General features: G+C 48.6%; 4 protein-coding genes across 19 annotated transcripts; 2 read left to right on the forward strand and 2 right to left on the reverse strand.

Annotated features, from left to right (window-relative positions):
• Nucleotides 1-35,137: 35,137 nt before the first annotated feature.
• Nucleotides 35,138-44,245, reverse strand: GINS3 (GINS complex subunit 3). 2 transcript variants are annotated; one of them, XM_048870647.2, is made up of 3 exons: nucleotides 44,066-44,245; nucleotides 42,696-42,929; nucleotides 35,138-40,566 (listed from the first exon to the last, which is right to left on the reverse strand). In XM_048870647.2, the coding sequence occupies exons 1-3, from the start codon at nucleotides 44,243-44,245 to the stop codon at nucleotides 40,336-40,338; spliced, it is 645 nt and encodes a 214-aa protein (XP_048726604.1). In that variant the 3' UTR covers nucleotides 35,138-40,335. The 2 variants fall into 2 exon arrangements, with proteins under 2 accessions (XP_048726604.1, XP_048726605.1); XM_048870648.2 differs by lacking the exon at nucleotides 44,066-44,245 and adding an exon at nucleotides 43,838-44,054.
• On the forward strand, nucleotides 44,244-87,996 carry LOC125645300 (diacylglycerol O-acyltransferase 1). Of its 10 annotated transcripts, none has more exons than XR_007359279.2 (18): nucleotides 44,244-44,727; nucleotides 49,618-49,738; nucleotides 54,405-54,492; nucleotides 55,600-55,640; nucleotides 57,422-57,507; nucleotides 60,046-60,098; nucleotides 60,606-60,711; nucleotides 66,348-66,473; nucleotides 68,307-68,393; nucleotides 71,004-71,107; nucleotides 72,191-72,229; nucleotides 73,903-73,944; nucleotides 74,042-74,086; nucleotides 76,626-76,738; nucleotides 82,974-83,039; nucleotides 85,434-85,672; nucleotides 86,296-86,358; nucleotides 87,372-87,438. XR_007359279.2 is itself a non-coding variant. In XM_048870628.2 (18 exons), exons 1-18 carry the CDS (start codon nucleotides 44,244-44,246, stop codon nucleotides 87,537-87,539), a joined length of 1,920 nt encoding a protein of 639 aa, XP_048726585.2. In that variant the 3' UTR covers nucleotides 87,540-87,996. The 10 variants fall into 10 exon arrangements, 7 of the variants coding, with proteins under 7 accessions (XP_048726585.2, XP_048726587.2, XP_074974399.1 ...); XM_048870628.2 differs by lacking the exon at nucleotides 85,434-85,672 and adding an exon at nucleotides 84,764-84,851 and having other exon boundaries at nucleotides 87,372-87,996; XM_048870630.2 differs by lacking the exon at nucleotides 85,434-85,672 and adding an exon at nucleotides 84,764-84,851 and having other exon boundaries at nucleotides 68,313-68,393; nucleotides 87,372-87,996.
• CFAP263 (cilia and flagella associated protein 263) lies at nucleotides 82,489-120,484 on the reverse strand. 5 transcript variants are annotated; one of them, XM_048870641.2, is made up of 10 exons: nucleotides 120,357-120,484; nucleotides 117,972-118,098; nucleotides 109,917-110,078; nucleotides 108,846-109,001; nucleotides 106,347-106,427; nucleotides 105,493-105,648; nucleotides 104,028-104,135; nucleotides 102,700-102,855; nucleotides 101,324-101,445; nucleotides 100,095-100,322 (listed from the first exon to the last, which is right to left on the reverse strand). In XM_048870641.2, coding segments are annotated over exons 1-10 (1,167 nt in total). In that variant the 5' UTR covers nucleotides 120,455-120,484; the 3' UTR covers nucleotides 100,095-100,321. The 5 variants fall into 5 exon arrangements, with proteins under 5 accessions (XP_048726599.1, XP_048726602.1, XP_048726598.1 ...); XM_048870642.2 differs by lacking the exons at nucleotides 100,095-100,322; nucleotides 101,324-101,445 and adding an exon at nucleotides 82,489-84,530; XM_048870645.2 differs by lacking the exons at nucleotides 100,095-100,322; nucleotides 101,324-101,445 and adding an exon at nucleotides 91,079-91,102.
• On the forward strand, nucleotides 94,042-101,481 carry PRSS54 (serine protease 54). 2 transcript variants are annotated; one of them, XM_048870646.2, is made up of 5 exons: nucleotides 94,541-95,235; nucleotides 95,619-95,790; nucleotides 97,013-97,269; nucleotides 98,484-98,611; nucleotides 99,136-101,481. In XM_048870646.2, the coding sequence occupies exons 2-5, from the start codon at nucleotides 95,633-95,635 to the stop codon at nucleotides 99,634-99,636; spliced, it is 1,044 nt and encodes a 347-aa protein (XP_048726603.2). In that variant the 5' UTR covers nucleotides 94,541-95,235; nucleotides 95,619-95,632; the 3' UTR covers nucleotides 99,637-101,481. The 2 variants fall into 2 exon arrangements, with proteins under 2 accessions (XP_074974403.1, XP_048726603.2); XM_075118302.1 differs by lacking the exons at nucleotides 94,541-95,235; nucleotides 95,619-95,790 and adding an exon at nucleotides 94,042-94,333.
• Nucleotides 120,485-121,896: the final 1,412 nt, after the last annotated feature.

A 121,896-nucleotide genomic window follows, 5' to 3' on the forward strand; every position in this document is an offset into this window, starting at 1 on the left:
TTTGGCTGTAAACCCCCCCAGAGAAGGCAAATCAGCTCCAGGATTCCAAATGAAGCAGATGCGTATAACAGGATGGGGGGTGGCGGGAGGGTGGAATTTCTCTTTCCAGCACCCTATGATGCGGGGCATATATAAGGCCCGATCCTGCAAGGAGTTCAACATCCTTTACCCTCATTGAGATCAATGGGTGGAGGGGGTGCTTAGCACCACCCAGGATCAGGCCCACAGCCTTGTCTCTGAAGGCCAGCACAGCCTGTTTCCTTGTAGCACAGAGTCGCGGCTGCTCCTCTCCCTCAGCCTCAGTGTGTAACATGTGCTCTGGCTGGAAGGACGCCAACTTCCCCATGCCATTTCCTCCGCTCTGTCAGCACAGGGCTGCCAGTAATTTTCCACCCTGGCAGCCAGTGCCTCCCAAACCAGAGTCCTTGCAGGAGAGATTCTTCTTTAAGTATCTTGAATAGGGCTGGGTCCAGTTCCAGATTTTCTTTTCATGAAGCCCCCAGTCCATGTAGTGCACATTTATTTTGTTATTCATGTTTCAAGTCAATTAAAGTCATGATTCAAAGGGACGTCTGGTCTCCTTGTAAACACAAGCTCCCCCCTCCCCACACTTGATCTTGTGCAAATATGGAGGATTTTTTTTAAACCCGACCATAGAAATTCCCATAGGACAGCTGCGTCCGAGTGGTAACTCCACTGGGTTCAGTGGGGTTGCACCCACGAGGCTGCATCTGGTCTCCCTGTGCCACTCAGCATTTCTATCTGGATTCTTTTGCTAGCCAGACACAAAATACTGTAGCAAGTGTCACTCTGAGGCCTGATCCTCAATGGTGTAATTAAAGCACAGCTCCGCTGGCTCCAGTGACTTCAGTTGGCTTCAAAGAGCTGGGCTGACGTGTACAGGTTCTTACAGATCTATAGAGATCTCAGGGTGCACTTATTCCTCTGAGGTGCACCAGTTTCCATTCTAGCTCCCCTTATTTCAACTGCTCAGAACTGGCCAGTTATGACATGTTCCAGTTTTGGTCTCAGCCCAAAGGTGACTTTTTTTTAAGGGTGAGGACAATTCGCCCAGCGATTTGAGTTATTTAGTTAGTTATATATGTATATATATATATATAGTCAGCCCTGATTTTTAGGGGGTAGGGGGCTGAGCATTAGTTAGTTATATATGAACCCACTTCAGCGGCACCAGTCGGCGACCCCGCTGCTCTCCAAGTCAATGACAAAGTTTCCACTGACTTCAACGGGAATGGCCCTGTGGCCACATCATTCCCCCTTCTGCCCCAGCTCTGCATCCAGTTTCCTGACCCTGCGGCTCTGCCCAGCCCCTAACACCTTCCGGGTGGAGGTGGCTCAGCCCTCCGGCTATGTCACATGACAGTTCCACCCTTCCCATGGCACCCGGAGTTCACAATCATCACAAAGAAACAAACCTTTCCTTTTTCTAAGGAGCAGCCTTCCTTAGCTCCTGGCTCCAGCCTTGTCCCCGCCACCGAGAGCTCAAAGTCTGCCCCCCCCCGGCCCACTTCCCGGCAGCCAGGCAGCTTCTGAGCTGGGCTTTTCCTTTTTAGCTCCTCTTTTGGTGCCTGACACCTGTTTCTGGTGTCACAAGGCAGGGCGCACTGCACCCCCAGCTGCCTGTTAACCCTTTCCTGGCTCGGGTGGGGACACCCCGTCACTATCTCATACCACTAACCCTAGGCACTAACTGAATCTGGCCCATAGAGCCTGATCCAAAGCCCACAGACATCAATCACAGTCTTTCCATTGACTCCAAGCCCTTACATCTGTGGAAAGTGCATGTAAGACACTACCATTCTGATCGCATTTGACATCCACTCTGTACAGGTCCAGTTGGTTCCCCAAGGTGCCAGACAGTGGGGAAAGCAGGCCTTTACATTGAAGGTGCAGTGCAGGGAAAAGCAGAATCATCGTCCCTACATTTCCCTAGCTACGTATGCCACAGTAAAGAGGCCCCTTTGGATGAAAGCCAGATCGAGCCCCAATCCAGGAATTTAGAGTTTCTCTAAAGGGGACGCACAAGAGACAATTGTCTTTACAGTTCTGTGAGATACAACAGCCTTGGAGACCAACCTCATACCTAATGAGATAACCACGTTTTCCTATGGACCTAACCAAACATATTGCATCAAATAATGGAACAAGTGTGTTCCCACTCTGATAAGTGACTGCAAAAATGATGTCTTCTAACTCAACAGATCTGACCCCTTATTGCATATTCAGAATCCTATCTTTTGACTATTTTTTACTCATTAGCCAGGGAAGAGCCAACACAGGTACAAGAAAACAAGCTAAAGGGGAAAATCCTGGCTCCATTGAAATCAACAGCAAAACTCCCATTGACTTCAATAGGGCCAGGATTTCACCTCCATCTCATGAACTTCAACAACACAGTGTGCTAAGGTCCAAATCCATGTAACCCCATCAGGTTTGCAGCGGTGTCAACAGCTCTCAGCAGCAGCCCCTTAGTGACATGGTGAGAAGCAAGATCCCCACTCGACATCTGGATCCAAGCACGAATTTGCCGGACCAGCAGTTCCCCAAAACCAGTTTTCCTTGCAAACTGAGCACCTCTGACCTGGAGTCAGTGAGAGGTGACAGACATGAAGCCCCGTGGTGACAGTACTGACAGACGTACTTTTCAGAGCAGAGCTGGACTTTAAACGAATACCTGTCAAAGGAACAGAGAGGGGCTGTTAAGGGGGCGATTGTTTGTGTGCAAATGTGTTTAACAAGTTGATACGGCACAGAGAGGCCAGGGATAACAGGGTCTCCTCTATTAAGCGCCAAGGAATCGGCATGTTATCAGAGGGAGTGTTAATAAGCATTTTTAATAAAGCAGCCACTTATCAAGAGGGAGGATGATGCCCACTTCCTTACTTTACCTCCAGGGAGCAGCACAATGCACCTGCTCCAAGTCGCTGATCTGTGGCTTTTATGGGGGTCGGCGTGGAAAGAATCATTTTTCTAAAAGTTTCCACACGTTCAAAAAATCCATGACAACCAGAGCCCGGTTTGGGAAATCAAAGGGCAGGGTTTGGATCCAACTCCTACAGTCCCAGGAAACGTGGTTCTCAGCCACAGAGCACGTCAATCCAAGCTGCTTGTCAGAAGCTCAGCTACCAGAACAGGAGTGGGCGTGGGGTGGTACATTGCCTTTCACACCAAGGTCCCACTCTGAGAAGGAGCCAGTCTCCTTCCCCAGGTACTGGGCTCATTTCTGGCCCCAATTACAGCTCGGGCCATAGTATGTCACGAACAACCTGTTCCAGTGTGACGTGCCTGCTGCAGACCCGCGGGATAACACAGAGCACAATGATGTGTTCGCCTCTGAAATGGGGTGCTCAGATCCACTTGAGACCCTGCGTCTCAGAGGTGCGGAGCACCCAGGGTGACAACTCAAGATGGGCTGTTTTTCTAGATCTGCTCTAGGAGTTGTTTTGGGGAAGCTCCATGGCTTGTGTAATACAGGAGATCAGACTGGTCCCTTCTGGCCTTGGAATCTATGACAATCAGGGGAGATTTCAGCTGAAGCCCCCAGCTTGTGGGGCTTGATTGGCGTTCCCTTCTATTACCGAGTGGATCCAGCAAACTGTGCTCTGCTATCAGTTCTCTCTAGACTATAATTAGGTCAATAAACATCAATACACCCCTGCATGACACTAATAACCCTCTCTGCCCAGGATATGGTGTGTTTCCCAACAGCCAAGATGAGGTCCCTTCGAACCCTGGTATTCTATGATTCTATGACCACGCATTCTGATAAAGCCACTAATTACCCATGTTTCTTTCCATGGATCTGACAGGCTTATCATCTCCTTATTCAAGCTCCCATCTGCCTGGGTTGTACATCTTCTAGTGTTGAAAGACCCTAACATGCCCGTTCTGTTTAAGCCACTAGGCAATGATGGATCCAGAGCATCTGTCGCTAGGATCCACACCTTTAGCAACAAGAATGTAACATTACAAAAACTAGACTCCCACAGCATGGTGCGTAATGATCTGATGGTAACATGTCAGCAGTTCTGAGACCTGGGTCTCATTCTCGGGGATGCCAGAGCTGGGGAAGGGGCATGCTCAGATTCAGGAAAGGGGTCAGAGGCAGAAGACAGGGAAATAGACCTCTGGCTGCTTTGTGAGTGACTCGTCCTGGCTGATTCCTGGAGATGTATCAGTGTCAACTTTAGGGAAGGCTGACCGGAGCGCCCATCAGAAAGATGGTGCATGGAAAAGGCAAAGGGAGGTTCTTCAGAATGAAGCTTGGGGTGGTGGGCCATCGCTTGGCTCTGTCCCTAGGATCACAGTAGTGAGAGAAACAGCTGTCAGACCACCGAGTCCACGTCCTCACAAGGGCAGGCAGCCCCTGTAGAGGACACAGCAGGTATCGAACTGAGCCTACATGCTTTTACTAAGAGCTGTCAGAAAAGCTGGCACTGAAAGGCAAGGCTGCCTGCTCATTGGCAGTTCAGAAACAGCACAGGGTGCCCTGCATCCCTTCCAGCCCCGCAGCTGCTGCCCTTCTCCCTGACCCATAGCCGATCAATCCCTCTTTCTCTGGGGATGGATCCATTGTTCGTAACGATTACGTCCTGGCTCTCGCTGATGCACTAACATGCCACTTGGGTTTTAGGCTGTGGATATTTCTCCGCTGGGAACAGGGGTGGAGATTTCCAAGTACTGTGTCTCACAGGTCCCGAAAGAGGCTGGACAGAGGCCCTAGAGAACCACAGGGACTGCCTGATCAACCAGGCTAGCACAATGCAGGCTAACGACACAGGACAACGGGCTAACCCTTAACAGTGCCGCCATTACAGAAGTTCTCCAGCCCTCTAACGAGAGCCTCCCCCAGCTCCCAGCCCACAGCAGTCTAGCTCGGCACTGTCATTTATCATCGGGTTCAATCTATACCGCCCTTCACTCCCCTTGGCTTCCATGGGAGCTGCTGGGTGCTTGGCACTTTTGCAAATCAGCCCATTGATTTAGGAGCCTCCATCAGGATTTGGGAGCCCAGCTTCAGGCTCCTGTTTTTGAAAATCTTGGCCCAAGTCACCTTTCGGAATAAAACCGCACTGTCAGGGCAAAACCCAAGGTTCATTTATCCAGGCCAGTTTGGAGCGGCTGAGCTGAGTGGGGAGGGGTCTCCAGTCACATGGGCAGGGGAAAACGTTAGCTGAGGATCTGTTCTGAGACACTGAACTGCTCGTGGGGGCAGTTAGATGATAGAGCAGCACAGTGCACAAGCTGAAATAATAAACGGGTGGAATGAAATGTCTACGCTGGGTCCTGCCCTCCTCCCTTTTGTCTTTGACACAGTCCATTTCCTGGATTCTGCCCATCAGAAGCAGGCACTCGTCATACAATCCCTCCACCACTGCAAACGCCCTGCTCTCGCACGGCACCTGGGCCCAGCAGACAGTCTCTCGCTGCGAAGCTTCCACACAAACATCTGCCTTGCTCCAAGGTGGAGGCAGCCCTGGCTCTGGGGCATACCAAGCTTTTCCAGCACTAAGTCCACAGTTAACATCCGAGGACAATATGTTTACACTTGGGCACCTAAATCCATATCTGAGTGGAATGACACCCGGGGTTGGGCATCTTTGGGGACTGAACCAGCGATCCTCTGGGTCTAAAAGCTCGAGCCTCCCTTGCAGGAAAGAGATGCAGCCTGCTAATCTGAGCACCTCCAGGCCCTGTTGATCTCAGTGGGAAATCACACCTCTCCACACCAAGCCATTTTTATTTACAGTCGTGCTCAGATATGGATTTAAGTGCCTTATGTTAGATTCCCCAGCTTGACATTTTTGGCCTGAATCTCTTTTTCTTCTGTGTTCTCACTAGGTTCCCAACCCCGGCAGCCCCCTTTTCAGAGCAGCAGAGCCCTCCAGCTGCTATCTCCCTTGAAGAGGCAAATAGCAAACCTCCTTGCAGAACCCCAGCTGGGATACCCTTGAGCCAAGCCCGCTCCCTTCTCTCAGGCCCTCGACCTCTCTGCACAGTGTCTGTTCCTCTGTTCTCCCACCAGGGAAACCTTTTGGCTCAATGTGACCAGCCTGGGCCACACAGAATTCAGTTCTCAGGACTAAGCACCAGCTCCTTCCGGTGGGCCTGGGCACGCACTCACCTCTTGCTCTGCAACACAGAAGGATCTCAGTTTACCCAGCATCCACTGGAGCTGGCCCATCTGCTAGCTCCCCTCCAGGAGCAGTTACTTCACTGGCCTTTGCGAGGTCCCTTGGAAAAGGGCCCTCGCTGTTTGTCCCTTCTATGGAGTGTTTCAGATCATGCACATACCAGGATGTGCACTTGGGAGGCAGTGTGGTCTAGTGAATAGAGCACTGCACTCAGAGTCAGGAGACCCAGGTTTTGCTCCTGGCTTTGTGACGGTCATGGGTGCACAGACTCGGTATTCTGGAGCCACTCTGAATGAACTTCAGACAAGCCCCTCTTGCAGTGTGACATCCCTCAGGGCACACTCTCACTAGGGCAAGCCTCCCTGGCTTCAACAGCTCCTGGGCCTGACCTCGGGGTGTTCAGCACCCCTGTTTCACGCCGTGAGCTCCCCGCAGTGAGTCCACATGAATAGGACACCTGGGGAAGCCTTACATGCCCCCTGAAGAGGCCCTGCACCCAAACTTCACAGTCAGCAGTGATTCTCAGCCAGCGTTGTGAAACAGAAGGGTTTACTGGTTGACTGGGACACAGCGTAGAACAGTTCTTAGCTAGCACAGAAAGCAGGAAGATTCATCAGAGTCCATCTTGGGGGCGGGGAGCGGGGGATCCAGGGCCCTGGGTTCTCCCTCCGAGCCACAAACCAGTAGACTGTCCAGTTTCCCACAGCTCACCCTCAGTAACGCCCAGCTGCCCTTTCTCGGTCCTTTGTGCTGTTTTCCGGGCAAACCAGTTACCTGGCCTCCACCTCTCTCTTTGTTCTGCAACTCTTCCAGCTGGCTTCTTGCAGAGGGTGGGCCCCGGCCAGCAGTTACCAGGATCAGAGTGTCCGGGCATTGTGTGTGCCCAGGGAACTAGACGGCAGTCACACCCGCCCCTCTAGGGGTCTCCGCAATGACCACACATCCTTGTCCCACCACCTAGATACTAGTGCAACACATAGGGGAAACTGAGGCACACACCGTATTCATACAAAACATTGAGAAAATTCCCACTTTGACACAGTCACTAACCCTCTGTCTGTGCTTGAGCAAGTCTCTGCCCCACCCTGTCTGCCTATTTAGATTGACAGCTGTCGGGGGTAGGGACTGTCTCTCACTAGGTCTTTGTACAGTGTCTGGCACAAGGTTAGAGCCTCAAGACACTACTGTACGTCAACTAATAATACTGCATTTCATTAACACCTGTACCATCAGCTCCTGCAGCTCCTTGCCACCCGTAAGTGTATTTCTTGGATCTCACTTCAATGCTTAAGCATAGATGTGTCACTGTCACAAGGTGACTGGCCCCTTTAAGGGGAGATGGGGCCAGCCACACCTGTGCCATAATTAATTAGCTTCCCAGCAGCCTGAGGGTGCCAGGCTAAGAGGGTCAGGTGATAGCTGAATCAACACCTGGGTCTTGTAAAAAATGTTAGATGAGAGCCCTCAGAGTGAAACCATAGGGAGCAGGCGGAAGGCAGGCTCCAATGGAAGGTCCTGAGCCAGGGTCTGCAGGAGGCCAGGTACTCCAGGGGAACCAGCCTGGGGGCCCAGCGCTCTATACCAGAGTCCAAAAGACTCTGGGAACATGGCCCTCAGGGCTAAAGAAATTAGGGTTGCCAATCCTCCAGGAATTAAAGATTAATAAGAACATAAGAATGGCCCTACTGGATCAGACCAAAGGTCCATCTAGCCCAGTATCCTGTCTTCTGACAGCGGCCAACACCAGATGCCTCAGAGGGAAAGAACAGAACAGGTAATCACCAAGTGATCCATCTCCTGCCACCCACTCTCCGCCTCTAGCAAACAGAGGCTAGGGACACCATCCCTGCCTATCCTGGCTAATAGCCATTGATGGACCTGTCCTCCATGAACTTAGCTAGTTCTTTTTTGAACCCTGTTATAGTATTATCTTTAACGAAAGACTAGATCACGTGATGAAACCTCCAGGAGTGTGTCCAACCAAAACTGGCAACCCTAGAAGAGATGCCCCTGAAAGGGAGAAGAACTTTTGAGGTTGTTGGGACTCTGTAGTTTGGACTTTTGCTACCCTGGAAGCGGTTAAGTGTTGTTTGTGACTTGGCCAGAGTGCTAAGCCACATCTCCAGCACAGCCTGGTATGTGGCGAGCAGAGGAGACCCACCTTGGGGAAAGAAACTGAGCCAGGGAGTGCTAGCAGTACGGGCAGCCATGCCCCAGGATAGTCACCCGTCAAGGAATGAGCAGTTAGCTCATTGTACAGTTTGGTGGAATTTCTCATGAAGAAATTCTGCTATTTAGTGGGACTAGCTCAGCCAGAATCATAGAATCACAGGGTTAGAAGGGACCGCAGGGGGCATCTAGTCTGACCCCCTACCAAGATGCAGGATTTCTTGTGTCCTACTGTTCTTCCAGTTAGTAAGCTTTTCCTGAGATTTAATCTAAATCTGCCATACTGTAGTTTGAACCCATTGCCTCTTGTCCTGCTCTCTGTGGCAAGAGCAAACAACTTTTCTCCTTCTTTTTTATGGCAGCCTTTCAAGTATTTGAAGACCGCTATCATGTCCCCCACCTTCAGTGTCTCTTTTCCAAACTAAACATACCCAGTCCCTTCAGCCGTTGCTCATATGACTTGCATTCCATCCCTTGGGTCATCTTTGTCGCTCGCCTCTGGGTCCTTTCCAGAATTGGACACAGTACTCCAGCTAAGGCCTAACAGCGCTGAGTAGAGCCGTACTATCACCTCCTGTGATTTGCATGCTATGCCTCTGTTAATGCAAACTAAACTTGCATTTGCTTTTATTTTTTGCAGCAGCATCACCTCACTGACTCGTGTTGAGGTTGTGATCCACCACAACTCCCAGATCCTTCTCAGCAGCGCTGCTGCCAAGCCACTTATCCCCCACTCTGTATTTGTGCATCTGGTTTGGTATGAAGAATTTGGCCCCTCTGAGACCTCAAACTACAACACTTCATTCCTTTAAGCCCAACTCTGATCTCACATTGATGTTACACTAGTGTAACTCAGTGGAGTCACTCCTGGGGGGAAGGATAGCTCAGTGGTTTGAGCATTGGCCTGCTTAAACCCAGGGTTGTGAGTTCAGTTCTTGAGGGGGCCATTTAGGGATCTGGGGCAAAAATTGGGGATAGCTCCTGCTTTGAGCAGGGGGTTGGACTAGATGACCTCCTGAGGTCCCTGCCAACCCTGATATTCTATGATTCTACGATTTGCACTGATGTAACTAAGCAGAACCCAGGCCCTTAAAATGCTATTCCTCCCTGAAAACCTCCCTGGCTCCCACGTCCTGACGCAATAGATCTGTTCCCTTCAGAGTCACATCTGCTTATTTCACTACCTAAATAAGACAATCTCCCCTGTTAGTGAGGCAGAGCCACCAGAGCTCTGGACGAAGGAGCTGGCTATTCTGGATCATGCACCATCAGAATCGGGTCAGCCAAGCTCCAGCTGCCAAATCTTTACTGGTATTGGTGTAGGAGCCCAGCAGAACCCTGAGTGACCTTCGCACCCGGGAGGAGTTTGCGGGGCTGGCTGTTAGGGTACATCTACATTCGAGCTGGGAGGTGTCAAGGAGACTGTCATGGGGCAGCTGCAGGCAGGGTGTTAAAAGCAGCCAGGGAGAGGGCTGCAGCTGGGAAAAGGAGTGAAAGCACCTGAGTGAGGAGCTGACCACAGGCGTGGCCAGCTCAGTCAGGCCCCAGCTGGCCCTGATAAGAGGGCTGGGGGCCAGGAGCTGAAGGAGTCTCACTCTAGCGCTGGAGGGGGAAGGGCCTGGGAGTGAGGTACCTGAAGTGGGCAGTGCTGGGGAAAGACAAAGGGAGCTGGGGAGCTCCAGCCTGGTAAACCCCTAGGCTGCAGGCCTTGCTGAAGGCCTACAGAGGTACTGGGGCTGCAGAGATACAGCCCGGGAATAGGCAGAGCCAGCTGGTCCTAACCCCGGGCCGATGATGAGTGGCCACTGCAGACTGCCCCAGTGAAAGGGGGCTAGATGATGACTGGCAGTAGCCACTGAGGCAAGGTGGGTGTAGAGGGTTGGGGGTTCCCCTGGGAGGGAAGACTCAGAGGGTGGGGGTACTGCTGGGGCAGAACCCTGAGGAAAGGGGCACCAGGGTCCGGGAGGGACATGGCGCCAGCAGTAGGCGAGACACTGGCCTGCAGAGGGCGCGCCGTCCGCTGGAAAAGAGCTAATTCCCAGACAACCAGCAGGAGGCACCGTGGGGGTGAGTCCCGCTTTGCTACAGAGACGTATGGGCACTGGCTGCACTCCGGCTAGAGTGAAGCAGTGTTGCCATGGCAGCACAAGCAGGGCGATGGGCTACCCGCCCCAAGTACGCACCTAGGGTCTCGGACAGGATTGTTCTTGGGACTGCTAAACCCTCCCGCCGCTTGCACTGCCATGGCTATGCTGCTATTTTTAGCACACTAGCTAGCACCGGTATGTCTCCCTGAGCTGGAAATGATCCCTCCCAGCTCTGTGCAGACAGGAAAAAGCCACCTTTTCCCTTGTAAGCTGAGCAGCTGTTCTCTGGGAAATCCGAGATACAATAAGCAGAGTCTCATGGTGCCAAAGTCACTTTCAGCCACACTTTAAAAGGACATTGTAGCTGCTCAAGGGTTGTTTACAAGTCACACACTCCTGACTCTAGTGGGTTAGACCCAAGACCACCACCAATAGAGATAACAAGCAGGAGGCATCTGCCATGCAGTACAATACTCAGAGCCGAGTCTCAGCACCTCTCTGAGAGCTCCTTCGCTCAGTCACCTCCCTCTGGTGCTGCATGGACTCCCCGGGGAGAACCTTTCAGAGCTCCTTCTCATGAGAGAGCCACAGGGGTTCACACCTCTCCAATCCTCTGCCTCACCTTGATTTGATCTGTCTTTGATACAATGATGCCTGCCCACAGTGAATTCCACCAAATGATATTGCATGCCAGTAAACAAAAGGCCATTTAAAATTGAAGTAAACAACCCATTCTCTTCCTGCACAATGGATGGGATTGTAAAGCCACTAAACGACTGTAACATCACGCAGCCAAATAACCAACCTACCTTAATGCAGTTTGTTGACAACAGTTGTATATTTCAGTGGGTCCTCATCCAGGACAAGGGCTCCCAGGTGCTAGGGTAACGCAAAAAGGAAAAAAACCACATTGTTCCCTTTCCTCCGTTTCAATCCTGTAAGTGAAGCAATTAGACAGGTGGATTCTTGCATCCTGCAGCAGCGCAGATGAGATCAATAAAGGTAACTTGCTGTACTTGGAAACCCGTGGAGTAGTGTCAGAGCGTGAAAATATGAATGAATCCTTCCTGCAACTCCAAAGAACAGCTCTTCTCTCTTAGGGAATGAGATCATTTTGTGAGGTGTCTTGACCCCCCTGGCCCTCTCACGCACAATGCACCTGGGCCATCAGATTTAGTTTGTGCAGACACGATGAAAGAGAGGCGAGCAGTTGCATTGATGCGGTTAACGTTGTTGCTGTGATGGTACTGGCTATGCCACTGGTTGGTTGGTTGGGTTTTAAAGGGAGGCGGTATTGCCTAGTGGTCAGAGTGAGGGCCTGGGAACTGCGAGACCTTGATCCTATTCTAAGCTCTGCCACCGATTTGCTGTGGGATGACGGGCCAGTCACTCAGACCAACATTTTCAAAGTTGGGCACCTCGTTAAGAGTCCTGATTATTTTTCCCCCCGAGATGCTGACATCCAGAACACTCGCTGGGGATAGTGGGAGTTGTGGGCGCTCATCATCCATGAAAATAAGGCTTAAACATGAATTACTGTGCCCACCTTTGAAAATACTGATCGTATCCTCTGTGTCAGTTTCATAGATTCATAGATAATAAGGTCAGAAGGGACCATTATGATCATCTAGTCCGACCTCCTGCACAACACAGGCCACAGAATCTCACCCACCCACTCCTGCGAAAAACCTCACCTATGTCTGAGCTATTGAAGTCCTCAAATCGTGGTTTAAAGACTTCAAGGAGCAGAGAATCCTCCAGCAAGTGACCCGTGCCCCATGCTGCAGAGGAAGGCGAAAAACCTTCAGGGCCTCTTCTCCATATTTAAGAAAAGTCAGTGTTATTTTCCTGTTTCACAGTGGGTTATGGGGTTCGTTCAATGTTCGTAAATTGCTTTGCAATCCTCAGGGAACAGAGGCTATAGACGTATAAAATGTTTTTACTATTCACCGGCTTATTGGTTTTTATTATGAATATTATCAGTTTCCTTATTTCTAAGACAGTTCCCGCTACCAGGATTGGTAGTGGGAACTGATGTGGGTTTTTCTGGCCCTAGGTCATGTTTTCATGACTGTTTGGTTTGGGTACACAGTATTCCCAACTTCAGGAGATCAAAAAGCGAGAGTCGGATCCCCCAAAATTATGAGATTGCCCCACAAATCATGACAATTTTTTAAAAAAGATCATATTGTGTTTTTTTAGGACAGTCTCTTGATTTTTAAACTCCCCTGGCCATCCCCAGGATGTGAACTTGTGACAATTAGTGTTGCCCACTCTCCCACATGTACTGGATAAGGTAATTTTTGCTCCTGCTGCAGGAGCTCTGACCCCCACAATTAATCCTGTCCCCCGTCAGTTCTGTCCCCATCCAGTTCAGCTCTTCCTCAGTTCAGTCCACAACCCGCATCATCAGCATCCCATCAGTCCAGCCCCCCTACCCTAGCGACCCCCACCACTCTCAGTTCACCCTCCCAGCATTCACCCCACTGCTCAGAGCCCACCATCAATACAGCCCCCTTAACCCATCAGCCCCGATCCTCCTCAGAAAGCCTGACATTTGAGAGTTCTATGGCGAGATCAAGGGAAATGCAACCTAGATGGAACTATTACAAGGTGGGTGCATAACTGGTTGGAAAACCATTCCCAGAGAGTAGTTATCAGTGGTTCACAGTCATGCTGAAAGGGCATAACGAGTGGAGTCCCGCAGGGATCAGTTCTGTGTCTGGCTCCGTTCAACATCTTCATCAGTGATTCAGACAATGGCATAGAGAGTACACTTATAAAGTTTGCGGCCGATACCAAGCCAGGAGGGGTTGCAAGTGCTTTGGAGGATAGGATTGTAATTCAAAATGATCTGGACAAACTGGAGAAATGATCTGAAGTAAATAGGATGAAATTCAATAAGGACAAATGCAAAGTACTCCACTTAGGAAGGAACAATCAGTTGCACACATACAAAGTGGGAGATGACTGCCTAGGAAGGAGTATTGCGGAAAGGGATCTGGGGGTCATAGGGGATCACAAGCTAAATATGAGTCAACAGTGTAACGCTGTTGCAAAAAAAAGCAAACATCATTCTGGGATGTATTAGCAGAAGTCTTGTAAGCAAGACATGAGAAGTAATTCTTCTGCTCTACTCCGCGCTGATTAGGCCTCAACTGGAGTATTGTGTCCAGTTTTGGGTGCCACATTTCAGGAAAGGTGTGGACAAATTGGAGAAAATCCAGAGAAGAACAACAAAAATGATGAAAGGTCTAGAAAATGTGACCTATGAGGGAAGATTGAAAAAACTGGGTTTGTTTAGTCTGGAGAAGAGAAGACTGAGAGGGGACATGATAACAGTTTCAGGTACATAAACGGTCGTTACAAGGACGAGGGAGAAAATTTGTTCTTCTTAACCTCTGAGGATAGGACAAGAAGCAACGGGCTTAAATTGCAGCAAGGCCGGTTTAGGTTGGACATTAGGAAAAACTTCCTAACTGTCAGGGTGGTTAGACACTGGAATAAATTGCCTAGGGAGGTTGTGGAATCTCCATCATTGTAGGTTTTTAAGAACAGGTTAGACAAACACCTGTCATGGATGGTCTAGATAATACTTAGTCCTGCCTTGAGTGCAGGGGACTGGACTAGATGACCTCTTGAGGTCCCTTCCAGTCCTATGATTCTATGATCATGAGTAAAGCGTAATTTTACTTCGGAATCGCATCTCTCACGATAAATTCCCTGAGAGCTGGCATGCCTGCTACGGTGTTAAGCAAACTCTAGTGATCACATAGGAGAGGATCTCTGAGTGCGCAGAGCAGGATCTGTGCTCCTGGCATCACTCTAAGGGAAGCAACCTGCCTTCCTGACGTCTGTAATTGATCCAAACCCACGAAGGGAGCTACCTGATCAAATAGCACAGAGGCGGACCGGTGAGTTCCTGCCATTCTAGTGTGTGTCTCATAAGGAACCAAACTTTGAGATGTCGATTCTCCCTGGACTAAGGTATAGCTACAGTGCAGCTGGGAACAGGCTTCCCAGACAGACTTGTACTAGTGGGTCTTGAGCTAGCGGGCTAAAAATAGCAGTGTGGACGTTGCGGCTTGAGTGGCGGCTTGGACTCTCAAGCCGACCTGACCCACTGGGGTTGAGCTCGGGTGGCTTGACTCTCCGCCAGTGTCCACACGGCTATTTTTAGCACAGGAGCTCAAGCCCCACTCGCGCAAGTCTACCCGGGCTGGGAGGCTTGTTCCCAGCCGCAGCATAGACAGGCCCTAAGTTACCAGCGCTGGCGACTTTCTCGGGCTGCGCTGAAGACACCGTACTCCTGGCGAAGAAACGCTGGCAACAGAAATGCTGCAGAATCTGGTTTCTCCTCACTCCGGTGTAAATCAGGAGTAGCCCAGTGAAAGTCAAGGGAAAATTTAAACTGGTGTAAGTGAGGGGAGGATCAGGCTGCCTGTGTCTACTACAAGGTCAGTACCAGACTTGCAGCATCAGCGATCGATCCCGTCGCCCGACAAACAAGCTTTGCTTCTTGTCAATGCAGCCGCGTATCAACCCAGGGCCGTCAGGGCAGGCACGCATGTGTGCCAGGCAGCATTCTTCTGTGCAGCAACGTAATGCCTCGGGTGATCGCATTTCACCCTCTGTGCAGGGCACCTTGGGCCCAGCTCTCTGCAGCCTGGCGTCATCATTTGCACCTGGCCACAGGGAATGTAAAACGCTGGTACTGCTGCGAGTGGAGAATTTGGATCTGGCCGCACTTTGCACCCTCTTTGCCCAGGTGGCTACAGGAGTTGTGCTCCCGCCATGCGTCTGTTGTGCTCACCTGTTGTCCCGGCTGTTGTACTTGGATCGGAAGCTCTTCAGTTCAGGGGCCGTCTTTTTGCTGGGTGGGTGTTTGTACAGCGCCTAGCACAATGGGGCCCTGATCGGGGCCCCAAGGGGTTTCCACAATACAAGTAATACAGGGCCGAGGAGAATCAGGCCCCTGGAATCTGCCACTAAGTGGGCCATAGAACCACCAAGGAGAATCAAGTATCTTTGGTGGGGACAGAGGAGGTTTCGGTGGGAGAATGAAACTCAGGCCTTGCACTAGGGCTTTGCTCCAGTGTAGCTGCATTCGTGCAAATCCCTCGTGCAGACAGGCTACGCCACTATAAGCCGTGATTTCAAGTGAGGAGGCGCTCCGCTCCCTGGGGCTGATAGTGCCTTTGCCTGGTTACTCCAGGGGTTTGCACTGGCTGCTTGTCACTGGTAGCGGAAATCAGGGCAAATCTGTGCAGACAAGACCTCGCTTCTCTCCTTGGAATGGTGCTGTGTGGCTCCACCTAGGACGCATGGATTCTACAGACCAAGTACCTTCCTCTGTGAGTGCCTCTGCATTATTAATAGCTGACACGCTGGGGCTGGCTATACTCCTTTGTAAGAGCGGGTTCGAGGAACAGTCTCATCAATTTGTGCATTTTGCCTCTCCCTGCTCTGTAACCTTTCATCTATCTTCCATGACCTTATTCACAGGCTCCTACCAGGGCTTTCAGAACCAGCACGGACTGGCTTGCATTCCCCTTTGGGCTGTCCTCCTCATTTTCTGAGCATATGGTGCTCAGCGCCTGCCTTAGGCGAATTTTTAGAGCACACAGTATAGCGAAGCAGTCAAAATGTGGCATGTGAGAATCAGGAGCCCTGGGATTCATTCCCAGCTCCGGCACTTAACTCACTGCGTGACCGTGGGTAAGTCACTTCACCTCTGTGGCCCGCAGCTTCCACATTTGAAAAATTCTGATAACAACTCAGAGGGGTGATGCGAGGCTCAGTGCCTGACTGTTTGCAAAGTGCTTGGAGATCCCCGCACGAGAGGATCTGCAGAAGTTCTGAGCCTCCCTGCAGTGCTGTAGGCAGTGGAGGAAAATAGATCACGCACATTCAGCCAAGAGAGAGATGCTGTTGCCCTGTATCCGAGCATCACAGCAATCCAGCTCATGTCACGGTATCTGGCCGTGTGACTGCGTTGTATCCAGCACCCGCCACAGACAGACAGTTCTCCAGCATCTGCACCCACGGTTTTAAAAGAGGAATTAGTGGCTCTCCTGGGCCAGGGAGAGAAGTGGCAGGCAAGGGGATGGTGGAAGGAGTCGTCCTTGCTGCTGCTGACAATACACAGCATGAATTCAAGCGAGGGAGCAGATGGGGTATGATTGAACATCTCTGCTGCATACTGTCTAACCAAAGCTCCCTGAGCAGAATTTCTGCAGCCTGGCCTCTCTCAGGGACCCAAGCGTCTGCCCTGAAGTGTGGGCCAACACTGGAAAGGGTCCATGGCAAAATGGCATCGTGGGACTCAGAGAGACCTCCTCCTCCGCCTGTATCCAGGGTTGCATCCGCTCTGACTTCAGAAAATGGAACTGCTTGTAACTTCTACACAACTCTGGGAGCAGGACCCTGTTCTTTCAGTGGTGGCTGTTCCATAGTGCCTTGCAGCCCTGTTGTATTAGGTGCTAGACACACACAGGTGAGACTCGAAGTAGACAAAAAGTTGGAGGGGAAGAGGAGAGCTGATTTGCCTAAGGTCACACAGCAGCTCAGGGACAGAGCTAAGACAAGTACTCAAGTCATCTGACTCCCAACCAGTGCCCTACGCATTAGACCATGCCATAGCTCCTGGGTATTATCGCTAGAACTGATTACTAAGTTATGTTTACACTAAAACTAGTGAAAGCAGTGTGACTCCAGAGAGGTCCCACAGGGCATAGCTTAAAACCACTGGTGTTGTAAAGGTCTAAATGAGGACAAAGATTATTCAGGGCAAATTATATTACAGCTGATGATGCTCAAGAAGGAAAGAACCAAGCTTGAGTCTCAGATCCCAAGGTGAACTTGCAGACCTGGCCGTTAGAAAAATCGTATCTTTGTCTTAGTAAATGGCAAACATTTGAGATGGAAATTATCGGTCCAATGAACAAGGAACCTCACAATGTCATTTTCACAGAGTCACTCTTCAGAGAAAGATTAATGGTCACAAACTGGTATTTCAGTCCAGACCACACATCACTCGTGTGTGGGGCTGGAAGCTGGTTCTCAGTCACTTCCCAAGGGATGCAGAACACAGAGGGTAAACACCAAGTTCTGTGGTTTTCATGTTTGAGCTGCTGCCCCTTTAACAGAAAAACCTGCATCCCTAGGGGCTGCAGGGGTACACTTGGCAGCCCTAGCAGCTGCTCCAACGTGGCCTCCTATTGGAATAGCCCCATGGGCCACTGCAGGCGTGCAGAATCAGCAGGCATAAGAACACCCCATCCATGCCCCTGACACTCTCTCTCCTTCCTGTGGTCCACTCCTGCTCTGCCCTGAACTGCCCCTGTTGCATGGGCAGCACGCAGCTGAATGTGTACCTGGCGTAGAGGGCCCCTGCACCAGGGCTATCCCCTGGGGTGGCTGTATGCCTGCCCTAGTGGCCCCTTTGCCCCAGGCCAGCTAGTAGAAAGTCACTGCAGGGCAACAACAAACAGAGCCCTGGCACTTCTCCTTTCCCTGTTTTCATTGCCCAGTCCCCAAGATTCAGCCTGGTACGTCAAGAAGCAGCCACACCCCAGCCTGGCAGTCTTCCCCGCTGGCACATCAGCGTCAGATGGGCACTGGATCAGTGCTGATTGATGAGACCTGGCGTGAGTGTCTGAGCAGGTTTCCAACACTGCTTACACACACCCATCCCACCCCCGTGGTAAAGTACGGGCTCTCAGCCTCCCTGCAGACACCAAGCCGGGGTGCGGTGCAGCAAGCACTCAGCTCAGAGTTCTGTACACCTCCTCCTCCCCAGACTGTTCTGTCAGCCCCTGCTGCCTTTCTCTTGCTACTCTGCTTTCAGAACTTGCTGCAGCGTTCTGCAAGAGCACGATGAGCTCAAGGAGGTGCCAATTTGGACCTGGATTGCAAAGCAACTCAGCCCAGCAATTTGCCAGGGAACAATTTACTCAGGGGCATGGTGAATTCTCCATCTCTGGCAATTTTTAAATCAAGATTAGATGTTTTCCTAAAAGATCTGCTGGAGGAATTATTTTGGGGAAATTCTCTGGCCTGGGTTATGCAGGAGGTCAGCTTAGATGATCACAGCGGTCCCTCCTAGCCTTGGAATCTGTGAAACAGCCAATGTGCAGAGATGCTCAATAATAACACTCAGCAAATCCCTCCTAAGGAGATCAAAGCACTTTACAAGGGACCACTAACCCCTTTTTACAGATGAGGAAACCGAGGCACAGAGCAGGGAAGTGACTTGCATCAGGTCACGCTGCAAGTCAATAGCTGTGCCAGGAAGAAAACCTAGGTGTCAGTCTGGAATCCTCCCCACTTGGCTACTCTGCTCCCTGGATTGGAGGAGTGGGGGTTGGGTTCTCTCCTTGTTTCCTTGTACTCTGTATCCATCTGTTGTCTCTCGTCTTGCCCTTACACTGGAAGCTCTTTGGGGCGGGGACAGTTGTTTTGTTCGGTGACTGTACGGCGCCGAGCACCAGGGGGTCCTGGCCCATAACTAGGGCTCCTGGGTGCTACCAAAACACAAATAAATCGTTGTTAATCATATCAAGACAAGAGCCGCTTGTCAAATGCAGATCTGGATTGGAGTTTGGATTTCAAGCACCTCCCCAAGTAAAGGGCTGTCTCTAGGCTTTGCTGTCTCAACCATAGGCTGCTGGCCTGTCTCCCCAGCCTATGAGGGATTCACTGCCACATCCATGGTCCTTCAGCCCCTTCCTCCAAACCACCGTTTTCTTAATTCAAATAAAACCTCCACAAGTAACACAAAGCTCCCAGCCAATGCAGGCTGCTGGGACCCAGAACCTTTCACTCTGCATCCCAGGGCTAGTCACAGGAGCCAACCTCCCTCCTGCATCCCCATCTCCACCCCGGGGTCTCTCAGCCCTTTACAGGGAACACCGAACCTCTTCCCAGCTGGGTGTGATAATCAAACAGGACAGGGGCCGCACCCCCTGTTCCACAGCCCCCTCTTTGGTTCAACCCACTATTACAACTTCCCTGGGGTACTCGGATACCACTGCAGTCCTTTGGCCCATCCCCTACTTTAGGACTTTGGGGGAGTCCTGTGAGTCATTCACGGGTTTGGATTTTCCACCTCCTGCAGGGAGTGGGGATGGCACAGAGGTGCCAGTGAGGGGAACTGCCCTCACAAGCCCCCGCCCTTCGCCTCCAGGGTGGGTAGGAAGGGTTAGTAGACAGTGCTCTTGGGGCTGTATCCCATCTGCCTTGCTGACCCTGTACAATCTGCGCAGCTGGGGGAACCTCTGAAACGCCCATCCCAGGGGAAAGCGATCACATCAGCTCCCCACCCCTTAAGAGGCCGTATCCCCCATAAAGCCATGACGTCCCTGGGGCAGCTGAGCAGAGATCTTCCCAGCAGCAGCCTGCTGAGCTGCAAAATAAGAAAACCCAGGCGCAAGGAAAGATGCCAAATCCCCAGGGCCCGGGCTAGCTCAGTGCATGCTGGTAGTGACGTGCGAGACTTAGCGATTGGTTCTGCAGTAACCTCTGCCAGCTGATCTCCACAGCACATGCCAGATGCTGCTGCCACTGACAGCTAGCCTGTGGTGGCGGGGCGTGGAGAGGGAAGGACTGTCCCCCCTCCATGGAGAGGTCTGATCTCTGCCTCCTACCCACGTCTTGCTACCTGGCGGAGCACGAAAAGGCACCTGCCTCGCAGCAGTAGCTTACTGCCTCTGGGTCTCCAGCTCTGTTAATATTTCACTTGCCAGGGGACACGATCTGGACTCCCTTCATGCCCATTGTAATGGCTCTGAGTCACACAGGTGCTCCAGGACTGTGTTCCGGGGGCGGAGAATGCCAGAAACAGCCAACCCCCCCCCAGGCCAAGTGCTCCAAACTTGTGCAGGGACTTTCCAGGCCTGGTTCTCAGGAATCGGCCTCTGAGGGTTGCGCTCAGGACAGCGCAATGGTTCCGAAAAGAGAGACAGCCATCGAAAGCATGAGGGGGGGTGGGACAAAGAGCCACCCCCCTCTTGATTCAGCCCCACCCACTCAGGCTGTAATCTTGTGTATTAAGCAGGATCAGTCCTGCTCCAGAACTGTGGGAAACCTCAACATCAAACCTAGGAAGCAGTGTTAAAGATTCAATAGGGGGCGTTCTTCCCCTCTGCTCCCCCATCCCTTGCAGAGTCAGTACTGGAAAGAAGCCCCAGCATGGTGCTAAAGGGGCACAGTGCTGCTGGCAGGGCTGTCTTGCTGGTGAGATACCCCTCATGGGCCTTAAAGATCTGTTCAAGAGCAGGGGTAAGTGCTCTGGGATCTTGGACAAACTTCAGCTCTGCCTCCTTAAAGTTCCCAAAGGGGTTTTGGTGCAAAAAGATGTTCTGCTCTGCCCCTCCTGAAAGCTGTTGCTAGAGTAAAGCAGGTGCTACACCCCAGAGGTGGCTGCATTTCAGTGGTTGGTGACTTATCCCCACAGACCCAGCATGTAAGGCAATTGGGGATCCTTCACAGTGAGTGGCCTGACACACCTGCCCACACAGTCGGTTGCTTTGCTTCTCATAGCAAAGCCTCAGCCTCGTGTTTTTATATATGTTTAAGGTTTAAACAGCAGGTTCGGGACTATCTAGAAAAGCGGGACGAGCACAAGTCCACGGGGCCGCATGCACTGCATCCAAGGATGCTGAGGGCGTTGGTGGATGTGATTGCAGAGCCATTGCCCACTATCTTTGAAAATTTGTGGCGATCGGGGGAGGTCCCGGACTATTGGAAAAAGGCAAATATAGTGCCCACCTTTAAAAAAGGGAAGAAGGAGAATGCAGAGAACTACAGTCTCACCTCAGTCCCTGAAAAAATCATGGAGCAGGTCCTCCAAGAATCCATTTTGAAGCACCTGGAGGAAAGGAAGGTGATCAGGAACAGTCAACAGAGATTCCCCAAGGGCAAGTCATGCCTGACCAACCTGATTGCCTTCTATGATGAGATAACTGGCTCTGTGGATGAGGGGAAAGCAGTGAACATGATATACCTTGACTTTAGCAAAGCTTTTGACATGGTCTCCCACAGTATTCTTGCCAGCAAGTTAAAGAAGTGTGGGCTGGATGAATGGACTATAAGGTGGATAGAAAGCTGGCTAGATTGTCGGGCTCAACGGCTAGTGATCAACAGCTCAATGTCTAGTTGGCAGCCGGTATCAAGCGGAGTGCCCCAAGGGTCGGTCCTGGGGCCAGTTTTGTTCAACATAGAATCATAGAATCATAGAATATCAGGGTTGGAAGAGACCCCAGAAGGTCATCTAGTCCAACCCCCTGCTCAAAGCAGGACCATTTCCCAGTTAAATCATCCCAGCCAGGGCTTTGTCAAGCCTGACCTTAAAAACCTCTAAGGAAGGAGATTCTACCACCTCCCTAGGTAACGCATTCCAGTGTTTCACCACCCTCTTAGTGAAAAAGTTTTTCCTAATATCCAATCTAAACCTCCCCCACTGCAGCTTGAGACCATTACTCCTCGTTCTGTCATCTGCTACCATTGAGAACAGTCTAGATCCATCCTCTTTGGAACCCCCTTTCAGGTAGTTGAAAGCAGCTATCAAATCCCCCCTCCTTCTTCTCTTCTGCAGGCTAAACAATCCCAGCTCCCTCAGCCTCTCCTCATAAGTCATGTGTTCCAGACCCCTAATCATTTTTGTTGCCCTTCGCTGGACTCTCTCCAATTTATCCACATCCTTCTTGTAGTGTGGGGCCCAAAACTGGACACAGTACTCCAGATGAGGCCTCACCAATGTCGAATAGAGGGGAACGATCACGTCCCTCGATCTGCTCGCTATGCCCCTACTTATACATCCCAAAATGCCATTGGCCTTCTTGGCAACAAGGGCACACTGCTGACTCATATCCAGCTTCTCGTCCACTGTCACCCCTAGGTCCTTTTCCGCAGAACTGCTGCCTAGCCATTCGGTCCCTAGTCTGTAGCTGTGCATTGGGTTCTTCCGTCCTAAGTGCAGGACCCTGCACTTATCCTTATTGAACCTCATCAGATTTCTTTTGGCCCAATCCTCCAATTTGTCTAGGTCCTTCTGTATCCTATCCCTCCCCTCCAGCATGGTGGATGCGATTGCAGAGCCATTCATTAATGGCATAGTGCTGCTGGCAGGGCTGTCTTGCTGGTGAGATACCCCTCTCCATCTTCATTAATGATCTGGATAATGGGATGGATTGCATCCTCAGCAACTTCACAGATTACGCTAACCTGGGGGGAGAGGTAGATACGCTGGAGGGTAGGGATAGGGTCTAGAGTGACCTAAACAAATTGGAGGATTGAGCCAAAAGAAATCTGATGAGGTTCAACAAGGACAAGTGCAAAGTCCTGCACTTAGGAAGGAAGAATCCCATGCACAGCTACAGGCTGGGGAGCGACTGGCTAAGTGGCAGTTTTGCAGAAAAGGACCTGGGGATTATAGTGGATGAGAAGCTGGATATGAGTCAGCAGTGTGCCCTTGTTGCCAGGAAGGCTAACGGCATATTGGGTTGCATTAGTAGGAGCGTTGCCAGCAGTTCGAGGGAAGTGATTCTTCCCCTCTATTCAGCACTGGTGAGGCCACATCTGGAGTATTGCGTCCAGTTTTGGGCCCCCCACTACAGAACGGATGTGGACAAATTGGAGAGAGACCAGCGGAGCGCAATGAAAATGATTAGGGGGCTGGGGCACATCACTTATGAGGAGAAGCTGAGGGAACTGAGGTTATTTAGTCTGCGGAAGAGAAGAATGAGGAGGGATTTGATAGCAGCCTTCAACTACCTGAAGGGGGGTTCCAAAGAGGATGGAGCTCGGCTGTTCTCAGTGGTGGCAGATGACAGAACAAGGAGCAATGGTCTCAAGTTGCCGTGCGGGAGGTCTAAGTTGGATATTAGGAAAAACTATTTCACTAGGAGGGTGGTGAAGCACTGGAATGGGTTACCTAGGGAGGTGGTGGAATCTCCATCCTTAGAGGTTTTTAAGGCCCAGCTTGACAAAGCCCTGGCTGGGATGATTTAGTTGGGGATTGGTCCTGCTTTGAGCAGGGGGTTGGACTAGATGACCTCCTGAGGTCTCTTCCAACTTCGATCTTCTATGATTCTAAGTGAAGGCCCCAGCGCAGAGGGCTGAGTCAGCTCATCTTAAGGCAATGCTCTGCTCACGGTCAGAAGGCTCCTCCTTCCAGAAGTGCAGCCGAAGCTGGGCAGATGGCCGAACAGTTGGAGGGGCAGCTGCAGGAGCCCAGGAAAGCAGACTTTGTAGTGTACATCCCATGAGCATCAGCAAACCCGAGAGAGGTTGAGTTCCCTGCCTCTGCTTCTGGCCAAGAAGCCATCACATCACATCACATCCCATCACACATGCGGGGTTATTTTTTATACATGCAGCTAACTGCGGATGCAAATCCAGCCATGTCGAGGGCCCAGGACCTTGCAATTCAGAGGCTTAACCTTCTAAATAGTCAGATGGGTGCCTGTCGTTCATTGCCGGTACAAAACAAATATGTGGGCACACGATCTGCAAGGGCAAATTGCACTCAAGGAAAGGGAGGCTGTCCTTTAAAAAAATATATGCACTGGCCAGCTCTGAAGCTGAGAGGGTTTAGTCCCCCCCGCCCATATCCCTGCGTACTTCTGTGCCATGTTGACCTCAGTGGGTCTGAGCACACCTAGGTGTGCCTAACACCCATTTTCTCTTGGCTTCTCCTCTCTGTGCCTCACCTTCCCCCGTTCTCATCACGGAGGCCTTCTCTGCTCTGCCTGCTCACTTGCAGTCCCAGTGCACATGACAGGAGTGTGCCCCCCACCACTGGGGTTTTTTCTAGCACTGCACCATAGCGTGCCAGGCAGACCGAGCAGATTGCTGGGCAGTGACTCCAAAGGATGGTTTAAAGGAGCAGAATGGGTGGACTCCAAAGGGAGACCTCTTTAGCAGGAGGGTGGGATGGGCGAGGGGGCTGTCAGCCCAGAGGGTGAGCCCGCCAGGAGGGGCCTGTCCAGCAGCAGAGGCATTAAGCTACAGCTTCCAAACCATGCAGCTTCCCTCCTGTCCCAGAGCGTGGCCTGTTTCCAGCACAGTCCCAGATTAGAGGCTGCCAGGGCTGAGCCCGGGCCTGCTGCTCTCCGAGCCCTGCTGGAACGGGAGGCTTGTGGGCCGGCTCTGACCTTCACTTTGCACCCGGTCACGCGCACCAGGTCAATAACGAGGCGGGCGATAACAAAATGAGCTGTCACAGCCAATTAACACGCTGGGCTTAATCGGCTTGTGGACGGTTAGGGGCCAGCTCTCAGGCGAGGGAGCTACAGGTCTGGGAGCATCCCTCCCCACCCCTTGTCCCTCTTGCTCTCCTGGGGAAGCTAAGGTCAGTGTCACACAATGCGATCGAGGCTGGGGGGGCTCTGGGTCAGCAAGGTCATGCCCCCCAGGAGAGCTCTGCTGCAGAGCGGGAGGCAGGCAGACCAGGGCTATGGAAGTCTGAAAGCAGCCTGGAAACTATTCTTTGCTCAGCTAGAGGAGCAGGGTGGATCTCATGACTTGGGTATTAGTGAGGTTCTTTGCCAGGCACTACCATAGGACACCCACCCGCATCTCCTATGGAGGCACACACACCCCCCTTCTAGATCACACCTCCCAACGTTCATGGCTTCCTCTTGATCCAAGTTAAAGGCTGCTAGGCTCAAGCTGTAGCATCGGGGGCAGGAATCTGCCATGGCCACAGGCGTCAGGACCAACTCTAGTCCAGAAGTTCTGTCTGTGCAGCCACATCCTCTGTCCCTGGTAAACCCCCAAAGGATCATTTACATAAGCACCCAGTCGTTGGAGATCGAAATGATTTGCAGCCCCAGGGTCCCGCTGGATCCCTTCCCATGCAGGAAGGCGCCACAAGCCACTGGCTACATCGTCTGCAGCAGGCCAAGGGACTGCAGCTCCTCTCTCTGGGTTCTCATGGCCGGCTCTCCAGCGCAAGCCTCCACATGATCAGCGACATTTCTGCCCCCTCCAGGCTGGACCCACGCAATGCACTCTGCTCACAGCCGCCTGTGGATGCACCCAGGCAGAATATAGCTCCAGGCCCAGAGTGGCCCGAGGCAAGGGGAGCACCTAACGCCTGCCCGCTGGTCTCCTCGCTGGCTTTCTGATCGTTTACAGGAGGAGCACAAGGGGCTAATAATCTCAGATTCCCTGCTTGACCTGCTTTTGTGGGTGCTGTTATCGCACCGTTCTCAAGAGGGGGCTGTGGTGCGAGTCAGTCTTGCATTGCCAGACACCGCTGGTCTCTCTAGGAGATGCTACCCAAGAGGAAAGCCCTGTGTTCCGGGACCCCCAGTCTTCTAGGCACTGATCACTCTGCTAAGAGGAGGTTCCCCAGTGTAACCTACCTAGGTATTTATTCAGCTCCTCTCACTATAGTGCCAGGATTCCTTCTCCCTTCACGTAGAGGGAGATTCAGCATCAGGCCTCCGGAAAGCCTGTCTGCAGGCTTGTTTGTTTACTAGGCTGCAAATCCCTTATATTGTCCCAATGCAGCTGATTTCTGAGCTGCCTCCCAAATGAGATGATTGCCGTTTACTGTGCTCAACAGCATCAGTTGGGCTTGTCTCCATCTCCTGCCACCGGAGGTTGCTGTGCAGAGACGCTCTTGCCCATGTGCAGAGTAACAGACACTCTCTGCTCACAGCCTGCAGAGGGCACGAAACAACGGTCACAGTGCAGCAAAAATCCACCCATCCTGCGTCATCACCTGCATTCCAGACGGTAAAGGCAGAGGGGGCCAGCCAAAGGCATCCGATCCATTCTGTATGGCAGCATATCAGCTATTCTGGTGAAAAAACCAACGGGTTCAACAGATTTGCTCAAAGCCTGGTGAGATCAGAGCTCTCCCAGGCAGATGGCTCCCAAGTAATTAGCTCCCTGCTTGTTTTTATGATAGAAGCAATTGTAAATGAGATCGTCTTTCTTTGCCCCGTATTGGATGTAGTTCCCAATGTGCGATTTAAAGCAGTCGCCTCTATGTCACCCAGAGGTATCACTGCACTTTTGCACTGCTGATTCAGGCAAAGCCCCTGGGCCTACGCAGACTCACTTGCAATAGATTTGTGCCCCCAGATTTATGGGTAGCCCTAGCCACCCGCAAGCGAGGCAATTGCTTCCTAGAAACGTCGTTTGGTCACTAAATGCCGTCAGTACAGTCGGTGCTGTCTAAACAGAGATGGAGACATGGGCCAGATTCTGAGCTCCAAGGCATTGGTGTAAACCTGGAGAGACCCCTCCAGTCGATGGAGTTACACTGATGTAACAGAGGTCAGAATCTAACCCATGATCTCTGTCCTGAGGAGTGCATGAGCCAAGTTCTCTCCTTGGAGGCAAGTGTTGGAGTCACAGTGCTGTTAATGGGAGCAGTGCCTGTGTATCTGAGGGTATGATTTAGCACTGAATAAGTACCAAAAATGCAGGCGAGACCTTCAGAAACCTGATCAGAGACCAAGGCAGGATTCATCCACACAGGTGTAAATCTGGAGCAACTCCACTGGAATTACTCCAGATTGACACCAATGTAAGAGTGACCACATAGTGGTCTTGCTTGGAGTGGTACAGTTTGGACCTGATTCTGATCTCCATTCCTCCAGCATACACCTGATTTGCACTGGTCTGAGATGAGAAGCTGGCCCTTGGCTTGCTTTTATCCTCTAGTGGTTTTTCCTTTGAAAGCCTTTGCGGAGGAGGGCTCAGGAATGGATGCCGTCACTCCACTGATTTATGGAGTGTAGCCTGGCCTCAGAATCAATGATTGAACAGTCATTAAAAACCTCCATTTTCTATATGGCTGAGGAAGGCTGGGAGCGTACATGTCATTAATTCTGAACAGGGCCCCTGCCTTATTTCCCTTTGCTGGTTCCTGACCACTGGGAGTTTAATTCACAACCTGCAGTAATGTGAATTACACATATGATTGGATTACACCTCCTGCAGTAATAAACGCCCATTCAGAATTTACATTCGGGGTCACAGTGGACAGTTCCACTGCCTGGGCCATGTGGAACAGAACAGGATAAGGCGCTGCACGGATACTGGATGGGCCACAGCATGGGCCAATGGAGACAGCACTGGGCTGGGAGTCAGGAGAGCTGGATTGTATTCCTTGCTCGCCATTGACACACTACGTCACCTTGGTCATATCACTCAATGTTGCCAATTCCTCAAACCATGCAACTGACCCCCAAATCAGGAGAGTTTAGCAGGAGAATTATGTGGTGGGTTTTGGCCTGTCTTCTGTTTGAATGCCCCCTGCCTCCTGTCCCCAGCGTTTGCATGTGTCCGTTACCACGGCCCTTCTCCCAGCGGTATAGCATAAGAGGCTTTGGGGCCCGGCTGCAGGAGCGCAGCACCCTTGTAGGCTGGCTGCATGTTTCAAGCAGCAGGAAAGAGGAGGCCCCCAGGGCTTCTAGGGGTTATTTCATTCCAGTGATTTTAGGTAAAGAGTCTGTTAAAGACAGATATACTCATTTAAATTCATTTTAACCCAAGCTGTAACTTGCCGCTTATCACATGAGCCAAGTACCCATGACGTGCTGGATATAACATCAATCGTGAAAGCTCTAGCACCCAGATGGACGGCCTGGAACAGATACAGATGCCTCTGCTAGCCAAGAAAGGCATTCATGGCTCTAATGATGGCGGATACTGAAGTCCTTACTCAGCACCAGGAAGCTCCATGACATTTGACTTGTGTGGTTTCCTCTACATTTTTCCTTCAGAAGCTAGGCTGCCCCTGGCCGACTCGACCTCCAGCTGGGCATGACAGCCACAAAGGAGATCCCACCATCCTTCTGGGGGAGGGAGGGAGGGAAGAAGGGGATCATTATTAATCCTGGTCTACATCTAGGGAAACTGAGGCACAGAACAATTAAGTAACTAGTCCAAGATCATCCAGCAAGTAAGTGGCAGCAGCAGGGTCAAAACAAAGCTACTACCAGAAGCATCTGGCACTGGCCACGGTGAGAGACAGGATACTGGGCTCGAGGGCCCTTAGGTCTTGACCCAGTGTGGCCATTCTTATGCGTTCCTGGCCTTGTATCCCATCTTTAAACCATTATACTGTGGGCCAAATCCTTAGCTGGTGTAAACTTGTCATAACTCCATCAACCCCACTGATGTTACAATGATTTACAGCCGCCAAGGAGCTGGCTTTGGGTTTGTTTTTCCATGGTAATTTTGCACAGTCCTTTTGCAATTTCTTGGTGTGACCCTGGCACAGGGCTTTATTTGATCAGTTCAGCTCTGGTATTTGATTTTTTTTTCTCTTGTTCTTGTAATTCTCCATATGCTTCTACCGCAACCAGGGAACAAGCCCAGAGCCCTCCTGTGCCCTTTCTGCTTTTATGGGCCTCACAAGCTGAGAGCTCAGACCCTATGGGGGTTGGCTTTTTATTAACACTTCTATTTGCTTTTTTACATTGATGCTTTTATTACAATGTCACAGCAGAATTGTAACAGCAAAGTCATGGTCCAGGAGGGGATTTTCATTACAAGCCTGTTTTCAGGCACTTTTCTGGGGGGAGTGGGGGAGGTAGATTACCTTTAGGTTGAAATTTCTCACGTTCATTCTTAGGCCAAATGGTGATTTTTCTGGCAGAGATTTAATATAGGAAGCCTCTTCTCTTCTGATCCCAGGATGAACCAGAAGAGGCTATAAAGCATTTCTCTGGGGTTGTTTTTTTGTTTTTTTTTGTTTTGGCTGGGATAATTCCATTTTTAATGCCTAGGACTCCGTGAGGAGATGGACTCTGAAGCATGAGGGGAACGAGGATTTAGAAGTAATGTTCTGCTTGAATCTTGTTTATTGCCCAGCGCACACACACGAGACAGCATCAGGCACTACAGAAATACCTGCAAGAGAAATACCTGGGCCCTACAGGCCTGATCTGATTGGGATCCGGGAAGTGGGCGGGCGAAGCCCATCCACTGCTAAAGGATCCCCCCCAGCAGCCTAAGAGGGGGATCCACAAGACCTGGACACCAAATAAATCCGGGGGACAACTAATGAAATAACAGGGACAGGAGTGCAGTCAAAGGGTCAAACGAAGGGAACCGGCTGGGGACACCGAGCAGAGAAACCCGGACAGCGCCCATTGCTCCTCAAAGGCATCAAGGGAGTCAGTGGACGCCGCCCAGAGGAACTCTGCCCGGATACGTGAACGGACAGAGGATAGGAAATAGGCCCCACAGTCACAGAGACTCCATCGGCCAACCTCCTCACTCTGGTTTTATAGATGGCCGTTTTAGCTAGGGCCAGGAGGAGGTTGACCAGGAGATCCCGTGACTTTGTGGGGCCGCAGATAAGGAGTGCATAAATAAGAGGGTGAGGGGAAAAGTGCAACCAAAAGCATAATAAAATATTGGTGAGGAGCCGGAATAGGGGCTGCAGCCTGGTATGCTCCAGATATGTGTGTGCCAGGGTTTCCCTCACGCCGCAAAAGGGGCAGGTATCTGGGATAGAGGTGAACCGCGCCAAGAACACGCCCGTGCTCACAGCTCCGTGAAGGAGCCACCAACTGATATCCCCGGTGGGCCAGCCTATATTCCACCTTGGTCCCGAGGCCCACCGGGGCTCCTCACCCTCCAAAGGTGGCAGGAGGTCCCGCCATTTTGTATCGGGATGGGACACAAGGGTGAGGGCGTGAAGGGTGTGGAGACGAGCGTGTATGGATGTTTCCTTGGCGTGGTCTGGAAGCAGACCAGCTGCAGGTCGTGCAGCCGGCTCACGGTGAAGGGGTGGAGGGGGGTCGGTTGGGTCCACGGGGCAGGGGCCCACCATACAGGCCTGATCCTGGGAGGTGCTTTGTGCCCTCTGCTTCCAGTTGCAGTCTGGCAGGATTTGGCCTGTTTTCAAAAAGGCTCAGCTCCCACTGAGAGCAAGGGCCGTCCACACGCTGCCCCCAATGCTGAGAGCATTGGTTGCGGTTTGGTGCTGAACGGTTTTTTGTTTTAATCCAGCCAGACATTTTCTTGAGGCACCAAGGCACAGAGCTCGGCAAGGGGACCCTCCCAAGCGCCATAATATTTTAGGAGGAGTCTCACCATGCCCAAAATTCTGCCCAGACAGGGCAACAAACTCATGCTGGTCATGCCCAAAGACTGGTGCTTGCAGCTCTCAGCCCTGGCATGGAATCTGCTTCCACCTCCCTGCAGGGCTAACTACGAAACATGACTTCAATTTTTTTCCAGGCACGGGGGAGCAGCAGGGGGAAGAGCTGAAGCTACAAGAATTCACAGAGGCTAATGCAAGGTGAAAGACCACAGGGTGTCCTGCCAATCCAGATAGAAAGATTTCTGAGGCTGCTGGCCCTGCTTGGCAGGCCGCCGTTAGAAAGAACTCTTCAAAAATAGAAGTGTGCTAATCTCAGGAACCTGCTGGAATTGTCAATGACATTAATGAAGTGTTTTAAAAGCGGAGCGAGCGCCTTGGCTTCTTGGGTTGTGCCATTCCTTGTAATTTTCCACAACAATCTAAGGGACGCCCAGGGCACAGCTCTCTGGAATGGAGTTCTGCTCTACAAGGGAATAGCAAAGACTAACGTCAGGTGCGCTCTTCGCCTGTGCAGGAAGCATGGCCCACAGCACTGCGCCCTGGAAATGGGAGGGGGAGGAGGGAAAGTGAGTGCGCTATATGGGGGTGGGAGTGGCAGAGTAGCCTAGCAGATAGGGAGACCTGTGTTTTCAAGAGACCTGGGCTGCTGGGTGACCGTAGGCAACTCACGTCCCTCCCTGTGCCTCAGTTTCCCCATCTGTACAGCAGGGTTAAAGATACTGGCCTTTGTATAAGAACTAGTTATTACTAATCCAAAAATGTCCCTTTCTCCTCCTCTTAGCACTGGATGAAATAAAGCCAGGCACAAGGTACTGACCTATTGGATGGAGGGGGAACATATTCATAACAAAACTACTGGTGGAATTGCTGTTCTCCTGCTCTCAGACAGATGGATATTTATGCAGCTGTTTTAAAGCAGTTAGAGAATGGGACAGGGAGTCAGAACGCCTGGGTTCCATTCCTTGACTCATTGTGACATCTACCAGACCTCCAGGTAACTCATAGTTACTCATGATTTGATGGGGCTTGTTTTATGCCAAAGTCGATGCACGATCTGTTAACACAAGCAAGGCTGTTGTTAACAGGACACAGATAAGGAATAGTCTTTACCATTGTTTTACTTTAACGGTTGTCCTCTCTGTTGTTTGTAGCTCAGAGCACAGCTTCATTCTCGCCAGTTTGGTCCTTTTCTATTTGGCAAACAGGGATATATTTTCTCGTCCCTGATGGAGCTTGAAATTAACGTTTTGGTTTTTGTTTGCAGCTGTCAGGGCGCAGGTTGGGTCCCATTTGATATTTGTTCCATCCTGTTACAGTGTCTACAAGTTCAAAGAGACATTCTCAAGTAATTTAGGCTCCAACTTTGACCTCAGCTGCTGGAGAATAGCACCTGGATTCATACTAGCCTAGATTAAAAAAAAAGTTAAGGTAGGATTCATACAAAAACAGCGTCTTCTGCTCAGTGCTCCCTCTGCTGACTCTGACAAGGCGATTCACAAACAGCACAAAGAAGGTGAGTGCACAGACGGGGTTATTTCAAACTCCTCTCAGAACTAGTGGGGAAAATTCAGTAATTAACTGATAAATGTGTATGATTCCGCAAGCAAGCGGTTAATACAAACACTGCCATAAAAAGAAGGGCGACTGTAAGTCCCTTACGTTGGCAGCAGACAATACAGCTTGAGCTCCTGACATGATTGGTCTAAATGAGGGGTGGCCAATGTGGGGCTCCGGCACGTGGTGCCCCTCCGGCCAATGAGGGGCACCACGTGTGGCTCTTCAGAAGTTAATATGTGGCTCCTTGTCCAGGCACCGACTCCGGGGCTGGCGCTCCAGGCGCCAACTTTCCAGTGTGCCGGGGGCTGCTCACTGCTCAGCCTCTGGCTCTGCCACAGACCCTGGCCCCGCTCAACCCCTTCCCCTCCCCTCCCCCTCCCCTGAGCCTGCAGTGCCCTCACTCCTCCCGCCTACCCTCCCAGAGCCTCCTGCATGCCACAAAACAGCTGTTCAGGAGGCTGGGGAGGGAGCAGGAGGCACTGATCAAAGGGGTGGGTGGGAGGCGCTGGGAGCACCGTCAGGGAGCTGATGGGGGGCTGCTGACATATTACTGGGGCTCTTTGACAATGTACATTGGTAAATTCTGGCTCCTTCTCAGGCTCTGGTTGGCCACTCCAATCTAAATGACTGGCTGAGATCACAATGGCTTGGTCACAGTAGTCGGACATCACCAAGCCTTCCTCCCTCTTCCAATGAAACTGAATCTGTGGATCATCAGCAAGGGATCTGAGCATTTCCGGGGCCAGATTTAACTGTGGGGGAAGGTGTTGGGCCAGTAATGTACATGTCAAAATCTAACCCAGCCCCAGCGGGTCTGTCCTCTCTCAAGGCATGTGAGTAACTGCTGGTAATGGGAATGGGTGTGAATGGAGAGGTGATTAAGATGCTGATGGTACATCTACACTTCAGCTGGGAGCCAGCCTGGGTCGACAGACTCATGCTAGCTTGGCTCGAGCTAGCACACTCAAAATAGCCACGTGAACATGGTGGCTCAGGGTACAGCTTGGGCTCTCAAGCATACCTGAGCTCCTAGGCTTCAGAGGCCAAGGTGCAGCCCAAGCTGCAGCACTCACACGGCTATTTTTAACGTGCTAGGTCAAGGCGCTTGCTTCCAGCCTTCAGTGCCAACATACCCCTAAGGTCCTGTTGCTGCGAGGAAACAGAAGACATGGCCTTGGAGCAAAAGTCTGCGGCTTCTTACAGATTCCCCAAGAGTCAATGGGCTTGGAGTAAGATCCTTGCAGAATGAACTGTGATTCTACACCCAGCTCCATTCCCCAACTGAAAACTCTGCTGTGAGGGCAATCTTCAGAGACTCTTCCCCCAGGAGGTATTTCCATGGGAAGCCTGGGTTATGATGAACAATAATGATCTGCCCTAGGTAAAAGCCCAGGCTGTCATACAGGTTGAATTTGCAGCGTGTAAAAAAGGTGAAAATGGCTGAGAACTGGACAAGTAACAAACTGCGAATCCCAGTGATGAGTCAGCCTGGTTATACTCTAAACAAAAAGCTCTCAGCCATGCTTGTAGCTGTTCCCATCTCTTCACCCTGTTTCAACAGACACACTAGGCATCAAAATGACACCCAGAGTGACAATCCTGGAATCTTATTATATAGGTTACTGTAGCACACAGGAGCCCTAATCCCAGACCAATACCCCCTTGTGTTATTTTAGTGCCTTTAGAAATGGACTCTGCCCACCACAGGTTTAAATCATGTTGCCCGTTCACAGGGAAGCATGGAAAGCCACATCAAAACCATCACAGAGATCCCTTTCTAAGGCTAGTCTTGGAAAAAGAAACCATTGGTCACGCTGGATGCTAGTGTGGGCCAGACTCCCCCAATACTCACCACCCCTTCCATCCCTGCAGTGGTTCCAGCAGTGTGTGCAATCTGTGATGTTATCGGTTTCATACAAAATCTCACCAAAGACGATTAGCAATATTAAGTGCTTAGGACTCCGCTTGTTCCAGCAGAAGTACTGCCTCTCGGGGAAAACCACCCGTAAAGAGAAGAAAATGCAAGTTCAGCCCTGCTTCTCTGGCCACTTTGCAGCAGTGACAAGGTGCTGTTTAGGTAGGATAGAAGGGCGAGGGTGTAAGAAAGCCGGCCCTCATGGTGATCAGGTGGGTCACACCTCTAGAAGAGTTCAACAGTGAAGCGTGTTACTGGGCTGATCAAAGAACCTAGAATGATTTCTAACTAGGGGTAACTTTTACATACTCTGTCGAGCCCCGCCTAAGTGAGGCGCTGGAGTTTGGCAGAGACAGGGGCCTTTCCCTATTGTAAACACTGAGGTACAGATTTATTGCAACAAATTAATACTTTTTACTTATGTTTATAAAATATTGCAGGCATTCAAACGTAAGTTAAACCTCACAAGATGCCCGACCCCCTTTAGGTTGCTATTATCCTCATTTTACCAAGGGACAAAACGGGCAATGCCTAAATACCTTTAAATATCCAGGCCTATGTGACTTGTCCATTGTCACGAAAGGAGACTGTGGTGGGGCTATGAACAGAACCCAGATCTCCTGACTCCCCGCGCAGTGCTTTAACCACTACACAATGCATCCTCTGAGCAGATGTGGCTTGGGGCACTTTATATCTAGAAAAGGTTTACCGAGTGCCATCGTTGGATTGGCTCAGACCTGGATTGTGCCAGATCAAGCTGGATTGTGCCAGTGGCTCAATTAGAATTTTGAGTATAGCACCTCTGACACATCACTGCTTAAAAAAAACAAAAAAACGAACGATCAAAGGAAGGTGCTTCCTGCAGGTACCCACAGTTGTGAGGCGACCATCTGCCCTTAGCATGAGGGAGCTTCATCTGTGCCTGCCGTGGGTCAGTTCCCCAACTCCACTGGCCATGGGCAACACAAACCATCCCCTCTAGGCCTATGCCAGCCTGGCTACCTCTCTACAGGTTAGCGGCAGGAACACTCCAACCCTGAGAGTCTCCCTAGAGTTTCCAGCCAACGATCCACTGGCCATTTGCAGTATTCACAGATTTGTTGCTTCTAAAGAAGCAGTACATGCCCACTCAACAGTTCCACTTCAGATCACTACTCTGCTTGACACACAACACTTACAGTAAAAACAAAAGTTTATTGAACAAAGTGTAGAAATTCACATGATAGCAAGCAGAAGTACTAAAAACATATGGTTACATATAAAATAAAATCATAACATGTTCTGGAACCTAGACACTTCCATGTCTTAGAAAGCAATGCTCACCCAAAGTCCTTGCACCGTTTTATAGCCAGGTTTGGCTGTGATCTTCCATTCATGAGACTAGTCACACCATTAGCTTGCCTCTTTGGTAAAAGATCTAGGGTGTCTGTTTGCACCCATAGATACATCAGAATTATTGACTGTCCTTATTCATAAGCCAGATGCCCCCCTGCTGGCTGTTTTTTCTTGTAGATTTCACAATCTCAATCAGCATTTGACTTAGTCTGTAAATCAGCATCCATTGTGAAGCACACAATACACAATAACCAGACAACTGTCTGGTGAGACGCCCTGCCTAAAAAGAACCTGTCCACGGCATGTCATCTCCTGGTTCCCTGCCTTTAAGATTTTAAGAACACAATTTCCAGTATGGATAAGTAACTCCTTAAATATTATCCGTGCAAACATTTTGAAACGATTATGGAGACCTGTCGGCTACTGCCTCTCAGTAGAGACTTTACATGTCACCCTTTGGTGAACTAATATGCCTATATCTGACCCAGGCGATCCCTGTGCAACCCTATACATCCTTTGTGCTCTCTGCTGGTTGGCACCAAGAAGTCCCTGGGTCACACCTCACTCCTCAAATTGATGCCGTAGGGCTCAGCCACTGGCTAACCTGTAGGCGTCGGCTCAGAACCTTGCCAGGACAGCAGTGGGATTTTCAAATGACCTACGAGCACAAGCCTCATTGATTTGCAATAGGATTTGTGCTCCAAACTCACTTTGGTGCTTTCAAAAATCCCACCCTAAAATGTCTTCCTGTTAAATAGATGCCTTCATGCCAAAGAATGTGCTAAAAGGTCTGGGCCACTTTCTGCTTTATCTTTTCCTGGTTGCTATTTCTTGATCTAGCTTGACCTCTCTGTTATGGAGATTGATGTCCAATACTGAAATCAGAATGACTACACCTACTACTTCCAGTCTGGCAGGGTTCAGAGGAACAGCCGTGTTAGTCTGTATTCGCAAAAAGAAAAGGAGTACTTGTGGCACCTTAGAGACTAACCAATTTATTTGAGCATGAGCTGGGTTATCAATACCTTCTCTCTGCCAACAAAAAATAACCCTAGCCCAGAGGACAGACAGACATTGATTAGAGCACAAAGATGCTGGCGAAGAAGCTGCAACAGAAGTAAAAAAGGAGGAAAGAACTGGGATGGGGTGGTTTTGCATGTTGGTTGAAAAGCTATTTATATTTAATTGGGCATCATGCCTCAGTGGCTGCCTCTGCTGTAAGGAAAAGTACCTGAGAAGCAATAAATAAAAAGTTTAAAGAGAATCTAAGTGCAAACATGGAGTTTTCCAACTCATTACTTCTGACAAAAATGATTAGGGATCTGGAACACATGACTTATGAGGAGAGGCTGAGGGAACTGGGATTGTTTAGCCTGCAGAAGAGAAGAATGAGGGGGGATTTGATAGCTGCTTTCAACTACCTGAGAGGTGGTTCCAGAGAGGATGGTTCTAGACTATTCTCAGTGGTAGAAGAGGACAGGACAAGGAGTAATGGTCTCAAGTTGCAGTGGGGGAGGTTTAGGTTGGATATTAGGAAAAACTTTTTCACTAGGAGGGTGGTGAAACACTGGAATGCGTTACCTAGGGAGGTGGTAGAATCTCCTTCCTTAGAAGTTTTTAAGGTCAGGCTTGACAAAGCCCTGGCTGGGATGATTTAATTGGGGATTGGTCCTGCTTTGAGCAGGGGGTTGGACTAGATGACCTCCTGAGGTCCCTTCCAACCCTGATATTCTATGATTCTATGACAGGGATTCGCTGCCAGTATTCTAGAGAGAACTTCCACTCTGCTGGTTTGTTAAATATGTGCTCCTTAACTTTGTTAGTCAAATGCCAGGGATTGTTTCTGTTTTACAAGTATGCAAATCCAAACTCTTCTCACTTTAGTTCACTGCTGCGTGATTATGAAGTACAATTTGTGTTTATCAAAATTACACAGTAGGCTTAGCCAGATACCTTACCAGGCTTCTCAATGGCATCTGGTCTCTGGAACAGCCATGAAGTATTTCTGGATAGAATAAGGCATACAAGATAACAAGAAAATCAATAGCACATAAAATCTGCAAACTGCTGGCTGCAATTTCAGAGGACGCTGTCAGTTTAAATATAATGTTTTCTTTTAAAAAGTCCTATCGTGTTTACTAACAACACCTGAAAGTATCAAAGGAACATTTATCTATGGGGAAAAAACCAAAAACAAAAAACCCCACCACGTCTATGTGAACATTTTGTATCGACTACTGTCACAAGTATATCTAAGATTACTGAAAGCGGTTAGAGAAAAAAACCCTCGTGACTCACAAGCAAAGCTACATTTTGAGGACATCTCCATAGAGCAACCCTTGTGCTGTTTAATGAGCTCTAATTCCATTCGCTCCCAATAGTAATTTTTTAATTTGTTCATTTTGTGCATTTGACAGCATTTTGTGCAGTCATTTCAATGTCTTTGCTGCTTGAGAGAAAACAATTTTTTTAAAAAACATGCCTCAAAAATTGGTAAAAGAATTTAGGGAGCGCGTGTTGTTTGGCAAACAGACTAGATTTCAAGTCGATGCTGCCCCCTTTAAAACTGGGTTTTTAAAACCTAAATTACTTTTAATTACATATGCTGATTGGTTTCTGTTTTCACTTCACTCAACTTGGACAATGAAAACAGATTGCGCCCGTTTTGCTCTTATTTGGGAGTGCCTGCATTCTAGTGGTTAGAGCACTGAATAGGAGTCAGGACAGAGATTCCATTTCTGGCTCTGCCATCATGTTGCTGTTTGACCTTTGGTGTGTCTCATACATCTGTGCCTCAGTTTACCCCTCTGGGAACTGAGGATAATACTTCCCTTCCTCACAGTGGGATCGTGAGAATTCATTAGTTAATATTTGGAAAGTGTTTGAACAGAAGCACTATATACAGTGAATGCTGTACAGTATTATAATCATCAGTCAATTTCACATGCTGCAAGAGAATGGTTACATCCAAAACATCAAATAGTTTCCCTGGAATTAAAAAAAAAAAATAAAATCCAAAATCTAAGCATAAATACTGACACATTTCTGTCACTTGGGTTTTATTTTTTTTTTTTTTTAAAACAGAATTAAAGGTTGGAGCCTTCTAGCAACCTAGCAGTGTCTCTAATGTGACTCGTGGCTAGGATTGTCTCAGTGGAGCTAGGAGTCAAATGGAAGACGTTGCTACGCCAGCAGAAGTGTATAAATGTAATACTCCTGTGTTTGGGAGCTGTGTGAAGAACACGGTGGGTTCTTGCAGCAAGACTTTGGCTATTCAGAAACCTTAGCCACAGGGTTAGCATTCGTCTCCTGGCTAGGACTGATTCTCAGCAGCAGGGCAATTACAGAGACACACTGTGTGAAGAACTTATTCCATGTGAAACACTCATTTATTCAGCACAGAAATCCCCAAATAGAAAATATACAAACTCCAGGCTAAAATTAGTTTCTTATAAAAAATGCATCATTTTCACAGCATGCTGTCCGTTAGCACAGTGGCATTTAATAATGTGCATGCTTGAACTCCCTCTTCATATTCCACTAGCTGCTGCTTAGTCTCCTGCAGTAGGACAGGTTGCCCTGTACACTTCAGAGACCATGGCAAGTGGAAGACGCTGCCGTATCCAGCACTCAGTATCCCTTCTGACTGACTGCAGAGGCAGAGCTTTCACTCCTGAGGCCCAAAGAATGGCTAGTCGCCCATTGTGGGGGATCCCTTAGCCAACAATTACATTAAACATCCAAGAACAAGTGGCCCACACAAAATTTTGCTCTCCATGGGCCTGATCCCAAGAGACGCTGAAATTCTGATTAACATCCACAGCTACTAATCAAGTCAACAGTCACTGTGAATGCTCAGCACCTCTCAGGATAAGGGCCCTCATTAGTTACTTTTTAAAGGGCTTCCTCCCAGGGAAGGCTAAGAAACACCCAGATAGTTTCTAATGACTTGTCCCAAGAATACCAATTCCAATGGTCCCAGGAGTAGCTTTCTAGAGCCCTCCAACGTGACTCACAAGCAAAGCTACATTTTGAGGACATCTCCATAGAGCAACCCTTGTGCTGTTTAATGAGTTCTAATTCCATTCGCTTCCAATAGTAAGAATGGCATTTCCAGAGAGGAAATAACAATAGATCAGAAGGAAACAAACAACGCATTAGCTCTGCCCCTTCACAATTAGCCAAAACTAGAAATCAGGATAACTTCTTCCATGAACTGGGTGTCCATATCACAAAAACCACCATGCATCTAGGAGTGAATGGGCTCTCCATTCCCACCTGCTGCCCAGAGGTGGGCTTTGCAGGTATGAGGCATAGTAGTGGCAGTGGGAGGTGGAAGCAGGGTGCATTAAGTTTGCAGCAACACTTCAACTGCTGTGTGGACAAACAGAAGGCAGTCTCTACTGTACAAATGACAAGCATTAAAATCACATACGAAACTAAAGCCGCAAAAGAATCAGCTAAAAGCAGGTGCTTATCCCTAACAAAGACATTTGTACTGGTGCATTAAGACATAGCACGAGAGAAAGGGATAACACAATGCAGTCTATACCACTCTTCCCTTCATGTTACGGGGATGTCCTGTGGAATCATGAAGCTGGAAACAGCTGTTCATGGTCAACACACTGGGGTATGTGTGGGGAAGGTGGGATTTGAGGTGGGGGTGAAAGAGTTGAAACTACATTTTCAGAATCCCTATTTACAATTCCAGATCTATTTAGATGATAAATACAGTAAATATTAAATGATCCTCTTTCAGAAGAGCCTTTTATATCCACTCAGATATGAAGCCCAAAACTATTACCATAAATCCATGGGAGAAGGATGTGAGCGCTGTAAAACAATTTTGTGATGTATTCTTGTTATACTCATCCTTTAGTCTAAAATGTTCTTTGTTCTAATCTGAAGATGCTGCACAGAAGAACTTCAGTTAAACTGGGAGGAGAGTCTGTCCCTTTCCAAGATTGGCTGGTCTCTCTTCTCTCTGACACAGAGTACCTCAGTATCCCCTGTAGCAGTTTTGTGTCCTTCATGCCGTCAACCATCCATATCCGTGAATTTTCTCTTCCTGTAATTTTGCACCAGGCTGGAAGCTGTGATCTGAGAAGCCTGCCCCTTCTCCCAGCACTGAAAGTCATTCAGCCCTTTCTGACCAGCTCGAAACAACGCTCGTTCCAGTTCATCCAGCCGTGCCACCAGTGCAGAGGTGTCCTCGTTGTAGGCATTCTGGGAGGAGTCCATGATGCGACGGAAACGGCCAATAAATGTCTAAGGGAGAAAAGCAGAATTACCAAAGGCTAAGGGAGATTCTTCTTGAACTCAGGTGCTAGAACCTTTGCTTAGGAGCTGAAAGATCCAGGGTTCTAGTCCCTATGTTGTCTGTATCTATGCAGTCAAGGATTTGTTCTGGGCTAGCACCTGTTGGTGGTGAACTCAATGTACTCAAGGATAAGCTTTACCTAACTGGGGTGGATGGAGGAGTATACAAAATCCTGGCTGGAAAATGTGTGTATCACTGGGTGGAATTCGATTGGTCAAGTGTGATTGTTGCCTTCTAGTTGCTGACCGAGCGGGGCTACTGAAACATAACTATAATTCCACCTCCATTCAAGTGGGAGAAGTCACTGGTTTTGGAGCACGGGGCCTTGCTCGGCTGCAGGCCATTAATCTGTAGTCATGCATTTGTTACAATGCTGCTTAATGACAGGTTTCAGAGTAACAGCCGTGTTAGTCTGTATTCGCAAAAAGAAAAGGAGTACTTGTGGCACCTTAGAGACTAACCAATTTATTTGAGCATAAGCTTTCGTGAGCTATAGCTCACTTCATCGGAAGTTGGCTGTAGCTCACGAAAGCTTATGCTCAAATAGATTGGTTAGTCTCTAAAGTGCCACAAGTACTCCTTTTCTTTTTGCGAATGCTGCTTAATGTTTTTCTTCTCAAAACTGAGCCAAATGAGACTCCCCTTTTTAAAGGCATTACTACTACTCCTGATTGCATTTACCAAACACAAACCTCCCTCTGCCCCCAAAGCACTTGGGATGCTGCTCAAACACTTTCACATTCAGTACAACTCAAAAACATACAATACATAAACAATACACTTAAAAAGCTAAACAAAGATGGGATCATTTAAAAGATTTTTTTCCCCTACCACTATGGGTAAAAACATATATATAATAAGGTACAAAGAAAGGCAAAGGGTTAAACTCTTGATAATCTTTGGAAATTGGGTTTAAGATTCCTTGGGAAACTATGCTTTTAGAAGCACCAGTCACAAAATGACTGGGTTTTATTTATTATTTCTAGTATACACATTTATTTGGCATCTAAAACTTTGGTATTTGGGTGCTCTACAAGCACCAAATAAAGACTTTCAAGCTCTCAGTGAGGTCTCTGTACTTTAGTCACACATTTCTTTGAACATTAGTTTATTTATGCCATGATATATAAAACACAACTCATTAACAAGGAGGAGGGACACTGTGGTGGGGCAGATCCTCACTCCAGTCAGGAAGGGGTTAGAGAGCTCTTCTAGGCACAATCAGCACCCAGCCCAGCACACCCAAAGCCTGTCAAGCCTGGAGATGAGTAGGTCCTTACAGGGGAGTATCCCTGCTCAGGGCAATGTGGCACTCGGAGGAAAGCGGAGCTCCCGGGGCTCATAGTGCAGGGGCTGCTTATGAACCTCTGCCAACTTGACCAGTAAAGGGACCATCTTTACTTTATTTTCTATTACAGTCTCAGGCACTCAGCCTGAGTCCCTCAGACACGCAGCCAGTTAAGACCCTGGACCCCCTCCACCCTCTTCACAGAGACTATTTAACTTTTGCCTTGCAGAGAACAATGGGGTGAGCCTGTACTGCAGGATTATTTTGTTTGCCTTTTTTGTTTTGGATGCTGTTATACCAAGGAGTGAGTGGGTGGGGGGGGGAGCAGCGTCCCTCAGATATACAACCAGGGGACTAAACCCTGCACTCTGAACCAGAAAAATCGCAACACGTACAGCCAGAGATGATGTCTGGGACCACAGAGGTGCCCACTGTCACCCCAACAGGATGCCCCAGAGGTACAATCTCTGACAGATGCTTTGCATTTTCTGTTACTAAGAAGTGATGCATCAAAGTAGTTCCTCTTCTAGAAGTCATCATGTTCCTTGTACAAAACTCACAGGACCAAATTCGGCTCCTGGATGCATACATATGAATCTTACTGAATTTTCTGGGATCTGAATATGCACATCTGAGGTCAGAGGGCCTGATCTTGCAGTCCTTACTCAAGCTAGAATCATGTTTTTACATGTTGTTTACAGCAAAGTTGCAGGAAATATGGAGGAGGCAGCAGCAAAGAAAAAGGAAACCAAAGCTAACAAAGGAACTAGACTTGGTTCAAATACTTGCCTGCAGTATAGTCTGAGCTATCTCTGGATTCTCTGGATTGTCAAAATTCTGGAGCTGGGAGCCAAAGCCATAGTAGAATGGCCCCATTTTATGTAGGTCAACAACATTGGCATCAGCACTGAACACTGTCCGCCAGCCTTCCTTGTAAATCTTGGGCAGTTCCACTGAAAGTATCCTCCGTTTGTTGTCATACAACCCTTTTGCTAGCCACAATGGTATTTCCACCTTTGAACCCTGCATGCAAACAACAGAAAACCCCCCGCCCCCCCAAAATATAGGTAAATGAACTCCGATCATGATAACAAATAAACATGAGACTCGGATGAATACTGAAGATCCACATGAGAGTGATTTTATTTCAGTCTACAATAGTAGAAACTAATGTAAATCATAGACTTTTGGTTGTCACTGGCAATATCCATAGGCATAAAATTTTTGTGAGAACGGGTGCCAAAGTATGAGGCACAGAAAGACAGCTGCATGTGTAAGATGTATATATAAATAAAAAACAATATTGCAGTGTAAGGAAAGTTACAAGCAGAGTCCCCCTGATCCTGCAGATACTTTCATATATGTTCAACTTTGCTTATGTGATCCCCCCCCACTAGGATTCCTCCGGGAAGTAATTTTACACACAGAATTTATTTGCAGGGCATGGTCCCCAGACAATAACTAGAATTTAAACGAAACAGCTAACCAACAGTAACTACATTCTCTACCAAAAATTCTCACCTCACTACAATATTTAATGGGCATAACACTTTCAGGCCCTTAAAAAGATACCCTAGTCACAGTCATTGCTTTAGTGAATGCACTCTACAGGCTGAGGGCATGCTACAGTAAGAATTTTCTGATATTGGTTTGAAGAGATATTACCCTTTATTTTCACTATATATCCCACCGATCTCAGATTAGAATCTGGGGTGGGGGTAAAATGTGCCCACCCAGAGCAGTTTGCAGCCCCCCAATCTGTAATGCAAAAATGCAGAGCCTAGCGCGATGTATCGCACCCAGGCCAAAGCTACACATGACAGAGGGTGAAATCATAGAAGACCAGGATTGGAGGGAGCTCAGGAGGTGTCTAGTCCCATCCCCCACTCAATCACCCCAGCCAGGGCTTTCTCAAGCCGGGCCTTACAAACCGCTCCCCGCAGAGAGCTCCACGCGGCCGCCACGGCAGCGAAGCACGCGAGCAACCCCGCACGCCACCACTCTGAAGCTGGAGACTGCATTTCCCAGCATGCCCCGCTCCAGGCTCACGCCCTGGCCCCGCGGGCAGACACAGAGCACAGCTCCCGGCCCGCCCGCCGGCTTGTCACGTGGCCGGGCCCGGGGGCTGCCGGGAGCTGTAGTCCCCGGCGGCGGGTTACCTCCGGGATGCCGTCGCTCTGGCCGGCCCCCGCGCCCTTGCCCAGCACGGCGGCCAGGCGGGGCAGGGCAGCCTCCACGCGGCCCGGTAGCTTCTCCTGGGACATCAGGATGTCTTCCAGCGACAGGAAATTCTCCTCAGGCCCCAGCCCGGGCCCCACTGGGAAATAGGCCTCGGACATGGCGGGGCGGCGGCGCGCTCCGACCCCGCGGCTCCCGCTCAGCCGCGGCCAGGCAGAAGCAGCCGCTGGGCCAGGAGAACGGACAACGCGCATGCGTCCCTTTCTCCCCACCCCGGAAGCCCCGCAGCAGCGCCAGGCGAGAGCAATCGAGGGGAGCGGGTGTGCGCGTGCGCACGTCGCACGCGGCCGGTCGCCTGGATGGGGGCCTGGGCCGCTGGGAGTTGCGAGGCCAACGGTGTTGCGCCCCGGCCCCGCCCGGCGTGGGGGGAAGCGCTGCTCCCCGACCCCGCCTGAGGTGGGGGGGGGGGTCTCCTCCCCCGCGAGCGCGGCACCCCCCGCCCTGCCCGGTGGATCGTTGCGGGCGGCGCGAGCGGGCGGGGGCGCGCGCTGCCTCATGACTCGAGCGGGGCCGGCCGGTAACCGACAGCGCCGCGGCGTCGAGGCGCGGGGCCGGGGGCCAACGGGAGGCGGAGCATGTGAGGGTGAGGCCCCCCTGCTGTCAGGAGGGGGCTCGCAGGGGGGAGCGCACCTCGGACGGGGGCCCCCCCTTAAACTCAGCGATGTGCCTGGGGGGGCCCCTCCCGAAACTCAGCGATGTGCCTGGGGGGGCCCCCCGATACTCTGCGATGTGCCTGGGGGGGCGACCCCCCATTCTCAGCGATGTGCCTGGGGGGGCGACCCCCCGGTACTCAGCGATGTGCTGCAAAGACACCACATGTAACAACTTTAATCCTAAACCACACGGGCCCCCTGCTCCCCACCCCCTGATCACCAGCTCTGCCCCTCCCATGCCCCCAGCCTGGCCCTGGGGACACCAGCCGCCCTCTGGGGATACCAGACCCCCCTGGCTCCTCCCAGTGCCCCCATCCCTTCCCCCTGCCCCCCCGCCCAGTGCAGACAGGCAGTTTGCATTCAGGTTGAATCCAGCCTTGATCCGGGACAGGTTGAGTCGTGATGTCATGAAATGTCCTCATGAGACAACACCACCCCCTGGCAGTGACGTAATAACATTGCCCTGGCGGGAGATCGTGTTCAACGCCAATAGCCCTGCACACAGGACCACCCCGGTGAAATCAGGACAGTCACATAAAAGCCTGGCCTCTTGGGAATCTCTCGCTCCGCTACAAAGGTGTGAAGAAGGGACCCGAGAATTACATGTTGCACCGAAGAGTTCATCGTGGCGTACAGACATGTAGGAAGACAGTCCCTGCCCCAAAGAAGTTACAGTTTGTTTAGATTTTTAAAATCTAGGGAGAAATTCTGGCAAAATTCTCATTGACTTTAAAGGGGCCAGATTTTCATCCCTAGGGAATTTAAATAAAAACTAAAAACATATGATTCAGAAGATTTAGACTGCTCTGTCTAATTTGGTGGAAGGCCTGTTCAGTGGAGCTGGTTGGCATGAGAACACACCTCCATCCCATAAACTGTACTGGCTTCCCTGATGCAAGTTATTTTTAGTTTAACATAAAGCCCTCTGGCCTAGAATCTCAAAGGTATGGAGACATTTCACTTCCATGGGAGTGCGGCGCCTAAATACCTTTGAGGATCTAGGCCTATGTGATTTGACATTTGTCTGGTTTAGAGTGTGGCCATCTCCTTTGTGATGGCTGAAATCAGCCTGAGTGTTTTTGCTGACTGTCTAAGATGTATGATCTTGATGCAGGCAGTTCTTGGTTGGAAGGTACCTGTTTGTGGAACTTTCTCATTCTGGCAGGTGTCAGATCATGAATTTGTTAGCCTTCAGCACGTTGTGCTAGGCTCATCTTTTCAGCTAAGCCTTTGCTGACTGGATCTAACCAGAGGCACTGGGACAGGTTCACACTGGTGCAACCCAAGTAGTGGGTTGCTGACAGCAGGAAGTCAGCCTGGAGAAGGCACAGTGGTACAAACCATCCTTGCCTCTCTTTCCTTCCCTATCAGAACCCTAGGGGAGAGCACCTATGCTATCACAACTGCCTGTATTTGAGGTTTGAATCTCTTCTTCAGTGCAGCCACTCTGACAGGCACAGGGGAGCTGCAAATTGCACCCCATTATGCCCAAGGGGTGAATCTGGCCCTAGCCACAAACTGCCTGAAGACCACAGTGAGTATGAACTTGATCTGTGTGGTTAGGTATTCCTTTTTTTCTTTGAAGTGGGAATATGGGTTATCCTGCTTAATAAGGGACATGGTGAAAATCCAGGCAAATTAATATCTGTGCTAAGTAGGTTTAAGTAGATCTTAATGATCTCTGAATGCCAATGATTTAATTATTAAATTGTTTTCATGCAGCGGCAGAATATTGGATTTGAATTCAAATGCCACATTCACTTTAGTGCTATAATGCAATACACCAGAGATAATGCTTCTAGGTTAAAATCACACTCTTTGGGCCAGATTTTGATCTTGGGTAAAAAAGTATAACTCCAGAGTAACTGCACTGGTTTTACCAGAGTTACTCCAGACTTACACTGGTATAACCGAAAGCAGAATTTGACTTCTTTTGTCCTTGTCTTGTTTAGAAATTTTAAAATGTTTTAAATTTTGTTTGGGAATTCATTTTTTTCTCTTTGCTTGATTATACCTTGTTTACCCTGCCTTTAATTGTGCATGTTGAGAAATAAAACAACATCAAAATCCCTCTACTATTCCTAAACACAGTAATCTATAAAATAACAGACCTTTTATGTAATTGGTAAAGATTTTATTTTCCTTGTATTAGGGTTTATAGCTATGTTTATCAATCTCTGCTCATACAAAGCTTTGAGTAGGTTTGAAAGAAACAAGAGCATCGGTACACCCATGGGAAATGGCAATTTGGGTTGTTCCCACAGTTTTTGATGACTTAAGCAGAATGATATTTTTGAAACTCATTCCGTTTCCCTTCAACCAAAGACATACTGACAAATGGACCAGGAATGGATCAAAGGTATAGGGTGGGATTTTGAAAAACACGAAGCAGCTTTCAGTAGGAGTCAGAGGCCTAATTGTCATCAACATTCCTGAAAATTCTGTTTTGTTTTTAGTGTGGTCAGTATTAAAGTTGAAGGGTGGTAACTAATGTAGCCAAAACCAGACTAATCTGAAAAAACCCTGAATAGAAGAACAATATAGGGCAGGGGTGGGCAAACTTTTTGGGCCGAGGGCCATATCTGGGTGGGGAAATTGTATGCAGGGCTGGGCTGGGCTGGGGGTTGGAGTGTGGGAGGGGTTGTGGGGTGCAGGAACGGGCTCAGGGCAAGGGGTTGGGGCAGAGGAGGGGTGTGGGGTGCATGAGGGGGCTCAGGGAAGGGGGTTGGGGTACAGGAGGGCTGTGGAGTGCAGGAGGGGGCTCAGGGGTGCAGGAGGGGTGCGGACTGCTGGAGGGAGCTCAGGGCACGGGGTTGGGGTGCAGGAGGGGTGCGAGGTGCAGGCAGGGGGCTTAGGACAGGGAGTTGGGGGGCGGGGTGCCAGAGGGGTTCGGGCTCTGGGGAGGCAGCGGTGTGCACCGGGGCCAGGGCAGGCTTGCAGGGACGTGGTGCCGGCTGCTTCTGAGAGCAGCGCGTGGCTTGTGGCACCACGGGGGGCAATCCCGCTGGCCGGATCCAAAGCCCTGAGGGGCCGGATCCAGCCCGCGGGCCGTAGTTTGGCCACCCCTGGTATAGGGAATACTGTGTGCATAAGACTTCTTTCAATACATGTAATGAATACTGGCTCATGACTTAGCCATGAATTGCAAAATTTCTCCCTAGTGGTTTAAAAATTGACAGCCTCAGATTCAGTGTGAAAGACTGGTGGCTCTCATACTCTCTTTGAAATGTAGCTTTAAGTTTTAGGTCCATATTTGGTCCCCCATTTAATTTATCAGAGATTGACTTTTCATTGATTTTGAGCCTCTCCGATTGTACCACTCTTACAATTGAATACAGCCAAAGTTTTAGAGTAAACTTGGCTTGGATCCGTGAAAAATATATGGCCCCAAATAGGTTCATATATTTGTGGGATTAGATTTGCAAAATTTGGGGAGCTTTTGAAACATGGGCCCCAGCCTGTCACACTTCCGCCGACCTCCACCTTTGATTCTGGTTTAATCTGGCACGGCTTGTTGCAAGAGTGAATGGGGAAATTGAGTCTGCTCTGTGGAATGGATCATCCAGCTGACCCTTTTTTGTGCAGAGGGTTGGGATTCTGTATGCCACTCTTTGTTTTACTGGGAAAAATAATAATGGAAATGTATAGACTGAACTGGTATTATAAAAAGTGTGTATCATTATTAATCATGAACGCTTGTTTTTTTTATCATCTTTTGAAGGGTGAAATCAGTCATTGCACTTGCCAACTAAAAATCTACATTTGAATCTTTCAAGATTTCCAATCTGTAGTCCTTTTAAAAATTCATATCTATCAAAAAGAGAAAGAATAAAGGAAGAGATTTTGCAGTTCATGGCTAACTCACCAGTCAATGTCTCTTTTTTCATTACTTTTACATTCTTATGATCACAGTGTTCTCCATAAAGCCTTCTGCTCAAGCTGGTTTCAGGCTTGTTTAATATTGTTTTGACTGTTAATTTCCACACTTGTATTTTGATCAAAATCAAATCTGTTAAAACAGCCAAATTTGCAACACTTTGTTAAATCTTGTATTATCTATTTTATTCAAGGGAAATTTCATCAAAAGTTTTTTTAAAAGTACAATATGTTGGGCTAAGAATACATACTTGGATTATTTACTCATTGTTTAGATGCTATGGTACATAGGAGCTATACAAAAACCATAAGTAGATAAAAAGTAACAACAGGTTTTGTGAATGCCAGTATGCTGAAGTTGTGAAAATCCAAATGAACTAGATTTGTTAGCTGAGTAGAAAGGACAAGGAGCAGAAGGAATATCTGCACATGTGTATGCAAATATGACACCCACACTTTGCCAGTTTTAGAAAGTCTCTTTTCCCCATTAATCAGATACGTTAAATCCTTGCAACAATGCAATGCACAACTGAAGGGCAAAAACCAACACCAGAAAAATGATTCACATAAAAATGAAAAGGTCAACATTTTGTCTTTTTCCCTAGTAAGATTCCAAGTGTTTATCCATTGTACAGAAAACAGTTGGTATATTTAGATAGAAGTCTTAAATATTGTCCTTGATTTGTGATGGGAGAGAGAGAGAGAGAAACTTTGGAATAATTTTATTTCCATCTTTGCACATTTTCCAGGGGAATGGTATAACAGATTTCAAGAGTCCTTTTTAAAGGACGGTTCTGGATGAAGAGTCTAATTTACAAGACTGGACTAAAAAAGATATCCCTGTTTAATCCGGTCATAGGAATAAAGTCTTTGTGCTGAAAATGGACATTTGCAGCGATTGTGAGAAGAGAGGATTGTACAAATGGAGTCATCTCTTTTTATAGGGTTTGGAATCAAAATGTCCGGAAAGAGAAAAAAGAAAATTAATATTTCCATCAATCCTGAGATGCGTCAGCCTGAAATGAATGATACTGAAGTGAGACAAGACAACCCAGAGAGACTGAGGTACAGGGCAAACACAAAGATAAAGGAATCACATAATTTCAAAGAACACTCTTGTGCTTATTAGAGGACTACTCTGAGGCCATGTCTACATTGCAGGTGCTACAAGTGGCACAGGTGTGGTGGTGCAGCTATGCCGCTGTAGTGTAGACCTTTCCTACGGCGACGGAAGTTTGTTTTTTTTAGGGCTGTCAAGTGATTAAAAAAATCAATTGTGGTTAATGGCATGATGTTAAAAAATTAATCGCGATTAATCGTGCTGTTAATAATAGAATACTATTTATATAAATGTTTTTGGGTGTTCTCCACATTTTCACATATATTGATTTCCTTTACAACACAGAATGCAAAGTGTACAGTGCTCACTTTATATTTATTTTTATTATAAATATTTTCACTGTAAAAATAAAAGAAATAGTATTTTTCAATTCACTTAATACAAGTACTGTAGTGCAAGCTCTTTATCATAAAAGTTGAACTTACAAATGTAGAATGTGTAGAATGTGTGCAAAACAATGTAAAACTAGAGCCTACAAGTCCACTCAGTCCTACTTCTTGTTCAGCCAATCACTCAGACAAACAAGTTTGTTTACATTTGCAGGAGATAATGCTGCCCGGTTCTTGTTTACAATGGCACCTGAAAGTGAGAACAGGCATTCTCATGGCACTGTTGTAGTTGTTGTTGCAAGATAGTTACATGCCAGATGCGCTAAAGATTCATATGTCCGTTCATGCTTCATCCACCATTCCAGGGGACATGCATCCATGCGGATGAAGGGTTCTACTCAATAATGATCCAAAGCAGTGCAGACCAATGCATGTTCATTTTCATCATTTGAGTCAGATGCCACCAGCAGAAGGTTGATTTTCTTTTTAGGTGGTTCGGATTCTGTAGTTTCCAAAGACTTCTGAAAACATGCTCCATGTCTCGTCCCAATCAGATTTTGGAAGGCACTTCAAATTCTTAAATCTTGAGTCAAGTTCTGTAGCTATCTTTAGAAATCTCACATTTCTTTTTGTTTTGTCAAATCTGCAGTGAAAGTGTTCTTAAAATGAACAACATGCTGGGTCATCATCCAAGACTGTTATAACATGAAATATGTGGCAGAATGTGGGTAAAACACAGAGCAGGAGACGTACAATTCTCCCCCAAGGAGTTCAGTCACAAATTTAATTAACGCATTTTTTTTAATTAGTGTCATCAGCATGGAAGCATGTCCTCTGGAATGGTGACCAGAGCATGAAGGGGCATACGAATGTTTCGCATATCTGGCACGTAAATACCTTGCAATGCCAGCTACAAAAGTACCATGCAAATGTCTTTTCTCATTTTCAGGTGACATTGTAAATAAGAAGCAGGCAGCATTATCTCCCATAAATGTAAACAAACTTGTTTGTCTGAGCGATTGGCTGAACAAGATGTAGGACTGAGTGGACTTGTAGGCTCTAAAGTTTTACGTTGTTTTGTTTTTGAGAGCAGTTATGTAACAAAAAACAATCTACATTTGTAAATTGCACTTTCATGATAAAGAGATTGCACTACGGACTTGTATGACGTGAATTGAAAAAAACTATTTTTTTTTATCATTTTTACAGTGCAAATGTTTGTAATAAAAATAATATAAAGTGAGCACTGTACATTTTGTAATCTGTGTTGTAATTGAAATCAATACATTAGAAAATGTAGAAAAACATCCAAAATATTTAATAAATTTCAATTGGTATTCCTTTGTTTAACAGTGCGATTAAAACTGCGCTTAATCGCAATTAATTTTTTTAATCGCAATTAATGTTTCTGAGTTAATTGCATGAGTTAACTGCGATTAATTGACAGCCCTACCTTTTTCATAGCTTTAAATAATCAACCTTTCCCAGTGGCAGTAGCTAGGTCAATGGAAGAATTTTTCCGTCATCCTAGACATGTCTACACTGTAGATTAGGTTGGCATAGCGATGGCGCTCAGCAATGTGAATTTTTCACATGCCTGAGCACCACAGGTATGTGAACCTAACTGTTAAGTGTAGACCAGGCCTGAGAATTGTGTCTCTGTATGCATTGTAAGAAATGTTGGAAATAAGCTGCCAGATCATATGCCTCCTTTTATATAGTTTGCCCTTCCATGATAAGAGAGATACCATACTGGGATTTGCCACTGAACTACTGAGAGTGAGTCTTGAGCAGGTTGCAGCATTCAAAAATGTATAACAGCCTTGAACAGCAAACCAGATTATAACTGATTAGCCTTGTTGAAGGAAAGGGAATGGTCTAATGCATAAGTGATCCTGCTTATGCATTGTGGAATTAATTATAATTCCATAATGCGTGAGCGTCAGTATAAATTGGGAGTGATCTTGCTGAAGTCATATGGAGTTACAATGGTATACGGTGGTTTGAGAGGAGGATCAGACCCATTAATGAGATGAATGAAGATAAAAATTCAAGAACCTAAGCTAGGTAGAAGAGGGCAAAGAGTGGAGGAGAGTGGGGAAACAAGTGGCAAAGGAAAGAAGATGATGGGAAGATATGAAACAAAAATAAGGACAGAGGAAGTGGAATACAAACAAGGGGAGTGGGGAATCAAGAAGATAGGACATGGAAAACAGAGAAGGTGAAAGTCCATCTTACTATAAAGATTATAGATGAGAAGTGATCCCCCACTGAAGAGGAGAGTAAAGTATTGCAGCAGTAAATACTGGCTGTTATGGGGCAAACTGAATCACCTGAGCTTATGGTAGTGAAACTGAGGGAAAAGCAGGCAGCATCCCATTTCTCTTGGTGTTAATCTATATCCCCAAGATCTGGAATCCCAAATCTCCAGGCCAGGATTTCCCCTGTATCATGATGCATAGAATAGGGGTAATTGTGTGCACCGACAATGCCCATGTCTGTTAGAGGTATGCATAAGGGCTGCAAGCTTGTCATTGAGGTCACGGAAGTCACAGATTCCGTGACTTCTGCAGCAGCTGGTGCGGCTGGCTCTGGGGCTGCCCGAGCGGCTGAGGCAGCTCTTGGGCCAGTTGCACTGGCTGCTGCTGAGCAGCCTCAGGCCCCTCTGTCCTCCAGCAGCAGCAGGAGGAGTTTGGGTGTGGGAGGGAGCTCAGGACTGGGGGTTGGAGCGCAGGAGGGGGTGAGGGCTTTGGGTGGCACTTACCTTGGAGTGGCTCCCTGGAAACGGCAACAGGTCCCTCAGCTCCTAGCTCTGTGCGCTACCTCCACCCGTAGGCACCGCCCCCGCAGCACCCCCCAGGCTGCTGCCCCCCCAGCAGCCGCAGTGCTCCCCGGGCTGCCCCCCCCGTGCACCCATTGTGCCACCCCGAAGGACCTGCGGCCCCCCCCTCCCCCGCAACCCCTCCTGGGATGCTGTCCCCCAGCACCTACGGTGCCACCCAGGCAGCCTCAACAAGCACCTGTGGCCCGCCCCCCAGGTCACCCTCCCCACGAGCCCCCCAGCACTCCCAAGATTTAGTCAGGGGTATAGTACAAATCATGGACTGGTCACGGGCTGTGAATTTTTGTTTACTGTCTGTGACCTGTCCATGACTTTTACTAAAAATACCCGTGACTAAAACGTAGCCTTAGGAATGCACAGTTTTGAAGATCGGGGCCTTAGTGTTTGTCGTGGGTGCTTTGAAGTTATAAATTACTATCATTATCCTTCAATCTGAAACTGTTCCAAATATTGGTTAAACCCATTTCTTTCCTTACTGGAGCATTTGTTGATAGGAACAATTTGTGTTTCTTAATCAGCCTGTTGGACTGATGATGAGGGTAGCATACTTGTAGCGACCAGACATATTGTATCCTTCGTGCCAGATTTTGCAACCCATATGTTGAGTAGGACTGACAGTACTTGTGGAAGTAGTTCCATTGGCTTCAGTGGGATTACCTGTGGGAGTGAGTGCTGCTTTGCATGAATAAACATTGCAGAATCTGTCCCTCCTTGAGCAATTTAGCAGCTAATTCATTTCTTGGAGAAAAAGAAGGAAGCAAGACTAGGAGTTCCCAGTCACTGCTGGATCTTGGGTGAGAATAACAACCTTTCTGCTGCTTTTTGAACACCTGCAAGCTCCATTAATAGTGATTAAGGCTTGTCATCCCATAGATCCCCAAGCACTTTTCCCTGACAAAGGAGGAACACATTTTACAGCTAGTGAAACAAACCAGGTCTTCTGAATCCTAGTCTAGGGTGGGGTCTTCTAGGCCACACTACCACCCTATGACATTACTGCCTTCTACAGTTGGCCTATAAGATTAGGATTTGCCTACATAGGTAGTTCATGTCAAGCTAGGGTATAAATCTACCCTGCACCAGCCTGCCGTGCACTAAGTGTCCATGTGGACCCCTGCTACTCTGCACTAAAATTTCCCCAGTACCCTGTTTCAATGCAGCATACCGCACAACTGAACTGTTAGCTGACGTCAGCAGGGTCCACGTGGACACTTAGCATGTAAGAGGCTAAAACAGGGTAGATTTACACCCCAGCCAGCATGCCATGAACTAACTGTTCATGTAGACAAGCTCTTAATTTCAAAGTTTTCTAAGAAGCCACCAAAGAGGAAAATTAAAGTGAGAATATATTTGTCTTTCAGACAACTATATAGAAAACTATATTTTCCAATAAAAATGAAAATGAAAGCATTACAATAATTCTTCATTTTTTTTTCTTAGCTGTCATATGTTGTGCGAATCCCTATTATCGTACGGGAGTGGATTCAACAATTTTCAAGGCATTTTTAACTGGTCTGTAGTCCTGTTGGTAAGTGGAAAATCACCAAGTAACGTAGACCGATAATAGATGTTTGATTAGTGTTTCTGACTTTAAAACCGTACAGGGAGGTGCTGAATAGATTAAACCTTTCATGATTTACTTGGTAATACTTACAAAAATATTTGGTATTTCTTGTCTCAGCTCCTAAATTTAGAGCCAGCAGCTCTCACTTCTTTGTTGTACCAAGTCAGTAACTTTCCATTCTCTTTGTGCTCCTTTATGTATATCACTAACTCTTTGCAAGTACCTGCAGCTTAGAATTGTGGGGAAATGGTGGGTACGTGCGTTCTTCCTTCAGTGAGAGGTTGATACAACATGAAGCCCTGTTTAATGTGGGTCAGCATATTTCTCTAGTAGATCCCAGTGAATCAGTGTGATTCCCCACAGTTTCAGACCCCTGAAGTCAATGGAATTTTGTGGGTGTAAATCTGGTGTAATGCCAGGGAGAGCCAGACTCAATATATTTGTTTTGTTTGTTATAGAGAGAGGATTTCTCTTCTTCCTAGAGGGGGAAAGCAAGCCTTGCTCAGCCAAATGAGCAAAGCAATCAGTCCTTTTCTCCATTTTCATCACTAGGGTTTAACACCCTCCCTCCCTGAAATTTGTCACCTCCCACAGCAGGCTTCTTGTACTATGACTGGAACTGATTCTCTTCTCACGTCAGGTATGCACAGATGTAACTCTAAAATTCTGGGGAGCGACTCCTGCCATACACCTTAGGAGAGAAGAATAAGTTTGGTTGTCTTCCCTGGGATCTATTGAATAGATTGTGAGGGTTTTTCAAGCAGAATAAAACAAATGTCATCAAGAAATTTAAGAAACTGGGATTGGTGATCAGTATGGGGAAAAAAAGGCTATTCTCTTACATAAACTTGACTATTCTGAATGGACCTATCAGCTTCTTCTGAGCTACTCTGACCTATTCTAATCAAAGGAAGCCAAAATAATGCATTTGTCATCAACTTTTTGGTTTATGTAAAGGAAATTAGTTCTTGCAGACTACAGGCAAGCTGTTTCCAGCCAATCTGAATGCTGATATTTTAAATATGTTTTTGTGTTGAACTCTGGTGAACTGCGTATGTTTCTTTACTCTAGGTCCTCACACATGTTCACATGAGCCTGGAGAATTTCATCAGGTAAGTGTGTCACTAAAAAAGAAAAGCAGTGTTTCACAGTTCTGGAGAACTTGAATTCTTAGTTGCAGGGGGAGTAGGCATATATTGACTGAAGAGTCATTCTGTGATTAATCAGTAAACAACAAAAAAAGAAATAACTGCATCAAATTTCCCCCTGAACACTATGACGGTGTCCCAGAATTGTTTGCTGGACAGGATGGCATAGTGGTCTAAACTTCAGATTTCAAAATATCTAGATTCTCTAACCATGGTTTCAAATCCCAGCATGATTAACTCAGCCCTTCATCCTTCAGTGGTGGATAAGTTAAGTTCCATGCTGTTTACTAAATAATGTAGTCCTTAGAAACCTGTTTGCCTGAACATTAACAATCCCATGGTATGTTTCAGCCAAGTACAGGTTTACCCTGCTGTCCTTGACCAAAATCCCGCCCCCCCCCGCATCATTTGTCCACCTGATTGCTGCCAAAGAAGCTGCATTTCTGGGTGCCGTGTGATTACAGGACCAGATTGTGTTCCACCCTTTTTCCGGTGTCTAAGAGTGGGGAAGGATGCAAAGAATTTGCTTTACTGACTCCCTGTGTAGGGGCTGTCCCAAATCATATTGTAGAGCATGTAGCATCCTCTCAAAGGATCATGGAGAGAGAATTCCTCATGGGTTCATCTGCCACATAGACCCTATGCAGCCTCCAAACCTGAGGGTGCCCACAGCAGAATCTTTTCCATAATTTGTGAAATATTTTGGGATCCTTTGGAGTGAAAGATGCGACAGAAGTTTAAGACCAGATCTTCAGCTGGGGCAATTTGGTGCAAATCAATTGAAGTCAATGGATCTATACCAATGAGAATTTGGCCCATATAATATGATTACTATCAGAGCCAGCTCAGCAAGGATATCTTGCATTACTGTAGGACCTTTATTTTATGAACTAATTGGGAACCGAAAATTCATAAAATTGAAATCTCAGAATGACAGTAGGTACGCTGCATATGTGAATGTAGTCATTGTTCAGTGCGTGTCCTTAATGAATGGTAACTCATGTATACAGCATGCCTGATTTTTCTTTGAGAGAGCTCCCTTTCTTCGTTGCCAGATCTCTTAGTCTTTTCAAACCTGTACAGCCGATTAAACATTGGCTGAGGGATTGAATTCACATTTGGCAGCAGAAAAAAGGTTCCTATAACTGGCCATTCATAAAATCAAGGTTCTACTGTATTTAGAAAAACTATTAACCTAGGAAAGGGGGAATGTAAAGCAGGGGAACCAACTAACAGGTCCATCTGAAGAGGAGTGAAGCAGCATATGTTGCCCACAATCTCCACTTCTTTAGGAGACTCAGAACCTGTCAGGGCATTTTAGCAAGTGGGCAAGGCTGGCTAGTGAGGGGGCAGGGCCTGAGTGCCAGGGAATGTGTGCTGATTGAATGCATTTCTGCGCGCCTGCCACTTGCAAGGCTCCTGCAGAACCCTCGCCAAAATTTTACAACGGCTACTTCTGGTGGAACCCCTGGGTGATGGTAAATTGTAGTGTCTTCTGGAGCAGAGAGAGAATACAGGGGGATCGGATTTCAGTTCTCGAACCCAAAAGTTGGGGGAAATCATGGTCTCCATTTTGAACAACTACAGTTGGGAGAGGTTTGGGGATTCAAGGTCTGGGGGAGTGAGTAGGAGAAAAGATACAGGCATCTTTTCTTAGTTTGACAATTAGATAGAAGTGTAGTATCCATGTTTCTAAGTATCAAACCATAGAGTTTCTGCACCACCTCACTGTTTTTCTCTCTCAGGTATGGACTGCTATTCGACCCTGTAAAGATAATCTCAGTTTTCCTGAAAGACCCCTATAAGTGGCCAGCAGTATATCTCATTACTGGTAAGCTGACAGTGTTCAAATGTCATTTGCTGAATACCTAATGGTGTCACTTTTGCATTTAACAGCATCCCATGAAATATTTCTATCACAAATGTATTTTCTCTGCACTTTTCTGGATCACAAGCAATGTCCAGTTTTATCACACAAACCCAGATGTGGATTTTTGGCAGGGTTTAAATCCCTGGTAGGAGAGGCAGCGTAGCGTCTGGCTTTCTCTTTTTTGCATATTTCCATTTACACCTATCATGAATTTTAGCTTCTATGAGAGAGGCTTCAGAGGAAGAGTTTCTGTTCTATTGATTAACCTGCTGCCCTCACCACCATAGTGTCTGTGGCCAGGTCTACACTTAGAATGCTTTGTTGGAATAGCTGTGCTGAGCATTATACTGGCAAAGTGCTGCTAGAATGGTTGTAGCTTATAACCAGCGCTTTTGACAGTATGTTTTTTTCAGGCCCTGGAGCAAAATACGGGTGAGGGTGACAGTCCGAGTCCCCCAAAAGTGCATTTTTGATGGTATAACTACATCTGCATTAGGGGCTTTGCCAGGACAGCTAAGTTGGTCAGGGATCACACCTTTTCACACCCTGACCAACATAGTTATGCCAGCAAAACATTGTGGCCTGAGTGCCCTCCAGTGGTGCATTAAGCAACATGACTAACGTCTATCACATGTGACTTGTTCTCTCTCTCCCGCAGGGGAGATTTGTGTGTGCAGTGGGGCGCTTTGTTTTGGTAGGGTTTTGTTTGGGTTTTTAAATGTCTATGCTGTTCTGTGTTAGTGTTAGAGAAAGCAGGTCAGAGGAGTGCACCTGGTACGTGGAGCAGAAGGTGGGGAGCTCTGTGATGGTCCTTGGTTCTTGGGGGAGTTTATCCCTCAGCCTGGGACCCGCCCCCTTATGGTAGCGAGTTTAATTATCATTCCATCAGAATCAAAGCTCTGATTTCCCCTAATGTGAGTGAGGTCAGTAGTTAGTACAATTGATCTGATTCTGCAGCTACTCTGCATGCGCAGCTCCTATTAACTTCAGAATGGCTGTAGAATTGGGCCCAATATCTTAAACCTTCCTGATTTACAGAGCAGTTTGCTGCCTCTTTCCCAACAAGTGCAGATACACAGAAATAGTGAGCAGTTTTAAAAATGCTAATCATTTTAAAAATCAAAATCAACTCTGAAAATAAAGATCTGATACGATTATCGCACACTCCAGCAGGATGCTGAAAACAGCATGGAATTCAAATGGATTTTTGCTTTAAGTGTTGGTTGTGGTTTTCACTGTAAGAGCACAAGAAAAGAGATACTCAGCTCCTTGTTATTAATGAGAACTGCACATCTCATTCCCCACATATGGCACTAAAAATTTTACCATATGGTGCTTGTTGTTTTACCTTTTCCCTTCAGCTTCATTATAATTTTTCATATAACACACATTCAACCTGTGCAACTCCTTGCCAAAGGATGTTCTGAAGGCCAAGACTATAACAAGATTCAAAAAAGAACTAGATAAGTTCATGGAGGATAGGTCCATCAGTAGCTATTAGCCAGGATGGGCAGGGATGGTGTCCCTAGCCTCTGTTTACCAGAAGCTGGGAATTGGCGACAGAGGATGGATCATTGATGATTACCTGTTCTGTTCATTCCCTCTGAAACACCTGGCATTGACCATTGTCGGAAGACAGGATACTGGGCTAGATGGACCTTTGGTCTGACCCAGTATGGCTGGTCTTATATTCTTATATTTACTCAGGCATGAGGAAGTGATGATATTCTGCTCAGACTCTGTCTTCAAGACAAGAATAGGTGGATGTTTCTCCTAACATCATTAGTTGTAAAATAGTTAATAGTTTTGAATTTAAACTGTCCTTGTCAGATATCAAAGTTAACATCTCATTGAGATGAATGAAAACAGCGCACACCCCTCTTGGCACTAACTGCTGAAACACCTCATGCACAGTCCAGTTTTGGACAAAAGATCTAAGAGGAGTTGTAGGAAAAGACATTTTCCCTTCCCCATCCCAGCTGGTTGATGCTAAGCAGCTGCGTAGCCACTTGTGAAGCCCATGTGCTTTAATAACAACTGGGGCCCATATGCCTTCCTAAGTGAGACGTTTTAGAACTTTCCGTATAATAGCTGCTCTCCATGCCACTCTTCTACATGACCTCTGTCACAGCACATTAGCACTGCATGCTGTCCCTATCCTTGCAGGGAACCACAGTTGTTCCACAGTGTGTTTAGGGCCTTCCACTTCTGTGGAGCAGAGTTTAGCATTTAGCCCCGGGAGCTATGATTTCATTCTGTCTGAAGTGTCATCTCCGTGTTGGATCACATTCAGAACAGCATATTTACAATCAGAAGGGCTAGAAACATCATTTTAAAAAATGAAAGCTTCCATTCTGCTGAAACTTGTAGATCTCCAGAGAAGTTCTAGTAGAACATATCACTGCCCACCAGTTGAGTCCTACCTGTGCACTTACTTTACCATAGATGTGTTTGATACAGATTTATTTCCTGATGTTTTATTATTTTTCTTCCTTTCAGCCGCTGTTTTGTTTGCACTTCCTGCAGTTTTTATAGAAAGGTATTTAAGAAAGGTAGGTGAACTGGTGGTTTGCTATGCATTGTGCTCTCTCTCTGTAATGGTATTTCTGACTGAACACTTCTGTTATGGATCTACTGGGAGAAGTGAAATACCCATAAGCCATTATTGATTGTAAAGAACATTAGTAGCAAAGTAGCACAGTTTAATGCACTCGTGCATTTCAGCTTTGGAGATCAAGAGTAAAATTTAGATTTGGGCACCAGTAAAATGAGTTATGTGGCCTCAGTCTAGATAGCTTTTTATCAGCCCTAAACTACCACACAGTTGGCACAACTCGCAGTCTTTGATTCAGAGACTGGACTTGAAATATATGTTGGAGGCTAAGATGGTTGGCCTTTGGTAGAGGTACATGGAGGAAGCTTGCAACATTCCTAGTTTTCCTTTCTGTCCAGCTCTTTTATGAGCAGTAAATCCGCCAAAATCACTCTGATTTAGAAAGCACATTAGTGACAAGGCCAAAGAATCACTGGTTATGCTATAAAATTATTATCCTTTGTAGGTTCGTGGCTCTGAAAGCATTGGTTTGGTGTTGCAGTCAGTAAACCTGTTTTTTCTGATAACATTCCCAGCTGTGATGGTTTATAGAATGCAAGCCATAACTCCAGGTGAGAGACGCTTGTTTTGTGCTAGAGGTACTTATGGCCAGCACTATAGTGTAATATGCAGTTTGTCACACAACAGGTGTGTTTGTCTTCAGGTGGGAGGAGAAGGGAAGGGCTGCTGGCCACAATATATTGTTTTTAAAATTCAAAATGACACAGTATTTAAAAGTGTATAGAGCAGTCTTGGTAATTCAGGTTTCAGAGGAACAGCCGTGTTAGTCTGTATTCGCAAAAAGAAAAGGAGTACTTGTGGCACCTTAGAGACTAACCAATTTATTTGAGCATGAGCTTTCGTGAGCTACAGCTCACTTCATCAGATGTTTACCGTGGAAACTGCAGCAGACTTTATATACACACAGAGAATATGAAACAATACCTCCTCCCACCCCACTGTCCTGCTGGTAATAGCTTATCTAAAGTGATCAACAGGTGGGCCATTTCCAGCATAAATCCAGGTTTTCTCACCCTCCACCCCCCACACAAATTCACTCTCCTGCTGGTGCTAGCCCATCCAAAGTGACAACTCTTTACATAATCAAGTCGGGCTATTTCCTGCATAGATCAAGGTTTTCTCACATCCCCCCCACCCCCATACACACACAAACTCACTCTCCTGCTGGTAATAGCTCATCTAAACTGACCACTCTCCAAGTTTAAATCCAAGTTAAACCAGAACATCTGGGGGGGGGGGTAGGAAAAAACAAGAAGAAACAGGCTACCTTGCATAATGACTTAGCCACTCCCAGTCTCTATTTAAGCCTAAATTAATAGTATCCAATTTGCAAATGAATTCCAATTCAGCAGTTTCTCGCTGGAGTCTGGATTTGAAGTTTTTTTGTTTTAAGATAGCGACCTTCATGTCTGTGATTGCGTGACCAGAGAGATTGAAGTGTTCTCCGACTGGTTTATGAATGTTATGATTCTTGACATCTGATTTGTGTCCATTTATTCTTTTACGTAGAGACTGTCCAGTTTGACCAATGTACATGGCAGAGGGGCATTGCTGGCACATGATGGCATATATCACATTGGTGGATGTGCAGGTGAACGAGCCTCTGATAGTGTGGCTGATGTTATTAGGCCCTGTGATGGTGTCCCCTGAATAGATATGTGGGCACAATTGGCAACGGGCTTTGTTGCAAGGATAAGTTCCTGGGTTAGTGGTTCTGTTGTGTGGTATGTGGTTGTTGGTGAGTATTTGCTTCAGGTTGCGGGGCTGTCTGTAGGCAAGGACTGGCCTGTCTCCCAAGACTTGTGAGAGTGTTGGGTCATCCTTTAGGATAGGTTGTAGATCCTTAATAATGCGTTGGAGGGGTTTTAGTTGGGGGCTGAAGGTGACCGCTAGTGGCGTTCTGTTATTTTCTTTGTTAGGCCTGTCCTGTAGTAGGTAACTTCTGGGAACTCTTCTGGCTCTATCAATCTGTTTCTTTACTTCTGCAGGTGGGTATTGTAGTTGTAAGAAAGCTTGACAGAGATCTTGTAGGTGTTTGTCTCTGTCTGAGGGGTTGGAGCAAATGCGGTTGTATCGCAGAGCTTGGCTGTAGACGATGGATCGTGTGGTGTGGTCAGGGTGAAAACTGGAGGCATGCAGGTAGGAATAGCGGTCAGTAGGTTTCCGGTATAGGGTGGTGTTTATGTGGCCATTGTTTATTAGCACTGTAGTGTCCAGGAAGTGGATCTCTTGTGTGGACTGGACCAGGCTGAGGTTGGTGGTGGGATGGAAATTGTTGAAATCGTGGTGGAATTCCTCAAGGGCTTCTTTTCCATGGGTCCAGATGATGAAGATGTCATCAATATAGCGCAAGTAGAGTAGGGGCTTTAGGGGACAAGAGCTGAGGAAGCGTTGTTCTAAATCAGCCATAAAAATGTTGGCATACTGTGGGGCCATGCGGGTACCCATAGCAGTGCCGCTGATCTGAAGGTATACATTGTCCCCAAATGTGAAATAGTTATGGGTAAGGACAAAGTTACAAAGTTCAGCCACCAGGTTAGCCGTGACATTATCGGGGATAGTGTTCTTGACGGCTTGTAGTCCATCTTTGTGTGGAATGTTGGTGTAGAGGGCTTCTACATCCATAGTAGCCAGGATGGTGTTATCAGGAAGATCACCGATGGATTGAAGTTTCCTCAGGAAGTCAGTGGTGTCTCGAAGGTAGCTGGGAGTGCTGGTAGCGTAGGGCCTGAGGAGGGAGTCTACATAGCCAGACAATCCTGCTGTCAGGGTGCCAATGCCTGAGATGATGGGGCGCCCAGGATTTCCAGGTTTATGGATCTTGGGTAGTAGATAGAATATCCCAGGTCGGGGTTCCAGGGGTGTGTCTGTGCGGATTTGATCTTGTGCTTTTTCAGGAAGTTTCTTGAGCAAATGCTGTAGTTGCTTTTGGTAACTCTCAGTGGGATCATAGGGTAATGGCTTGTAGAAACTCGTGTTGGAGAGCTGCCGAGCAGCCTCTTGTTCATATTCCGACCTATTCATGATGACAACAGCACCTCCTTTGTCAGCCTTTTTGATTATGATGTCAGAGTTGTTTCTGAGGCTGTGGATGGCATTGCGTTCCGCATGGCTGAGGTTATGGGGCAAGTGATGCTGCTTTTCCACAATTTCAGCCCGTGCACGTCGGCGGAAGCACTCTATGTAGAAGTCCAGTCTGCTGTTTCGACCTTCAGGAGGAGTCCATCTAGAATCCCTCTTTCTGTAGTGTTGGCAGGGAGACCTCTGTGGATTAGTATGTTGTTCAGAGGTATTTTGGAAATATTCCTTGAGACGGAGACGTCGAAAATAGGATTCTAGGTCACCACAGAACTGTATCATGTTCGTGGGGGTGGAGGGGCAGAAGGGCTGGCTAGCACCAGCAGGAGAGTGAATTTGTGTGGGGGGTGGAGGGTGAGAAAACCTGGATTTATGCTGGAAATGGCCCACCTGTTGATCACTTTAGATAAGCTATTACCAGCAGGACAGTGTGGTGGGAGGAGGTATTGTTTCATATTCTCTGTGTGTATATAAAGTCTGCTGCAGTTTCCACGGTAAACATCTGATGAAGTGAGCTGTAGCTCACGAAAGCTCATGCTCAAATAAATTGGTTAGTCTCTAAGGTGCCACAAGTACTCCTTTTCTTCTTGGTAATTCAGTATCACGTGGTCTCTGAACAGTGCCACAGAACAACAGGCATTAAAATTCTGACTTTGATGTCTCAAAGTTCTATTAGTAATGTACATGCATACTCATCTGACTTGTTTGGCATGCAGAATATAAAGAAACAATTCTTCAAGATATTCTATCCTTCTCTTCCAAGTGTCTGTTCCCTGGCCATTTTGTACATGTGTGTAGCTTCTGTCAGGGGTGATGGTAATAACTTTGCATACCAAGAGGAGTCAGGAGTCCCAGTTCTCCTCTCTCAAAGTTTATGATGTTAACAGAAACCTTTGTTGGTCTATAGCCTCATATAATAAATAGATGCTTGTACAATACATTATTAGGCCATCTATCCCAAATTCTAATTTAAAGCACTACACCCACAAGTAGACATATTTTAAAAATATATTTTAGGAAATGTATATTCAGTTTTTGTGTACACTTGTTTATATTCCTTTTCCCAATATACCTGTGCATAAATATGTCTTCTTTATAAAAACCTACTCATTCTGGCAAATGTATCCTTCAGTGTCCCAGTCTGGCACCAGGTCACTTCCATTGTAGTCAATGGATGTGATGTTTTAAAACACTGGATTGTGGCTAAGTGAGGGAATCTGGCTGAAGGAGATGGCAGATTATCAAGGTGAAAGCTGCTGTTTTCGTACACACAGGAAGGAATTACGTAAAGGCCTAAGAGGCCTGCAAATCGACATACAAAAATGTGAGCCTAATTTGTGGTGCAAATGGCCAGTTAAATGCACAGCTAGTCATTTGAGTGTGCAGTCACCCAGTTTGCATATGCACGTATGTGATAATTACAAGTGCTACCTGTGTGCACACTAGTGAACCTGGAGTTCTGCAGCGTGGGCACTGAATGTACATAGCAGGTTAACCAATTTGCTAAACTATCATATTGTTTATAATTTGCCTGGATGTAGCTGGCAATTCTTTCAACAAATAACCAAGCAAAAAAAGTACTTTTTTTCTTTGAACAAATTGGGCATGTATAAAGAAAAGGAGGACTTGTGGCACCTTAGAGACTAACCAATTTATTTGAGCATGAGCTTTCGTGAGCTACAGCTCACTTCATCGGATGCATTCAGTGGAAAATACAGTGAGGAGATTTATATACACCCAGAACATGAAAAACTGGGTGTTATCATACACACTGTAAGGAGAGGGATCACTTAAGATGAGCTATTACCGGGCCGGGGAGGGGAGAAACCATTTGTAGTGATAATCGAGGTGGGCCATTTCCAGCAGTTAACAAGAACGTCTGAGGAACAGGGTGGGGGGGGGAGCAGCGGCGGCGTGGCATGTATAGTAATGCAATAGCAATAGCTCCATCTGCTGAAACAAATAGTAAATCATTGGAAAGTCCAGGTGTCACAGCCTACCCAGAGCTCCCGACACTATTAGCATGCCATGACACTTTCATGTCTTGCATGCTCTGTTTAATAATGCGCCAATTATTAAAAAATCTGTATTCATTCAGATTTTTGAGGGTAAATGTGTGAGGTGGGTAATAGTGTTAATTCAGTCAAGTGAAATGATGAGTGACAATAAATAGAGAAGCTCTCTCAAAATGGTACTCCTTTCATTTGGAGGGTCACTTAGTTTTGGCGTGCGCAGATTAGCGATGTAACACCATCATCTAATGTAACTAATATGATATGGCTACATGGCTAGGGAGCAGGAAACCATATTAAACCATATTTCAAGAAGTTTTCTCTGCCATGCTTTATGATTTTAACTCCTTACATTGTTTGCCATTAAAAAGTCCCAGGTACCACAGTTCTTTCCTGTACTAAATCTAGAGAGAGCCTATGGCTTCTCTAGTATCGCTGTGTGGTAACAGGCTGACACATGCTTTCTTTTCAATGGTCACTTCTGTTACCAGCCTCTGATTCACAGCTTTGCCTGGTTTCAGGGTTGAGCCACCCTCCTGGGGCAGCGCGGTTCACACTGTGCTTCTCTATAGGAGCCAGGCCCCTTTCGCTATGGGGGGGATTCATGCGGGGGAGAGCTGGCTGCTGCCATCCAGCCGTTTCAGTCTCTAGGGGTCTAGTGGAGCCTCTCTGGCAGAGCCTCTCTCTGAGCCAGTACATCTCTTGGCTGACTTGCCATGCGCTTTCCCTGGCCAAGGGCTGCCTACGTTTGGGGCTGCGTTGGCTCTTGTGGGCTTTGTGACAGCCTCTCTGGGCAGAATCTCTGCTGCCAGGGCCCTCTGCCAAGGTCGGTGCCAGCAGGAAATTGCCTCCCAAGGTGTGTATAGATTTAAAGGACACTCAAGCAGTCAAGTGTCACTGGGCACCTCCTTGTAATGAGAAGGAATTCGTTTGCAAATCTCTTTTATGGATGCATTAGGCAGGCTGCACAGATAGACTGATATCCTTTATCTAATTAGCAAAGACAACATCATTGTCCTGAGTCTGTGTGTTTGAGAAGAAAAGATAAACTGCACCTGGAATTATCACAACAGGTTATTTTCTCTCTTGTTTCTTAGCTGGAGGGTTGCTGACCATGTTTGTGTATATCATCATTGCCCTGAAACTGTTCTCCTACTATCAGGTGAATCGCTGGTATAGGGAGGGAACCCCTAGACCAGTCAGAGGAACTTCCAGAGTGCAAGGTCAGCAAATTCTGAACCCTCCTATCTCTTATCAGTAGGCACCGAAAAGAACGTACCATTTATATGTGGCTCAGTGGACTGAGCACATCAACGCCAGGGGCTTGGGTTCTAATTCCAGCTCTGTCATGGATTCCTTGTGTGGCAGTCTCCTTGTCTCAGCTTCCCAATCTATTGATGGAAAATCTCTCTGTCCAGAGTATTTGTAAATGTGCTTTTGTTGAGGCATCTAGACATCTGTTACCTCACACAGTTATTGTAAGGATTCATTCATTAAAATTTCATATAAGATATAAAGTGCTCTATAAGGGCTAGCTCTGGTACCACTGATTTTGGTGGGAACAGGACCAGGGCCTCGGTGTTTTTGAACAGGCAGAGTCTCACTCTGCTTTCAGAACAACGTGCACACAGTAGGTTGATGTCTAAGCTTGTCCCTCCCTAGGGTTTGCCTTTTCTCTTAACTTAAGTAACAACCATACTTACCCCTCAGCCTACACTTTCTCCTGACCTTAGCTTGTTCCTAGCAGCATCCCTAGCCCTAGTTCTCCTCTCCTCCGAAAGACATTCTGACCCCTTTGATGCTCTTGGTTGGGAGCAAATAGGATTCACCCGGCCTGGTGAACCAGCAGTAATAACTCAGCCTCTCTCTCTTGTGCACCGAATGAGGCGGCGGTCCTGTGGAAAAGATAGAATGTGATCATGTCATTAACGCATACACACAAGGATGCTGAATTAAGGTTGCACAGGCAACCTGAATTCTGACGTTTCCTAACTTTTGAGCGCTTCGCTTTGCAACCGTAATGATCATTTAACATAGTTTTTTGGATGTAATTTACTAGGTTTTAAAAAACTTAACAGAAAAAGCAGAAATTTCATTCTGTGGAACCATATTGACTCCCACGTGAGTCACCAGTAGGGTTGGGGTCAGTATCTGAAGCTAGCTGTCTTGGTGTAAAAACACACCTTTTTGGCAGTGAAGACATAGGTGTAACTGGGAATAGATTGATTAAAATGATTTAAATTCCTCTCTACCATTGACTTCAGTGGGCTCAGAGTTAGGGCAACTCTGAGCTCATGTGAAAATCCTACCATAAGCTCCTACCTGCTTAGAGTATTACCTACTCTAGCCTCTTGCTTGCCTCATCTGGGCTCCTCTTTTAATTGTATATTAGCTTCCTCCAGTCATCCTGCAACCAAACCCTGTGCGCTGGTTTGCCCCAACCAATAGCAGATGATGCGCATAATCACAGAGGGGAAGGGCAGTAGTTCGTGTGATCACAAAAGGAAGGGGAAGTAGTTCACACAGTCATGAACCACAGGAGACGTGTTCATGAGATGGTTTCTTTTTCATGAAGAAGTGGTTTTCTTTGTGAAAAAGAGGAAGAAGGGTCCAATGGTTAGGGTGCTAGTCTGACACTCAGGAGACCCAGGTTCAAATCTCTGCTTTGCCATAGACTTCCAGTGTGACATGGGGGAAGGCCTCTCTGTGCCTCAGTGCCCATCTGTACAATGGGGATAATAGCCTCACCCTGCCCTGCCTCAGAAGTATGGTTAGGGTGAACGCAATCATTGTGAGGTGCTCAGATATTATGGGAATGGGGGCTACCTAAGTGCCTAAAGAGAGAGAGAGGAAAAGTTGACTCTTGACCCAAAGTGTTGGAAACTATGCACCCACAGATTAGCATGAAGTCAAAGCTGGACAGAACGTTGGTGTTGGTGTCACCTCCTTGAACTTTGTAAAAGTTGAGCTCTCTTCAGCCCTGGCTTGTTATATAAAGTCATTTGTGACCTTCAATTCACTTGAAACCATATGATAGATGTTACATCTTTTGTTAGCAACAGATCCTTCAGCCCATCAGTCCAGAAGGAACGAAAGAGGACAGTCAAAGCAGATCATGTACCCAATGAACCTGAAAGTAAAAGGTAACATTTCCTCATACTTCAGCAGTTACCTCTTCACCGTCAGCACTCTTCACTGTATTTGGAGCAGCTCTTACCCTGATAACCAGATGAACAAAAATTGCATTTCTAATAGCTCTTCTTAAAAGAACATTGTCCCTTACAAATCACACTTCTGGCTGAAAATACTTTACTTGCCACTGTTACAAGTCCACCTAAGGCAACTGTAAATGGAGGAGAACAGAAAACAATATCTGGGTTTTTTTAGTTTACTTTGTATATTTGGCAGTACTTTAGGTATAGTCAGTTTCACAGTTCCCCTTGTACAGTCTGTTGTTTGTGAGTCTTTCACAGGGCAACATTTGTTTGTATGTTGAGCAGGGGGCAGAATGTTTTAAATGGAAACTATATTTGTAAAGCCACTTTGGGTACCCAAAGTGATGGCATCAAGATACTCCATGGTTCTGGTTATGATTGGAATATCATGCTCCAACAATACGGCAACCTCCATCTCTTTCCCAGTTCCGTCTAGCAACATTAGCTCTCAGACAAAGCCTGTATTGGTTGAAATCACAGTACTTCACAATAAAAATGCAAATATGGTCCAAAAATGGCTAGTTGCATTCGGGGCAGATGTAATACCTGGAACTACTTTTTAAATCAAGTTTGTGATTTTTTTATTAGCTGCCTAACTGGCACTGGTGCCTTCGAAAGATATCCCCACCTTGACTCAGTGGGAACTGTTGGGGATTCAGCACTTTTAAAAATCAGGCCTTTTATTTAGGGGCCTCAGTATGATCTTAGGAGCCTAACATTAGTTACTCATTTTATAAAATCTTGGCCTTAAGTTTGAAAGTATGGAGCACATCTCACAGCACTGCCATTTAGCCTGCATTCTAGTCATTGCTTCTATGAAAACTTAACTGTCTTTAAGTGTGCACAGCTCTGTCAGACCTGAAATAGGCTTCCCAGAGGAGGTTGTGGAATCCTCGTCACTGGAGGCTTTTAAGAACAGGTTAGATTAACACCTGTCAGGGAGGTTCTAGGTTTACTTCAGCAGAGAGAGGTGGACCAGATGACCTCTTAAGGTCCCTTCCAGCCCTACATTTCTAGGATTCTATTATTCTAATGCTGTTACAGAGATAAGATCCTCATAAGAGAACGTCTTTGGTTCAAGGAGTTCTCTTTGCTATATTGCGAGTTCTGCCATGTCTCTGCATGATTTGTGTTTTGTAGCTGTGGAATTCTGATTGAGCTCCATGCAAGCTTCCAAATGTGATACGTTATGTGGGCACAGCAGCCTCACTCATCCCAAAGCGTTTTGCGATGAGCAGTGATCGCTTAATACAGTCATAGTCGAACTGACTGACAAATGTAGTGACATTTAGCTATTATGGAGCGCACTGTGCGGCAGTGTTGCTCTTCCAGCTTAGCCCTACTATGACTGTGGTGTATAGTCACTTAGAAGATGCAAAGATAAAGGGTGATATCCTGACCCCACTGAAGTCAGGAGGAAACTCCCACTGGTTTCAAAGGGCCAGGGTTTCACCCAAAATGAATACATTCCTAAATGCTAAAAGCAAACAACATCAAGTGAGAATTTTTTCATGAACCTTTCAGGGCCTCTTAGGGCGAGATTGTGCTGTCCCCTGCACGTGTGTAAGGGTGGAGGGAATGCAAGGAACGTCTCCCTTCACAGAGCCCCCATGCAGAGGCTGGCCACAGTTCCAGTCCTCATGCTTCCCTGAGCATAAGGACTGTTCGGGCTGCCAAGCCTGTCCCTAGGGGTGGAGAGGAGCCAGGCATGGCCATTGCCCTCTTTAAGAACGGTGTCTCTGGGTACTCCAGAAGGCACTGTATCACCCGGTAATTGCTGCACCGCATGTTGTGGGATGGAGTGATTCAGCACCACCCACATTTCAGGCTGCTGCTTTATGTCACAGTTTAGCTGTCAGGGGGTATGTCTACACTGCAGTTAGACACCTGTGGCTGACCTGTGTCAGCAGACTCAGGCTTGCAGGGCTTGGGCTAAGGGGCTGTTTAATTGCAGTGTAGAGGTTCGGGCTTGGGCTGCATCCCAAGCCCTGGGACCCTCCTACCTCACAGGATCCTAGAGCTTGTGCTCCATCCCAAGCCTACATGTCTACACTCTAATTAAACAGTCCCTTACGCAAGCCCCGCAAGCCTGTGTCAGCTGGCATGGGCCAGGCGTGGGTATGTCTACACCCACTGTGAGCTAAGTCATCCACCCACTTCTTAAGTGACTTATTTACATTGGAGTTATGCATGTAGCGTAGGTCAGGATCTAGCCTTAGATTATCTGTCATTGGAATTACCCATGTTCATTTGTGAATTCCTACAGTTTATTGGGTACCCAAAGTGATGGCATCAAGATACTCCATGGTTCTGGTTATGATTGGAATATCATGCTTCAACAATATGGCAACCTCCATCTCTTTCCCAGTTCCATCTAGCAACATTAGCTTTCAGACAAAGCCTGTATTGGTTGAAATCACAGTACTTCACAATAAAAATAAATATGGTCCAAACTGTGTAGATAAACTGAATTCTAAAGTCGATTTGCCATGAAGAGTGAATTTTTTTTAAAGCCTGGTATTTTTCTTCTTCCCCCAGATCTGTATTACTTCCTGCTAGCCCCCACGCTTTGCTACCAGCTGAATTTCCCAAGACAAAAGAATTGCCGGCAAGGCTATATCATTAGGAGATTCATTGAAATGGTAAGAACAAGGCATTGCATTTAAAACTGTCCACTTCTCTGCTCCCGCTATCACAGTGAATGTATCAGATCTTGAGGTTTCACACTGCATATGTTCCTTTGGAGGCTGAATGTGACAGTTCTGAGCCATGCATGATTTTCCCATGACATTTTACAAACACAGGTAAGCCGTTTCTGCTGTGTTTAAAAGATTTTCTTAGGCCCCTCAGTCCCTGGAGGGCTAGAAGAGTGTCCTAGGACATCCTTCCAGCTCTTGGTCTACCAGGGATGGAATGCCATCCCAAATGCATCCTAAAAATGCAACAGCCAGCAGTGCTACCTGAAGCCTCTTTTAGCTTCATTGAGGCAAGTTGTACCTCACTTGTGTTGTGAAATGTCATCAAATTAACACACATTTCAGACTTTTTATTGACATTTTTGCAAAAATGTCCATTTTTCACAAATCCATTTTGAATCCCCACCCCCATCTTTAGAACACTTGAATGAGAAATGGGGGTTGGTTTTCATAGATTGTCTCTATAGGGGAGCCCTCTTGATACCCCTTAGACCCCTGTGCCTTAGCAAGTCTTATGCTAAAGGTTCCTTTTGCAGCCTGTAAAGTGTTGTCCAGTGGGGTCACTGACACTGATGTGAGGCCTCTGGAACTCTCCTGTCTCCAACCAACACAAAGAGCAAAGGACCAAACTTAGCATCCAAATATGGACCCTGCATGTATAACTCAGTGCATGGCCACTAGGCCACCGGATCAGCTGATCTTTGGTCAGTTAATGCAGGAAATACACAAGATAAAATTGCACTGCAGACTTCATGAAAATACAGATGACAAGACGAGTCCTTGTATTTTGCAGCTGTAGATGTTTGACATCTTGTATTAGAATGACTGATACGCTGGGAAGCATGCCATTCACTCGAGCTTGCTGCAGCACCAGATATTTTAGGGTCAGTTGCACTTGAAGATGCTGTGGTGGTTATAGTGTTTAAATACAAGATAGACTGGAGATTTTGCAGTGATGACCCAGGATACTGTCAACTCAGTTTAAGGGAATTAAGGCTCCAAAATCTACTTTTGTTGTTTTCTTTGCAGGTTTTTCTCTTTCATCTCATGCTGGGGCTAATACAGCAGGTATGTTTTTTGTCTAAGGTTAAACCCCAGGGATTCAGCTACCATGGATAATGAGGCCTCTGTGAACCACATATTACCACTTAATGCGATAAGCTATTTAGATCTGACCTTTACCACTTCATTTTCTTTACTGTCAAAATAAGCCCTTGCATCTACCTTAATACTCACGCAATTTGGAAATGGATCAATCATTTAGATTCCTGTCAGTATCTGCTTAGACTGAGGCTATATCTATTCTACAGCACCTATGCCAGCATAGCATGGGTGCAGTGTACGCCGACAGGAGGAGTTTTTTCTGCTGCTGCAGGCACACCACGTCCCTGATCGATGTTAGCTATGCTGATGTTAGCACTCTTCTGTTGGCATAGCTGTGTCTCCGCTGGGGTTTTGCCATCACCCCTGATTGACATAGCTATGTCAGGACAAGTTTTAAGTATAGACCAAGCCACAGTTACTGCCTCAGCGAGCTACCACGAGACCACAGTGCAGATATAATATAACAAAGTAAAGATGCTGAAGGGGCGGGGGAAGAGGGGGAGTTCTCCACTCCTGTTAGTGGTGTTGCTGACTTGCTCCTCCACAACTGTCCATGCCTCAAGTTAAGCACTGGGAATTTACAGACGTGTGACTGAGAGAGTGAGGGAAAGTACCCACTGCGTCCCTAGTCACCAAAAGGATTATTAAACTTGTTCTGCCACTTCTTTGGGCTTCTCCCCATCTCAGCTGCTCCTCTCACAGCAAGCTGGAAAATGTTTAATAGCCAAGATCTAAACTGGGCTGGGGTTAAATTGCAAAGGAATTTCCACCGGGACCTGAAGACTAGTGAGGATTCAATGAGGAGACTAAATCCTCAACCAAGTGCACAAATATCCATGCCCCATATTGGCCTGTTTCTAAATTTGTTCCCAATTCCTACCCTAACACCCAGTTCATCAGCTCATCCCGTTCACTCTGTCCTCAGCAGTTGTCATCTGCCTTGTTGTCCAGTATTTTCCCTTCCACCGTTAGCTCCCAAATCCTTTTGCCTGCAGCGGTGGCAATTGAGTGCAGTGAAGGAGGAGGATTCACTTAGATGAGGATTTTTTTCAGTAATCAAGCATAATTTGTAGTGCATTAGTACAGTTTAATAATCCATTTAGTAAACTACTAACTTTACTAATGCACTTAGAGCTCTTATTACTGCATGTTCATCTAAGATGCCACCCTTTTGCATCATGATAGCAAGTGCTGAGGATTCTTTACCATGCTGATGTACCCCCATACATTTGATTGTGTTCCGTTTGCTCCCAGCTAGAGAAGAGAGAGTGCAAGCCCTTTGTACCCCCAAGCTTCAGTGATGCACACACTAATGCAGGGGGGTAGAGATTCTAGCTCCATATCCAAACTGATGCTGAAAGCATTATAGAACTTCATGGTCTTTACACCCGAAAGGAAGTGCTACCCATGAGAACAACAATAGTCAGCTGGCAGGTTGGGATGCAGCTGTTTAGCAGGGTGTCAGGTGTCCTCCTAGCTATTCAGTTGGTATGACAGCCCAGGAAGGGTTTGTATGCTACACAAGCTGCACTTGTGCTTTTTCATTATAGCAGAGACATAAAAGAATGAGTCACTTTACAATGCCTTGCAGAAAGAACTGTTTATATCCTCAATTCTGTGTTTATTTTTTGTTCCAGTGGATTGTACCAAATATTCATAAATCAATGAAGCCCATAAATGTAAGCAAATCACACCTGGTTATTTTCTTGAACCAAATTCTGACTCATTCAGACCAGTGCCAGAGATAACATTCATCTATTTTGTTTGTTTCTGCAGGAAATAGAGTCCACCCTCCTCACAGAATACATCTTAAAACTAGCGGTGAGGCCAATCTGCATGCTTTTCAATTCCGGGGTTAAGCTGATGTGTAACTATTAGAAATTTCCCTTTGGAATAGAAAACAAAGGAGATTTGGGAATGCCAGGGGTCCAGTAACCATGCTAGATCTATTCCCTTCTAGCTCTTTAATCTCACTTAGGGTTTTATATTGCTGTCCATCCCACAGCATCTGATTGCCTTCCATGTAAAATCAGGAGCAATAGTAAAGTCCCTAGTGGACTTCATGGACTCTCTGGCATGTCTCACTTTTTAGAGTCAAAACTTTATTTGAGGTATGGTATTTTCTTTTTTAAATTATTGTTCTGGGTAAGGGTTATTGGGCAGAAGAGGGTATCAGTGTTGAAGATTTTTGGGTACAAGGGGGTGCCAGTGTTGTGTCATTCTTACGATAGAATTACTTTTTTGAAGAAGAAGGTTTCGCAGCATTTCTGGAAGATCCTCAGAGTCTGGATTGGCCCAGTCTCCTCTCGGAGTTTATTCCATAGGCAGAGCCCCTCAGTTGAGAATGGTTTGTCCCTGCTTCTCATGTGCTTCATTGTGGGCTCTGTGATCTGCATTGTCCTAGCGGAGCACAGCTGTTGTCGTGGTTCAAAGATCAAAATTCGATCTTTGATGTAGCTAGGGTTTGATCCATTAATTGCTTTGAAAAGAAGGACCAAGGCCTTAAATTGGCAGCAGAAGCTAACTGCGAGCCATTGGAGGGGCTTGAGCACTAGCCTGATACTCTCACAGCAGCCTAAGCCATGGAGAAGGTGGGCAGTTATATTCTATACCATCTAGAGCTTGTGCATGGTTTTCACATTCTGCTTCACATACCTGTAGGTGACATGTGCATGGATCGGTGTTGGCAGGTCTTCATCTGGGAGGAGGGGACAAAATTTCCTATTGTGAGCTGGAGTGAAAACCCTTGTGTTAAGTTAGCAGTTATTTCTTTTCCACAAACACTTACCTCTCTCACTGATATGTGGGAAAGACCTCCCCATCCCTGGTGGAGCCCTAACCTTCCTCCACTTTCCCCTGTTTTACACTATGTCTGTTCATAGCTGCGTAGCTTCCCCTTCCAAGGCCTGTCATCAGTCCCCATGCTTCTGACCAAGGGGCTGCGGGAAAGGCGGCCAGCACATCCCTCGGCCCGCGCCGCTTCCCGCAGCCCCCATTGGCCTGGAGCAGCGAACCACGGCCAGGGGGAGCTGCGATCGGCCGAACCTGTGGACGCGGCAGGTAAACAAACCGGCCCGGCCCGCTGGGGCTTTCCCTGATCAAGTGGCGGACCGGCTTTGGGAACCACTGGTCTATACCATTCTCTAGCTTTTAAAGCTCTTTGGGATCCCTCAGGATGAAAAGTGCTTTCCAACTGAAAGGCCTGGTCTACATACAGATTTTGTACCAATATAATTATTTTTGGTTTGGGGTGTGCTTTTTTTTAAACTCAAATAGTTATTCTGGTTGAATCCGTAGTATAGATGCAGGTATAGCTGTAGAAAGCTGCCTTATACTAGGATTGCCTATTTCCCTTCCTGCGTATAGTAAAATTTATCCTGGCATAGCCCCTTAGTGTGAATGCAGTGTACACTGAGAGAAGGAATTTTTATGCTGGCGTAGAAACGCCACCTCCCCAGACGACGTTAGCTATGTCAGCAGAAGCACTCTTCTGTCGGCACAGCGGCATCTACACTGGGGACTTTGTCAGCATAGCTAAATTGCTAAGGATTGTGGCTTTTTCACTGACGTAGCTATGCTGGGATTAGTTTTATTTAGGTATAGACCAAGCCTAAGCAGTACTGATAAAAGCACCTTTATTCCAGTCTAACTGCATCCACCCATGGGGATAGTACTGCTCCACCGGTGTAGTTAAAGCGGTATGTCTTTTGTGTGTAGACGAGGCCTAAAATGATATTATCTCTTACAAGAATACAGAGAAAACAAAACATTGAAGGTGGGACCATGGTTAATGGATGAGTATTTCCCTGTTGGAATCCTGGAGGGTATAAGAGGAATGTATTTGATTCATTCTAGTTCATATTACATTTTTATCCATACTGAAGATAAAAAATCTACCCTGCCCTCCCGCATTGAGCCATCTCCGCAGGGCACAACTCAGTCCAGATCTGTGACAAGCGTTGGCACAACTGCCTGGAAGAGTTTGCCTATCCTCTGCCTGACTCCAGCCAGTTACTCACTCTCTCAATATTCGCTAGGTTCAATTCCAAAATTACCTCATTACACACCATAGGCCCATATAGTTTCTCAGTTTCCTATAGAAACCCTGCCTTGCATTAGTCTATGAGCTTTATTTATATTTGAATCATTTTCATGTGTTTCTTTATATTAATCATATTTAAAAGCCTGTCTCCATTGCATTGCTTGCAACTGGATACTTTAAATCCAGGAGAAGGTAGATCTCTTTATGAGAGCAGTTACTGTGACAAGGGCCAGATTATATCTGATTATAGTGAAGCAGTGCTGGAGGAGTGGCACTGTACAGGAGGGAAGGATTGTTTTTATTATGTTTCCCACACAGGTGCCAAATCATTTCATCTGGCTGATCTTTTTTTATTGGTACTTTCACTCCTGCCTCAACTGCCTTGCAGAACTGCTTCGATTTGGAGACCGGCAATTTTATCTAGACTGGTGGTAAGGTTTCTTTTACCTCTTGTCAAAACAGATCGCTGTTGCTTAATAGAATCAGACTGCTATGTGTCATGCTTAATGTCAATGGGGAGATTGTATTCCAAAAAAAGAGGGATCTGATTGGCTGGCAAAGGTTCTACCTGTACAAGTATCTGGCATGACTGACTGAATTTCTGTAACTGTTAGTCAGTTAGCATTGTTAGATAACAATGGGGCTGGGAAAAGCAAGGTAAGGAATTTAAAATACAGATGTAGATGCTCTGTTGCTTTGCACCTTGTGCAGTCATTTACACAATGGAAATAGGTCACCTAATCAGACAGACAGTGATTTACACCACACTTCGCATGCGTGTAAGTGATGTCCCAAGAATCTGCCTCATAAACTCTACAAATATACTTTAACTTTTACCGCTACCTGCAGAAATAGACATTGGATCTGTTAAAATAAGATTCAGATAAGGTCCACAAATCTAGGCTTTACCTTACTTTGACTAATTCCCTGTGGAAGCAGAAAACAGAAGTCAGCAGCTGAAAGTAACAAGTGTTTTGGCATCTGTTTCTTGTTTCCACTACCATTTGCACAGAAGGTGGACTTGTGAAAACAAGATACAGGAAAGTTCAAAAACAAAGTCTACGCTTTAAACCATTGCCTGATTTTCACTGATCTGACCTCTATTTCCAGAAAAGCTGGTAATGTTAGTATCACTAGCAACCGATAGGGATTCCAGGTGCTGGCTTTTCCTGGCAAGATCTAGTTCGCATAAGTAGCTGAAAAGCCTGCAGTACTTCAGATTGGAAAAGGATATTTTTCATTTAAAAAAACAACTTTGGGTTCTTTTAAAAAAAATCAAATAGTTTATTTAATTTTCAAACAGACAGTTGTACCCAGACATGCCTACTTTTCAGGTACTGTCGTTGAATTCTCTGTGCTTTTGGCTCTCAACAGAGTAAAATGACACACCTTCCTGTGTATTATTATTTATATATAGTATATGTGTCATAGAATATAGAGTAATTATTCTGTTGATACTCATTTCCTAAGCATTGGTATAGAAAATATTTTAAAGTTGTTGGCACACAGAGATGTCAGTTACAGCCTAACTATGCTGCTGTTCGCAAAAAGAAAAGGAGTACTTGTGGCACCTTAGAGACTAACCAATTTATTTGAGCATGAGCTTTCGTGAGCTACAGCTCACTTCATCGGATGCATACCGTGGAAACTGCAGCAGACTTTATATACACACAGAGAATATGAAACAATACCTCCTCCCACCCCACTGTCCTGCTGGTAATAGCTTATCTAAAGTGATCATCAGGTTGGGCCATTTCCAGCACAAATCCAGGTTTTCTCACCCTCCACCCCCCCACACAAATTCACTCTCCTGCTGGTGATAGCCCATCCAAAGTGACAACTCTTTACACAATGTGCATGGTAATCAAGTTGGGCCATTTCCTGCACAAATCCAGGTTCTCTCACCCCCTCACCCCCCTCCCAAAAACCACACACACAAACTCACTATCCTGCTGGTAATAGCTCATCCAAAGTGACCATTCTCCCTACAATGTGCATGATAATTAAGGTGGGCCATTTCCAGCACAAATCCAGGTTTTCTGACATCCCCCCCACCCCCATACACACACAAACTCACTCTCCTGCTGGTAATAGCTCATCCAAACTGACCACTCTCCAGTTAAACCAGAACATCTGGGGGGGGGGGGTAGGAAAAAACAAGAGGAAAGAATAAATGGACACAAATCAGATGTCAAGAATTATAACATTCATAAACCAGTCGGAGAACACTTCAGTCTCTCTGGTCACGCAATCACAGACATGAAGGTCGCTATCTTAAAACAAAAAAACTTCAAATCCAGACTCCAGCGAGAAACTGCTGAATTGGAATTCATTTGCAAATTGGATACTATTAATTTAGGCTTAAATAGAGACTGGGAGTGGCTAAGTCATTATGCAAGGTAGCCTATTTCCTCTTGTTTTTTCCTACCCCCCCTCCCCAGATGTTCTGGTTTAACTTGGATTTAAACTTGGAGAGTGGTCAGTTTGGATGAGCTATTACCAGCAGGAGAGTGAGTTTGTGTGTGTATGGGGGTGGGGGGATGTGAGAAAACCTGGATTTGTGCTGGAAATGGCCCACCTTAATTATCATGCACATTGTAGGGAGAATGGTCACTTTGGATGAGCTATTACCAGCAGGATAGTGAGTTTGTGTGTGTGGTTTTTGGGAGGGGGGTGAGGGGGTGAGAGAACCTGGATTTGTGCAGGAAATGGCCCAACTTGATTATCATGCACATGGTGTAAAGAGTTGTCACTTTGAATGGGCTATCACCAGCAGGAGAGTGAATTTGTGTGGGGGGGTGGAGGGTGAGAAAACCTGGATTTGTGCTGGAAATGGCCCAACCTGATGATCACTTTAGATAAGCTATTACCAGCAGGACAGTGGGGTGGGAGGAGGTATTGTTTCATATTCTCTGTGTGTATATAAAGTCTGCTGCAGTTTCCACGGTATGCATCCGATGAAGTGAGCTGTAGCTCACGAAAGCTTATGCTCAAATAAATTGGTTAGTCTCTAAGGTGCCACAAGTACTCCTTTTCTTTTTGCGAATACAGACTAACACGGCTGTTACTCTGAAACCTGTCATTATGCTGCTGTTGAGAACAGGTGTATGCATGTATACAGTTAAACAATGAGTCATGGCCTGCAGGGGTGGAAGGGATGGTCTGCATACTGTGGATGGATCAGGCGATATGAAGCAAGCAAGAATGCTTCCAGCCTCCCAAGAAATGGCATAATCCACCTGCAGTGTCTGAGTGGATTTACGAGATGCAACTTATGAAAAGGATGTAAAGAACCACGATACTTTGGTCTTTGTTGGGCATTAATGAGGTGAATTCTTTTACCAACAATCAGAAAGGTGCATGTATAGAAAGTGCTCCAAAGCCATTCCATAGATCTACTGGTCTAATCCCTGCAGTAGGTAGGAAAATTAAGGCAGTGATTTCAGTGGGAGGATTTCAGTACAGTACATAAGCTTGTTGCAGGACCCCTAGCAGGGTCTGCCTCTGAGTCAGACGTTGGATCCAGGGTTCCCCAATTTCAGCTGGAGGCAGGAGAAGGAACAGTTGGCAAGGCTTGACATGGTGCTGTCTACAGGACCCAGTTATGCAGGTTTAAGGCATAGGCAAACTAAGTATGTGCCTAGGGCCCAAATTCATGGGGCAGGGCAAAGTGAACCCAGACTCCATTAACCCAATGGCAAGTCACTACCCCCAGGGACAAATACTTTGTAAGTGTAAATATTAAGCTACAGCACTGCCAACCCCAAGTGTTCAAAAATCATGAATCAGGCCTCAAAAAACATAAGATTGGCTCAAAAATGAGATTTTAAAAAACCCAAAACTTTTGGTTCTTTTTAGTTGCCTTCTGGTAGTTGAGTCTTTAGAGTCCACGTTTTCCATTTTTGCTCTGCAGACATCAGGGCTAGAAACTTATTTTTTTAAAAAAGCTGAGATTCTCCCATATTCATCTGACTCCAGGAGTTGGAGTTTTAAGACACACACCAGATATCATGAGTCTCAGAGTCATCTTGTTGTAAGCTCTAGGTGGTAAATTCTTTATAACTACAGTATAAATTAAATGTAAGCTAGCTCCAAAGATACAGCATTCAAGAGAACCACAAGATGATAGTTAATAGAGTGTCATCAGGGTAAGTTCTGTTTGTATGCATAATCTTCTGGTGCTGGTGTAAGCATTGTCAGGAAAACCAGAATGTTATACTCTAGAAGAGTGGGTGAGAGGCAGGAAGTGCAGTAGGTGGCAGATACCTCTTCATCATTTTGATTGACTGATGATTCCACCTATCTCAAGTTGCCAAAGCTGTACAAGGGAAAGGAGGAATGGCTGCAGGTTAAATTAGGTAACACTGAAAAGTCTGAAGTAAAATTATGCTCTGCAGCATCTGCACACAATGTATAAAGAATTCATGCTGATCGGGTCTAGAAGATACAAGGTGTGAGATCTGCAGGAAGAAGAGTCTATTTTCTTTCATTTTTTAAAATTGGTTTGCTGTTCTCAGTCATCCTTTACAATATCTGGAGGAGGCATGCTAACCTCTGCAGCTCTTTTAGATATTGAATTTAGCTGAAATAAAAAACTCCTGCCTTTCAGGGCTCTCTCTTCCCTGTATGTTTCCATATCCAATACCTTAGTCTTTCCTTTCTACAATTAGGTCTGATGACTGATTCACTGACAATGAGAGACCTAAAATATTAACCTCATTGTCACAGTTCAAGGCAACTGCATTTGTATTTCCCTGACATGGTAAACCAAGGGCACCTCTCTTGGGCAGAGACCCACATCTCACTCCCTTCTGACGAGGGATTTTAAGGCTGCACAGCTCCATGGCTTACACTGAGATATCGCCAGAAAGCCGGACTGCTTAAAAGCCAAGTGCCTGTGCTTTGCTGTCTCCCTGAGGGCTCTGACCAGTGTATCACCCACAGTGTCAAGTGACCACACAGCTCCTTCTAAGCAAGCACATTTATTCTTAAGGTAAAAGCATTACAGAGAAACCATATTAAAACAATACAAGAACCTACACCTGTGCTAGAATGCTTACCAGAGATCACCCCCAAGTCCAGCCTAGGGCTCTGGTAGGTTTTAGTATTTCAGACCCACAACAGGGTTTTCCCAATGGAAACGAGTTCATCTGTCTTAGATCCAGAACAGAGATCAGAACAGATCAGCTGTTTCTTTGTACAGCTCCAGCCTTTGATCTCAGGCTTCTGTAACAGGTAATTAGCAGACAGTGACCCTCTCCTCAAGGCATAGTGTCCAAACGGGTTTTTGCATAACCAGAACTGCGGAATTTGTATTAATTTCTCCCTAGGGATTCCCGAGGAAACCCACTTCACACTTACTGTCCCTAAAGTCCATACTTCTCTAGTTCATTTCCAATTTAGTCTTGTAAACTCCCAGGTCTCACATCTGTCACATCTCCCCCCTAGAATTGTTACATACAATTCCAGCCCACAATAATACATAAATGTAATATAATAAGGTCTTTCAAGGATATTGCAGGAAATTGCCATATCTGTCACACACAGCACTTAGTGGTTTCGTAGCTTAGCAGAATACATCATGTGTAGGGCTCCGTGTTTCACAGAGGTCGCAGAAGTCACGGAATCTGTGACTTCTGCGACCTCCGTGACTTTTGCAGCGGCTGGTGTGGTTGACCCCAGGGCCGCCCAAGCACCTGGCCCTGGGGCTAGCTACTCAGATGGTCCTGGGGCCAGCTACACTGGCCACAGTTGGAGCGGCTCTTCAGCCAGCCGCTTGGGCGGTCCCTGGCCCCGGGGCCAGTCGCACTGGCCGGTGCTCTGGTGACCCTGGGCAGCTGGCTCTGGGGACCGCCTGAGCAGCAGTCCCAGGAGCAGTGGGAGCAGCCACAGCTTGGCGGCTCCTGGCAGTGGTCCCAGGCGGCTGGAGCAGCGGCTGGCCCTGTCCGTTCTCCCCCCAGCAGCGGCTGGAGCAGCAACTGGCTCCCTAGGGCTCTCCCTCCAGCGGTGGCCAGAGCAGTGGCTAGCCCCCTGAGACTCCTCCCCCCCCCCCCCCGGTAGCTGGTGCCATGGGCTCCTGCTCCCCCTGGCAGCGTCCCTCCCCCCAACATTCAATCATGTGTATTTATGGTATAAGTCATGGACAGGTCACGGGCTGTGATTTTTTGTTTCTTGCCCATGACCTGTCCATGACTTTTACTAAAAATACCTGTGATTAAATAATAGCCTTAATCATGTGTTGTCGTTAAGTGTGAGATAATTGGCTCCCAAGTTCTAGATCTGGTAAAAATGATGGGCTTACCACTGGAGGGATGTATGCATGCCCATCAACTGCAGAGTAGTCACATGTGTGAGTCAGTGGCTTTAACTGCACACTACTCCAGGGTGCACTTGATTTTTTTTTAAACCCTCCTACCGTAAATAGCAAGCACGGCATTTATTTCTGATTCCAGGGGTTGCATGACAGAGAATACCAAAGCCCTTATCTGGAGGTTATTTCAGTAGTGCCATGGAAGGTGCAGTCATAATCAGCAGGCTGACTGAGCTGCATTTTGATTTTTGGTGAAACAAAATTGGTGCTGAAAAACATGTGTCTGGTAGAGTGGGCATATGCTCTTCTTTCTGTGCTTTACAAAGACGTCCCTTCTGCTTGCTCTGTCCTTGTAGGAATGCAGACTCCGTCTTACAGTTCTGGTCCAGATGGAATATCCCCGCCCACAAGTGGCTAGACAGGTACAAAAATGAGTCCTGCATTTCCCAGTTAAGATTCAGCGTCAGTGAGGAGATGAAATATTGCTGCTGGGAATCCATAATAATAATAATTGATTTCCTTTGTGAAGGATTAAATCACCATGAATGGGCCTGTTTGCCTGCTGTATCACACCAGCAGATCTGCTGGCTTGAAATTTAACTCTCAGGCATTGCAATTAAGCCTTGACATTTAAGCATAATTAATGGGTGATCTTTAAATTTCAGGTGGTCGTGGAGGAATAGCAGGGTGCTGGAGGAAATGTAACAGTTTTGTTAAGTTAAACACTTTAAAATAATTGGAAGGATCTAGCATATGCTGCTGAGAATGGGATCTTCAGGAATAATACAGCAACCCTATAGACCAAATCCTGTCCCCTCTGCAGTTGCAGGGGGTTCTGATCTGTGCAGTTCCAGTTGTGGTGGATGCAATTTGGGAACCTTCTCCTCATCAGGGAATGTGGAACCCTTTTACATCACAGACCTCTGCTCCATGAGGGTTTCCTTGAGACTTCACCCCAATGTGTAGATGGTCAGGGATGGGCCAGGGAATGTGCAGTATGGTGGATCTGCCATTCTATGGATTTCCCAGTCACTTTCCCTGTGCAGATGGGATATGTTGGCCACAGGGGCTATTGAGAGAGGTTGGGAGAAAGGATTCCTTAGCACTGAGATTCCCCAGCATGCAGCCCAGCTATCCCAGCTGTACGCGGGCTCTGATCTGGTTTTACATCTCAAACAGGTAGAGTCTGTGTCTATTCAGTGTCCATTGAAACTGGTAGCTCTTATAGTACCTTCTGGTGCAGGTTCAAAACGCTAAACAGGTGGCTGTGTTCCAACCTAAAAGCCTCTTTAACTTTGGGAGGATAGATAGTGACCTGTTAGTCCACTGGGGCCTGTGCTAAAGTGACTCCTGCTCCCCGTGAAGCCGGTACTGCTCCATTCACACATTACCTGGGCATAACCTGAGAGTTCCTTGTTGTGATGGTCTAAGCCACGTTAGCAGGGTAACAAATCTGAAGAGCTGTGTAATCTTTCTAACTCCGACGGTGCAGAGAATCAAACACCCTGACCTCCTTAACGCTGCCCACCACCAACGTACTGCGCAAGAAGCAGGGCCACTCTTATAGGTAAAAGCTATTGCCAAGATTTTCAAAAAGGGGGTTCTACGCTCACATTTAGGCAGCGAAATAAGTGGCCTGATTTTGATTCAGCTGACTTCAGTGGCAACTACTGCTGCTCAGCACCTTTGAAAATCAAACCAGGCCACTCATTTTCAGTACCTTCCTGAAAATCTTGGCCTCTTTGTGTAATTGTATTTTCGATGCATGTTCATTAAAAGATATGGAGGAACCACTAAGCTACTAAGATCCATGTGGAAGCTCACAGGAAAGTCAATGGAGGTTGCAACTTACCAGCAACAGCCATTTCAGTGCAGTTACTCTTCTCCCTAGCTCCTTCTGTCACTGCATAGGGCTAAAGGGCAGGAAAATAATAAATAGTGCTTTTGTTAAGTCAAAATAGTTGTCCTGTGGACCAAACTCTGCACTTATTTACTGGTGTAAATCTGGAGTATCTCAGCTGACTTCAGTGGAGTTACTCTGGTATAAGATACATAGACAGCTCTGTCGGACTAACACTGATACTAATGGCTGACTGCACCAGGAAACAGTGTAAGTAACTCTTTTTCTTTTGGCTTGTGTACATAGACATGTATACAGGCCCTTGCTGCATCACGGCTATGACAAGTGGCAGGCCCGAATGACAGTATTCCTACTCTCTGCATGTTTCTATGAGGTAGGTCACAACAGCACTGATCTAAGCATCAGCAAGGGGGCACTGTCCTGAGACCACAAATGACTGTCATTGACTTTTAACAGATCACTCACTCAAACTGCGAAATCTGCGAAGATTCTAATGGTCTCTCTTCAATAAGAGTCTCTTCTACAGACCCCAATCTGTGCTGTGTGTGCTGGGTATGCTAGCTGAGACGCATTTAGCATATGGGACTAAATGGATTGGCAATGTCAAAGGCGGTGTAAGTTAGACAGAAAATGGGTTTAAGTGCCAAAGTAGGCTAAGCTTCACCAGTCGAATCCATCAGTTGTGCAAGGAGTCTCACTCCACTTCGTCAGACAGTGACCCCGGGCCTCATAAGGGGTGTGGCTGTAAAATGGGGTGTGGTCAGTTAAAAAGAGGGCATGGCCAGAGGAAAGTGCTACTGAGACAGGTTAGCAGGTGTAGACATGCCAATTTCCCAGCCTAGAAAATTTTCCGGAAAAATTAACTCCTTGAATATGGGACTTTTCCCCACTGAAAAATACGTCACTAGTAACTGATGATCCACGCCGTGCTGAGGATGCTCTGTTTTCTTTGCAGGTCTGTGCAGCTTTCCTCGTTCCAGTTTTCTCTAGGGCTATCCCCCATTTCAGGGCTGAACTCTAGCACTGGGCCCCTGGGACATTCCATTGTTTTAACAGTCCATAACAAAGGTTCTGGGTCACTCTGTATCCTGCACTGTCACTGTGAGCCCAGTTCTGAAGAGCCTGCTCAGGTGTCTGCTCATCTGGACTCATGAAGCCTTGGGGGATAGTAGATCAACCCTATTCCTGCAGACGGTGGGTGGCCACATGACCTGTTACCTAACGCACCTGTCACAGCCTCTTTTGCCTCCATGGCCAGGGTGCAGCATAGGTGCAGTTACTGCTGCTCTGGACACCAGAAACACCTGCCTTGCGACTGTCAGAGACTGTCATGGGGGAACTAGGCCCAAGGCTGACAGGCCCCTGGTCAGAGACAGCCCAGCAGCTGTGCAAGCCATGCTGCTGCTGCTGCATGCAGGGCTGGGGCCAGAGGGCTAAGGAGGCTTCCCTGTGTATACTCCTGGTTCTTGGCATTTAGCTGTCCCAGTGACAGTGCTTTAGAACTGGACAGAGCACGTGAGCTCAGGCTGATGCCAGCAATGCTGGCTGTCCTGTGCCCCACCCTGGTCCCTATGGTCAGTGCATTAGGCTGGTAGTTCTTTACGAGCTCTGCATCTCAGAAGGCTTTCTTTCCCCTTCTTCACTCCTTTGACTATGAAGGAAATGTATCAACATCACTCCTTCCTTAGGAAAAAGTCCTATTGAAGCCGTGTCAGGATCAGGCCCTTCACACTCCACTGCTTATTATAGTAAAGAGCAGAGTCTTATAGTCTCATTCAGGGCAGTGCGCCTCAGATCCTTGCTTTTGTCTTTTTCAGTATCTAATTGCCATCCCACTGAAGATGTTCCGGTTTTGGATGTTTTTTGCTATGGCAGCCCAGGTATGCTAAGATGGAAACTCTGCCAATGAATGTATATCTAACAGGGAGTGGTTACCAAGCTCTTTGTACTGTTGCTGCTAACTAGCGATGATCTTTATAATTAAGGCATGAAGCTTTTTAGTTTAAACCACGAGTGAAAGCTTTGCCAAGCCCAGGGTTTCTGGTGAGCATTGGGCAGGCTGTTCCTGCCCGCCATAGTTCACGCTGCGGAGCTACACTACAAAATGTTTTTGAGCTGTCGCTTTCTGACATGCAGTAAAGATGCTAAAAAAACCTGTACCCCAGTTTTATTTTTATGGCAAAAAATGCCAAACATCAGAAATCTTGGCTTATAAACCCCTCCGAGAGAAATCTTTCCTTGTTCTTTGGTTTCTTTGGTATAATGTTTAGAGCCATTGGCGATCTGAGAAGAAATGTACCAAATTCTGCAGTAATTTAACCCTGAACAGTTTATAAAATCTTTTTAAGCCAACAAGAAAAAACCTTATTGTGGTCTTGTAACCAGCTCAGTGAAACTCGCTCAGGCCACGTACACTATAGTTCCACCTGGTTTTAAAACCTGTTGAATTTTGAGGGTTAATTTCCTCAGTGTAACGATCGCTCTTTTGCTGTGATGGTTTCTGTGGTGCAGAATTTGTTCCCCCCTGAAATCTTATTTAATCTCTCCCTACCTTTAAAAACCATCTTCAAGCCTTTCTGTTCCAACAGTGACTTTTAGTCTGACATCTGTTGGCTTTCTGTACAGGACCCTTTCCTTCTCCTTGTGACTGCTTAGCTGTTAAGCTATTAGCAGGTGGTCTCTTTAATGATTTTTAAAAAAATTTAATTATGCTGTGCACAGACCCAGGACACTTTGGCAAAGGGAAGTGTTAGAAAGAAAATGAGACGTTGTTATATAAAAGTCCATTCATTTTGAACCTGTTCTCTAATTAAGGGCACTTGCACCATTTAGAAAACGGTAGGAACTACTGGGAAGAATGTTGTTAGTGACTTGTGTTTGCTTCTCCCTACAGGTCCCACTGGCTTGTCTAATGAAAAGGCTTTTTGGTGGTAATTTTGGCAACATCTTCATGTGGATCAGTCTGGTCTTGGGTCCTCCCCTCATGATGCTCTTGTATTTTCATGACTATTACATCCAGCACCATCGGAAGGATTCAAGCTGGAGACTGTTTTTTTTCTAATCGACCCCAGTCCTAGTTCCCTTGTGCTCTCTGTCTGTCTGTCTTTATGTATGACAGAGGCACCTAAACTTGGCTCAAATTAGAACCACAGACTGAAGCCACCCTTTTCTTTAATATGGGAGGGGTGGCCCAGGCCTGCAATGCTCCTTCTGGCCACTAGGCTGGAGATATAGAATTGCATGCTGGTCTCCCCCGCATATTGAAGATGAGTGAGTGCAGAGCTCTGTGGGCCACATGTATTTGTTTACTTTGGCCACCTCTGATCCCTTTGTCTCTTCAATAGCAAGTTGATCTTTGGCTCCTGCAGGATTGACTTTAAAGAATACCTGCAAAAGTCCGGTAACAGCTCTGGAGATAAATATACATTATAGTGGATGCTCTTTATTCATATTAAAATCCTGCTGTTTATGATAACATCTTGCCTGAGAAATGAATTTAAGAATCAGGTAAAACCTAATACTGTTTCCTTGCTTTTTTCATCCAATGATTTAAATGGGAGAGTTGAATTAATGAGGAGATAATGTCAATTGAACAGAAGGTTGAGATTGGGCTCCTGCAACTAGATAAATGCAAAGGTGAAGCCAAGACATTTCTGTTCACAGCAGGAGACATCACAGGTTTATTAAACTCATTCTCTCTCTTTTATCCCATGTGACTGCTGTATAGTAGGGATAATTATTTTGGGCCTAGCTCTGCCACCCTTGCTTGTATTGAACACTTCCCTTGCTCCTCAAGTAGTCCCAGTAAACTCAGGGGGACTGCTTGCAGAGTGCTGTTCGACTCAGGGAATTAAGGGTGGCAGCTTCGAGCCCTTTGTATGCAGTAGTAGTGTGGCAATTGCTAATGGATGACTGACTGCCCTGAATGCATCACGTCTTCCTAAGGTGTGGGTTTCACGTTTCCCATGCAGGACAGACAACTACCTCCTGTCTCCAGACCTGTGTGCGGAGGGGACAGGGTGGAACTTACATCACACCCCGCATCCCCATGACCAACCCAGCTGAGGCTCCAAGTACAGTATTCTCATGACAAAGAAGCTGTGTGTTGCTATTTGGGGGCAGTGAAGTGGGTGGAGTTAGAAAGCAGCCATTTGGCAGGGAAGTAGCCCTGAGACGGTGCCTTGCCCTGTTCTGAGGAGAATCCCTTTGAATTTGGCAAGTGAGGAGGCTTTGAGGATCAGATTTCACGCAGGATCAGTAGATGGTTTTACCAGTAGGCATGTATCAAGGATCACCTGATGTACTAATGGGAGTTAGCTTTCACAGCACACACAACAGTAACCAGTAGGTGGTCAAAGCATCCCTGTTCAGGAAAGCACTTAAGCCCTTGCTGAACTTTACAACTTGGGCTTAAGTACTTTCCTGAATGAGGCAAAGCTATTCTGAACCTGCCTGGCCTCATTCTTTGTCTCCCTTGCTGCACCGTATGGTGAGGCCAACATTTTCATACATGGGTGCCAACAGCGAGGCACCTGAACCCAGGTTTGTTTATCATTATCATTCTCTGTATTACCGTAGTGCCTAGGCGTTCCAGTTGCAGACCAAGACCCATGGGGCTGGGTACTGGACACGCAGCACAAAGAGACAGCCCGGCTGCAAGGAATTAACAGTCTACGGCAAGAGACAGTAGATGGGTACAGACAGGGGAGCACAAGGAAACGGAGAGACAGGACTGGTCAGCAGGATGGACGGTGGTCTCAGCACAACAGCCGGCTGCATGGGCACCTAATTCAGCAGCCTGTTTTTCCAGCACCCGTTGACAACTGTCAAATTCCTTCGATTAGATTTGCTTAGACTGTAAATTCTCTGGGAGCGGGAGCAGTAATATCAGAGTTATTCCAAATACACACTGAAGGGAGAGGACAGTCAGGCCCGGTGTGCACAGGACAGATGACGTAGGGGAACGAGGCGCTCAGTGAACAGTGAGGGTGAAGAGAATTTCTTAGCACTGATTACAACCAGTGGATTTATTTTAACCAGTGTAATAATCCATTTCCCCCAACGATGATCACTGAGTAGTGGCCTTCCTCTTTGCTTCTGTTGGAAGAAGTTATTTAAACAGAAATGTCTCGCCACTCCCTCGCTCACTGGGCACTGTCTAACCGTGTCCAGGCCGGGAGTGTGCAGTAGCGAGAGCACATAAGCGTTTAAGGAAGGCCCCTCTCTCAGTGCGAGCACACAAAGGCACAGTGCGGAGGCTGTGGGCTTTGCCATCTCCTGGGCGTCACTGCAATTTGAATGCTTTTTGAACACAGGTTTTCTTAGGGAATCTGGATGTATAAAAAGAACCATTCACACATTTCAGGCACATCCACGGTGATGTTAAGACATACGTGGTCTGGCCTTCAGAGGGGCTGAACCCCAGCAGTTACCATCGACTTCTGCACCTCGGAAAAGCACTCCTAACAGGCGGCTAAAAGCAGTTAAAGGCCAAGGAGGGCCCATTACTTACCCTGACCCCTCACCTTCTGTAAAGGGGGGTTAGGGGCTCCAGCTGCTTTTTCACTATCTCCATATTTACACCGATGATGATTTCAGCATAGCTGGCAACATGTGGACGTTTTAGATGCATTCCAGGGGAATATGAAAAATATTCTTGCTGAATGTACGTAGGGCCTTTTGGGACACCAAAGCTGCTGAAAATGTGACACACCCCTCTCCCTGCTTTAACCAGTCTTTGTTCTCTGGCCCTTTTTTCCCTTCCTGTCCTCTTTTCTCATAGGAAGGGCAGGATTTGTAAGGGTGTTTCAGAGCAACACAGAACCCCTGCAGGCTAGGAGCGGCAGGCAAAAGAGCAGATGGGTTTTCCATCCAGGGAGGTTTTTAAAGATGGGCAGTTGTGTAAATCAACCATGTATCAACTATCCTGAAATATATCTGCACTTGCTCCGAGTCACTGGCCCCTCCTGGCTGCACCACTTCTTCATTACAAGGTCACCCTGTGTCCCGAAGATGAATGTCATCATCTCAGCAGGTGTGACATACTCCCGGTGTATATTTTCTAGTGGGAGAAATGTGTCAATCAACAGAAACACACTGGGAAGTTTTTGAGGCCTTCCTATCCTTGTATTCCAGTCAGCCATGAGATAATGAGCGTTCACCGCAGGGCTTCCATATCTGCCATTTCTCTCATTGTGCAGTCAGTGTATTCAGAGCAAAAATAAACCAATTCATCATGGGACTGGATGCTTCAGGCGACTGGTGGTGAGAGATGGGACCTTTCACATCTAAGACACCGTCCATGGCAGTAGTAGCTGAAAGCTGGTACCTTCTGGTGGGTGCTCAATAGTCCATGTGGAATAAGGCTGTAGTCTCAATCTAGTTCCTGGTGGAAACTTGTCTGCATCACAAAACCATCACTGTAGTCAGCACAAATCAACACCTGTGCTGGCAGATAGTAGAAGGGCTAAGGAACAGATGGGTAAAGAGGCACCTGTCATCCCTACAGGCCAGGCCATGGGCTACTGTAAGGGAATCTCCACCGCCACTCCTTGTGTTGGACTTGATCTGTGGATCGAGGGCGTGAGTCTCCCAAGTCCCTCAACCTGGCACATTTCATGAATGCTAGAAACAAACAAAAACCCTGTCCATCACCCTTGAGCAAAAGACGAAGGGACTGTCTAACAACTCACTTCATCTCCAGCAGCTGTTTACATTGTGGCTGGATTCAGAAAAACCCCACTCAGAAGCTTTTCCTTTACAGCTGTGGGCAGGAAATTCTTATGGAAACTGCAGGGATCCTGGTACATTTGGCTGGCTGCATGAAAATCTTTGCCTGTTTGCATCTTAAATAAGTACATTTTAAACAAGGAAGTTGCCAGTTCCTGGCTTGCCTGCAGGCTGAATGCTTCCATCTGTAAAACTCGCTGAAAGTCACTGAGCAGCATGAGAAACTTACACACTTCCACCAGTGCTCATGGAGGCATTTCTGCAGGGCACCCTGCCGAGACTTCAGAGCTGAGTCAGAAGGGGCTGTATCTGAGATCTGCCCTTAAAGGTCACCAGGAGCAATGTTTTTCGGTGATAAGGCCAGCAGTGAGGGGGATGTGATTTTAATCTAGAGATGCAAAGCAGCCTCACAGAGCCGATAATTTAAGAGGCAGGGCACAGATGTATAACTGCACAACAGGGGTACAGAGTTCTGGGAAATAAGTAGAAACCAGTTTTTAAACGTCTCACTCTGTTTTGTTAATTTAATCTAGGTTTTTGTCCTGTCAAACGTGGTAAGTAAAATGGCTGCATTTATTTTGCCAGGTGGAAAACCAAATGAATGCATCTCAGAAGCCAACTGGAGACAGTCCTGTGTGTACCATTTTTGCTGGGTTAGTGGGTTTCCAGGATCAATAGATTTTTATTGGGTAGTTCCTATTGTAATCGTTAAATCTTTCCTGACACTCAGAATGAGCCCAAAACATGATAAAGCACAAGGGGACATTCAGCCAAGTAGATCAGTTGTTTGGACGAATGCTCTTAACCCTCTCAGTCTGAATAGAGACGGCTTGGTGCCCTGGGTTGGCTTTCCTAACTGCAGCCTTTCAATTCCAACTTCAGTAGGATGACAGGTGGAAGCAGGGCCACAGGCCTGTCTACATACAGGAGTTATGCTGGTTTATCTAAAGAGGGGTTTTAAACTGATTAATTTATAGGCTAGGGCTTCACTGCCAAAAAGGTGTGTTTCTACCACAAGAGAGCGAGCCCGCATTAGCTGTCTCCCTGCAAAATCCTCGTGGAGACAAGGCAGAGGCCGATTTTCTTAAAAACGTTTTTAACAGCCAGTCACAGTGTGACCTGCCCTTTAAGGGAAGATGAACCCAGCCCCACCTGTGACTGATCAGCTCGCTGCCTCCTAGGTGAAGCTGTGGGGCTAGGGATCAGGTGATCCCCTAGGAGCACCTGGGTCTTATAAAGGCCAGTGAGCGCTCAGCTGAGCCAGAGAACTGCAGGGAGTAGATTGCTGAAGCAGAGGAAAGATTCCTGCTAGTAAGTGATCCCCAGGCAGATGACCTTGTGAGTGAGAACTGTAGGTGTCCTGGGGTCCAAGCAAGGACTGGAGGGGCTGAGGGGAAAATCTTTGGGCATTTGAGCCTATATGGGGCAGAGGACCTGCTTTATTTGGGTATTTTGCTTGTGTGTTCAGTTTAACTAGTAAACTGTGCTCTGAGGCATGGCCTGATGCAAACTCTGGCACGGCAATGATTCTTTGGTTGCTGGTAAGGCTGCTTACGCGGCCCTGTACGTGAACAAGCTGCTCTGTGCTTTGCATCGTCCCTGCATGAGAAGCTGTCTCTGTCAAAGCTCAGCTGTGAGACTGTTTAATTTGGTGGTCTGCAGTCTCAACTGCTGCTCATGGAGACAACATCCTCTCCCTCTAACCTCAAGGAAGTCTCTACAGTGACAAAGCAGCAAGCCGGGCTCCCTCCGGCTGAGCCAGCATAGAAGCAGCAGTGAGAGTTTAAAAGAGGCATCTCCTGGGTCTTGTGAAATGCTGAGCCTCCCTTAAGGACATATAAAGAGATGTTGCACCCTGATTCCACTAATAGAGACACTGCATAAATGGAACAATTTAGTAAACGCTTTCCCTCTAAACGAGCTTAGTGGCAGATCCCTCAGAAGTATCCATCACACCATAGGCCTGCTCTGACAAGCGACTCTAGAAATGGCACCATGGGGCTCTGGGTTTATTGTCCATGGTTTCCGTAATAAATGTGCTGAGTTGAAAAGTAAGATTGCTAGCCCTGCCCGCTGAACCTTGCATGGCAGAGTCAAGCTGGGTTCTTTCCTTCTTGCACATCATCACCACCACCAATAAAGATGCTGCCACCCAAATTGTCTGCCCTTTGTTACATCCGTGCACCCCTCCTGCCTTCAGTAAGCAGGCTGGACTTTACTACATCGCTCTGTGGGTGATGCATGAGATGGGACAGATTCCAGCTGAGTGGCCGCTGCAGGGATAAAGTACAACAAATGCTTATTTTTTTAGCTGAACTGAGCAGATCTGACTCTGAGTTCACACAGGGAGCCGGTGTAGGAGGCAAGAAGGAGCCCCATTTTAAGGCTCCTTTCCCCCTGCTTTAAACCCACCAGTCAAGGCTCTGTTTTAAACATGCCATCCTTCCTGTTGGAGGACTAGGCAAAGGATTCGATCTGGAGCGTCTCATTTCTGCGCCTTACTCTGCCAGGGTGCCTGTTGATGAATTACAGAAGACGCACCCTTTGCCTCTTAGATTGCTGTCAGGGTGGTGCCCCCCACATCTCCCCCAGTTTACGCTGGCCTGAGGCGTGAGAGCAGAAGCTAGATTCTGATCTCCATTCCCTTGGTTCAGTGTGAATACAAAGTTCCTTTGTCCGGGTCGTGGAGTGCACGCAGCCCTCACACCAGCGTAACTGGGATCAGTACCTGCCCCAGGGACCATGAGTCACGGCCCAGTCTCTAGAATGGCAGTGCTAAGCCGTGGGCTGGCCCTACCGTTTTCAAACCGCTCTTTGATGGGAATGAAAGAAGATCCCTTCCCCACGCCCCCGTGCAGGCTGAGAGCGTCTCACCAGCTGGCTGCACATTGCAAATGGGAACTGAATACCGGCCCGGGCTGCTGGTCTCTATTTGGATGGGGGGGGATTGCACACCTAGTGCTAATCTGAACAGAAGAGTTGGGGGATTTTCATGCTTCCTGGTCCTGTCGCCAAGCCCCAGACTGCTCGCTGAGCTACCCTGGGGCACCAGGTACCGTGCAGCGGGTCTTAAACTGGCTGGCTTTAGCCTCCTCCCTACGCACGGCTGGAGACGCCATGGCAACGGTGAGCGAACAGTGGCTGCTTATGCAGCCGCAGAACCCTGCCATCTCCCAGGGTGCCCTGCTCCGTGGCCCGGCCGAGGTGCCCAATGACTTCTGGGAGCCAGGGCTTGCGAGGCCAAGCGACCCCCACCTTCTCGCTGTGTAAAGCAGCTGCCGAGAGGAGAACAATGCAGAGGAGACCGGGGCCAAGGCGGGTGGCGGGGGAAAGGTGGGGCTGGAAGTGGCTGGGGGAGGTCCGTCTGTTCTCTGCTGGGGAATCGGGGCCCACGCTAGCCTATGGCAAGGCTGGCCCCAGGGTTTTGGCGAGCGGGACGACGGCGAGGGAAGGCGGAGGCTTTGGAGACGGTGTCGGTGAAGAAGCAGGAGTCTGGCTGGGGAGAAGGAACGGGGAGCTGAAGATGATCAGAGCGGTGATGGAGAATACGCTGGAGTGAGGCAGCCAGCCGTGGGAGCTGGTTTCTGTGAGAAGGAACACGACCCAGTAGGCCCTGCCTCGCCGTCTGTGCAGCCCCCTGACCAGTGGGGCGAGTCCAGCACGGGTTGGCCCTGGGTTCGCCCCAGCAAGGCTGCATGGTGGACATCTGGACGTGCAGAGCCGGGACGGCTCGGGGGAGAAAACGCCGTTTCCAACTCGGCCGGGGGGACAAGCAGAGGCCTGGGCCTCCTAGCGGGAGGAAACACGAACAACCCCTCCCCGTGCTGTGTGGCTGCCTTTGTAGGGGCCGAGGCGGTGCTGAGATGGTCAGGCAGCCAAGGCGCACCATGCAGGTGATGGCAGGAGGGAGTGATTGTCCTGTGGTTTCCCTAGGGGTCCGGGCCGCACGGGTCCATCTCTTTGCCGGGGCAGCAGGACGAGAGGCCTGGTGCTGCTATGGCTGTGCATTTCCCGCTCCCCCGCAGCTGGTGAGTGAAGTTGTGTCTGGGAGATGCGACCTGACCATTGCACTCCCCAGCCAGTGCCTTCAGCTTGCTCCCAGGGGTGACGGAGCCTGGGCCCAGCCCCAAGTGAGGCCAGCAATTTGGACAGCTGGTACTCATGGGACGGTGGCGCTGCCTGACGGGCCTGCTCAGATCTCAGGAGGCACCAGCAGCAGCCACTCACTAGTGAATAAGTCGACAGGGGCCAGGGCGGGAGAAGGGAGGCAGAGCATGAGAGAAGCAGAGGAAAGGATGGGGTACTAATGGAGGAAAAGCAGAGAGGAGAGGGTGGTAATAGACTGGGAAGCACAGGTCTGACGGGTCCCGAAAGGGCCCCAGAGGGACCGTGCCCTCCATTTGCTTTGCAGGATGTGGTACGCAGATGAGCTTGACACCATCTAGTTCCACGCAGGCGTTTGCAGCTGTGGGGGAATTCCCCTGGGTGGTGTCAATTCAGGACCTACAGCACAACCACCTGGCCTTTGGCTCCATCCTGAGCGAGCACTGGATCCTGAGCGCTGCATCCAGCTTTCAGACAAGGTATGATGTGCCATGGCGCTCTTCGACCATAGCTCCGTTCGACAGAGGGAGGTTGATGCCTTGTGGTGCGGGCTTGCTCTCAACTCTGGAGGACGCTGCTTCTTGGAGGTCCTCCTTGGAAGGAGGCTGCCAGGAGCACCCAGTTCCTCAGTGCATTACCTTCCATGTTCTGAACCAGCGCCCCCGGCACAGACTTGACAGGCAGGCTTTGGCTCAGTTCCTGGTCTTTGTCTACAGCAATCAGAAGATTAAATGATCTCTGACTGACTGCTGAGTAGCTGGAGCTGCTCGTAGCGAGGCTGCGGCTGTAATGAACTTCCAGTGAAATGGAGACTGCGCTAAGCACACGGTTCGCTGCGCACTGCCGCCATTTGCACTGGGCTCTTCTTCCCACCTTTCGGCCCCTCATGTGTTTAGTCCTCTGAGAAGATCTGCTCTGGTTTGGAAGGCCAGGCAAGAGATTGTGAGGCTTCCTCTCTTCCCTTCTCCCTCGCTCAGCGACAAGGGACAGAAAGCTTGCACCCCGCCTCTTTTCCTGGGCTGCCTTCTGCCCTTCCTCTGCACACGCCACCCAGCTGCTGGCAATCCAGGGTCCACCCTGGTGATCCGGACACTGTGCCAGCGTTCAGTCATCGGATGCTCCGCATTCCAGCCTGCCCCTCCCAGACACAGTACAACTAGGCCCCAATCCTCCCCTCTGATGTGGCGCTCTGCTGGTGTAAAGCTGGCAGTGGGGGAATCCCTGGGTATCAGAGCTGCTATGGCATCTCCTGTGCCCCCCAGCTCCATTCCCCTGCTGCAGGAGGCATGGCTGAGGGAAAGGGGGCGCAGGGTATGTGGGTGGCCAATGTCTCCCTACTGCCAGAATAGCCCCTGCAGACTGTGCAATTTACAGCAGTCCTTAGACTACATGTCTAAGGGACCAGACTGGGGCTGGGCCACCCAGGTCTGGGGGGATGGTGGCATAAAAATCACCTTTGCACACATCTCCCTCCTGAGTTGTGCTGGGATCTGGACCCTGAGCCATCAAATCGAAGGCACGGAGCCCGATTCTGATCTCGCACTAGGTTTGCACCAGGATAAACTGCCTTGACTAGTGGCCTCAAGTCTTCCCGTAGCTGGTGTCACCCTGCACCCTTTGAGCTGTCACATTCCCACTGCCAAGGGGCTCTCAGTTCCCAGAGCTCTTTGCACGTCTAAGGCTCCTCTGGTCTCTCTTCAGGCATCCAGCTTTTGCCGAGGTTCGTATAACGGATCTGAACATGCAGAGGAAGACCCAGCCCCAGTACTCCATCAGCACCATCGTTCCCCATGAAGACTTCAACGAAATCACGCTGGACAAGAACATTGCCCTGCTGAAGACGGCCACCCCAGTAGAGTTCAGTGATGCTGTTCAGCCCATCTGCTTCCCCAGCAGGAACCTCACCGCAGCCACCCTGGAGAACTGCTGGGTGTCCGGGTGGCTCCACCCCACGGCAGGTAACCCCTTCCTTTTCCTGGGTGACATGTACGAGACAAGGGCACAGGCCTAGTTTGACTGCTATATTTGGGGGGACAGCTCTAGCCAGGCCAATGGAACCATGGGGGGAGTATGGGGGGGGAGACAGACGAACGAATGTGCACACACGCTGAAGCCAGTCCCCCTGGCTCGCTGGGTCTCTCCCCTGTGCCTGGAGTGGCGGGTGCAGCTGCGGCAGGCTGCACATTACCTGGGCTGCTGGTTTAGCGGGGCAGCCCCAGCTGCTGCTGTCCGCTGTGGGGACCTGAGTGCGGGAGCTGCGGGTGCTCTGGCCCCAGCTGCTACAGCAGGACTCGATGCCGCTGCTTTTCTAGTGCCTCCTGGTGCTGCTGCCAAGCGCCCATCCTGGTGAATTATGTTAAATGCACCGAGCCTCACCCCCCAACCACGGCACCCCCAATAAGGCTGGCCCTGTTGGGGGGGGGCAACGCCCATGGAGCAGGGTGAACCTCAAAAGCTGCATTCAAAAGTCTGGGTGCTTTTAGAGAGACTGCAAAAGCCAATCAGACCTGCTGGCTTCTTCCAGCTAGAAGAGCCGGTGAGACACCAGGATGGTGACTTGCCTTATAGCAACTGGGGCTCTTCAAGAGGTCTGGTCTGCGTGGATGCCACTCGGGGTCAGCATGTACCTCGTGCACCTGCAGGTCCTCGCAGATCAAGAAATATGGTCAGGGTATGAAATCCAGTGCCAAGTAGTGGGGTGGGGGGGGCTTTGGTCTGGGTACATGGTGCAGCATCCCAACTCCAAAGGCCTTTGTTTTCTTCTCCTCATCATAAAGCCACGTGCCCTCTTGGGGGGCAGGGGTGAGGGGGAACAGTGCTCCCCAGGGAGTTCAGTTAGATCCATTTCTGCTCAGCAAGCAGCAGCTGCTAGGAAATGGATTTGAGTCTCGGGGCTGGGGGGGGGCAGTGCCCCCAGGAGATGCCAGAGCCCTGTTTCAAACCCAGCTCTCCCATCTGCCGGCGCAGGGACCTAGCCCTGCCCACCCGGCAAGGCTGATCCCCGTGGGACTGATCCCCGTGGGGCTGATCCCCGTGGGACTGAAGCAGGTGGCTCTCCTTTTAGCCGGCTGGGCCCGCCAGCGGGAAGAAATGCAGCATGTGGCAAGGCCACTTCAAGGTCCTAGGCCCGAGACCGGGGGCCTCTGATCTCTTGGTGTCTTGGCTCGGACAGGAAGGCGCGCGGCAGCAAGCTTTCTAAGGAAGCTCTCAGTCGTGGATGTGGATCCCTGCCCCTTGAAGAGAATCGTTACCACCGAGTGCAGCAGCCACAGGGACTCCGACAATGTGACTGGCTGTTTGGTAAGGAGCTCGCACTGATCCAGCCACAGACTCTGACACAGGGTGCGAACTACAGGGGGACCTGAGCTCGGCTTCCCTCACACTTCCTATCCCCCAGTTAGCTACTGAATTGTCCATGAGATCCGGGGCCCGCATCATCCTTGGGCCATAATAAAGGCCTGAGTTTCCACGTGTCACTCTCCACTCTCCTCTGTCCTGAGGCTTTGTCACATCACGCATACTAGCCTTCGCCTGGGAAAACTAAACTCCCCTGTTCAGCCAGCCAGCTGATGTTTGGGGGCCATAAGAGCAGATTTCTGGGCAATGCATCTGTGATGGGGGTGTTCTAACAGCCTAAAGAAGAGCCAGCCCCCTGGAATTACTGGTGGCTTGTTGGAGCAGATAAAGCAACGAGCTGGTGGGATCTGTCCTCCTTCCAGCTTAGGGTTAGTATAGAGGTGCCCACAGGATTCAAGAGCAGTGACAGCACACGTAGGAGGAAAACTGGTCTGATTTGACTAAAACTTGCCTTTTCTCTCTTAAAGGGGGACCCAGGAAACCCAGTCATGTGCCAGGCTAAGGGAACCGGAGACTGGGTTCTGAATGGAGTGCTGAGTCAGGGCGGCATGAGATGCTATGGACCGTTTCTCTACACCAAAGTGGCCTATTACAGCGACTGGATTTCAGCCACAACAGCTGATGCAGGAGTCCCCGTATATCCCACTTTTGCCAGAGGGCGCTCCGCTTTTCCGCTCTCCGCTTTGCCGGCTGAGGATTTGGAAGGTTCGTTTGAGCCAGCAGAGGTGGTGTTTCAATCCTCAGTCATCTCAGAAGCTGGGTCTGACCACGGCCAACCCAAGCAGCGACCGAAGGACATCAAGCCCGCCCAGGAAGGGCTAGCCAGGGCTCACACCAAGTCTGACCCAGTGTACTATGACTACTACAGTGGGGAAACGCTCCCCATTTCTAAGGGGAGCTTACGTCAGCCGCAGATCCTCACAGAAATGAGTGCTATTTTCCTTCTGCTTGGGCTCCTCTTTTACTAGATGAGACACTGTAACCGAGGCAACTGTGTGATTGACTGGCCTCGGGGGCCATTCCCAACACTCTGGGCACCCTCCCCATCCTTTTTCGTGCTGGTGACAGTGGCTACGTGGCATGATCCATGTGCACAGTGCTGACACGTCCTCCCCCCACAGCAACCTCCTTGTGTGTTAATCTGTCTCTGCATTTTAGCTCCCACTCTGGGCTATTAAACTTTAAACTCCGCCCCCCCCAAACTCTCCTGATTCCTTTTGTCCCAAGGGTCAGTCCAGAGAGGACAGTGACTGTGAACATGTCCAGACACAATCGCCAGATATATTTGAGAGGGAAAGGGAGCTCAGGAGCACAGCTGATTCAGGACTTTGAGAGCCCCGCAAAGAACCCAGGTGACAGAGCCCAGTGGATGCTCCAGCCTCTCCGACAAATGGAACTTGACAAAATAGAGGTGTGCTAACCCAGGTGGTTTTGATTTCTTTATCAATCAGGCTGAAATGGTCCCATCTCTTTTCACAGACCAAGCTGCAGTATAAGGTGTTCTGCATTTCCCCCAGTCGATAGCTTCATTGGTCATGTGGCTGGCTCCAAGCCAAATCTCTCATTGGCCACCTTGCAGGGGGAGACAAAGCTATAGTTGGTTACTAGCCACCTTGACCTTGTTCCAAGCTCTGCGGTAGCTCTGCAAGGACATCTGCAGAAGTGAACATGGAGAAATAGTAAGACCATGGCAAACTGCCACGGAGTATACTGTGCACCCAGGGTGAATATTGTGCACCCAGGGCATTTGAGTAGGAACACTCCTGCAATCTCAGCCTAGCACTGCTTCCCAGGGCTTTCCTTTGAATGCTATGTAGAAAGCATTGAGATCCCACACAGCAGTTTGTACAGGGATCTGAACTTCAGCACTCTGAACCTGAATAACACTGAACTTTGGGGAATGTTGGCTTCAGATCCCAGAGTGGATCTGACCCTTAATATTATTGGTATTACCCTAGTGCCTAGGAACCCCATCCTGAACCAGGAACCAGTGGTGCCAGGTGCTGTACCAACACAGAACAAAAAGCTGGTCCCTGCCCCAAAGACCTTACAATCTAAGAATGCAACTGGGGCCCATCTCTCTGCGTTAATGAACGTTGGGGCGGGGGGGGGGAAGGAGGAGTGTTAAGACTGTACCATGAACATAAGAGATTACTAGGAACCTGCCCTAGCAAGTCTGTTTCATCTCACTACTGCATATCTGAATTCACTAACTGTGGGGCAAGGATTGCTTTTCAATACGGAGAACTTACCACTGGGCACTATTGTTTTATTTCTACCCATCTCGCTGCATAACAGGGCATGATCTAAAGCAATAGCTTCAGAATCCTTTTCCTAGCTTGGCCCCAGACTCATCCTGTGTCCTTGGGCAAGTCACAACCTTTCTGTGCTTCAGTTTCTTCATCAGTAAAGTGAGCTGTGACGCTGGCAGACCAAGTACCAGCTCATGCCAAGGCCCAGGGCCTCACTGAACACTGACAAATGCATAGCTGGAAACCAATCTGGTTAGTATAGTTAAAATAGATATCAGTGTTAGACTTTCTGGAATGCTTGTAGGATGCTGCAGGTATTAATCCATCTTACAGTATCTGTCTCCCATGGTATAAAGTTATATTGAGTATTTGCATTGTAACCCTCTCCAGTTGTGTAACTCACCAGACAGGAAGAGAAGCATTAATTAAGGTAAAGTGCTCTTCCTGGACACAAGATGGCCCATTGAAGGCAAATGAGGCACTGTGTATCATCAAAGGACAGGTTTCAGTAGTAGCCGTGTTAGTCTGTATCAGTAAAAAGAACGAGGAATCCTTGTGGCACCTTAGACTAACAAATTTATTTGGACAAGATGTCAGCTGTTGGACATGGACCACATCCACCCTAATTGAATTGGCCTCATTAGCACTGACCTGGTAATGTGGCTGGCCTTTAGGGTCAGAAGAACATTTTGTATAGTGAGAAGAGTTTTTTAAAGAACTCCTCACCTTACTGCACCTAGGTGCTGACTGGGACCCAGAGAACTGGAATGCAAGAAAGGGGGCTCTGTGATTTCTCTTTTTGCTTCTTGATAACCATTGTGGGGATCAGGGGCACAGTGTGTGACTGGTTGGGGAGTTTAACATCAGTGTCACCTACCAGTCTCAGGAGGATCTACTCTCCTTTTTGCAGCCTGCCCTGACCTTGGCATTTCGAGTGAGGGCTGCCCCAGCACCCTGGGTGACAGTGACTATCTATCACATAATCCAGTTTGCCTGGGTGGCAAGATAAACTGGAGAGCCCAAGGGGGCTGTCTGTGACTCCATGGTAAGGCTGTTACAGTGCTTTAGTTCACACTTGTTACTAGGTTGGTGAAATCTAATTATAGAAGATACCACGAATTTGGGGTGTCTGCCCTGCTTTTTGACCATCTGCCCTGAGGTTGGCACTCCCAGTCATCAGCCACTCCAGCCAGCGTGACATAGGGATAATGATTAGTTACTAATAATGAATGCTTGTGAAGTGCTTGGAGCTTGTTACATGAAGATGATCAGAAAGCAGATCCAAAACATTTTCAAACAATCACAAGCGTGGGTGTTTGAAAAGGCCCAAACTGGTTACATCTGCAGAGGTGAGACATTTACATTGCTGCTCTTTTGTATTTTATAGTTGTTTAAAAGGTCAGGATAATAATAACCTGATGATGCTTCCTATTAACTCATTAATAACCAGGTCCTGGCTTAAAACTCCTTAGGTTCCAGTCTCAGAGCTCAATTGTTAGATACACTCTGTCCTCTGAATACATTCAGGCTATGACATGATCGCTGCTTTGTAAACAGGAAGCACGTCGAGTTGTTCAATTATGCTGTAGTTAAAACCACAACTAAAATCGCCCACTCATGCTGCCTGGTTTGTAAAAAGCATCAGACCCCTTCACCATAATCGTATGAATGTGGGTGGGCACAGATAGATGCCCTCTGGAAGTTAAACCCCAGCTGTATACAGGGAAGGACACAGAAACTGACAGACTACAGACTCCGGGAGTTCTTGTCTTACTGTACCTCGGCGATCTCCACCTTCCTCTCCCATATCTTAATATTGTTTTCCAGGTCATCGATGGCCATCTTCTGATTGACGTACTTCACCACTGGGGGCACTCTGTAATCTGAGAGCTGCTGCCGCAGCTGCTTATTCACACCCTTTGCTTTGGTTCGTTCCTGAGAGAGGAAAAGGATCCAGGGCAGGTAGATTAGGTGGGACATTGCTTTCTGCAAAGTGGCAATTTGGAAAAAAAAATCCATCCCCCTAAAACTGAAGGTCAAGCGATTAAGCTGTGCAGAATGCAGCTGCTCTTGGCGTTTCGGTTTCCTATCTGCCAGGGGCACTCCGGAGCTGCTTGAACTCACTGGGCAACTCCCTGGTGCTACAGCCTGGGACAGTGGAGTGGCACAAAACACAGCTGGGGCCCTCCTTCGTGCCTTCCTTGGAGTGGGAAGGGCATTGCCTCTAAAAAGAGGAAGGATATTAAATGCAGGAAGCTATGCCAAAGCTGGGTGTCTAAAGTTAAGGTCCAAACTCCATCCTTCAGCACCTAAAGTGAACTAGTTTTCACAGCACCACTAAATCCTGCTGACTTCAATCAAAGCTGCAGGTACACAGCCTTTTGGGTACCAGGGCGCTTGCCTGCAGGTGCCTGAATGTAAATTTCACAGCATAACTTTAGGCACCCCAGCTTCTAGTATTACAATATACTGTAATGTTGAAATATTCCTTTGCTAATTACATACGTAGTAGACAATTTATGATAATATTATGATCATCTCTTATTTGTATGGGGTCGTGTCTAGGAGCCCTAATTGGAGATCAGGCCCCATTGTGCTAGGCGCTGTACAAGCCCAGCACAAAAAGACAGTCTCTGTCTCAAAGAGCTTCCAATCTAAGTATGTGGCCAAGTTAACAGTGCTTTGAGAATCTTCATTCCCTCATCTCCTGACTTGTGTGTTTTAAAGTCCCTCTCGACTGCTGCGGGAATGAAATGACTCCCATTGCTACACCAGTAAAGGGCAGCTTACAAAGAGCCGTGGCGCCAGATTGCGATCCCGTCAGTATAACTCGAGTAACTCCGCAGAGGTTGATAGAGTTACCAATAGCGCAAAACAAGCGTGTGAGCGGAACTGGGTCGACTGACTTGAATGGCATTACTCCGGCCTTACGTGGAACTGGGATCAAAATTTGGGTGTAATTCAATACCAGCCTCACTTACTAGTCTATGCAGTAATCCAGTGTTAGAAAATCTTAAAAGAAATGGTCTCATAACATGAAATTTCTGGATTAAAAAAACAAGTAAACCCACAATCACTGTGCTGATTATTTCTGATGTTCCTACTACCTCCTCCACCAGGATGGTTTCCCTTTCCATCTTCTCCAGCGCCTCCTTCCTCTGGGAGATATCTTTCATCAGGCAGGCGGATGCTGCGGTGGCGTTCTGCAGCTTTCTCTGAAACAGCACAATGCGGTAAAGTCAGCGAGCCCAAAGGAGGGGAAGAAGGAGGGCAACGGCTCATCAATGAACACGGAAAGCTAGAGTCCCTTTACTCACTACACCAAGGCTCTCATCAAGCTTTATCTCTGGCTGGCCTTCCGGGACTCTGCTCCCTACTCCTGTTCATCGTAGAATGCATCGATCAACGTGGCATCTCATTTCTGAGTTTCCCTTGTAGATGGCAGCCTCAGGATCTAGCCTTTGTTTCACACAGTCGAGCATGGTGTTACTTGGTAGCCAACACGTCATCAAGGAGCAGTGAGGCAGAGTGGGGCCCGTGTCCTGATATTGCGAGAGGTAGAACTACTGCTCCCCTGCCCTTTCCCAGTGTAGTTTAACAATAACTCGGGGGAAGATTGCCAAAGGAGTAAACCATCCAGAGCCACTGACTGTCGGTGGGAGTTGCTCATGCCTGTGAAAATCTCCCCCTTGGTTTATAAGGTAGGTAGCCATACCCCGGGATCCTAAAATATGCAATGGACTGACAAGCTCTTCATTTTTCCTCCCACAGAGGTGCAGCCAGCTCTGGGGTGGAATGCAGTAACCCTGCTGGAGGCAGGAGTGGAGGGGAAGCGCAGGTGTACTAGAAATGCCTACGGTGTTATTTTGACCAGGATACTATGCCCAATATCCCAACTTTCGCAAAAACTGCCGTGGGCTGGACCTTTAGTGACCACATCCCTCTTTTTTATATTACAGCTGAGAGACACAGTGCCCCAACCTTAGTATTGACTCAGAGGGGAGGATTCCACCTAATGAGTCACCTATGCCACCTGCAGCACCACCTGGATTTTTCTTGAAGATCACCCATCCAAGGACTGGGTAGTCTTAACCCTGCATAACTGATGAGATCACAGCTGCAAGGATATACAAAAGTCTCTAGGTAGGTCAGTGCTAAGGTTACTGCTTACTGCCCTGTGAGACAAAATAACCACACTGCAATGTTTTCAGCTTTGCACCATCACATGTGGATGCCACAAAACACACATCAGAAGGATGTATCAGAACAAACCCTAACAGCCACAGCAAATGTAGGGATCTTTACAGGCAGGCAAATCCATCAACAAAGGAATGGTTCCAAAAATTCCAGGGCAGGTGCCAACTTCCAGCCCCCACCTGCTGGAATGTGTCTTGCAGGCAAGTCAGGCAGCTGTTAACAGGAATAAAAATGCCTCTGATTGAAAGAGATGTCCTGGAAATAGAGAGAGTGTGTGTGTGTGAGAGAAGGACAGTGTTAAGCACCCCCCTCCCTCTCTTACCCTGCAGGAGATAAAGAGAAAAAGAGAATCCAGGAGCCATGGGCTTGACTCACTTTGTAGGAATTGAAGATTTGAAGAGTGTTTCCCACTGTCAATTTTATCTGTAGCAGGTCCCGGTTCCTCTCATCAATCTTCTCCAGAAACTGAGCGTTCTCAATCTTCAGCTGCTGGAAATCAACCTCATGGAGTGCCTCGCCCATCTCTTCCTTCTGTAAGCCAGCAAAGACACAGAGGCTGATGATAGAATCATAGACTATCAGGGTTGGAAGGGACCTCAGGAGGTCATCTAGTCCAACCCCCTGCTCAAAGCAGGATCAATTCCTGATCTGAGGCTAAATGCCACATAATAAGGCGTTGCTCTGTCGGGACAGCAAGTTGGGGCGGGGGGTCCTAAAGGCTGGAATCCTCAACCCAACCTGGCCAGGCTGCTAACTCAGGGCATGGGGAGGAGTAGCGGACACAACCTGCTGCTTCCTTCCGAATCTGGGTTGCCGTTCAGTGGATCCATGCAGTGCCTGAACCCAGCACCACTGGCTGTGTTCCTGCGACACCCACACTACCCCTTCCAGGAGGGGCTGCAAAGATCCACCCAAGATCTTCTCCACAGCACAAAAAGGGTGCAAATTCCCACTCTGCAGGAGCTCGGCTGCGGTCACCCTGTACAATCTTCTCACGGGTTTTAAGCTGCTTTGGGGCCTGCCTCAGGCATACAAGGTGCTCTAGGTTGGGGCCTTTTCTCAATAAACTCCGAGATGACTAAAATCTCTCCCAAACACAGGAGTTAAGATGAGACGCAGAGAAGATGCTCAGAAACATGAGACTCCCCGGTCTGGGTGAGCCCCTGAAGTCTCCCTGCCTCCTCTTCAGAGGGCTGCAGCATCACCGGCTCTCTTCAGTCTTTACCCACCTGCTTGAGCTGCAGCTGTAATTTTTTCTTCTGCACTTTGAGGGAATCATTTTTCAAACGCAATTTTTCTTTCATCGCATCCTAAAAAAGACACCGGGATATACGGTCACGGCCCCTGCTCTCTCTCCGTCACTGGCACAGCGGGACCCAACAGGAGAGAGTCCCCGGGTTCCACTTCCTATTGGGACGCTCCCATTCTTCCAAGCCACAGCACTTTCTCACTGGCCAGAGAAGGAGGGGAGGCAGCATCCCCAAGAGGCTCTTGTTCATGCCCCTCTATATAAATCAGTCAGTAAGAAATGCTCTGACAGCAACCCGGACAGCACCTTGCCCCAAATCCCACCTACATCAGCCGTGCAACTCCTCCAACCTCTACTAGGCTGTGCATAGGTGAGCCCTGCAGTCATGCGTGTGCCAAAGCTCCTGTGTCTTGGCTGGAGGACAGGTCATTGGTGAGCCACCAAGCTGGCTCCTAATGCACTACTGCAGGAGTCGGCAACCTTTCAGAAGCGGTGTGGGGAGTCTTCATTTATTCACTCTAACTGAAGGGTTCGCGTGCCACTCATACATGTTAACGGTTTTTAGAAGGTCTCTTTCTATAAGTCTATATTTTCGATAACGAAACTATTGTCGTATGTAAAGTAAACAAGGTTTTCAAAATGTTTAAGAAGCTTCTTTTAAAATTAAATTAAAATGCTGATCTCATGCCGCTGGCCTGCTCAGCCCGCCGCTGGCCTGGGGTTCCGTTCACCTAGGCCGGCAGCAAGCTGAGCGGGGCCTGGGGCCGGGACCCTGGCTGGCAAGGGGCCAGCAACCAGAACCCCAGACCGGCAGCGGGCTGAGCGGGGCCTGCGGCCGGGACCCCGGCTGGCAAGGGGCCGGCAGCCAGAACCCCAGACCGGCAGCAGGCTGAGCGGGGCCGGCGGCCAGGACCCCAGACCGGCAGTGGGCTGAGCAGCTCAGCCCGCTGCCAGCCTGGGGTTCAGTCCACCGGCTCCTGCCAGCCAGGGTTCCGGCTGCCAGCCCTGCTCAGTCCACTGCCGGTCTGGGATCCCGGCCCTTCCCACATAGAGTGGGTACCTACCTTCTCCCTGGTTCTCGCCCCTTCTCTTCCTCTCTCTCAGCGCTGAGGGTGGGAGTGTACTGAGCACAGGGCTGGGGGTGAAGGAGCAGGCTGGGGGTTGGGGTGTAGGGTCTGGCCAGGAGCTAGAATGAGGGAGGGGGCTTAGGGTTGGGTTGTGGAGTGCTTACCTGGGCAGCTCCCATTTGGTGCGAGGGGTGCAGGTGGGAAGGTGCGGGGAGGTGCAGGAGCTCCCGTTTGGTGCTCAGGGTGGGGGTGGGAATGTAGGGGGTGCAAGAGTTAGGACATGGGGTGTGAGGGGGCTGGGTATATGTGGGTGGTGCAGGAGTCAGGGCAGGGGGCTGGGGGCATGTGAGGGGGTGCAGAAGTCAACGCATGGGGTGTGGGGGGACTGGGTATGTGTGGGGGGTACTGGAGTCAGGGCTCGGGTCGTAAGGGGTGCAGGGGTCAGGGCAGGAGGCTGGGGTGTGTGGGGGATGCAGGGGTCAGGGCAGAGGGCTGGGTGTGTGTGAGGGGGTGCAGGGGTCAGGGCAGAGGGCTGGGGCGTGTGTGAGGGGGTGCAGGGGTCAGGGAAGAGGGCTGGGGTGTGTGTGAGGGGGGGTGCAAGGGTCAGGGCCGGGGGCTGGGGTATGTGGGGGGAGGTACAGGGGTCAAGGCAGAGGGCTGAGGGTGTGGGCTGGGATCGTGGGGGTGCTCCCAGCCCCCTGCCCAGAGTGGCTCACAGCAGGGGGCTTGAGGGGATATGCCCTGATTCCAGCCCCCTTCCCCAAGGTCCCGTCCCCACCTCTCCTCCGCCTTCTCCTGGGAGCAGCGAGTGCGCTCCGCTTCTCTCCCTCCCTCGAAAGGGCCATCAGCTGATCCTGAGCAGGGAGGGAGGGAGAGGAGGAGGGGCAGGAACCCAGCACGCTGGGGGGAGAGGCAGGGGAGGGGGAACTTGCCTGCCCTGCAGCAGCAGCCGGCAGGGCCAAGCTTCTTCACCCTGCCCTGGGGGAGGAGAAGAGTGGCCGGGGCGGGCAGGATTTTTAATGGCTCGCTGCTGCCTGCCGGGGTCCCGGCCTGGGGTTCGGCAGCAGGCTGAGCGGGGCCGGTGGCTGGGACCTGGCAGGCAGCAGTGTGCCATTAAAAATCGGCTCGCGTGCCGTCTTTGGCACACGTGCCAAAGGTTGCCGACCCCTGCACTACTGTAACAGTGAATTGTTTTACCCACGAAAGCTTATGCCCAAATAAATCTGTTAGTCTTTAAGGTGCCACCAGACTCCTTATTGTTTTTAAGGTAAAGCGAGATATCCAAACAGACTTGCCAAGGTAGGTCTACCTATGGCCCAAAACGTGGCAGAGATTACTCATGGATCAGGATTTTGTCTAAACTGTTTAGCCTGGTATATGATAAATGTATAAATACACAACTCTGAACTGACCCTGTAGTGGTTCTTCTCCTCAAGGTATCTCAGCACCTTCTCAGTTGCTGTGACACTCCCTTTCTTCTTGGATATTGTTTGGATAATGTCTTTGTTAAAGTTGCACATGGCTTTCTTAATATCAGCCCACCGAATAGCTGCTTCTTCCATGACAGCCTGTAGAATGGAAGTCACATTATAGTAAAGAGATGTCATCTCCCATTCATTTTTTGGGCCTTGGGGTGGAGAACAACATATAGGAATGGTGGGACAAGTTCTCTGTTGGCATAAATCCATTAACGTCAGTGAATTCTGCCCTATTTGCCCTGTGGCAGTGATGTTTTGGTAATAATATCAATCTCTCATTCATTGAAGAACAAGAAAAGCAAAACATCTACCGTAGTTGAGTTTCAGGATTAATCAGTTCTGCCTTGACTTGCAAATATCTCCAGATCTACCAAGTCTGAAGGAAAGGTTGTGTTCAAAACACTATTTTTGATTAGAACATATGGATGTTCAGGATGAGACAGTTAGGTTCTAACCATTTAGCCTAATCAAAGGGTTCTATTTCACTCTCCCAACACAGAAGTGGGTGGGAGGAAAGAAAAGAAATATGTCTTTATAGTATAGAAGAAACCCTTCAAAATTGATTTGTGTTGATGTTCTGGATTAGGAATCCAGGCAGCACTGCCATTTAAAGACCTCTTTGCAATTTTTAGGGACCTCAAAAAACAAAAACTTGTTGGGTGAAGGGGCACATGGATCGGCAGATCTAACACTCATGGTGCTGTATCAAGCAAACCTGCCTACTCAGTTAAGCAAAGGTGATTCTTTAAAATCCCAACATTTCCTCCCTGAACTACAAGGTGTAGTAAGTAAGCAACTCCTGGCATAGATTCTGAGATGAATCTCAGTTATGCCACTGTAAAAATCAGAGTATCTGCATTGATTTAAATGGTGTTACTCTGGTATCACATCAGTGTGAAATAAAAAAAAGAAAAGATGAACATGGGGGTGTAGGGTGTTCCCCCCGAGCTACAGAGGCGTCTCACTCACTACACTAGGGATTCTACAGCTCATGGAAGGCTGTACCTGGTAGTTTTGTATAATCCGTTCAGAATCCCCCTTGGTCTTCTGAATTTCTTCCTTCATCTCATCCAGCTCCCGCTGCGCTAGATCATTCTTCTGTTGCACTGTCAGGCCTATAAAACGATCTGCTGCAGCGCGGGATTTAGATTTACGTCTAGGACGTGTCTGCAATCCGGAGAAACAAAGAACTGAAGGAGCAAGTAGATAGCAACAGGACCCATTCAAAGTGGTTGCCATTAAAAAGTCAATGTTTGCCAACGGTACTGTATTACCAGCAGGAGAGTGGGGTGGGAGGAGGTATTGTTTCATGGTCTCTGTGTATATAATGTCTTCTGCAGTTTCCATAGTATGCATCCGATGAAGTGAGCTGTAGCTCACGAAAGCTTATGCTCAAATAAATTGGTTAGTCTCTAAGGTGCCACAAGTACTCCTTTTCTTTTTGTATTTTTCCTGTACTTAGAATAGGAAATAACCACAGTGACTGTGAGGGATCTGTAGACACATGATGGGCCTGATTCTCATTTACACTTAGGGTATGTCTTCACTGCAGGCACTTACCCACATGTTGCTCCAACTCCCTTCCCGTACACACACAAAACTCTCTTACCCAAGTTGGGTGGTGCTTTCAACCTGGGCTAGTAGGCTAAAGTTTGAGCGAGGCTTTCACGTGAGCAAGTAATGCACCCACTTGGCAGTGATGATGCAAACTAAATCCCTTGGGTGCTGATACTCCTTCAATGTCTTCCCACAATTCCCAGGTATCCAGAAGAACAGACAAGTTCTCCCGCAGTTCACTGGGAAAGACTCACAGAGCAGCTCAGTGCTCTGCAGCACAAAGACCCATTGGATGTGCCCCCAGAAGTCCCAGCAACATACAGGTGGGTGCAGAACAAGTGAGGACCCAGTAACTTGGGCAGGGCTCTGCAGTGTGACTGCTCAGCCCTGGGCTACCCTAACCCAGCTCCCAATCATCTGAGTTAACTCTGCATTGAAGCCAGACTCACAGTGGCAGCATAAAGGGGCCTTAAAAAGGGTGCAAATTAGCAATGTAAAGTGGCTTAAGCCCTGGTCTACACTAGGACTTTAGGTCGAATTTAGCAGCGTTAAATCGATTTAAACCTGCACCCGTCCACACAATGAAGCCCTTTATTTCGACTTAAAGGGCTCTTAAAATCGATTTCCTTACTCCACCCCTGACAAGTGGATTAGCGCTTAAATCGACGTTGCCGGCTCGAATTTGGGGTACTGTGGACACAATTCGATGGTATTGGCCTCCGGGAGCTATCCCAGAGTGCTCCATTATGACCGCTCTGGACAGCGCTCTCAACTCAGATGCACTGGCCAGGTAGACAGGAAAAGAACCGCGAACTTTTGAATCTCATTTCCTGTTTGGCCAGCGTGGCAAGCTGCAGGTGACCATGCAGAGCTCATCAGCAGAGGTGACCATGATGGAGTCCCAGAATCGCAAAAGAGCTCCAGCATGGACTGAACGGGAGGTACGGGATCTGATCGCTGTTTGGGGAGAGGAATCCGTGCTATCAGAACTCCGTTCCAGTTTTCGAAATGCCAAAACCTTTCTGAAAATCTCCCAGGGCATGAAGGACAGAGGCCATAACAGGGACCCGAAGCAGTGCCGCGTGAAACTGAAGGAGCTGAGGCAAGCCTACCAGAAAACCAGAGAGGCGAACAGCCGCTCTGGGTCAGAGCCCCAAACATGCCGCTTCTATGATGAGCTGCATGCCATTTTAGGGGGTTCAGCCACCACTACCCCAGCCGTGTTGTTTGACTCCTTCAATGGAGATGGAGGCAATACAGAAGTAGGTTTTGGGGACGAAGAAGATGATGATGATGAGGTTGTAGATAGCTCACAGCAAGCAAGCGGAGAAACCGGTTTTCCCGACAGCCAGGAACTGTTTCTCACCCTAGACCTGGAGCCAGTACCCCCCGAACCCACCCAAGGCTGCCTCCTGGACTCAGCAGGCGGAGAAGGGACCTCTGGTGAGTGTACCTTTTAAAATGCTATACATGGTTTAAAAGCAAGCATGTGAAAGGATTACTTTGCCCTGGCATTTGCGGTTCTGCCTTTGCAAAAGGTTTCTGGGGAGGGCAGCCTTATTTCGTCCTTCATGGTAGGACACTTTACCACTCCAGGCCAGCAACACGTACTGGGGAATCACTGTAGAACAAAGCATTGCAGTGTATGTTTGCTGGCATTCAACCAAAATCACGCGGTGGGAGGAGGCAAAATGCGACCTTGTAACGAAAGCACATGTGCTATGTATGTAATGTTAACAGCAAGGTTTACCCTGAAAGAGTGTAGCCACTGTTTTATAAAATGTGTCTTTTTAAATACCGCTGTCCCTTTTTTTTTCTCCACCAGCTGCATGTGTTTCAATGATCACAGGATCTTCTCCTTCCCAGAGGCTAGTGAAGCTTAGAAAGAAAAAAAAACGCACTCGCGATGAAATGTTCTCCGAGCTCATGCTGTCCTCCCACACTGACAGAGCACAGACGAATGCGTGGAGGCAAATAATGTCAGAGTGCAGGAAAGCACAAAATGACCGGGAGGAGAGGTGGAGGGCTGAAGAGAGTAAGTGGCGGGCTGAAGAGAGTAAGTGGCGGGCTGAAGACAGGGCTGAAGCTCAAAGGTGGCGGCAGCGTGATGAGAGGAGGCAGGATTCAATGCTGAGGCTGCTGCAGGACCAAACCAGTATGCTCCAGTGTATGGTTGAGCTGCAGCAAAGGCAGCTGGAGCACAGACTGCCACTGCAGCCCCTCTGTAACCAACCGCCCTCCTCCCCAAGTTCCATAGCCTCCACACCCAGACGCCCAAGAACGCGGTGGGGAGGCCTCCGGCCAACCAGCCACTCCCCCACAGAGGATTGCCCAAAAAAAAGAAGGCTGTCATTCAATAAATTTTAAAGTTGTAAACTTTTAAAGTGCTGTGCTTAAAGTGCTGTGTGGCATTTTCCTTCCCTCCTCCACCACCCCTCCTGGGATACCTTGGTAGTCATCCCCCTATTTGTGTGATGAATGAATAACGAATGCATGACTGTGAAGCAGCAATGACTTTATTGGCTCTGCAAGCAATGATTAAAGGGAGGAGGGGAGGGTGGTTAGCTTACAGGGAAGTAGAGTGAACCAAGGGGTGGGGGGGTTCATCAAGGAGAAACAAACAGAACTTTCACACCGTAGCCTGGCCAGTCATGAAACTGTTTTTCAAAGCTTCTCTGATGCGTACCGCGCCCTCCTGTGCTCTTCTAACCGCCCTGGTGTCTGGCTGCGCGTAACCAGCAGCCAGGCGATTTGCCTCAACCTCCCACCCCGCCATAAACGTCTCCCCCTTACTCTCACAGATATTGTGGAGCACACAGCAAGCAGTAATAACAGTGGGAATATTGGTTTCGCTGAGGTCTAAGCGAGTCAATAAACTGCGCCAGCGCGCCTTTAAACGTCCAAATGCACATTCTACCACCATTCTGCACTTGCTCAGCCTGTAGTTGAACAGCTCCTGACCACTGTCCAGGCGGCCTGTACGGCTTCATGAGCCATGGCATTAAGGGGTAGGCTGGGTCCCCAAGGATACATATAGGCATTTCAACATCCCCAACAGTTATTTTCTGGTCTGGGAATAAAGTCCCTTCCTGCAGCTTTTGAAACAGACCAGAGTTCCTGAAGATGCGAGCATCATGCACCTTTCCCGGCCATCCCACGTTGATGTTGGTGAAACGTCCCTTGTGATCCACCAGAGCTTGCAGCACTATCGAAAAGTACCCCTTGCGGTTTATGTACTCGGCGGCTTGGTGCTCTGGTGCCAAGATAGGGATATGGGTTCCATCTATAGCCCCACCACAGTTAGGGAATCCCATTGCAGCAAAGCCATCCACTATGACCTGCACATTTCCCAGGGTCACTACCCTTGATATCAGCAGATCTTTGATTGCGTGGGCTACTTGCATCACAGCAGCCCCCACAGTAGATTTGCCCACTCCAAATTGATTCCCAACTGACCGGTAGCTGTCTGGCGTTGCAAGCTTCCACAGGGCTATCGCCACTCGCTTCTCAACTGTGAGGGCTGCTCTCATCTTGGTATTCATGCGCTTCAGGACAGGGGAAAGCAAGTCACAAAGTTCCATGAAAGTGCCCTTACGCATGCGAAAGTTTCGTAGCCACTGGGAATCGTCCCAGACCTGCAACACTATGCGGTCCCACCAGTCTGTGCTTGTTTCCCGAGCCCAGAATCGGCGTTCCACAGCATGAACCTGCCCCATTAGCACCATGATGCATGCATTGTCAGGGCCCATGCTTTCAGAGAAATCTGTGTCCATGTCCTGATCACTCACGGGACCGCGCTGACGTCGCCTCCTCGCCCGGTATCGCGTTGCCATGTTCTGGTGCTGCATATACTGCTGAATAATGCGTGTGGTGGTTAATGTGCTCCTAATTGCCAAAGTGAGCTGAGCGGGCTCCATGCTTGCCGTGGTATGGCGTCCGCACAGAAAAAAGGCGCGGAACGATTGTCTGCCGTTGCTCTGACGGAGGGAGGGGCGACTGACGACACGGCTTACAGGGTTGGCTTCAGGAAGCTAAAATCAACAAAGGGGGTGCCTGTACATCAAGGAGTATTTCAGGCAGGACTGCACGGAGGGTTCCAATAAGAAATGGTGCACCTAAGTTATCGTTGTTATTGGAACAAGGAGGTTAGCCTGGCCTCTGATTGATACATGGCTAGATTTACCTCGCTGCACCTTCTCTGTGAGTGACTGCAGTGTGACCTAGAGGAATGAGTCCCCTAGACAGGGGAGGAGGCAAATGAGTACAAAACAAATCTGGTCTATTTCTTGTTTTGACCCACTCCATCTATCTTTTACATCTTTGGCTGGCAGCAGACGGTGCAGAAGGACTGCATGCCATCCACATCTCATGGCTGCTCGGCAGAAGATGGTACAGTACGCCTGCTAGCCATCCCCATCTCTTGCCTGCCTGGCAGAAGATGGTGCAATACGACTGCTAGCAATCCTCATCTCTTGCCTGCCTGGCAGAAGATGGTACAGTACGACTGCTAGCAGTCCGTATCGCCTGCCTGCTCACCATAAGACGGTTCAATAGGACTGACTGCAGGACTAAAGAGAATGACCTGGTCAAGTCACTCCAAATTTAGTCCCTGCGCCCATGTCTGCCCAGGCGCTCCCAGCCGACGCGGCCAGGAGCACCTCGGACACGATGAGGACGACTACCAATCGTATTGCACCGTCTGCTGCCAGAAGGCAAGGGGTTGCTGCTACTGTGCAGCAAAGCCGTACCGCGTCTGCCAGCACCCAGGAGACATAGGGTGACGGTTACCTGAGCGGGCTCCATGCTTGCTGTGGTATGGCGTCTGCACAGGTAACTCAGGAAAAAAGGCGCGAAATGATTGTCTGCCCTTGCTTTCACGGAGGGAGGGAGGGAACGGGGGCCTGACGACACGTACCCAGAACCACCCGCGATAATGTTTTAGCCCCATCAGAGCGCTCCATTGTGACTGCTCTGGACAGCAGATGCCCGATTGTTTGCCATTGCTCTGACGCTGGGAGGGGCGCTTACAGGGTTGGCTTCAGGGAGCTAAAATCAACAAAGGGGGTGGCTTTACATCAAGGAGTATTTCAGGCAGGACTTCACAGAGGGTTCCAATAAGAAATGGTGCACCTAAGTTATTGTCCTTATTGGAGCAAGAAGGTTAGCCTGGCCTCTGATTGATACATGGCTAGATTTACCTCGCTGCACCTTGACTGCAGTGTGATCTAGAAGAATGAGTCCCCTAGACAGGGGAGGGGGGGGAAGCAAATGAGTACAAAACAAATCTGGTCTATTTCTTGTTTTGACCCACTCCATCTATCTTTTACATCTTTGGCTGGCAGCAGACGGACTGCATGCCATCCACATCTCATGACTGCTCGGCAGAAGATGGTACAGCACGACTGCTAGCAGTCCGTATCGCCTGCCCGCTCACCATAAGACGGTTCAATAGGACTGACTGCAGGACTAAAGAGAATGACCTGGTCAAGTCACTCCAAATTTAGTCCCTGTGCCCATGTCTGCCCAGGCGCTCCTGATCGACCTCACAGAGGCGACCAGGAGCACCTCAGACATGACGATGACGGCTACCAGTCGTACTGTACCGTCTGCTGCCACAAGGCAAGGGGTTGCTGCTACTGTGTAGCAATGCCGTACCGCGTCTGCCAGCACCCAGGAGACATAGGGTGACGGTTACCTGAGCGGGCTCCATGCTTGCCATGGTATGGCGTCTGCACAGGTAACTCAGGAAAAAAGGCGTGAAATGATTGTCTGCCCTTGCTTTCACGGGGGGAGGGAGGGAACGGGAGGCTGACGATATGTACCCAGAACCACCCGCGACAATGTTTTAGCCCCATCAGGCATTGGGATCTCAACCCAGAATTCCAATGGGCAGCGGAGACTGCGGGAACTGTGGGATAGCTACCCACAGTGCAACGCTCCGGAAGTCGACGCTTGCCTCGGTACTGTGGAAGCGCTCCGCCGAGTTAATGCACTTAATGCACTTAGAGCATTTTCTGTGGGGACACACACACTCGAATTTATAAAACCGATTTCTAAAAAAACGACTTCTATAAATTCGACCTTATTCCGTAGTGTAGACATACCCTTAGTGTAACTGTGAATCAGGCTTGTAGATTGTTTAGTAGTGGTGTCCATTTGTAGCAGCCCCTTTTGGGCTGTTCTGATTGCTGTTTAAACTCCACTCCATCTGGGAGGTGCCAAAGAGGCTACCCCAGTCTCAGCTCGAGGCTTGGGGACAGTGCAATATGCCACCATGAAGGAGACCAGGGTGAGGAGTGCCTACAGAGGTCCCACTCCTTGAGCAACTGCTGAGAAGGTGAAACTCAAACTCAGGGGCTGCCCAGCTCATTGATCACAGGCCACAGTGGCAAGGAAGCAGAAAGGAAAGTGCTAGCTGGAGCACAAGAGGGAGAGTCTGGGAGATGTGGGTCCTGTCACAGATTTGATGTGTGGCCTCAGACAAGTCTCTTAATCTCGTTGTGCCTCAGTTTCCTGATTTGTGAAATTGTGGATAAGCCTACCTTACAGAAATTCATTAGTGCTTATAAAGTACTTTCAGATCTCTGGCAGGTGCCGTGAAGGGCAAAGTGTTATCGTATAAGACAGGGGTGGCCAACCTGAGCCTGAGAAGGAGCCAGAATTTACCAATGGACATTGCCAAAGAGCCACAGTAATACGTCAGCAGCCCCCCATCAGCTCCCCCGCTCCCAATGTCTCCCACCCACCAGCAGCCCCGCCGATCAGTGCCTCCCCCTCCCTCCCCGCACCTCCCGATCAGCTGTTTCATGGTGTGCAGGAGGCTCTGGGGCGGGGGAGGGAGAAGAGCGAGGGCATGGCAGGCTAAGGGGAGGGGGCGGGAAGGGGTGGTGTGGGGGCAGGGCCTGTGGCAGAGCCAGAGGTTGAGCAGTGAGCACCCCCCAGCATACTGGAAAGTTGGCACCTGGAGCTCCAGCCCCAGAGTCGGTGCCTGGACAAGGAGCCGCATATTAACTTCTGAAGAGCCGCATGTGGCTCCGGAGCCCCAGGTTGGCAACGCTGGTATAAGAGAAAAGAATAGCGTCTCTGGGGTGAATGGTAAACTGAAAACTGGATTGGTCTTCAGACTGAATCAGCTGCAGCAAGGAACAGCGCAAACCCTGATGCCTGCTAGAGCAGCGGCATCTCACCTCAAGTATGTAGTTAATTTCCTTCTAAGACATCCAAGCACTGTGGCTGTAAGGGAGAGATGTTGCATGGTAAACATCACTTTCCTGCTCCACTCGCTTCTTTTCCAGTATTCCAGGGTACATTTCAAACTGGGTGAGATGCAAAGGGAAGCCCATTGGATGTGTTTATGGGTGACTGCTCCCCTTGTACCTCTTCTCACGCAAGCATTAAATGAGAATCGCAGCGAGAGAGAGGCGGCTGGGTAATCAGAGTCATGTTGACAGGCAGACCCAGAAATACTGCATTGCAAACACGAACTGTCGCTCTGTAACGTACCTGCCCCATGTCCAGCGAGGAGCCGTGTACACTTGGCAGCAAATGGCTGACCAGATCCTTTGACTCCATCTTATTGTAGTATTTTTCAAACATTTCTGTCTCGACTTTGAGAATGGAGAGGGCATGACTGCAAGGAGGCAGAGGTTGGAATGAGCAAGCTCTGACTTTCAGGTATAAGAGATGATAGAGCATATGGTCAGTGTATGAAACCAGAGGGGAAACATAAGGCTCATAGTGGTGAAAATTTTAGGTGGGGCACCATAAATATCCATAGATGCACACAAATTACTTGACGCTCCTCTTGATGCAATAGTGGGGTAAATGAAAGAATCAGGCCCATGCTCATTAAAGCCCCAATCCTGTTCAAACTGAAATCCCTGGGAGGTTTGCTATGGATGTCAATGGGAACTCAGGCTCTAGGAGAAGGGGACTTTGAAAGCACCCCTTCAAATCTTCTGTTGGGGCAGCTGGGGCTGATCTTTCATGCACAGGGATCCCTGCTGGTAGTCCTGATCCCAGTAAGGAGTTCCTGATTGGAACAAGCAGCACCCCACTGGGGAACTGTCTCCAGCTAGTAAATCAGCAGTTGTGAGTGACACACACAATCAGGGTGTAGATAAAGCAACTTTACTCTGATCTTATTTTGTCATGTTTCTGATTGGGGCCAAGCCAAGAACTCCCCCTGGGCTCCTGTCAATTATCAGAAAACCCACCAGACTTAAAAGCTTTCTGATTGCATAGAAGGCTCACACCTTTCTGAGGGGGCCGTGCTGACTCCACAGAATTAACCACTCAGTAACCCCCAAACCCCATGTGATCCATGACTTTTGTACAGCTCCACCCACCCACATCCCTGGTATATTTCCTCTCTGTTATATTTGCTCCATCATTTTATTTCCAGCGACTGACAGATGGAATCATCTACTGGGAACTCATTATAAAGGGAAGAAAATGTTTAGCAGATGGTTCCTGAACAGTCTGGAATGATGGCCCTTGCTCACAAATACGCACAAGATGCCTCCTTTACTATCAAATATATCACAATGCTTCACCCTTCATCGGGGGACAGACACCAAAAGGCATATGGGTGGAAGCAGCTTCAAGCCTTGCACTAATCTACATGGAAAACATAACCCCAACCCCGCTCTCTTGTCAGGGATGGAGGGCATTAAACCCAGCTGAGGGGGAAGGGAGCATGTTATAATTTATCTTTCTTGTGTACAGAGGACGGGGTTTTCAAACAGTCCTGCATGTAAGGGCCATAGGGAAGGTATTGCTTCAGCATGCCCTGATTATAAAGACTGGGGGAGATTATATCTGAGCACCACCACCCTCCGTGGAATGGGTGTGTGCTGTGCCCAGCCCCCCATGTGGGATCGGGGCATTATGGACCCTCCATGGGGTGGGGGTCTGCTGTGCCCAGCTCACCCATGTGGGATTGGGGGCATTATGGACCCTCCAGGGAGTGGGGTGTGCTGTGACCAGCCCCCCATGTGGGATTGGGGCATTATAGACCCTCCATGGGGTAGGGGTGTGCTGTGCCTAGCCCCCATGTGGGATTGGGGCATTATGGACCCTCCATGGGGTGGGGGTGTGCTGTGCCCAGCCCCCCATGTGGGATCGGGGCATTATGGACCCTCCAGGGAGTGGGGGTGCGCTGTGCCCAGCCCCCATGTGGGATCGGGGCATTATGGACCCCACACGAGAGCTGGGGGGCGCTGTGCCCAGCCTCCCATGTGGGATCGGGGCATTATGGACCCTCCAGGGAGTGGGGTGCGCTGTGCCCAGCCCCCCATGTGGGATCGGGGCATTATGGACCCCACACGAGAGCTGGGGGGCGCTGTGCCCAGCCTCCCATGTGGGATCGGGGCATTATGGACCCTCCATGGGGTGGGGGTGTGCTGTGACCAGCCCCCCATGTGGGATCGGGGCATTATGGACCCTCCATGGGGTGGGGGTGCGCTGTGCCCAGCCCCCATGTGGGATTGGGGCATTATAGACCCTCCATGGGGTGGGGGTGTGCTGTGACCAGCCCCCCATGTGGGATTGGGGCATTATGGACCCTCCATGGGGTGGGGGTGCGCTGTGCCCAGCCCCCCATGTGGGATCGGGGCATTATAGACCCTCCATGGGGTGGGGGTGCGCTGTGCCCAGCCCCCATGTGGGATTGGGGCATTATAGACCCTCCATGGGGTGGGGGTGTGCTGTGACCAGCCCCCCATGTGGGATTGGGGCATTATGGACCCTCCATGGGGTGGGGGTGCGCTGTGCCCAGCCCCCCATGTGGGATCGGGGCATTATAGACCCTCCATGGGGTGGGGGTGCGCTGTGCCCAGCCCCCATGTGGGATTGGGGCATTATGGACCCTCCAGCCCCGTCCCGTACCAGGTCTCCTGCACCAGGGCCTCCAGCTGGGGCAGGGGCAGGGCTGCGAGCTCCTGGGACTCCGCGGTGCGGACGCTCTCCGAGTCCTCGTCCGCCATCGCTCCCCGGGGTTACCATGGCAGCGGGAGGCGGCGGCTCCGCGCTCCCCGCCCCGGCCGCCCGGGCTCTGGGCGCCCTGCTGCCCCCACCCCCCCGCCTGGCTGCCCCCTTTGCCCCCCCTCCGCGGCCGGCTGCTGCCCCCATGCCCCCCCGCCCAGCCCTGCTTCTCCCTGTGCCCCCCTGAGTCCTGATATCCCCCGAGGCCTGCTCCCCCACCCCCAGCCTTGCTGCCCCCCTCCCCGGCTCCCCCTCCTGCCCCCTTTGTCCCCCCCCCCGCTGCTGGCTGCTGCCCCCTTGCCCGCCCAGCCCTGCTTCTCCCTGTGCCCCCCTGAGTCCTGATATCCCCCGAGACCTGCTCCCCCCGCCCCCAGCCTTGCTGCCCCCCTCCCCGGCTCCCCCTCCTGCCCCCTTTGTCCTCCCCCCCGCTGCCGGCTGCTGCCCCCTTGCCCTCCCAGCCCTGCTTCTCCCTGTGCCCCCCTGAGTCCTGATATCCCCCGAGGCCTGCTCCCCCCACCCCCAGCCTTTCTGCCCCCCTCCCCGGCTCCCCATCCTGCCCCCTTTTTCCCCCCCCTGCTGTCGGCTGCTGCCCCCGTACCCTCCCAGCCCTGCTTCTCCCTGTGCCCCCCTGAGTCCTGATATCCCCCGAGGCCTGCTCCCCCACCCCCAGCCTTGCTGCCCCCCTCCCCGGCTCCCCCTCCTGCCCCCTTTGTCCCCCCCCCCGCTGCCGACTGCTGCCCCCGTGCCCCCCTAGCCTTGCTTCTCCCTGTGCCCCCCTGAGTCCTGATATCCCCCGAGGCCTGCTCCCCCCGCCCCCAGCCTTGCTGCCCCCCTGCCTGGCTCCCCCTCCTGCCACTTTTGTCCCCCCCCCCCCGCTGCTGGCTGCTGCCCCCGTGCCCCCCCAGCCTTGCTTCTCCCTGTGCCCCCCTGAGTCCTGATATCCCCTGAGACCTGCTCCCACCCGCCCCCAGCCTTGCTGCCCCCCTCCCCGGCTCCCCCTGCTGCCCCCTTTGCTTCCCCGCGGTCGGCTACTGCCCCCGTGCCCCCCCAGCCCTACTTTTCCCTGTGCCCCCCTGAGTCCTGGTATCCGCTGAGACCTGCTCTTTCTGCCCCCAGCCTTGCTACCCCCCTTCCCGGGCCTCCCCGAGCCCTGCTGCCTCCTGCCCTCCCCAGCAGGCTGATGAATGCCGTCTCTGGAGGGTATGAGGAAGCTGAAAGGTCTTTCTGAAACACAAGATGTGCAGGGGAATGCAAAATCTTTCCCCTGAAACCCACCTTTACACGCCCTGGCGAGAGACCCTTTGTATACTAACCCCCTTCTGGAAACTCTGGTTCAAAGACCCCAGATCTGTATCAAAAGGGAACTGAGCATGTTACCAGAGTGCTTGTTTGGAGCTGACCCACCAGGGTGAGGTATGAAAAGACTGCATTTGCTAAAGTCCAT

This window comes from Caretta caretta, chromosome 12 (assembly GCF_965140235.1).
Source record: "Caretta caretta isolate rCarCar2 chromosome 12, rCarCar1.hap1, whole genome shotgun sequence".
In the NCBI taxonomy this organism is placed as follows: Eukaryota; Metazoa; Chordata; order Testudines; family Cheloniidae; genus Caretta; species Caretta caretta.

Excerpts from the sequence above, each read along its gene's own strand:
- GINS3 (XM_048870647.2), bottom strand. The coding sequence starts at position 44,245 with ATGTCCGAGGCCTATTTCCCAGTGGGGCCCGGGCTGGGGCCTGAGGAG. Across the intron at positions 42,930-44,065 it reads AGAGCGACGGCATCCCGGAG|GGTTCAAAGGTGGAAATACC; the intron begins GTAACCCGCCGC and ends GTTTGCATGCAG. Across the intron at positions 40,567-42,695 it reads TAGCTCAGACTATACTGCAG|ACATTTATTGGCCGTTTCCG; the intron begins GCAAGTATTTGA and ends TTTCTCCCTTAG.
- CFAP263 (XM_048870641.2), bottom strand. The coding sequence starts at position 120,454 with ATGGCGGACGAGGACTCGGAGAGCGTCCGCACCGCGGAGTCCCAGGAG. Across the intron at positions 118,099-120,356 it reads GCCCTGGTGCAGGAGACCTG|TCATGCCCTCTCCATTCTCA; the intron begins GTACGGGACGGG and ends GCCTCCTTGCAG. Across the intron at positions 110,079-117,971 it reads CCTCGCTGGACATGGGGCAG|ACACGTCCTAGACGTAAATC; the intron begins GTACGTTACAGA and ends TCCGGATTGCAG.
- PRSS54 (XM_048870646.2), top strand. The coding sequence starts at position 95,633 with ATGAGCTTGACACCATCTAGTTCCACGCAGGCGTTTGCAGCTGTGGGG. Across the intron at positions 95,791-97,012 it reads GCATCCAGCTTTCAGACAAG|GCATCCAGCTTTTGCCGAGG; the intron begins GTATGATGTGCC and ends GTCTCTCTTCAG. Across the intron at positions 98,612-99,135 it reads ACAATGTGACTGGCTGTTTG|GGGGACCCAGGAAACCCAGT; the intron begins GTAAGGAGCTCG and ends TCTCTCTTAAAG.
- LOC125645300 (XM_048870628.2), top strand. The coding sequence starts at position 44,244 with ATGGCGGGGCGGCGGCGCGCTCCGACCCCGCGGCTCCCGCTCAGCCGC. Across the intron at positions 74,087-76,625 it reads AATACATCTTAAAACTAGCG|GTGCCAAATCATTTCATCTG; the intron begins GTGAGGCCAATC and ends TTTCCCACACAG. Across the intron at positions 86,359-87,371 it reads TTTTTGCTATGGCAGCCCAG|GTCCCACTGGCTTGTCTAAT; the intron begins GTATGCTAAGAT and ends TTCTCCCTACAG.